At 44.7% G+C, this 134,066-nt stretch overlaps 4 protein-coding genes across 4 annotated transcripts; 2 read left to right on the top strand and 2 right to left on the bottom strand.

Annotated features, from left to right (window-relative positions):
• Positions 1 to 18,499: 18,499 nt before the first annotated feature.
• Positions 18,500 to 27,933, bottom strand: LOC308155987 (major intrinsically disordered Notch2-binding receptor 1-like; the record flags this gene model as incomplete). The annotated part of the gene is made up of 3 exons (XM_080529350.1): positions 18,500 to 18,694; positions 18,967 to 19,191; positions 25,882 to 27,933. The coding sequence occupies 3 exons, from the start codon at positions 27,931 to 27,933 to the stop codon at positions 18,500 to 18,502; spliced, it is 2,472 nt and encodes an 823-aa protein (XP_080385476.1).
• Positions 27,934 to 30,307: 2,374 nt separating this feature from the next.
• Positions 30,308 to 61,959, bottom strand: evc (EvC ciliary complex subunit 1). Its single transcript, XM_080530427.1, has 20 exons — positions 61,754 to 61,959; positions 61,276 to 61,389; positions 61,062 to 61,148; positions 55,352 to 55,572; positions 53,457 to 53,541; positions 53,077 to 53,175; positions 48,926 to 49,066; positions 48,598 to 48,759; positions 41,301 to 41,517; positions 38,090 to 38,238; positions 37,455 to 37,553; positions 37,004 to 37,213; positions 35,578 to 35,687; positions 35,137 to 35,356; positions 32,482 to 32,706; positions 31,549 to 31,684; positions 31,177 to 31,279; positions 30,800 to 30,926; positions 30,561 to 30,651; positions 30,308 to 30,441 (listed from the first exon to the last, which is right to left on the bottom strand). Exons 1-20 carry the CDS (start codon positions 61,919 to 61,921, stop codon positions 30,377 to 30,379), a joined length of 2,829 nt encoding a protein of 942 aa, XP_080386553.1. The 5' UTR covers positions 61,922 to 61,959; the 3' UTR covers positions 30,308 to 30,376.
• Positions 61,960 to 62,780: 821 nt separating this feature from the next.
• On the top strand, positions 62,781 to 110,879 carry LOC308155181 (limbin-like). Its single transcript, XM_080528437.1, has 22 exons — positions 62,781 to 62,819; positions 63,177 to 63,246; positions 64,126 to 64,313; positions 64,495 to 64,551; positions 64,760 to 64,946; positions 66,124 to 66,224; positions 69,334 to 69,399; positions 69,911 to 70,045; positions 70,260 to 70,399; positions 70,839 to 71,163; positions 77,647 to 77,886; positions 78,611 to 78,786; positions 80,298 to 80,457; positions 80,950 to 81,126; positions 82,457 to 82,734; positions 89,198 to 89,390; positions 93,974 to 94,117; positions 95,757 to 95,984; positions 99,191 to 99,423; positions 99,600 to 99,687; positions 100,834 to 101,009; positions 110,353 to 110,879. The coding sequence occupies exons 2-22, from the start codon at positions 63,237 to 63,239 to the stop codon at positions 110,765 to 110,767; spliced, it is 3,717 nt and encodes a 1,238-aa protein (XP_080384563.1). The 5' UTR covers positions 62,781 to 62,819; positions 63,177 to 63,236; the 3' UTR covers positions 110,768 to 110,879.
• Positions 110,880 to 112,609: 1,730 nt separating this feature from the next.
• On the top strand, positions 112,610 to 113,473 carry cytl1 (cytokine like 1; the record flags this gene model as incomplete). The annotated part of the gene is made up of 4 exons (XM_080528021.1): positions 112,610 to 112,753; positions 112,839 to 112,883; positions 113,021 to 113,167; positions 113,375 to 113,473. 4 exons carry the CDS (start codon positions 112,610 to 112,612, stop codon positions 113,471 to 113,473), a joined length of 435 nt encoding a protein of 144 aa, XP_080384147.1.
• Positions 113,474 to 134,066: the final 20,593 nt, after the last annotated feature.

The raw sequence follows: 134,066 nt of genomic DNA, 5'->3' as shown, positions 1-134,066 counted from the left end.
CAGTGTTGGGCAGTAGCTCCACTACATGTAGGCCTAGATCAACTATAACTTTAACTGCATTTTGCAGTCGCTTGGTCGCTTATTTCAACTAAATTCAAATCCTAGTTTTCCTGTGTTTTTTCTACCCCAGTGATTTCAGTCACACGCTTCCGATCACATGGACTGGTCATCTCTGACTAACCGACTGTCGTGTGTTGGATGCAGTAGTTACGATGGAGTGAAGCACCTTTTCAAAGTTGCTTTAGTTCGACAAACTAGATTTATCTCAAGGGTAGCTTTAGTGTAGTTCAACTTATTTCCATGTAAAGTAGCCTATGGATTTCAAAACACAGGATAAGATGTTCATATCTTTTGTGCAAAACACTTACAAGAGAGTCTTCTTGCTGATGGTAACCTAGTTCAACACATGTTCAGAGTAGCTTCACCCAACACTGATAATTAGTAGGGCAGTCTAGAGTCTTGTTTGGATACATCAATAAATATGTCGAATATAAAACTAACATAATGGCTCGACCCGGCCCGGCCAAGCCACACACACATATTACATACATACAATGTGACTGACAGTCTGACACAGCAGACGTGCTAACTAAGTTAAACAAACACAAACTCACCGGCCTTAGCGTCCTTCATACGATAGTATGCAACAAACCGTTTTTGGAGTTACTTCAGTCAAATAACGTAGGTATATCACTCTAGTTCGGCTGAGTTTCGAGCCGAGCCACACCTGTTTCTGATGTGAAACTTCCTCCAAGCATTTCAAACCCTGCGCGCGGAGGAGGGCTCTTCTTCGGATTGTGTCAAATGTAAACAAGAATTGTCCCATTAGCGCCACCGTACGACCTGGCGTGGGACTAAAGACAACAAACAATTTTCTGAATTTTACGGGAGGGCAAAAAGAAAGCTTTGATTCTGAGCCGATTATACTGTGGTGCCTTTGTTTATAACCTCTGTTTCATTTGCAGTTAAGGATTCAAGTCAGCACTGTTTACTACTTCATCAATCTTAATAAAGCAGATTAAGGCGATGTTCAGTAGGATACACCACAGTTCTAAATGCCAGACATACCTTATTCAAAGTCCAGGCTTCACACCATATGAATGAATGAATGAATGAATGAATGAATGAATGAATGAATGAATGAATGAATGAATGGTCTTTATTGTCATTGCTATAGTACAGGTACCAAACAACGACATTTAGGAGGGGTGGCTCCCCTGGTGCTAGGAAAGAAAAAAAAAGAAAGAAGGGAAAGGAGCTGGTTTACATAAATAAAGGCTATGTACACTATCCACTATACTGTACTGTACAGATAGACGACTAGGGTTGTCATATTGCACATAGTGTTATTGCACATTCATTTAAAGTGTCGCAGTTTGCAGGCTTGAAATGTACATATTTGTGCCTCAGCACTACACCTGATTTTTTTCAATCCAGCAGCTGCCATCAATCCGTCCACTGTCCAGGGCCCAGAACCTAGGTCTTTGCTGTGTTCAGGGCCTGGATGGCCCTGGGGTAGAAGCTGTGCTTCAGTCTGTTTGTCCTTGCGGCCATGGTCCTGTACCGCCTTTTCGAGGGCAGCCGGGCAAATGTTCGTACCCAGGGTGGGTTGGGTCTCTGGAGATCTTGGAGGCCTTCCTGAGACAGCGTGTGTTGTACAGCTCTTCCAGAGAGGGGAGGGGGGCGCCGGTGATCTTCTGGGCTGTTCTCACGACTCTCTGTAGCGCATTTCTCTCCGCGGTTGTGCAGCTGGAGAACCAGTTGCAGATGCCGTAGGTGAGGATATGAGCTGGCACTATAATAGCTCCATACATATGTGGTATGTCAACCTTTATGTGATAAATGTAAATAAGAAACTGGAATTTACCCATCAGTTCTGGACCTGCCCAAAGTTAAACTCCTTTTGGACTCTTATATTTGACTAGATTTCAAAGGCTTTTAATAAAACTATTGCACCAGAACCATTGCTTGCTATCTTCAGATCAGTGGTGGTTAACCCTTAAATATAATATAATCAATAAATATGATGGGCAGGTAATTTCCCTCTGCACGCTATCCGCTTGTTAAGTCGTGACGTATTTCCGGGGCCAACGTTGGCTGAGGCGCTGTCTTCGAGATGCCGAAATAATAATAATAATTAATAATATTTATATAGCGCTTTTCCGAGGCTCAAATACCCTGACAATATGGAGAAAACGGTAAAGTGCTGTGTCCCTTGTTGTATGAATAGATCCGAGTCTAAAAAACGATTAAACTGTCATTCTACCGCTGTAGTTCACAGGTACTCCGGTGCGGAGAATTTCTGATTTGGACTCGGAAATGGCTAAACGTCACTTTTGACGTCAGACTTAACAAGCGGATTATGCCGCTTTGAGCTTTGAGCTCCGTTGCGTTCCTAACCGGAAGAGGCACAGCACAGGGGCATAGAAAACACACTGCCACCTAGCGATGTGACGGTGTAATTGCAGCGCGGCCTACGCAGAAGTGTAAAGTGCGAGGGCCCTTACGTAGGGAACGTAAGCTACGCACGTAAATTCGACGCAGAACTTTAAATCGGCCTTTAGCCAAACGCCTCATTCTACTACAGATGAAGTGGGAGGCTAGCCCTTTATTTCAGCCCAATTTATGCTTCTGCGTAAAATCGACGGCGTAGCTTGCGTAGGCCGCAGCCTACGGCGTAGATTGACGCGCACCTCTCCAAAATTTTAACTACGCGACAGTGCCTACGCAACCGTAAGCACTGTGATTGGTCCGCTTGGTAGCACATGATTCCGATATGATTCCGACTCTCTCTAGGCTAAAATGCGGAAGCCATGACAGAAATGTCATTTACTTTTTCTGTAATTACTTATTAATAAAGATTTGAAAAATTATGATGACCATCGTATTATCTTAGTTTAATGTCATTTCAAAGCATCATAGAACTTTTATTTACAACAAGCATAACAAAAAATAATCGCTATTATGCCGCTTTGAGTACACCGTTCCAACGGAGCGCCCTATGGAAGCGTCAGGCACAGCCTTCCCATAGCGCGATTCACATTTACGAGATGTACAATCCTGTTTATTTAGAAATAAATGATTAGTTACAGGGAGCCCCATGGCTGTTCAATGATATTTATGATAGACATATTTAATGTAAAGTTATCTATAAGAACTGTGATTGGTCCGCTTGGTAGCGTCACATTCCGACTCTCTCGTAAATGCGGAAGTCATGACAGAAATGTAATTTACTTTTTCTGTAATTACTTATTAATAAAGATTTGAAAAATGATGATAACCATCTTATTATCTTAGTTTACTGTCATTTGAATGCATTATAGACATTTTCTTTACAACAAGCATAACAAAAATAAGTTTTTTGATCGCTATTATGCCGCTATGAGTACACCGACCAACGCGGAGCCGTAAAGACCAACGCAGAACTATAAACCGGGAGAGCCCTTGCGCAAGCTACGGCTTAGCCGCGCGTAAATTCGACGCAGAAGCATAAATTGGGCTTTAGATAAACGGACAGCTACCTACTTGTGATGACGCTCACGCCTAGAGAGGCTCCTCATGCACTGGAACACAAGATGTGAAGATTTTTTCAAATTCTAAGTAGCCTTCAGTATACTGAACATCTCTGTACATTTTGAAGACTGTCAATGTTTCTAACATTCAATTTGCTGGTGACTTTAAATATTCAGCCTTTTTTTGTTCTTTATGTTTATTTTTTTCTTTCTATTTATGTACTATATTGCTCTAAGTGGGGGCGAGTGGGATGGGAAGGGGGGTGGGACTAAAGTTAATGTTCAATTAAAAAATTGTTGTGTTGCATACTTATTTCCCCCCACTGTATCTGGGCACTGCAGCAGTTTCAGTGTGCCATTATGTAATGAAGAAAACACACACACACACACACACACACACACAGCCCTAAGTCTGCTAAAGCCATTTGTTCTCTCTAATTGTTTTCCTTGTTTTCCACATTACTCCAGCACTGCTTCAGGTCCATTAGACTTGATCTGAGATAACTGAATTTGTCAGTGACTCCTAGTCTTTTTCATATATTATTCATATACTAGCAAGTGGCCATTTGCTCTGCAAATTTCCACTTGTCAGGCTGCATCATTTAGCTGCCAGAACTAAATTAAAGTTTCTAGTTTCTCTTGGACTGACAGGACAGTTCTCGCCATCTCTCTGTGAAGTTTGGCATCAGTTTCACTTCACGAAGTCTTCATATCACAACGTTGTTGTTTCCTGGATTTAGATTTAGTGCCTACTGTAAGCCATGTCCTGGACTAAATTGCATTTTCAACACTATCCAGTGAAGCGATATATACGACTACAAGATGATCGACCACCTGATAGATTGTATTGCCGATATTAATATTTGGAATTGGATGACACAAAACTTTCTCCAACTCAATCAAGAAAAAACAGAGGTATTGATCATTGGCGAGAAAACTGGGAGAGAAATTATCTGCACACTTGAAAACACTAGCTCTTGACACTAAGTGTCAGGCCAGGAATCTTGGTGTCATAATTGACCCAGATCTAAATGTTGAAACTCATATTAATAATACTATTAAAACATCCTTCTACCATCTAAGAAACATCACTAAGGTACAATCATTTCTCTCCCAGGCAGCAGGGGCGCCGCTAGGGGGGTGGTAAGTTATGACGATTCTAAGGGCCCAGCACTGACAGGGGCCCAAGAGAATCTTTTTTGGAATTTTGGAATTAATATTATCATAAGGAAGTTAATGTAGCCGACTGTGTGTATTAAAAAAAGTCACAAAAGAAACAAACTGGAGTTTTGTTTCTTTGTTTGACAAAATTAAGCCTTATTATTTACCCCCCTCTTTATTGCATGGTTCAGTCCACCGCGACTTTCCGCGAGATTTCGCGAGATTTCGCGAGATTCCGCGAGCCTCGATTCTGCGAGATTCCGCGAGCCGCCTAGAGGAACGTTACCGCTATTCTGACAAGGAGAGAGACGATGTTGGCAAAGTCAAAGTCAGGGTCTCAAAAGAGAAAAGAAAAAAGAAAGAACGAGGAGACTGAGAAAAAAGGACGACAACTAGTCACAACGTTTTTAAAAAAAAGAAAGGTATTTATTCACAGACCTTCTTTTGGGGCCCATAACATGTCACTTAGTCAACGTTGTGTGGTTTAGCACTAGCTAATCACTGTGTAGATGATCTAGTTAGCTAGCTCACTAGCTAATTAACATTAACTTCAAGTAAAGTTAACTTACAGTACACTCCCGACGAGTATATTTTCCCGTAAATGTCACGTATTTTTAACCTATTATTAGGGATGTCCCGATCCGATACTGATAGACTACCATGTTACACTACCATGCTACACTACCATGTTACACTACCATGCTACACTACCATGCTACACTACCATGTTACACTACCATGTTACACTACCATGCTACACTACCATGCTACACTACCATGTTACACTACCATGCTACACTACCATGCTACACTACCATGCTACACTACCATGTTACACTACCATGTTACACTACCATGCTACATTACCATGCTACACTACCATGCTACACTACCATGCTACACTACCATGCTACACTACCATGTTACACTACCATGCTACACTACCATGCTACACTACCATGCTACACTACCATGCTACATTACCATGTTACACTACCATGCTACATTACCATGCTACACTACCATGTTACACTACCATGCTACATTACCATGCTACATTACCATGTTACACTACCATGCTACATTACCATGCTACACTACCATGTTACACTACCATGCTACATTACCATGCTACATTACCATGTTACACTACCATGCTACATTACCATGCTACACTACCATGTTACACTCCCATGCTACATTACCATGTTATACTACCATGTTACACTACCATGCTACACTACCATGCTACATTACCATGTTATACTACCATGTTACACTACCATGTTACACTACCATGCTACACTACCATTGGTGTCAAGTCATGTAGAAATAAATGTGCTGAATTTATATGCCCTTTTGTGTTTTCATAATGTAGGGATGTTCAAAGTATTGTCTAAATGTAAGGGGTATCCTATGGTTGTCTAGTGGTGATGTTCATGATCTTAAAGTTGGGCAGTTGAGTGACAGTGTTATGGCTTCTGTGTGTCAGCCACTGAGGGAGAAGTACAAAAAAGACCTCACAGATCAGTTTGAGAGCGAAATCAGGCATCTCAATGCAATCTTTTCAGCCACTTTCCCCTCTGGCTGTAGCTCTCTTGCACTCCTGAATGCAATCTATAAAATGGAACTCCAGAGCATTTTTGGAGAGGTTTGCATTGCTCTGAGGATTTTCTGCACTCTCCCAGTTACCGTTGCCGGTGGAGAAAGGGTATTCAGCAAACTGAAACTGATCAAGAGCTATCTGAGATCAACAATGTCTCAAGAGAGGTTGAACAATCTTGCAATATTGTCAATAGAAAGCAAGTTGGCTTTATCGCTAGATTTTAAGGATCTTATTAAAGATTTTGCTACCAAGAAGGCCCGGCGCTTAGCTTTGATTTGACTTGTAATTCTTCATTTATTTATTTGTGTGATTTATTTATAATTTGGTTCATATCTTTATTTATTTTTTATTTGTGTCCTTGTTTTGATCAAATCTTAAGGTAATTAAGTTAAAGAAAGTTGAGATTTTTATTTTTATTTATGTGTGTGATTTATTTATAATTTGGTTCATATCTTTATTTAATTTATATTTTTGTCCTTGTTTTGTTCAAATCTTTAAAAAAGTGAAAGAATGTTGAGAATTTTTTGGGGCTAAATTGTTCCTGTATTAACTGTAATTTTCCATTAAATTTACAAAAGATGGCCATCATTGGATTTCTTGCAGTGCATCAATAGTTCATCAACTTCAACTGGGTTGTCTAGGTTGATGGGTGGTTTAGGTGATTCAACAGATTAGTGACCTTGAGCTTGTATATCCTCAAAGCATGTACCTGTATGTATGAGTTGACTTGGAAACTGTTGACATTCAGGCTCTGAGTCAAAAATATCCTGAAATATAGATAGGATTCAGATAGGAAAGAGTTCTAAATGGATTGACTTCTATAGCGCCTTATTCCAAAGCACTTTACAATGGCATCTCATTCACCCATTCACCTACCAATGGTGGCAAGCTACCATGCAAGGCCCGCCGGGTTGTCTAGGTTGATGGGTGGTTTAGGTGGAGGGGGCCCAAAATGATATTCTGTCATGGGGCCCAGAATCTCTAGCGGTGCCCCTGCCAGGCAGACACTGAAAAATTAATGCATGCGTTTGTTACTAGTAGGCTAGATTACTGTAATGCTCTCCTGACAGGTCTCCCCAAAAAAATGATAAATAGACTACAAATGGTTCAAAATGCTGCTGCTCGTGTCCTTACTAGGACCAAACGAAGAGCGCACATCACACCTGTCTTGAGATCACTACACTGGCTCCCTGTCAGTCATAGAATAGACTTTAAGATCCTTTTACTAGTTTATAAATCACTCCACTGTGATGCACCCAATTACATGGTGGACATGCTCATAAGATACACACCAGCTAGACCCCTACGGTCTAGTGGCACGGAACTTTTAATAGTGCCAGAGGCTAGGACAAAGAGATTTGGAGGATCAGCTTTTAGCATATATGCTCCTAGATTGTGGAACACCCTACCTGAGGGCCTGAGGTTGTCTAAAACTCAGGACATTTTTAAGCGTGACCTCAAAACCTACTTATTCAATGTCGCCTTTTGATACTAAGGGAGACATTGGACATTATAGAACTAGGATCACTAGGCCATTACACCATACTCGTGTTTTGAGATTTGTGTTGACAGGAAAATGGACCCGGGTGCTGATGAGGCACTGTCAGCTCCAAATAGCACCTAGAGCAGTACTGGAACCGGTACAAGGGTGTACCAGGACCACCATCAGGTTGTATTGCTGTCATCTTTATTGTCTTTATTGTGTTGTTGCATCATAACTGTGCTTAAGATTCTCTTTTGGCAGGACCTGTGACCATGCTGGATGCAGAACGATGCAAATATAACACTACATTTATGGACAGTGTGTACGCCGATAATATGCAAGGAATTTTTCCTGGATACATGGTGTACAGGTTTTTGCCCTTGCTTGCTTGCTTTGTGCCGGTGGTCCTTGGCCTCCCCTTGGGGACCGCTGGGTACTGGTAGGCAAACTGGCTAGTAGTCGCTCTATTGGTAGAGGGCTGCAAGGGAATTTTTCCTGGCTACATAGTGTACAGGTTTTTACTTTTGCCTGCTCGCGGCTCTGTCAGTATTGTTTGATTGATTGACTGATTGACTGAACATTTTAATTGTGTGAAGCGCATTGAGTTGCATCTTGTAAGAAATGCGCTATACAAATAAAATTTGATTTGATTTGATTTGATATATAGCCATGAGTGAAGCCTACGTATGTAATAAGTACACCATAAATACACCATCCCAACATCCCAATCTGTACAGTTACCATACAGGTATCAAACTTGTATGGTCATCTACACTCAAGACTGTGTTAGCCCAATTAGCTAACACAGTCTAAGCTGAGGAGCCTCAAGGTTATTAATCATCACACAACATAGTTAGTGTGCATGTGCAACACTCCACCCCTCTTTGACCCTCAGATTTAGAGATATATTAATGTAAATGTTACTGGCGAGGCCTAGACCCTTTAACCAAGAGGACTTCCTCCTGTTCAGAAGGCTACATTTGAGGCTGCAAGAGCATCATTATGAATTACTTCCGCTACATTCACCTCCCTTTATTTTTTTGCCTCAGTGGTGTAATCTACGTGATACCAGGACTACGCTGTACACCCACTAGGAAAGGCCAAGGATTTCCATATACCCACTTAAAAATGTGCAAGGATATGTAATGGCGTTTTGTGACAGAACTTTCACACTTTCATTCATAAAATTCACCCTATCTGTGTTACGAAGCACTTGACTTTTGGACCATTGGGACTGACTATAGCGTCATATACCATCAACGGGGGGAAATGCGACATGAAACATGTCAAAATGCAGCACTATCATGCACAGATCAGCCTTATAACATGTAATGTTAGATATAACGTTAGACAGGGAGCGCAGATTCATTTTTATGGTGTTCCGAAATTAACGATATGAGGCTGGGAGGGAAAAATCACAGTATAACCACTAGAAAAAACTAGACTACACCAGTTGTAGAGTATTTGGGTTTGCATCTATTGCTCTAGCATTGTTTATTCTACCTGGCCTGAGTATGTTACGTCACTACGTTATTACGTACCTGTTGGACGTACCTCCCAGCATTCCTATGTAGGACGTGACATGCAAGGTAACGTTGTCATTACTCCAAGTAAAGAAGCTAGTAAACTACAGTCCGTTTCTCTGTGTTTATTTGAGTAGCCTACTAACCACAGTAGGTACACAACAGTGGCGACGAGGTGGTTGGAAAGTGAACCCTGTCTCTGATATGACCGAACTTGTTTCGCGGGAACAACAAACTGAGACTAGTGACTCCGACGTGAGTAGTGAAAGTGAAAGTCCCGTTATACAGCGTGGCAAGATGGAATGGAATGGAATGGACTTTATTTGTCATTGCTACAGTACAGGTACCAAACAACGAAATTTAGGAGGGGTGGCTCCCCTGGTGTTAGGAAAAAAAAAATAACTTTTTAGAAAAAGCATAAAAGCATAAAATCACAAGAAGGTAAGGAGCTGGTTTACATCAATAAAGGCTATGTACACAATCCACTGTACTATACTGCACAGATAGTCAACTAGGGTTGTCATATTGCACAAAAGTATTTTTTCACGTTATTTTAAAGTGTCACAGTTTGCAGGCTTGAAAATGTACATGTTTGTGCCTCAGCACTAGCTGCCATACAATCCGTCCGGACTGTCCTGGGCCCAGAACTTAGGCCTTTTCTGTGTTCAGGGCCTTGACGGCCCTGTGGTAGAAGCAGTCCTTCAGTCTGTTTGTCTTAGCGGCCGGGGTCCTGTACCTCCTGTTCGAGGGCAGCCTGACAAAGTGTACGTGCCCAGGGTGGGTCGGGTCCCTGGAGATCTTGGAGGCCCTCCTGAGACAACGTGTGTTGTACAGCTCCTCCAGAGAGGGGAGGGGGGCGCCGGTGATCTTCCGTATGTTCTGCCGAAGATGGCTAGAATTGGATCAATTGACCCGTTTGACGGCGCGAAGGATGACTGGGTCGAATATACTGAACGCATTTCACAGTATTTCAAGGCAAATGACATTGAGGATGACAAACATGTTGCAGTGTTGCTGAGTGCAATGGGGGGGAAATCATATGGCCTGTTGCGCAGCTTAACTGCCCCAGAAAAGCCTTCCGTAAAAACATTCCAGCAACTGTTGGAGGTAATGAAAGAACATTTATCCCCAAAACCACTACTAATTGCTGAACGTTTCAGATTCCATAGACGAAATCAACATGAGGGTGAATCCATAGTCAGTTACGTGGCTGAGCTGAAGAGACTCACTGAACATTGTGAATTTGCAAATGGACTGAATGATGCGTTGAGAGACCGTTTGGTATGTGGCATTCTTGGTGAGGCCATACGGAAGAGACTGCTAACAGAGGCCGGCCTCACGTTCAAAAGGGCAGTGGAAATCGCAGTCTCAATGGAAACAGCAGCCAGGGATGCTGTTGAACTGCAGACAGGAGTAAAGGCAGTAAATGTAAACAAAATGGCAACCGTCACACAAACAAGAGAGCAAGAACTGTGTTACAGGTGTGGGAGGGGCTCACATTCCCCATCACAGTGTAGGTTTAAAGACGAAGTCTGCAGACTATGTAACAAAACTGGACATATCCAGAGGGTGTGTCGCTCGGGAAAATCAAGAGTGAACAAAAATGAAAAAAAGACACAGTGGAGTGCGCAAAAGAAAAGGAAAGTGCACAACATGGAGGAGGCTGCAGACGACGAGTCAGACGAGGAGAGTGAACATACCAATAGCTTGGATGTTTACCATGTCAAAGGAGGCGGCAGGAAAGCTATCTGGCTTGCACCACAGGTGAATGGCAAACAAGTACAAATGGAACTGGATACCGGCTCTGCAGTGTCAGTGATGACACACATTGACTTTGTGAAGTACTTTGGAGACCAGAAGCTGAACCCATCATCTATCCTCCTAAAAACATACACTGGAGAGAAAATCAAGCCCCTCGGAGTACTGCCTGTGGATGTACAACACAATGGTCAACAATGCATTTTGGACTTGTACGTCGTAAGAAGAGGAGGACCAGCGTTGTGGGGGCGAGACTGGCTGAGGAAGCTGCAGCTGGACTGGAAATCCATTAACAGCCTGCAAGTGGCGCCAAACCCCACTCACAAGTCCACAGAGGTGAAACTGGAGAAAGTCTTGGATGCCGCAGCACCTGTATTCCAAGACGGCATCGGGACGTTAAAACACATCAAGGAAAAAATCGTTCTCCAAGACGGAGCCAACCCACGTTTCCACAAAGCACGCCCAGTTCCATACGCCATACGACAGAAAGTGGAAGCTGAGCTGGACCGCCTGGAAGCTGATGGGATCCTGTCCAAGGTAGACTGGAGTCCATGGGCCACACCCGTTGTCCCAGTAGCAAAGAAGTCAGGGGCAGTGAGGCTGTGTGGAGACTTCAAGATCACCATCAACCCTGTGCTACAAGCAGAACAATATCCATTACCCAGGATTGAGGACATCTTCGCAAACCTGGCCGGTGGAAAACGGTTCACCAAGGTGGACCTGGCTGAAGCCTATCTACAGATGGAGATAGAAGAAGACTCGAAGATGTTCCTGACGATAAACACTTTGAAAGGCCTGTACCGATACAACAGGCTGGTCTTCGGAGTGGCCTCTGCCCCGGCCATATGGCAGCGAGCCATGGATCAGGTGTTACAAGGGATTCCAGGCACACAGTGCTACTTAGATGATATCATTGTGACGGGGGCCAACGATAACGAACACCTGGAGAACCTCCAGAAGGTCTTACAGAGACTTCAAGACTACGGACTCCGGGCCAGACGTGACAAGTGTGAGTTTTTAAAATCATGTATCACATACTGTGGCCACACCATCGATGCACAGGGCTTGCATAGATGCAAAGAGAAAATCGAGGCCGTCATGGAGGCTCCTCAGCCACAGGATGTACAGCAGCTGAGGTCGTTTCTCGGATTCATCAACTACTACAACCGGTTCATGCCTAACCTGTCCACGGTGCTCTACCCGTTGAACCAACTACTTCAGGCAGAACGGAAATGGAAATGGACCACAGAATGTGAACAGGCCTTCCAGGAAGTGAAGAAGCTTGTGACATCGGAGACAGTACTCACACACTACGACCCCTCCTTGCCTGTGAAGTTAGCATGCGACGCTTCGCAGTATGGTATAGGAGCCGTTATGTCACATGTGATGCGGGACGGGACCGAAAGACCAATAGCGTTCGCCTCACGCTCCCTGGCCCCGGCCGAGAAGAATTACTCTCAAATAGACAAGGAGGCGTTGGGCCTGGTCTGGGGCGTAAAACGGTTTAACCAGTACCTGTACGGCAGGGAGTTCATCCTGGTGACTGACCATCAACCGCTGGTCTCGATATTCAACCCCCAGAAGGCGATTCCCGTGACAGCTGCAGCACGGATGCAACGCTGGGCCCTGTTCCTAGGAGGGCACCGGTACAAGATCGAATTCAAGAGAACACTGCAACACGCCAACGCAGACGGGTTGTCCCGGCTGCCACTTGACACAGCAACAACGACAAAGGGGGACAAGGAACCGGTGGAGATGTTCACACTCATGCAACTCGAAAGCCTCCCGGTGACGGCGGAAATGATTGAGAGAGAGACCCGGAAAGATGCAACTCTCTCACAAGTGTACAGAGCAACGCAGACTGGCTGGACAACCCACGAAGGGTCTCCCCTCACTCCCTATTACCGACGTAGGGACGAGCTCACCATTGACTCTGGATGCCTTATGTGGGGAATGAGGATCGTCATCCCCACCAAGCTCAGGTCCAGGGTGCTGGAAGAGCTACACAGTGGCCATCTGGGAGTGGTGAAGATGAAAGCACTCGCCAGGAGCTACGTCTGGTGGCCGGGGATTGACCAACAGATAGAACAGCTTGCCATGCATTGCTCTGGCTGCCAGCGTGTACAGAATGAGCCGACAGTTGCACCTCTCCATGCCTGGGAATGGCCTGCATCGCCATGGCAACGTATCCACATTGATTTCGCCGGTCCATTCATGGGGACAACATTCCTAGTGGTGGTCGATGCATGTTCAAAGTGGCCAGAAGTGTTCACCATGAGCTCCACGACAACAGCCCACACGATCGACGTGTTGAGAAGCCTCTTTGCAAGAACTGGTATCCCCGAACAGTTGGTGAGTGACAATGGTCCTCAATTCACGGCTAATGAATTCCAGATGTTCCTGAAGCTCAATGGAATTCGCCACATAACATCAGCCCCCTATCATCCGGCTACCAACGGGCTCGCCGAGAGGTTCGTACAAACCCTAAAACAAGGTCTGCGAGCTATGGCAGATGCCTCTCTCTCTCTAAGTCAGAAGCTGGCCAATGTCCTGTTTGCCTACCGTAACGCCACTCACGCTACTACCAACCGGACACCCGCCATGCTGTTCCTGGGACGTGGGTTACGCTCAAGACTGGACTTGCTTAAGCCAAATCTGCGGCGGACTGTAATGGATCGGCAGATCAGACAGGGTCTAAGGGCGCACGACAGGGAAACACGTCAACTGGAGATTGGACAGACTGTGCTGGCCAGGGATTACCGTGGAGAACACAAGTGGGTGCCCGGCATAATCAAAGAAAGACAAGGGCCCTTGTCCTACACTGTAGAAGTAGCTCCTGACACTGTCTGGCGACGCCACCTTGACCAACTACGGAGGTCAGAGGTACGCACTGCAGAAGAGGTGGTGGATCCTGCTGCACGTATCACCGCTGCTCAGGAGAGCCTGAGCCTGCCTACCTCCAACACTGCTCAGGAGAGCCTGGGCCTGCCGACCTCCGACCGTGAAACGGGGTGTCTGCCTAGCCCTGGTCGGCCCCTGACCCCACGCCTGGGTCTCCCTGCTGGTGGTGCGAGCCCGGGGGTCACACCCTCGGAGGAGAGACGTTATCCAACACGCACCCACAGACCTCCAGACAAACTATCTCTCTGAATAAGACACTAGTGTGTTTAGTTATCCGTTTAAAGCAAGGGTATTGTTAGTTATGTTCAACCTAGTAAATGCTATGGTGTTTAATGTTGTTGTTATCTAGAAGGGGAGGAGTTGTAGAGTATTTGGGTTTGCATCTATTGCTCTAGCATTGTTTATTCTACCTGGCCTGAGTATGTTACGTCACTACGTTATTACGTACCTGTTGGACGTACCTCCCAGCATTCCTATGTAGGACGTGACATGCAAGGTAACGTGGTCATTACTCCAAGTAAAGAAGCTAGTAAACTACAGTCCGTTTCTCCGTGTTTATTTGAGTAGCCTACTAACCACAGTAGGTACACAACACCACTGCTTTCACCTCCATTTCATCCCCTCCTCCAGACTCCTCCCACACTGGGAAGCCGCTGTTACTGATGGATCCAAGGAGCGGCGTATTCTTTATACACACTTCTCACTCATTTGCACTTACTGTACTGTAAGTACAATCATGCTGTACTATCATGCCTACTGACACCATCCCATTACCACAATGACCTGACTATCCTCCCTCCCACCTAGCCTACCTTCATATGCTCATATGTTCATGCATGCTTATGAGATTAAGATGAAACCTGAAGGCAACTGTTAATGAGTGAAGATGTTGGAATGAAGCTTCGAGATCAATGTGATAAGTAAAATCAGTCAAATACAAACAATTGTTACGGCCTCCTCCCTCTCTGCTGTCCTAACAGAGGAAATTGCAGAGGACATTACCAACCAAAAGAGAGTTTGGCGGCCAAACCAAGCTAGATTATTCTTCCTGCTACGGCTGGTGGATTGATGATTCACTTGCTTAGTCAAACGTATTGATTGTAAGTCGCATTTTGTAAGTCGCATTTTGCCATAGAGATCTTTTGCACTTCTCAAAGGACGGTTTCGTCGCCTGAAGGACCTTGATATGAACAGGATTGATTTGATCCCAATGTGCATCATGGCCTGCTGCCTTCTACACAACCTGAGTCTCGCCAGCGAGGATGTAGAGGACATGATCCAGGTGTGTCATAAGTAACTGCTAACCATGCTCTTGTTTTTTAACAAATGACTTGATCCTTATCCTTTAGAACAAAGGCCATGTTCTTATAAGTCTGATCTGTTTATATGGATGAGGATTGTGGTTTTGCTTCACAACCACGTGGAAGCGGTTTTAGGATTTATGGAAAACAGGTGTCCCTAATGTTTTGCAAACACAGTGTACAATGTCCTGTATGCAGGTGCAGTCCTCACAATAACCTACTACACAGGCTGGGAAGGAGGAGCGACAAGAGGAGCCACCAGGAGGTACACCAGGACCAAGAGCAGGTGCTGGCAGACAGTAGCTGCTCAGAAGACAAATGACATCGCCCACATCCTCACACCAGATCGATAACATCATTACACACACCCCTGTAAACTGTAAATTTATTATTTAATAATAAATGATTGGATTCTTACTTGGTTTGACTTTTTTGTTTATTTCTTTTGGTTTAAAAAGCTAAGAGTTGGCTCTGCCGTTCTAGGATTCTGCGCATCATCTCCATCTTTTCCCTGTGGCGTTTTTTTTGCTGCGTCTTTTGTGCTAATGGACGGAGGACAAGGCTACCAGCTCCCAATACTTTTTTTTGGGCTCTGAGCCTCTGTACAGCGATATGAGGAGCACAATGGCTCTGGCATTTTTGGTTATGAATGTTCACACTCTGACAATAACCCAGTGTGGCTCCGAGCGCTCTGACCGCACAGTGCTCTGAATTTTCCCAACGACCAGAGAGCACCGCTCCGTACGCGCTCCGACGCTCTCAGAGGGAATTTACGGAGGTGGCCTCGGTCTCTCACTCCATGCAGGAGGGTACTCTTTGACCGTGTTGTTAGTGGTAGACCTTTTTGTTTCTTGTGTTTACACCTTACAACATTCCACATGCCTACCGGTCACCCACACCCTACACCAGCGATTATACTGACCATCACATCCCACTTCTATTCTGTTTATTTTAGTCTTTAGTTAGTAAATACATATTGATTATTTCTGTACCCCTGACTTGTCTCCCATCTTCTCACTCCCTTTGAGCCGTCAATACCTCCTTTGATAGTAAGCAACAGAGAAACAAAGTGTGGGATCCACTCAGTGGTGTAGTCTAGGTGATACGCAGGACTACGCCGTATACCCACTAAGGCCAAGGATTTCCATATACCCACTTAAAAATGTGTGAGGATACGTAACAGCGTTTTGTGACAGAACTTTCATTCATAACATTCACCCCGTCTGTGTTACGGAGCACTTGACTTTTGGACCATTGGGACCTTATAACATGTCATGTTAGATATATAACGTTAGACCGGGAGCGCAGATTTATTTTTATGGCGTTCCGAAATGAATGATATGAGGCTGGGAGGGAAAAATCACAGTATACCCACTAGAAAACACTAGACTACACCACTGGATCCACTGGTCTAGAGAAGTTTCAGGACATACTAGTGCAACTGTAAATCCATCCTGAAGAGTTGTGCTGACAACAACGTTACAGCTTTCCTGTTGCACCGTCAGAACGGTAATGGATCAGCAACTGGGCTCATGGGGACTACTTAGGAGACAGACATCCACTTAAGAGAAAGCACTGCATCTGACCCTTCATCCCGCACATCCTGAGTTGTGTGTGTGTTTGTGTGCGTGTGTTTGTGTGTGTGTGTGTGTGTGTGTGTGTGTGTGTGTGTGCGTGTCCGTGCATGTGTGTGTGTTGCTGTGAGTGAGGGGCACTCAGGGTTTGGACACCCATAGCCTTGCCAAACAAAACAAACTTCTTCTGCCGGACATTTTTGGGTCAATGCAGACTTTCTGACTGTGTTATAAAACTCAGGCTAACGATAAAGATAAAAAATACAATTTAATCAAATTAATCATGTCACAAATTATGCTCCAGTTGTGTTAGATGGTAATCAGTTCAACTAAAACAAGAGCCAATGAGAGTTTCTTCCCAAATGGAATGTAACACACCCAGTAAGACTGCTTCCGTTGACAATCATGTCAGAGGAATTTCATCCAGGGGGGTGTTCCATGAGACTCGATTACAGGTAATTCAGGCTTGTTTTCATAATTCGTGATCATTTCAGATCGAGTTACGTTAATGTGGCGGAAATAATTCGCAGTTGCGAATTCAGGGAACAGAGCTCGATCTGAAATTATCGCGAATTATGAAAACAAGCCTGAATTACCTGTAATCGAGTTTCATGGAACACCCCCCAGGTGTAATCACATCCTGAGTTGATGATAAGTACTGTATGTGATGTGTGTGTGTGTGTGTGTCTCACCAATTAGATTACAGTGAGAATCCCCTGCACAGAGTGGTTCCTGGAAGAGGCTCCCCATTTTCCTATTCCTTAGGGGGTGAACCATCAACAACAACAACAACAACAACAACAACAAAACAGAGGGTGGTATGTAGTACTGTAGTACATAGTACTGTAGTACATATAGTACTGTATCATCTAATGAAATAAGATAATCAACCCATTCGCCCCATCAAATAGTAAAGCTCAATGATGTTCCATACATTGATGAAACAATTGTAGGGCAGAAAATAAAACACAAATTAGAAAATTGGAAAAAAAAACAATGTTTATTTAACAATTAAGCTTTAGCATTGCACCATACTGTAGTTTAGGCACGAGAACATTCAATTTTAAACAATCCTGTGCTTTAGCTATTTTGTATTTTTCTACTATTTGTGATTGTGAAACAACATCCTATTAAAACAAAAACAATTGTGAAAGAAGATATTTCCGTATAAAACGGACCCCTTAAATCTTCTTACTTTCGAAAAGGAAACATCTAAACTGTTTCAGAAATTAGTCCAACAGAGAATTTGCTAGGCAACAACAGGCCTATGTAATTAAGATAAATCTAGATAGGGCAGTACTCAAGACCATACCTGGCTGTAAAGATGGACATGGAGTCAACAAGCCAATAAGCGATAACTTCCTGTAACACCCGCAAAGCATGCACAGGAACGTGTCAAACGGGAGGTCAATTGCTTGTCGAGTCTCTCTGCTTTACATTTCTCTGTCCCTAGCACGTGGTGGCTAATGTGTAGCTTCTCCTTAGAAAAGTGATGCATTCTTTGTAGCTACTACTGTAGTGCAGAATCTCAACAAATATTGGCTGCATTCCACCGAAAAAACCATAGCTAATGGAACTGATCTAATGAGTATGAGGGAAATGCTGCTTTCAGAATCACATGATCACTCTGGAGTCTGATGGTATTAGTTTAGAGGTCTCCGGGGGTATCCGATAGGATCCTCATGATACCATAGTACAGATTGGAATGACAATGATGAGGATGATGGTGATCGCCGTGGCGATTAGGGCACCGAACTTGCAGGCTTTGGCTCTCCGGAGGTTTGCCTCTTTGCGTCTCAGTAGCGAGTCGTACCCGGGCGTGTAGATGTCTTCCATCCAAAAGTCTAGGTTGTTGGGGTTCAGAGACTCCTGGGCCTACAAATAAAGCCTTAAGGTCACCATTCAATTGAACGAGAGCGAAGCGCCACAAATCCACAACTTTACTGGCTATTATCCACTTTAGTTAGTTATCTGGTCACAAAACGATGAGGTCAGAGGTTTCTTAAGCTAGTTAGTCAGTCAGTTACCAATGACATCATGCAACAATTAGAGTCACTAGTAGTAGAAATAGCAATTGTAGTCGTCATTGGTGTGAGCATTCATCTACAGCAAAAAAAAGTGGAGATCAATAAGGTTATTCCAAATACCTGCCGGTCCAGGGGGGAGATTCTTGACTCTCTCTCCTCTACAGTCCAGACATGGGCCCCTCTCCCCTCAGCCCGCTGGGGGTCAGAGGTTATTCCAGATGTGATCCCAGAGGTCAGGACACTCCCCTTCTGGCGGAAGAGGGTGGAGTTGAACACCTGCTCCACCATACGGGAGTGTTTCTGGGGAAGGAGGTTGGAGGTGCTGTCTGATGGTCCATGGTCCATCTGTGTTGGGGACAGGTCAAAGGTGATTTCAGTTACACAGGGATGAAAGAGAGATGGAGGCGTGGATTAAGTAGAGGGATGTAAAGGCACAGCACGCTCTCTGGCCTTCCTGTCTTCATTGAAGAACCTTGAAATGACACATTAACTGCAGAGATGTAAGACAGTCTTTATTTTGTCAATTGATTAACATTAACAAAGGAACGTAGTCTCTCATATATAGTGAGAGCTGTAGGTTTGTAATCAACTGACCACCTAATAACATGGAAGCTTGACCCACTCATCACACAATCTGACCGCCTTATCACAAATAAGTGTCTGACTTGAGACCACCTGGAAAAACGTCTTCCATTAAATTTCTGTTTCAAAACTCTTGACTCTCAAAACTCTCTTTCAAAAGACTTAGCTCACTACTCCTTACATTTAAATTAGGATTTTGATCTACACAGCCTACTGGACTGGACTATTCCAAAACATTTGCACTGACATTAACTGCTATCCTCTTCCCCTTGTTGGTTATGCACGATGGTTGCTGTCAACTTCTCTTGCCTATTCAGCAATAAGTGTTTACTAACATATCAACTTGGGTTTAAATCGTTATGCTCTTGAATATCGTAAAGACATGGAGGAAAGCTGGTGGGACAGAAACGGTACGACTTTTTTACCTTTTCTATCTGAGAGCAACTGGTCCAGCGGTTTGTTCTGTCAACATAGATTTTTTACCCTTTAAAGCTCAATGAATGCTAAAAGGGAAGTGAATTGCTAAGTGGGAGTAGCAGCCCCTTGCTACTGGGATGATGTTGTCCCATCGACTATGGCCCAATCCCATTTCTCATTCTTACCCCTACCCCTCCTTTGGAGTGCCACTTGCTTTTCAGCCTGCCGAAATGGTTGGTTGAAAATCTGGTTGAAAAAACCTATGGGCCATTAGGCTCGATAACCATCGGTTCTCAAGGCTATTTATCAATCGATCAAACAAGTCATCAAATAAAAAAGAACAATGCTTCATTTTCATGCCAGTTCATGACAGAATAGCGGTGCTCTGTTGGCTAGCAACCTGTGCTCCTTCCCTGCCAGTCTGCACTGATATTAGGAGCGGTAACAAGTGAGCGGTAACTTTGGGACTGAACTTAAAGCGCGGTACACACAAGGATTTTCAAAATCTTAACCGATTTTTTATCTGAGACAGACCCCACACATGAAGATAAAAAATCTTGGATTGAACAGCCTTGATCGTATTGTGTGTGGTGTGCGCCGATTTTCCCATTTCAGCACCCCACAGACATAAAGATTATCATTACGACAGACTCCAGACACTCTAGAGTCTCGTTCCCCAAGCCAGAAATCTCGCGTGAACCCATCCTTTTAATATTGCCTTTAAATTACAAAATAATTAAATTAAGATTATATACTGATTAAAGCACTTTGAGCTGCAAAGTTTGCAGGAAAAGCGCTATACAAATTAAGTTATTATTATTATTATTATTATTATTATCATCTAACGTAGTACCCTGACTGACCTGTACGAGGCAACCATGTGCGACAGGGCAAATAAAGTGCAAATAAAGTGCCGAAGAAGTCAGCTCGCTTCTTGATTGGCTACATTCCATTCCATGTCTCAATCGGACTCGCGAGCAGGGTTGCCAGATGGGATTGACACTTTCCACCCTAACCACAGTCTAAAACCGCTAATTCCACCCAAAAAAAACAGAGTCCAGTGGCAACCCTAGGATTTTTGGTCATAAGTATTGAACACATTTGACATTTACGATTGTCGGTCACCACCATTTTCCGAGCAGATTGTCGGGAGAGATTGACTCTTAACACACCTCACACCACAGGATAATATTCTAGGATAATCTTTAGAGCCATCCGATAATCTGGTGTTTTCTGTCTTTGGTCGGAAGGGGGAAAATCGGGCCAAAATCGGCCAGATAATCTTTATGTGTGTACCCGGCTTTAGTTCAATTTCGGGCATTATGCCATCAAAGGGGGGAAATATATAAAAATGTGGGACTGTCCTGCACAAATCAGCCATAAAACACGTTAGATGGCTACCTAGAGACATCGGCATACTAGCGTTTTTTTTGTTATGCTTGTTATAAACAAAAGGTCTATAATACATTGAAATGACATTAAACTAAGATAATATGGGGGACACCCCTACCCTACACATGAACGTGCAAAACGGAAGGGTAGGATAAGATGTAGGGCCAAGGGGTGAATTGGGATTGGGCCTAAGCTTTCCCTCTTCAACTTTGTGATTTTATTTAAGTCTCCCTCTGCTCTTAGTGTAGCCGTTTTGTTCCACTCCATTCGCTTGATTTGTAGTGACAACCTGAATTTCAGGGCAGTTAGCATAGCGACACTTAGCATAGCGACACTTAGCATAGCGACACTTAGCATAGCGACACTTAGCATAACGACACTTAGCATAACGACACTTAGCATACCGCCATGGCAGTTAGAACTGTTCCAGTTCAGGTAACACAACAGAAGGACAGAGAGAAAGGAAGACAGAAAGACAGGAGGGAAAAAAACATACAGTTTATGGTTGTCAACTAACAACAGATGCAAATAAAGTAAGAAAAGAGAGGATCAATCAAAATATTTATTTTATTTTATTTTACTTTGTCCAGTAGGCTGTGTAGATCAGTGGTAAAATATAACACATATAGGGCCGGTTTCAGAGACAAGGCTTAAGCCTAGTCCTGGACTAAATCACACTTTCAATGTAAAATCTCCATTGAAGATGTTTTTTAGTCTAGGATTAGGCTTAAGCCTTGTCTGTGAAACCGGCCCCATAATGTATTACGATTCCAGGCTCTGGGTCAACAAAATGTGAACATTGTATGGGGTGTTTCTATAGACCAGGGGTCACCAACTATATTTGTCCAAGTGCCAGAATTTTTCAAAGCATACACTGTGGGGGCCGGACTTTAATATATATATATATATATATATATATATATATATATATATATATATATATATATATATATATATATATATATATACGTATATATATATATAATTATTTTATTTAGGCATACTATTGTATATAGTACTATTAGCATATTACTGTTTAATATTTTCATTTTCTTACTAAATTAATGTTATTAATGATTATTAGCCTATTATCAGTGTGAACAGACTCCTGACACCTATTATCCAACCAGCCACCAGGGGGCAATCGAGATATTTTGGCGTGCTGTGTGCCAAACTAAGTGGGGATCTGAAAGAGGTTATGGACAAAACAATGAAAATAATTAACTTCATCAGAGAAACTTCCAGTACGCAGCATCGCCTGTTCCGCAAGTTTGTGCTGGAATCTGAAGCCATTCACGAGGACCTCCAGCCTGATTTTAAGAAGTTGGCGTCAGAGGGGAGATGTTAGTTCTCTCATTAACAAAATGTGAGTATTGCAGACATAGGATTTTATTGTTGCTATGTTAAATGGCATGGTTTATTCATTGTTAAAGTGTAATTTAATGACCTGGTTATTGCCGTTTTATTTGATATAGGCTACAGATGCCAGGCGATACCAGGATGCCGCTGTGAACGTTTGACTGACCGACTTGAAAACAACATTTCTGGCAATGAAGGCCTATCATTTGCCATGCTATTTTTTTTATTTAAGTGATGTTAATCTTTTTCATTTTCTGACTGAGAAGTTAGTTATTTAAGTCACTGTTAATGTTACGAAATGTTAAACAAGAGCAACAAAGAGTGAAAAATAAAATAAAACGAAATGTTAAATAGGCCTATGAGTAGGCTATGTGAAAAAATAAAATACAACGAAATGTTAAATGAGAGCTATGAATTTGTCCTCATTCTTGCATGAGAATAGCGCTACGTCTGCCGCATTCCATTTAATAAAAGAGGGGAATTAGTTTCAGCTTCGCTACTGCTATTTAGTGCCCAACCAGAAGCAAGGCTGCAGCTTTGTGAATGAGGTAGGTCTGACTCCTCCTGCATTGTAAGAACTATATGAATCTATGATATATGTTCTAAACGGTATTTCCCTCATTTTCGGGAAAAAAAAAAAAAACGTAAAAAAACCCCGTAAAAACATGAATATTCGGCGGGCCCGATGGAAAGCTTTGGTGGGCCGCATCTGGCCCGCGGGCCGCCTGTTGGTGACCCATGCTAGACACTGTGTAAATCTATATATAGACTTTCTATAGACACTGTGTATATCTATATACTGTATATGTTACGGGAATACGGTACATGTGGGAAAACTAGGGTTAGGGTTAGGTGCTACATCGACTTGGTACATGCTGGCATGTCTAACCCTAACCCTAATCCTAACCCTACCCCTAACCCTAACCGTAGCACCCTAGCACCTAACCCTAACCCTAGTTTTCCCACATGTACCGTATTCCCACATGTACCGTAACATATATATATATATATATACAGTCCCCCGCGTAAGTGATGCATTTTTTTCTTCTTTTTGCTCTACACTCCAAAAGTTTGGATTTGAAATCAAACCATTACTATGAGACAGATTTCTTGTCCAAAATTAATCACTCATTTTTTGTATTTGGTCGATGCAGTAACTGCCTGAAGTCTGCGACGAATTGACCCACCAGATGCTGGGTGTCTCTGGTGATACAGGCCTGAAGCACCATCCAATGAATTGTGACGGCAGCTGGTAAAAGTCGGCAACCAATCAAATTGTTTGGACTTTTATTCTGAAAACGTTCAACGTTGTTGAAAATCAATGACACACTCGCTAGTCAAGCTAAAATATTGCAATGCAATGGATTCAGTGAATAATCCCCACTACTACCTAGTTAACTAGAACACTACTTTACATTGTTAGCAGGTTCACAAAACAAGCTGTTAGTTGACTAGCGATGTGTCATTGATTTTCAACAACGTTTACATTTATTTACATTTTTCAGAATAAAAGTAATTGAAAAGTCATTTGATCGGCTGCCGACTTGTTCCCGGTTTCACCAGCTGCTGTCACAATGTGGGGTGGCTGTGGCGCAGGAGGTAGAGCCGCCGTCTGCGCATGAGCGAGAAGTGAACCCATACAAACCTGCGTTTGGTCTGAGAAAGTTTTCAAGAGATTTTGTCAAATCAATCGAACTTTATAACATTTAAGTTTAAGTGAGTTTTGGTTTTGAGTACCCCGACAGCTTCGTGCTGATCGGGGGGTTCCAGGACGGACGACATGGCAACAAACACAACAAACGGAATGGACAACGAAGAAAGGAATACGGACAAGCGGCCTTGCATGGTAGCTTGCCGCCATTGGCGTGTGAATGTGTGTGTGAATGGGTGAATGAGAGGCCGTTGTAAAGCGCTTTCGTTAAAGACGCTATATAAGTCAGTCCATTTACAACTGTATGCCTGTACTTGAGCAAACAAGAACCATTCTGATGCCGGCGTCAGTAGTTACATCATACATCATACGTCAGTAGTTACATCATAGATTAAGACAAGTTAGCCAGCTCTAGTGGCAGCTATCCATGCGCTAACATTAACACCCTCTCCACTATGTTTCCAGATGAGGTGGCATGCTGTAAATCTTGGGTAGATCCTTTTTTCGCTAAACATTCAACTTGCGATCACTTTGGTACCGTACATGATCATGTTCATCTTATCTGTCCTTTTTCTAGACCTCTGCAGGCTTTTAAGGTACTTTTTAGCAAACTGTAAGTGACCATCCTTTTTGAGGATAACTAGTGCTTTGCACCTTGCAGTGAAGCCTTTGTGGTTCAGCTAGTGATGTATTGTGTGGATGGTAGTCATTGACACATTCACGCCTACCTCCTGGGGACTGTTCCAGATCAGTGAGACAGTTGTTTTGAAGTTTATCTTAATTATGGTGAGGATTCTTTGCTCATCCACTGTAGAAGTCTGCCTTGGCCTACCAGCCCGTTTGCGATGGCCTTTTTTCATTTTAATGATGTTCCAAACTGTTGACAAAGGTTTTGGCTATGTTTCTTTTTTTTCTGAAAGCTGTGAGCCATAATTCAGCCTAATAAAGGCATCCTTGACATTCATTGACACCGCTTTGTTACTTATGTTGACAGACACCAATAGCAGACAGAACACATCTGACTTACCAGAAACACCTGTTAAGTCAATTGTCCCATTACTTTTGGGTATCCTGAAATATGCGTAAACAGTGTTGTTATTTCTGAATGGTGAAACCAATATGCAAATATACCATCAAATAAAAGCTGATTATATCTACTTTAACCTCAAAGTAATTGTTTGATTTCAAATCCAAACGTTTGGAGCCAAAAGAAGACACATTTGTTCACTGTTCGAGTACTTATGCAGGGTACTGTATATGTAACACAGACACACATAGACACATAGACACATACACACAGACACACATACACACAGACACACACACACACACACACACACACACACACACACACACACACACACACACACACAGAAATCAAGGAACAAGTGTCACTAAGTGGAAGCTTGAGGACCCACACTGCACACACACACACACACACACACACACACACACACACACACACACACACACACACACACACACACACACACACACACACACAGCTTAATTTCTTAATTATTTACACTGTACACACACTTACAAATGCTGACAAATCTGTATTGTGGTTACTTACAGTATATAGAAGTCAACTGTTGCACTTACTGGACATAGATGACATGTTGGTACAGTACCTGTCCTGTTTTCCCTTGCTGGGCCTTGCTGTCTCTACTTTTGGAGAACGACACCGACCAATCACGTGCAGAGCTGGAGACGCTTGGCTGTTTGGAAACAACCCCACTCTTCTCCTCTGGCTGGGACTTGGAGGTATGGCGAGAGAGCACCCCTTTCTTCCCCCCTTTCCCCCCCTTGCCTTCACTCGGATCCCCACTGACCTCTGTTTGCCCCACACCGGCATCCCCCTGGCTCCACTCCAGACTGCCACTGCTGAGCCCTGGAAAGAGATGCCCAGACACGGATAGAGGCTGGGGCTCTGACGACCCAGACCCAGGGGTGAGCATATTATAGCTACCCGCGGACGACCCACCTCCGCTGGGGGGAGGCCCCAGCCACCTTCCACCCCTACCTCCGCCTCCGGGCTCCTGGATCTTCTCGTCCAGCCGGTGCAGGGCGGAGAGCACCTGGGAGATCTCCGCCTTGACTTCGGACAGCGACTCGAGCCGCCGTTCGATGTGGCCCATGCGCAGGAGCAGCTTGCACACGCAGGCCTTGAGCCCGTCGTCGCTGCTCTCCAGGGAGTGAAAGAGCCTCTGGAGCTGGCCTAGCCGGCCACGCCTGGCCTCTGGGGTGTCCTGGCTGGCGAGGCTCCCCCCTCCTCCTCCTCCTCCCTCCATGTGGGGGTGGTGCAGGACCCCTGTGGAGCCGCACATGCTCATGTCGTCCAAGAAGCGGAAGATTGCACTGATGTCGTCTTCGCCCATCATGTCCGGGTCATCCATGGAGGTCATGAAGGACAGGCGGTCAGCGTGGACCAGGCTACGAAGGCGGCGTGGGTCCTGGGTATCCGTCTGCGTCCCCGTGGATGACGAGACCCCCCCTCTGAATAGAGATTCACCACCTCTATCCTCTCCTAGAGACTGCTTGCTGCTGGCAGGGGTGGATCGTCTCTGAAGAGTACCCTCAGTAGTCACCGCATCCATCATTAACCCCACCCTGTCTTCCATACTCAGGCTCTTGTCAGCCCATGCCGCGGACCTCTTGGTTCTGGGGATGCCCCCAGGGCCGAAATAGGTCGAGTCCTGCAGATCATCTAGGCTCTCGTGCTTGGCCCGGCGCTCAGGCGACGGACGAACAGCAGAGGGGGAAGGGTAGGGGTTGCTGAGCAGCTCGAAGCTCTGGTTGGGGAACAGTTTCTGGCCCCCTCCTCCTGCGACTCCTCCTCTTGGACTCTGCGACTCACTGATAACTGGTGTCTGAGCATGAAGTGGCGACTGGTTGTGGAAGTCCTTCTTGAAGATGTCTCTCTTCTTCACACAGGAGGTTTGCCCCGATCCTGGCTCGGAGACAGAATCCTGCCTCGGCACAGAATCCTGCCTCGGCACAGAATCCCCGCTCAAAGAATCCTGGGTGGAGGACTCGCTGTCAGTTTCCAGGGGGAGATAGATACTCTGCATGGCTTGGCCGGGCAGCCGACCGCTGGCAAACAGCGGAGTGTTGTCAGACCAATCGAAAGACACAGCCCTAGCACGCGCTGGAGGGTGAGGCACCAGAGAGATAGGATCGGGAGGCAGGCTGCCGCGCTTGTGGAAAGAGTAATTGGATTTGGGGATGTGCAAACGCTGGTCGATGGGGCGGACTCCCCCGGAGTCTGAGAGAGTGCGCGCCCTATCCTGTCCTGAGAAGCTCTGCCTGTCGATGCCAGGCAAAGAGGGCCCCAGGGATTGGTCGACGGGGAAGACAGCCTGGGCTCTCATTGGCTGGCCATCGTCCAGATTCCCACCCGTCATCTGAATAAGGTTGAATATGGTGACGATGTCTGCGGCCACGCCTATCGGGGAAAGCCCCATCCCTCTGGTCGTCACCCGGTCTCTGAAGAGGGTGGCAGGGAAGCAGGGGTCGTTGGAGGCCGCGGAGAAGAGCAGGCTCCGGAGCTCGGTCAGGTGCTGCAGGTCGAAGCGAGTGCTGACCATCCGACACAGGTCCTGGAAAGAGAGCCAGTGGCGCATAGCAGCCAACTCCTCCAGAATACCCAGAAGGACCAGAGGGTACTCCTGTTGCAAGGCCATGTCTGCATGTGACCTAAAATAAGGACAAAACGGGAGAGATGTGGTTGTATAACCTACAACTCTTCAGATTCTAAGGGTTTCAATGGCCTAGATACCAAAAATGAATCAAGTTGTACATGCCTGCAGAGACAATCACTTCAATCAAGTGCATCTCCCACACAGTAGGCTATATTACCATTCATTTTATTGAGATAAACCTTGTCATGAGACTATTGTACCATACAGTATCAAATTAATGACATGTTTGAGATCTCTAATTACACAGCAACAGACCAAATAATAAAGCATGGTCCTCATTGGAGCATTTAAAATTCCATGTCAAAGTTATCAACAGTGAGGCCTATGTCTAATGATTTAAAGCTAAAAGGCTGAGCAGCCTGGCGTTGTTCTCCAGGACTGAACGAGCCGTTTCATAGAGAGTTACACATTTCAGCAAGCGACCTTATTTTGAGCCTTAAAATAACTGACCGATGAAATGATGACGGAGAACGCCTACCTACACCGTGCGTCAGGGATGAACTTGAATTTAATTTAGATCTGAAATGACATCTGAAATACTTATTCAAGTTGCATTTAGTTTTCAAATGTATGGTTAGGATATATTACATATGGCATGACGATTAACACGATCTACATTGGATTAAAGTCAGAGTAAAATGCGTGCTATTGAGAGCGCAATCTGAGTGTCTCTCTCGCTCTCCTTGAACGACCAAGGACATAATGCAAGATATGAATCAGAATCATGATATCTTGGAAGTAAACTACCAACAACTGAGGGAACATCCACGGATGTCGCTTGATTTTATACATCGGTCTACTGACATGGTCACAAAAGTTGAGGCTTACCTTGTATCTTTTCGCAGTGAATAGTTGGGACTTGAATAGTTGCACCTGCGCCGGTTAGAAAAAAATATTGATTACAAAAAAGCGGATTTTAGTATTTTTTTTCCGTACATAACGGAACGATTAAAAGATCCGGTCCACATAGGTAATATCTATCTATGTCATTGGATGAGCTGTGTTAAAACGAACAGCCTGAGACCATGCTGAGGAGAAATTAGAAACGAGGTCATCTTCTCGCAAGCCCCTGCAGTCCCAATTGGGATTTCAAACAGCATCCATTCAACGAAACATTATCTCTTTAAAACGGAATAACACCTGAAAAATCGATTAAACAATAGACGTACATAAAAGTACATTGTCTTATTATGTTGATCATGACAATGATAGACACACTCTTGGCAAGATCTGTGGGTGAGTGGAAGCGGAGTGTCAGGTGACACAATTGGGCTTGTGTGTGTGTGTGTGTGTGTGTGTGTGTGTGTCAGTGTGTGTATGTATGTATGTATGTGCGCGCGTGTGTGCGCGTGCGTGAAGAGATAAATAAAAAATGTATGCCTTGCTAATTGAGGCACCTAAAAATCCAGCATGACAGTAAACCATCAGGCCTGGGTGGGCACACAGACCCGCAGGTCGGCTCTGTGGACCTGTCACCATTAGGCAGCATTACAATCCATAACGGCCCATACTTAAAACCCCATTAGGCTGAGAGGAGAGGAAAGCTTCCATCGGAGTACTCAGACACATTCATACTCAACGTCACCTGTCAGGCATTTGGGGTTTTACCAATCAACGCACAGTAGGCTACTATAGGAATCATTCTAAATCAATAAAACAAATGAATGGTTTAAGATAAAATGGTAAATGGACTGCACTTATATAGCACCTTTTTTGCTGTTACAAAGCTGCTCCAAAGCACTTTACAACGGCCTCTCATTCACCCATTCACACACACATTCACACACCAATGACTGCCATGCAAGGCGCTGGCCCGCTCACTGGGAGCAATTTTGGGGTTCAGTGTCTTGCCCAAGGACACTTCGACATGTGACCAGCCGGGGCTCGAACCACTGATCTGCCAACCTTGTGATCATTAGACAGCGACTCTACCTCCTGCGCCACAGCCGACCCACAAGAAGAAACAGCTTGAAAGTGTCGGGACATATGCTACTGCTGTCCTGTAGATGGTTTAGGTATTATAGAGATCTCAGCCTGGATCTCTTTAACAATGTTTTGACTTGTGATTTAGTTTGTGGGTGCAAACAACACATTGTTGCCCACTAGCATATGTATCCCACCATTTTCTCAAAAATTACTATTTCTACAACGTCTATGCCTAATTTTACAACTTGGCTTAAAGACACATGATTTCAGATTCAGAGCATGTTATAATTGAATACATTCATTTCATGGCTTTTTTTCCACTAAATTACTTCACAAATTACAACATTGTAAACCAATTTTTATTTATTCGTATTCGTTTTCCATTTATTTAAATTATGTTTAAACATCATACAAACTGCAAATAAAAATATCTCTAAACAGACTGCAGCCTTGTAGACATATGTATACATATACATATACTTGTAGACATATCTGGATTTCACTTGAGTAGAGCTTCTCTCCTCCTCCACAGCGTGGGAGTCTCCTCCTCTGCAGCAGGGAAACCTGATCATCAATATCCCAAAAACACTTATTAAAGGACCATGTCTTTTTTTTCTGTAGAATAAAATAGCATGTTCTATTTTCCTGTATATTGTACTACTGTAAAGTTAAAGCATCCTTACGCTGGTTGTGGTCTGCAGGGCTGAGCTCGGTGCAGGACAGGGAGACCCGGGTAAGAGCAGCCAGCTCAGTTATGAAGGCCTCTTCTGCCTCCTGTTGGAGTGAGACAAACATGCTTATAAATGCACTTGTTGGAAAGGTTCTAGGTCCCATGTTCAAAATAGAATTTTCTCTGAAGGTTTTCCAACATCATGTCACCGTTATGGTATGATATTCAGATGATATTCAGTGTGCTGCTCACTTGCAACTGCCCTTTACTCGTCTCCGTGGTTTGGTCCTTGGCGAGTTTCTTTCTCCTCAGGGTTTCGCATGCCACCTCCTGCTCCAGGTCATACTGCTCCAACATCCTCTTCTTATGGAGTTCAACCCTGGAGTCCAGATTATTATTCACAACAGTTGACCTTTACTGTATAGTATTTAATGGCAAGTCTATAAAAACATTATTCGAGTGATAACACAGGCATAATGGAATTGGCACAATTACACAGCACTATGTACAGTTAGTTAGTAGCAACTGTCACAGCATTTTCGAGGCAAAAGCATATGCGCTGAAACGCTAAAAGTCAGTACAGGGAATCGAATGTCTATCCGAATATCACTGGTGTGCCTCTGCTGTACCTCTGGTGAAACTCTGTGGACATGGGCTTGCGCCCCCAGTTGGCCAGCTCCTTCAGCAGGGCCGTGTTCAGCTGAGCACTGCTCTCCCTCCTCTCACACTCCTCTGGAGACAGAAACAGTTTGGGATGATACCCTGTCATGCTTTATTTCACCGTCATGTGCACTGGTAATGCACCCAATGGCCCCTTGTGATGCTGATTTTAATGGACCACCAAAAAAACCCTCAAAATAAGTCCCCTTGAAATCATCATGTAATAATGATCAAATATTAGGATTATTATTATCCTATCATACCAAGTCAATAACCAAACATAACATAAAACATTTATGAGCTTTATGACAAAAAAACCCTCATGTCCACTGTGGTCTCACCTCGGGCGCTGTTGGAGCGGTCCTGCTGCAGGCCGTGGGTGAGACCCTGCATCTGGGAGTAGTAGCTCTGGACCAGAGCAACCAGGGAGTCCTTGGTCACATACACACTCTCAGAGGCCGCTTCTGTCAGCTGATGCTACATGGGAGAAAAAGCTATCGTTGTGGCAACGGTTGTGACTGGCTAATGATCTCTTCAGACCACAACCAAATCCAGCTGTGCATCCGTGGGTCTAATATTCACAGCTGACTCTATTTCTGTTTTTTGTAAACATAATCATCACCCACGTCTGAAAAATCATCACCCACGTCTGAATGTAGAGAGAGACCAAATTCCAGATCAACTTCTAATCCAGCCCCTACCCCCCTGGCACTTGTGTAGATCGCTAAACATTCAAGATTCTTTATTGCTACACAACCAAAGAAAGTGGTTGTATTTTGCTTTCCATTTGATTGGTTTGAAGTGCCTAAAGGGGGTGGGACTGCTTGATGTGGAATTGGGCCTAGTACAGTACAGCAGGCCAATTGGTACTGTTGGAGCCATGAATACGATTTGTGAGTTTATTTGCTTGTTTGTTTATTGTTTTGATGACGTTATGTTCTTCCTTCCGGAAGTCACATGATTATGGGCGGGTATAGCCCAAGGTTAACCAAAACACCTGTTCACCTGTATGGCGGGAGTGGAGAGAGAGGGGAGACAGGGTCGTCGTATTTTTTGTTGACCGCATTTTCGTTATATATATTGTTTGTTATTTTCTTACTTTATATGGATTAATTATGTACGTTCACTAGTTTGCTTGTTCCATTTAAATTAAATGCTTTAAACGTACCTTTTTTCCTCAAGTGAATTGGCGCGTCATAACATCAACACAGACCCTGCTCGCGTCTCTCAGCGACTTTTTTTACTACTGGACTCTATCCAGTCGCTACAGGTACCTTCCTGCCTTCCCCAGGCTCTGGGCGGGGCGGTTGCCTGAACGACGTGGTCTCCATCAGCTGCCACACGCTCTGGCTCAGCGCCTGGCCCACCAGCAGCTGGGCGTTGGTCTGCAGGAGCTCCGCCCCCGTCTCCAGCTCTGACAGGAACTCCTGCTGGAAGCTGTGGCCGATCAGCTGCGTCTCTGGTCCCAAGTGTCTCTCTGCTACACTGGCGCTGGAGTCCTGTGGAGAACCAACCCCAGACAGACAAGTAGTGGCTTTAAATGCCACTGGGAGCAGAGTAGTACACAAATTCAGAAGACAAGATTCTGACAGGTTTTTGTTCGTCACCACCGACACATTTCCATCGTCCGAGGACCCGAATATGAACGTTGGGAATGAGGAACGGGCGTCTTTATCCCTCGTAGTGTGACGTCAGTGGTGGTCTAGTGGATAGTGAGTTGGACTTGGGATCGGAAGGTTGTGAGTTCAAATCCCGCCTGAAGCCACACCACTACTAGTGTGCCCTTGGGTAAGGCACTTAGCCCTCAGTTACTCCAGGGGGAATGTCCCTGTAATTCGTAATTGTAAGTCGCTTTGGATAAAAGCGTCTGCTAAATGGCAAAATTAAAAAAAACGTCATCAAGATCAGCGATCTGGCATCTGGGACGCCCCATGACACCCCGACGAAAAGTCTAGCATGTCCGAATGTCTGTATTTTCTTGCCTAGTTTGACTCCAACTCCTATGATGTGTTCCTTGACCTTGACCAATAGGATGCAGAGTGCTCTCTGGTGACCAATAGGATGCAGAGTGCTCTCTGGTGCACATAATGTGAATATGGAGAAGAGAAAGAGGGATGCTGCTGTCAGGTGCAACAGGTGGTACAACGAAACCGAGGAAAGGTTTATTGAGCAGTGGCAACTTTGCCCCTGCCTTTTTGATTTTCCTCGAGGGAGTACCATGATGACAGTACCATGAGTCAAAAAAATAAAAATGTTGGTGAGAAATAGCAAATAATAGAAATAACGCTCTTGACGTGTTAACACATTCATTACCTCACGTTCTCTTATAGGATAGACAGCCCATACTGTCCTCTTGGTGACACCCAGGAATCCATAATCGTTGTTTGTTTGTTTCTTTTCTTTTAGGAAAAGCATCACACAGAATGCCAGCCAGCGTCACACAGAGTGCTTCTGTAGCCATGTTTGACCATTTCTTGACCCTCCTCCCTGACAATCTATGAACTCGCGCAAGGTTATGGAAGGCAGCAAGGTTATGGAAGGCAGCATACGATGACTGGTCAAACTTGTAGTGTTGCCACTCTCCCGGCCAAGTCACGGCAACAACTTAGAATTATAAGGTTCTATCTCCGTTTAGGGTAGTTCAGAGATATTGAGCGTCAAAGTTTTTACATTCCATTATGTTTTGTGAGATGGAACCTTTGTATTTTATGAATTACTAACTCAAAAATGTAAACATTTTAAAAATAACACCACACAGGCATTAATAAACACTGAATGGATCAGATTATGTAAAAAAAAAATCAATCAATCAATTTTGACAAAAATGGAGATAGAACCTTATAATTCTAACGTCACGAATTTACGTATGTCACTATGATTGCCTAATCTGACAGGGTGAACATCATGAAAGACAAAGTATGGTGTAGTCTGATCCCGGCATCAGTGTAGTGATAACTCATTCCAGGAAGTAGTATCTTACTCTTCTTCTGTCCTTGTTCACGAATCTGACAGGTCTAGACAGGTGAAAACAATGTACTGTTAGGTAGCCTACCTGGTAGATAGTGTATTATGTTGCCTACCTGGTAGATAGGTGTATTAGGTAGCCTACCTGGTAGATAGGTGGAGTTTAGGTGCCATTGAGGAGCTCTTAGAACTAGTACACACAGAAATGTCCAACTTGAAAACTAGTACAAAGATGATACCTGAGTATCAACAGGTTCAGAATCAGCCAATAGGAAGCGCTACCTAAATAACTAATTTGTAACTGGAAGTTAAGAGTTATGTATGAATGCCGCATTAATCAATCAATCAATAACTCCTGATCATTGCCACTTGCACTTTACATGTTCTTGCACTTAGTTGTACAGTATATTTATTCATAATATTCACTCATATTGGTACTGTATATTTTGTCTTGAGTTTTGTTGTATTGTTGTCTTGCTGTTGGATGTACTGTAGCTTGTTTAGCATGGTAGAATACCAAGTCATGTTCCAAGTGCACTGCACATGGCGAATAAAGTTGAATTGAATTGAATAACAGTGGTTTATTATAACAGTGGTTCATTATAACAGTGGTTCATTATAACAGTGGTTATAACAGTGGTTCCCAAATGGTTTTGCTTTGTGCTGTGACTTACCAGTGATTGAATGGTGAACATTGTTGGTATAAGGAATTGTGTAGAAGATACTATGTACAAAATACTGCGAGGATTGAAAGATCACCATGGGTAAGAGAGAAAGTGTTTTGAGACAGCTCTGGCTGTGTGTAGAACATTATTATACAAGGCTGTGTGTATAACATTATTTCAATTGGAACGGTACTAATATTTTAGGTACCCGTTCTCATTTTTCTCTTAGCGATGTTCATATTTTTTATGTGAATATTCTATGGTGTCAGCACTCAAAACAGTACAAGAGCACTACCAGACCTTATGTGGAGCTTTGGGTGCAGGGCTGGCTGTGGGCTGGGCTGTTTTGTTGTGGTCCTCCTGGTGCACCAAGGCTCGGAAGTCACTCTGAGAGAGCACCTTCAGCTTGGACAGCCTCATCTCCTTGAGGACCCTGAGGCAGAAGTGTCTCGCCACAAAGTGCCTCTGTACCGCTGCTATCAGGAGGTGCTGCTTCTTTTCAATCAACATGCCCACATGGCTGGGGAAGAAGCAAAAAAAGATTGTCTTTATTTTTTGTTTTTAAATCTAAAAGCCATTTACATCCATTCATTTTAAATTTGACTCAACATAAACATTTCATACACGTCTTTTCCACATATCTGTCATGTAAAAGCTGGATATTGATGTGTTGATACATTTTGGTGTTTGTACTGTATGTGTGTTTGGACCTCCTGACCACCAGAGGTCACTCTGCTTCACCTGTTTAGCATGTAGCTCTGTCTCACCACCATCCCTCTGAGGATCTTCAGCTGCTGCTCACCCAGGTGTCTGAGACAGGCTAGTGCCAGAGCTGCCTCTTCAGTCCACATCTAGACAGTGGCAGAAAGACAGATGCTAAGTGGATCTTTGGAACAACCCTACCCTGCCCTGTCCTACCCTATACCAAACTACCCTGCCCTGTCCTACCCTATACCAAACTACCCTGCCCTGTCCTACCCTATACCAAACTAACTTGCCCTGCCCTACCCTATACCAAACTACCCTGCCCTGTCCAACCCTATACCAACCTAACCTGCCCTGTCCTACCCTATACCAAACTAACCTGCCCTGTCCTACCCTATACCAAACTAACCTGCCCTGTCCTACCCTATACCAAACTACCCTGCCCTGCCCTACCCTATACCAACCTAACCTGCCCTGTCCTACCCTATACCAAACTAACCTGCCCTACCCTATACCAAACTAACCTGCCCTACCCTATACCAAACTACCCTGCCCTGTCCTACCCCATACCAAACTACCCTGCCCTGCCCTATACAAACCTAACCTGCCCTGTCCTACCCTAAACCAATCTAACCTGCCCTGTCCTACCCTATACCAAACTTCAATGTGATGACACTAGAGTCAGGCCATGTCAAGAATCTCAAGGCTTTTTCGGTGGCAAAAATGCATCAACACAGTTAAAACAGAAGTGAACTATGGACTTCCCATAACCATAATCATCATATTGGCAAACTGTACAGAATCTAATACTGTTAAGTTCAAAATCTTGCATTTCAGAATTAGAAAGCAAAACTACATATTTGACAAAACACACAAAACAAGTGAATATGGCCCCCGACACGTGGTATGATGGAATGGATCAACTTCATTTGGATTTCTACGTTGCAGATTCCTCAGATTTGTTCACCCATAAGGGTTACAAGCAGTGGTGTAGTCTACGTGATACGCAGGACTACGGCGTATACCCACTAGGAAAGGCCAAGGATTTCCATATACCCACTTAAAAATATGTGAGGATACGTAACAGCGTTTTGTGACAGAACTTTCATTTTCATTCATAAAATTCACCCCGTCTGTGTTACGAAGCACTTGAATTTTGGACCATTGGGACTGACTATATATACTATATATACCATCAACGGGGGGAGATGCGACATGAAATATGTCCAAATGCAGCACTATCATGCACAGATCAGCCTTATAACATTTAATTTATATATATAGGCTAACGTTAGATAGAGAGCGCAGATTTATTTTTATGCCGTTCCGAAATGAACGATATGAGGCTGGGAAAAATCACAGTATACCCTCTAGAAAAAACTAGACTACACCACTGGTTACATGGACTACCAGACGAGAGGGAGCTGGCTGCCACATGGAGCTGATCTCACAGCATGTCTACCTGGGCCTCTTGGTCCAGCTGGGCTCGTAGGCCCTCCAGTTGCCGTCTGGTGGTGGATTCTGCCTGCTGCAGCTGTGCAACCAGGTCATGATCTAGATCCAACCATAGTCTCTGGCCATGCTGGGGGAGCTGGGCCTGAGCAGGTAGAGCAGCCAGGAGCATCTCATTGGCTAGCTCCCCTAATCTCTCTGACCAGGAGGAATGAAGCCCCTGGATAGAGCAACACATTGAAAATATTGAGAAACATATACGCACGCGCACGCGCACACGCACACGCACACTAGATTGTTAGTGTGCTATGCTATGCATTTGAGTTGAGTAAAGGGTATGAACAGGTATATCATTAAATCAGTAAACATCGGTGGTGAGTGAGCAGTGAGGTAAGTAACATTTCCTTCCAAAAATCTTTTTAAACCAGGACAGGATGAGCATGATCTGTATGTGTACATACTCTCCAGAGTTCACACACTGCCTCAGCGACTCTCCCGTCCTGTTGCAGCTCCAGATCATTGCTCTGCTTCCTCTGTCTCCCCAGCAGCTCCTGATACACCTGCATAGGAGAGGGTGAAGGGGAAAGGTTACTAGATATGGATGCCTCATCTTAGATCTGTCTTACATTCCATGTAAATGGACTGACTTATATAGCGCCTTTATCCAAAGCGCTTTACAACGACCTCTCATTCACCCATTCACACACACATTCACACACCAATGGCGGCAAGCTACCATGCAAGGCGCTGGCCCGCTCATTGGGAGCAATTTGGGGTTCAGTGTCTTGCCCAAGGACACCTCGACATGTGGCCAGCCGGGGCTTGAACTGCCGATCTGCCAACCTTGCGATCATTAGACGGCAGCTCTACCTCCTGAGACACAGCCGCCCCATGTTGTGGAATGTTCTAACTTAGACCAGTCTTATACCTCAGTCTGATACCAGTCTAGTTGAATGCCTGCAGTAACGTAATCTATTTAAGATCTTTTTTTTTTTTCAGACCAAATAATGGTGGCTGAATGTCTTGCCTGCAAAAAAAGTGTGTTATGCAATTATAGGAATCCCTGATCCAGATACTGAAAGAATGAGTCACTGACCTTCACAAACTCCTGAGGGTCGCTGTGCGTCTGTGCAGAATCCAGGACGCGACTTCTCTCCTTCGCATGGCTCCTCAGAAGCTTCTTCTTTCTGGAGTCGATCTTCCTGCATTTCTCATTCACCAGCTCCTTAGTCTGCCTCCTACATTCTGTAACAAAAAGTAGACTTTTTTTTTTGTCGTCACTGTTGGAATGGAATATAGGCCTGGTTATATATAATAATATAATATACATAATAATATAGGCCTGCTTATATATAATATAATATAATATATAATATAGGCCTGGTTAATATATATATATATTGATTGTTGAGAAAACTATGTTACAGATGACTGCTGCTCACTTTTTAAGTTTATTAAAAGTTGGGTTGTTTTGACTGACATGATATTCAAAGCACTCAATGAATAACCCCCCCCGCCCCCCAGTGACATTTCCCTGTCAATTTGTTCCATTCACAGTTACAATTGGGGGAAAGGGTCCTAGAAATATGGGCTATTTTCAGAAAGCAGTTCATTTAGGTTTAGGAACTAGGCCACATATTGTCCTCTGGAAAGATTGCCACTGTGGTCTGAGTAAGTAGATGGGAGAGTACGACAAAGGGTGTTCCTCAAAGAATGACGTTAGCTCTGGTGCTTGGTCATCCCAGTTAAGCAGCATATGTCAATATCATAACCAGGCAATGATTTGTGACTTAAGTGCACTTAGTGACTTTAAGGCCCAATCCCGATTCCCTTTTCTACCCCTATGGCTCGTTTTCGAGTGCCACTCGATTTTGAGCCAAGGCCTCGGAACAGAGCCACAAGCCATAGTGGTTGAAATCTTTCCCTATGAAATGGGACAACCCTTCAAGACCCTGATACGTCATCAGTAGTATCATAGGAAAGCATTGACGCTCGCGATTCATTCACAACTTAGGTTTTACGCTATCGATCGATCAAACAAGTCATCAAATAAAAAAGAACAATGCTTCATTATCAGACCATGACAGAATAACAGCGCTCTAACCTGGATGAAACCTGTGCTCCTATCCTGCCAGTCTGCACTGATATAGGACAACAGTGCAACAACTTCGCGGCTCAACTTTAGTTAAATTTACGGCGTCATATGCCATCAAAGGGAAACATGGAAAAATGCATGACTTACAGGGAGCATAGATTTATTTTTATGGCGTTCAGAAATCCGATGTGACAGGAAAGCTGGAGAAACAGCCGCTGTCCACTGCATTAGTCAACTTCCTTGATGAGTCTCCTGCTCACTGCTCTCCATCGAAAATGGCACATCCATCAATAATATTACATAATAACAACTGATTGCGGGTTGTTTTGGAATAAGTGCCGCTATACAGCTATATCGTCATATACCATCAAGGGGGGGAAATGTTACATACAACTAAGTCAAAACGCGTGACTACCATCAGCCTAATTAGATAGATATCTTTACATTAAATATGTCTACCATCATCCGCAGTCAAATGCCACAGGTAATAATTTATTTCTAAATAAACAGGATTGTACATCTCGGAAATGTGAATCGCGCTCCGATGACATGGTGTATTTCTATGGGGAGGCTGTGGTGATGACATGGTGTATTTCTATGGGGAGGCTGTGGTGATGACATGGTGTATTTCTATGGGGAGGCTGTACCTGATGCTTCCGTTGGACTGGGACGCGCTCATTCCACGCTCATACAATCTTGCCCAGGGTGTCACCCTGTGACAAACGCGCAGATATGAGTGCTCCGGTGTCTTGCTTTGGTAGTCTAATGGAAGTGCCCAGGTAATAGTTTTGCTATTATTGTCTTCTACTGCTGAGCACCAAAACCCTCGGATCTTAAACTTGGCTAAAGCGTGCTGGAACGGTGGAACGGTGTATTTCTATGTTAAGCATAGGCACAGCACATCGGCATAATAGCGATTTTTTTTGTTCTGCTCGTTATAAAGAAAAGTTCTATAATGCATTGAAATGATATTAAACTAAGATAATAAGATGGTTATCATAATTTTTCAAATCTTTATTAATAAGTAATTACACAGAAAGTAAATGACATTTCCGCATTGAATAGAGCGACATAACGTTTCTGTAGATGATTCGCAATGCATGCTGGAATCAAGCCATATGGCTCCGAAGCTAGTCTGGTCCTGAAATCGCTCCAAACGAAGCCGTGGATAGCCCTCCCCCTTACCCCTAGCCCTCAATGAAATATGAATTGGGACACCCCTACCCTAAACGTGAACGCGCAAAACGAAGCCATAGGGGTGAAAACGAAGCCGCAGGGGTGAATTGGGATTGTCCCTAAAGTTCATTGAGTCCCTCTTCTTTTCTGTTTTTACACCGGAAGATAAAATTAGCTAAATTTGATCATGTCACTATTATATTCTGTCAGACAAAAACATTTAGAAGCTTATTCATAAATATGAGAGTGGCTGACATGTTTGGTTTGCATTTCAATTTTAAAAATCTTATTTTCACCTATATTCTACGTAGGTTGATAACTACATCAGCCATTAGTTGAACAGGATTGTCAGGATGGCAGAGAGGTATTAGCTGCTGCTGTTGGATCACAGTGTTCTTTTAAGACGGGGGTTCGAATCCCACTTCTGAAATACACTTTTTACTGCATTTCTTTGTCTGATGCTTGTACTCTGCAATAACAATAAAGCTGAATCTAATCTAAAAATGTATGTTTAAAATGATGGTCTAGGTTACGAGAACTGACATAACTACAACGGTGTTTGAAGCCTTTCTGACTAGTAATGATGTTCTTCTAGTATTGTAACTGGCCCCTGGATTTGGCATAGATTACTGTTTCTTATGATTACTAATGGATAGATGACTCACTTACTTAGACAGATGTATTTATTGTAAATAGATTTGCATAAAGGCTTCTGCCCCCAAAAAATAAACATTAAATTAAAGTCAACCACTCTCTCCTGGGGCAAGAATCAAACCAGCAACCTTCTGATTGCTAGCTGGCTGCCATAACCCCAATTATCCCAACACGAATTATCAAAACAAGCCTGGATTTTCCTTTATCTGCGTTGATGGAATACCCCCCTGACCAGCAAGACATGACAAACCAAAATAATACAGTGCAACAGTTGTAAGCTGATGGAGTGATGTCAGACCATGCACAAAATGTTGTTTCACTACATTTCTCTGGTTAAGAGCAAAAAGACAAAATTGCTATATTAAAAAAAGGTATCAGTGACCTTCAGTGCACTGCTGAACTCCCTCTGCCAGGGCCCCCTGCAGCTCAGCCAGGGTCTTCTCCATTAGGGCAAAGGTCAGGTGGCCGTCGCTGGTCATCTGCTCCAGGGCTCTGGCCGCAAGGGCCTGCCTCAGGGCTACTTCCTGTCTGAGCAGGGCAGGCTTGGACTGCAACAGGCCCGTCAGCTCCTCCCACCACAGCAGCTTCTCCTGGGTCCTCTGGGACGTAAATGGTAAATGATAAATGGACTGCACTCATATAGCGCCTTTTTTGCAGCACCAAAGTGCTTTACAACGGCCTCTCATTCACACATTCACACACCAATGGCGGCAGTGGATAGAATCCCATGAAACCATCATTACTACTCAGCCATCAAAGATCAACATTTTCAAGTGAATAATACCAGCACACAAACATTCACTTTGTTTAACCGTGTGATCGCAGTTGAGAGGGGCAGAACTGTGGTACAACAAATAAATGTGCTCTGATCAAAAAATCGCTTGCGGCACAGTATTGTCAGTGCTTTGGTCAACAGCCAATGAAAACGGCAGATAACTGCTGCTTCTTCAGCTTCATCAGCCAGCTGTGTCGTCAGATTTCCCGCTAGCTCCCTGACTGGGTCTGAGATAGTGTTTCCTGACAAGCTGACGTTGTCAAAAGTCTGTTTCTGGTCAGGGCCACCTGTTCACATACCTTCAGCGTAACACTGCTGTAAAAATGCGCCTTGTGAAAAACACTTGGAAGATCTGCCAATTTCTTCAGCCACAATACATTTGTTGCTGTAACTTTTCCAAACATATTCTGTTTTAATTCTTGGACTTTTTGTTGCTTTTCTTGGTGGCTTAGTTAGCATATTTGGCTCTGACTGCCTTGTAAGCAAAGACATACCGGCTTGTCTCCAATAAGCACAAACATGTATTCACTTTCTCATCTCTCTTTTAATTGCCTTCCCTCTACATCAACTTTTCTTTTCTTGGACATTTTGGTACTATTCAGATTTTCAGATTTTTTCATTGATGCAGGTTGTGACGTCAGAATTATAAGGTTTTGTCAAAATTTAGTTTTTTACATAATCTGATCCATTAGGTGTTTATTAATGCCTGTGTGTTATTTTTAAAATGTTGACATTTTTGAGTAAGTAATTGATAAAATACAAAGGTTCCATCTCACAAAACATAATGGAATGTAAAAAGTTTGACGCTCAATATCTCTGAACTACCCTAAATGGAGATAGAACCTTATAATTCTAAGCTCACGAGGTAGCGGAAATGTTTATTGATGGATGGTAGCTTGAGCTAAATCGACGTCACAAAAGTGTAGCCCTCTAGCGGTTGTTATGCCAGCGGCCGGCCCTGGCTGGAAATGTAGTTTATGGACACCGTACTTCTCTAAAGCGGCATAGAATTGTATTAGAAGCAAATTATATCCTTTGCAAGCTCTCGCGGGCCGCATAACAAAAAAATGCGAAATAAACGCTCTGAGTATACCGTTCCTCTGTGTCGACCTCCCTCTGTGCCTAGAGACTCTTACATCTGGCACCCAACGTGGGGCACAGTAGGGGGGTCGGCACAACCAACAAAGAGGTATGGATTCCCCGATTGGCCAGGTGGTGGCACACCTGGCCCAGATGAACCAACAACAGCAGCTCCTGTTCGCGGAATTGGCCCGGGGGCAGACGGAGGACCGGGCCATATTCCGCGAGCTCCTCCAGGTGCGGGCGGCTGAGCCTGGACCAGTCGTCCGGCCCAGCATCCGGCCCCAGAAGATGGGGGAGGGAGATGACCCCGAGGCCTTCCTGGCGACGTTTGAGGGGGTGGCGAGAGCAGCTGGGTGGCCGGAGGACATCTGGGCTCCCCAGCTGCTACCCCTCCTCACGGGGGAAGCCCAGCTGGCAGCCCACAGCCTCCCGGCGGCCGCCCAAGCGGAGTATACGACCGTGGCCAGGGCAATACGGGACCGGCTGGGACTGAGCCCGGAGGAGCACCGACGCCGGTTCCGGGCCCTGGCCTTCCAGGAGGGCGGCCGCCCCTTCATCTACGGACACCAGCTGCGGGACCAGGCCAAGCGGTGGTTAGACCCGGAGGCGAGGTCGGGCACGGAGGTGATGGAGCTGGTGGTCCTCGTGCGGTTCATCGAGGGACTGCCAGCGAGAACCTCCGCCTGTGTTCCCTCCAGTGGCCGGCTTCCCCCTCGAGCAGTCTCGCGACGTCACTCTACGCTCAGCCTATGACCAGGTGATAAGTATTGATGGTGTGCTGGTACGGGCAGACGCTGTGCGCGCCCACCCATATTTTGTATTGATTAGGGACAGACTGTATAGAGTGAGTCGTGACACTCGCAGGGACGAGGAAGTAACCCAGTTGTTGGTACCTAGGAGCCGTGCGGGAAGTACCCCAGGCTTCCACGGGGTTTTCCCCCTTTGAGCTCCTGTACGGGCGTAAGCCACGGGACCTGATTAAAGAAAGCTGGGAGGAAGGGTCTAGTGACAGTAAAAATGAAATTCAATACGTCCTGGACCTACGAGTAAAGCTCCACTCACTGGGGGTTATGTCACGGGAGCATTTGCTCGAGGCCCAGGAGCGTCAAAAATGGCTGTACGACAGAGGGACTAGCCTACGCAATTTCCCACCGGGAGACAAAGTCCTCGTATTACTGCCCACGTCTAGCTCTAAATTACTCGCAAAGTGGCAAGGGCCGTTCGCGGTCACACAGCGAATTGGGGATGTAGACTACGAGGTAGTGCGCTCAGATAGAGGGGATAGCACACAAATCTACCATATTAATCTCCTAAAAAAATGGAACGACGTGGTCCCTGTTTCCCAGGTGACGCTGCTTCCCAAGATGAGTTCGGGCCGGAGGTCCCAAAAACTAGTATTAGCGCCCCGACCTGCTTAGGAGACCATCTCTCTGCGAGCCAGCGGGCGGACGTTGATAAATTGCAACATAGCTTCGCGGATGTGTTCTCCCCTATACCCGGTCGTACTCGCCTCATAGAACATCATATAGTTACGCAACCGGGTGTTACGGTACGTACGCGGCCATACAGGCTGCCGGCTCACAAACGAGATGTGGTGAGCCGGGAATTAGACTCTATGCTAAAACTGGGCGTGGTCGAGGAGTCGCACAGCGACTGGTGCAGCCCCATCGTGCTGGTGGCAAAGCGCGATGGGTCTGTATGGTTCTGTGTTGACTATAGACGGGTGAATTCTGGGTCAAAGTTCGATGCCTACCCTATGCCCCGGATCGACGAGTTCCTGGACCGGCTTGGCACGGCTAAGTATTACACAACATTGGATTGCACGAAGGGATACTGGCAGATACCATTATCGCCTGTATCCCGGGAAAAAACTGCATTCTCTACCCCGCGGGGTTTATTCCAGTTCACCGCACTTCCGTTCGGGTTGTTTGGGGCCCCGGCCACGTTTCAGCGGCTGATGGACCGTATTCTGCGGCCGCACTCTGCGTATGCTGCAGCGTACTTATGAATGATGAATGAATGAATGAATGAATGGTCTTTATTGTCATTGATATAGTACAGGTACCAAACAACGAAATTTGGGAGGGGGGGGGCACCCCTGGTGCTAGGAAAAAAATAACTAAAAACAAGAAGGGAAAAGAGCTGGTTTACATAAATAAAGGCTATGTACACTATCCACTATACTATACTATACAAATAAAACACTGTGCTGTACTCTATGCTATGCTATACCTATTCTAACATTTCCTATCTCTGAACCTTATGTACCCGAGGGTTGTCATATTGCACATAGTGTTATTGCACATTCATTTAATGACATTGTCATCTATGCGGACACCTGGCCGCAGCATATGCAGAGGGTGGCTGCGGTACTACAGTCGTTGAGGCAGGCGGGGCTGACGGCTAACCCGGCGAAGTGCGTGATCGGGCGGGGGGAGATCCGGTATCTGGGGTACATCCTGGGAGGCGGGGCCGCAGGTGGACAAAACCACTGCGATCGCCGCTGCCCCGCGGCCCAGGACCCGGAAGGACGTGAGGCGGTTCCTGGGACGGTTACCGACCTCACCCGGAAGGGGGCCCCAGATCCGGTCCAATGGAGTGAGCTGTGCCAAGTGGCGTTTCGATGGGATTAAGAACGCCTTCTGTGGAGAGACAGTCTTGTATGCTCCTAATTTTAATATCCCTTTTTCTCTGCAGACAGACGCGTCGGATAGAGAGCTGGGGGCGGTGCTGACCCAGCAGGTGGAGGGGGCCGACCGCCCGGTGCTGTACCTGAGCCGTAAGTTGTCGGAGCGGGAGGGCAGGTACAGCACGGTGGAGAAGGAGTGTCTGGCCAGTCGGTGGGCGGTCGGCGCCCTAAACGACCGTTAATTAGACTACATGTTTGTGTTCAGGTTACTAGGCAACAGTCCATTTGAAGTTCAGTTGCGGAACTATTTCTGTTTATTTTTATGATTAAATAAACAAACAAGTCATAATCTGTTGTCGCCTATTACTGTTAACTAATAAATTGCGCTGTAGAATTGTTGTATAAAAGCAATATCACACTCGGGGTCGTGCTGTTATACTGAATTCGGTACTCGGCCTGCGGCCTCGTACCTACGACCGAATCACAGCCGTGCTGATATTCAGTATAACACACTCCCTCTCGTGTTAACCATAGCAGATGAGGGTATACGTAACGTTACAGAATACTACCCATTTGAGACGTATACGTCTCAATTTATGATACTAAGCTACTTCACAACAATAATTGGGTTAAGTAGTTCCTACATTAAGTAAGTGACTACAGGTGGTCAGAATCAGATACCTGGTTGAAAGTTAAATACTTTGAACATCCCTACATTATATACATGAAAACACAAAAGGGCATATGAATTCAGCACATTTATTTATACATTACCTGACACCATGATGTCAATGGGAAACGAGCGGTGCAATGCTACGAGATCATTTCAAAACCGAGATAATCGAGGCTGCGTTCGTCACAGAGCAAAATTACGAAAGCAAGAAACGAGAGGAGACAAGTCAACTCCGACATGGATAACGCGATTGTACACAAGTGCCTACCATTCACATCTTGACATACTCCATAATGAATGAACATTTATGAATTTCTATTATTTTACGGTACTGTCTCAATTATATTTGAAGCATTTTCTGGGTCTACCAGTACGCGCATCCCCAGTGTACCTGCATACGTTGTTCCATGTAGCGAGAGATTCTTTTGTCAATTAACATGTAAACGGAATATTCCAGTTGCTACAGCGCATATAAACACCTTATAAGCCGAATATTGACCGGAATATGGTGTGCTTGTAAACGTAGTCAATGACACAATCTCTGAATCCTCTTATTAAGAGGCTAACCATAGCGATGGGATAAATGGGTAATTTTATTAATACGGTGCCTTTTCCGTCCCCAGTACTAAATCATGTTGTATTTTGTCTACATTTGGACAAATACTAATTACATTAGGTTTTTCATGTATAGTCAATTGTTATTTATTATGAATACAATGATATGGGCTTCTAAGTTGTTGTTTTCTACATTTTAAAAGCTTTGGTTAAAGATGTAAATTGGATTTTGCATGGGATTTGGGATGTCCCCAGTGTTGTTCATTCAACTTCAATCCCAAAAATAACTATTAAAAACATATACATTTCCAAATATGTTATTATTATTTCATTTTCCTGATCAATATCTATTGAAATCAAATATAGTTTTTCTCAATTTTTTAAATTATTTTGTACAAAAAATTAAGGTTTTGCTTACAATATTGCTTGTCCCTGCGATCACTGTCCACCCTGTTATGCTGTGTTAATGTCCCTTGTCCCATATTTCTCAATCACATCACTCTCATGAGGTGACATCACATCAGTGGAGGGGATTTCAAATGTGGTAAGCTGTGTGATTTTATACCTCTTTTACCATCTGATTTTTATGTTTTTATCCAGTGAGTTTAATGTGGTTGACCATAATGTGTCCACCCTGTTATGCCTAAATATTGAGGAGATCAATCAAATTGAATAATTTCAAAAAAAGTATTTAGTGCCAATTAGATTCCTCATCAAGTATTCATGGTCATTCTAGGCATTATGCTAACACAGGCAGGCTAAAGGCTAACTTTAACTCAAAATGTCCACCCTGTTAGTGTCCACCCTGTTATGTGTCCACTCTGTTCTGGAGCCAGATGTATTCTTTGCAGCATGACAGTGGGCTCAGAAATACATGAAGACTAATTTCCAAACAGTCTTGTTTACTGATGAGTGCCGTGCAACCCTGGATGGTCCAGATGGATGGAGTAGTGGATGGTTGGTGGATGGCCACCATGTCCCAACAAGGCTGCGACGTCAGCAAAGAGGTAGCGGAGTCATGTTTTGGGCCGGAATCATGGGGAGAGAGCTGGTAGGCCCTTTTAAGGTCCCTGAAGGTGTGAAAATGACCTCGGCAAAGTATGTAGAGTTTCTGACTGACCACTTTCTTCCGTGGTACAAAAAGAAGAACCGTGCCTTCCGTAGCAAAATCATCTTCATGCATGACAATGCACCATGTCATGCTGCAAAGAATACCTCTGTGTCATTGGCTGCTATAGGCATAAAAGGAGAGAAACTCATGGTGTGGCCCCCATCTTCCCCTGACCTCAACCCTATTGAGAACCTTTGGAGCATCCTCAAGCAAAATATATATGAGGGTGGGAGGCAGTTCACATCAAAACAGCAGCTCTGGGAGGCTATTCTGGCATCCTGCAAAGAAATTCAAGCAGAAACTGTCCAAAAGCTCACAAGTTCAATGGATGCAAGAATTGTGAAGGTGATATCAAAGAAGGGGTCCTATGTTAACATGTAACTTGACCTGTTAAGATGTTTTTGTTTGAAATAGCGTTTGATTTCAGTAAATATGACCTCCTAATATGACCTCCTAACCCTAAATTCATCAAATTACCATTTTTTGTTCTTTACAACCTATAAAATGTTTTGAAACTCTGTTGTGCATAATAATTTGGAACAGTGCATTTAGAGTTTTTTATTTAAAAAAAATATACTGTTATCATTGGGAGGTTTGTAAAGTTAACTGTTTGATTTTAAAAAACAACAATATTTGATTTATTAGGATCATTAGCTGATCAGAATCAGCTACTCTTCAAAATGCTTCCTCTTTCCAATACTTATGGAGGGCACTGTATGTGGGTTGGTCCCCTCTCTATGGCACTTTGTAGTTACATGTGAGAATTAAGTAAGACAAACTAAGCCATTGTGAAAAGGCATGCAGATTTCAAACCCCTTTCTCAACCTTACTTTTCCCTCAGTTTTGATCTCACCTTCATGTCTGATGCCTGAGTCTCAGCCAGCTGGTTCTCCACCAGTAGCAGACAGTGGATGAGAGAGTGGACCAGGTCCTGGGCCTCGTCTCTGGGGAGCACGCTGGACCCCCCCAGCAGCTGCTGGCAGAACGCCTCCACCTGCTTGCTGAAGCCCTTTGTCTGTGGACAAACAATGGACCTAATCGCTAAGCCACGCCCCAAAATAGAAATTGTCCAATCATATCACAGCAAAAGTCACGACAGGATACGTAGAGATACGTTGTATGCATTGCTTGTCAATGGTCCATGTTGAAAAGTGTGTTTGTGCTGCGCTTTACTGTGTTACCATTTGCAGGCTGTGCTCCAGCAGGTCTTTCTGAGCTCTCTCAATCTCCTCCAGGGTACATGGGGCTGCTGAACTCAGGTCGTTGTTTCTCTCACTGGCAAATAGGCTGGCTGACAGGTGTTTCTTCAATTCTTCTAGTCCCTAAAAAACACATCATAACACTAAGAGCTGAATCCTGAATGGTAAAACTGTGTTACAACAGCTGACATATAGTAACTCTTACTGCTGCATGCAATATGACAGTGCCTAAAAGTGACAGTATATCCTCCCCAATAAGTATATATATATATATACTATATATATAGACACATGTTGTATTATACAAATATATATACAGTATATATATATATATATATATATATATATATATATACACAAACAAAAAAAAGTTCGGAAACGTTATTTCGGTTGATTATTCCTCCCCTTTAATAATACCAATTGGTATTGTATTGTATATTGTTGGAAAGCCTGATTAGTCACCTTTACAACGAGGTACAACTTGTAAGGATCATGCATTCGTGGAATGAGTAACACAGCTAAATGTGTGGGTAGCGGCCTCGTTTTGAGCTTGTGCTGGCAGGTGTATGTTAGTCACAGGTGTGTGACTGGCACCTGAATGGCACCTAATTGACAGGAATGATATTCTGGGGCCAGTGGCGATCCCATATCTCCAGAATCTGGGACCTAACTCCATCCTCCAGGATGACAACGCTCGCCCCTACAGAGCCAGGATCGTCACAGAGTACCTCCAGAAGTTGGGAGTGGAGAGGGTGGAATGGCCTGCCGTGAGTCCAGACCTCAACCCAATTGATCAGCTTGGGCGTGCTGTACGTGCCAGAGTGACCAACGCAACCATGTTGGCTGACTTGCGGCAAATCCTAGTTGAGGAATGGCAGCAGTGTGTGACCAGGCTGGTGACCAGCATGAGGAGGAGGTGCCAAGCTGTTGTGACTGCGTATGGATCTTCCACACGCTGCTGACAGTGTAAAATTAATAAAGTGTAAAAATGGCCAATGTGTGTTGTTTTTTCCTTATTACTGTGGGAGAGTGCAATCATCCAATCCACCAAGCAACTCAAAACGAGAGTGAATACCAACAGAAGAATATAGGGGATTTTGGCAAATATTTTTGGGCCGCTACCCACACGTTTAGCTGTGTTGCTCATTCCACAAATGAATGAATGAATGAATGGTCTTTATTGTCATTGATATAGTACAGGTACCAAACAACGAAATTTGGGAGGGGGGGCTCCCCTGGTGCTAGGAAAGAAAAAAACTAAAAAACAAGAAGGGAAAGGAGCTGGTTTACATAAATAAAGGCTATGTACACTATCCACTATACTATACTATACAAATAAAACACTGTGCTGTACTCTATGCTATGCTATACCTATTCTAACATTTCCTATTCTCTGCAACCTTATGTACCCTAGGGTTGTCATATTGCACATAGTGTTATTGCACATTCATTTAAAGTGTCGCAGTTTGCAGGCTTGAAATGTACACATTTGTGCCTCAGCACTACACCTGATTTCAATCCAGCAGCTGCCATCAATCCGTCCAGACTGTCCAGGGCCCAGAACCTAGGTCTTTGCTGTGTTCAGGGCCTGAATGGCCCTGGGGTAGAAGCTGAGCTTCAGTCTGTTTGTCCTTGCGAACATGGTCCTGAACCGCCTGTTCGAGGGCAGCCGAGCAAAGTGTTCGTACCCAGGGTGGGATGGGTCTCTGGAGATCTTGGAGGCCTTCCTGAGGCAGCGTGTGTTGTACAGCTCTTCCAGAGAGGGGAGGGGGGCGCCGGTGATCTTCTGGGCCATTCTCACGACTCTCTGTAGCGCATTCCTCTCTGCGGCTGTGCAGCTGGAGAACCAGTTGCAGATGCAGTAGGTGAGGATGCTCTCCACTGCGCAGCGGTAGAAGGCCACCAGCATCTCCTGTCCGATGTGGTCTTTCCTGAGGACTCTCAGGAAGAAGAGCCGCTGTTGTGCCTTCTTGATGATGGCTGCTGTGTTGTTCTTCCAGGACAGGTCATCCTGTATGTGCACCCCCAGGAATCGGAGGGTTGAGACTCTCTCCACGCTCCCTCCGTCGATGAGCAGGGGCTGGACCTCAGATTTTTTCCTCCTGAAGTCCACGATGATTTCCTGGGTCTTTGACTGGTTCAGCAGCAGGTTGTTAACCTTGCACAGCTTGCTCAGCTGCTCTACCTCATCCCTGTACGCCGCCTCGTCCCCCCCTGAGATGCAGCCCACCACGGTGGTGTCGTCTGCAAACTTTACGATGGAGTTGCTGGGGTGGACGGGGGTGAAGTCGTAGGTGTAGAGGTTGTAGAGGATGGGGCTTAGCACGCAGCCCTGGGGGGACCCAGTGCTGAGTCTGAGGGCTGTGGAGGTGTGGGAGCCCACCCGCACCCTCTGGGGGCGGTCAGACAGGAAGTCCTTGATCCATGCACATATAGAGTGTGATAGTCCCAGGTCTAGTAGTTTGGTCACTAGCCTGTCTGGAAGGATGGTGTTGAAGGCAGAGCTGAAGTCCACAAAGAGCAGTCTCGCGTAGCTGTTTCCCCTCTCCAGGTGGGATAGAGTGGAGTGGAGAGTCGTCGCGATGGCGTCCTCTGTGGACCTGTGGGCTCTGTAGGAGAACTGGTATGGATCCAGGTTGGGCGGGAGGCGTGTGACTATGTGGGCCCGGACTAGTTTCTCGAAGCACTTCATGATGATTGGTGTGAGTGCCACCGGGCGGTAGTCGTTTAGGCAGCTCACCGTGCTTTTCTTCGGGACTGGGATTGCATGATCCTTACAAGTTGTAACTCATTGTAAAGGTGACTAATCAGGCTTTCCAACGATATAAAATACAATACCAATTGGTATTATTAAAGGGGAGGAATAATCAACCAAAATAACGTTTCCGAACTTTTTTTGAGGGGTTTATATATATATATATATATGTTACGGTACATGTGGGAAAACGGTTTATGTCGGCATTTCCCGGGACATGCCAGCATGAACCGTTGACTTGGTACATGCTAGCATGTCCCGGGACATGCCGGCATGTACCAAGTCGACGGTTTATGCTGGCATGTCCCGCGAAATGCCAACATAAACCGTCAGGATGGTTCATGTGGGAAATACATTCTTACTTTTAGCACCATGGACAGCGCCAAGGACAGCGCCACTATGCAGCGCCAGCAGAACGGACGGGATTTGCTTCACACTGTATTTAACTAAATAGCCTACGACTAAAGCAGCCTATATTACATCAATCAAAACATATGTCTATGTCTCTGGTCCTTCTCTAAAAGTAGAACCAACACATTTGTAAATGGGGAATGCGGAGTCTACTTACCAACGACATAATCGTGTGAGAGGCGACATGGTGGCTGCTCTCCGTGTCAGATGAATCTTCTCGACGTCTGACCATCATTATCAAAGCTAATATCTCCTCATATCCTTCTCAGTATCATACATGTTCTTTGCAATGGTGGAAATAAAGCTCAACTGTGTGTCAACAAGTTCCCGAAATGCGCTCCTCTCACTTTGATGCACGCACGCCTAAAGGCTTCCTGTGGCACGGGAGCGGAGCACTGGCCTTGTTTTGTGAACATTACGGTCTAAACTTTAAGCAACATTTCTTGTTTAAGGGGGGGGGGGGGGTAGAATACGACGCAGTTTTTTCAGCTCGCCCGGGCTCATCGGGGAAAGGAGAAATAACTCACCGGTAGAACGAGCGATTGTCCAATCAGAATCTAGTATTTTAGAGAGCCGTGTCATAGCCTAAAAAATAAAGAGAGCAGTACAGTGATCTCGGAATCCATGACATAACCTGCCCTATCAACTGTTTTAGCAGAATAAACACATCATATTTGACAAGGATTTATCCCATTAGAAAAACGACTATATTATATTTTTTAAAATGTGTGTTAAAAATGAAATAGGCTCATTGCTTAAGATATGGAATGGATGCTAGCATGTACCAAGCCAACGGTTCATGCTGGCATGTCCCGGGAAATGCCGACATAAACCGTTTTCCCACATGTACCGTAACATGTATACTGTATATGTATAATACAACATGTGTCTGTTATATCTGTGTTATGACATAATTCACATAAAATGCAGGTGGTTAAATCACATAATGTATTTAGTACGAACAGACCTTCTCCTGCATCAGAAGGACGTTGGTGTAGAAAGCAGAGTCCTTGTTATCTTTGGGAAACCGACCACTGAGTATTATCTTGAGAATTTGAAGAAAGATCTACAAGAGGAAAATATAGATAGAGATATTAGCGATAGAGATATTAGAGATAGAGATATTCTTGAAGCTTTTCATTCGCCAACATTTAATTTCTTTGCAAATTACAACTGTTATCATACTATCATTGTATAAAATCTACTCTAAAAAGTATCTACAGTATCTACAGTTGACTACACTGACTGAATGAAATAGCTCTGAGAAAATATAAAATGGGAATGTTTACTCTACACAAAATAAACCAACAGAGGAGTTACTGTGTGAAGCAGAAAGAGCACACCCACCAGACACTTCTCCTCCTGCATGTGAGGGCAGTGTTGCTGGATATCCTGAAGAGCCAAACAGTAGAGGCTGATCCTGCCCTCGAAACTACAGAGAAACGTCCTAGCATTAAAACCACAACTTGTATTTATAGTTGGGCACAATATAAAACACAGTGGAAAGTTAGTCAACCATTATTATTATCAACTATTACTATTGTTTTGTTATTATTTAGTCAACACGCTGTCCCCTGAATGGTCGTTTAATGGATATTGACACAGAAATGCAACTGGACTATGACTAAAATAGGTTTGGGTTCGATTTCCCGATTCTGAATCGATCTTCATTGAATGAGCGATTATCGATTCATAAATCCCAGGATCGATCTTTCATGCATTTTCCTGCTTGCAGCTTCAACCCGCAACGAGATCTCGTGGCCAGATCTCACGCTACAATCATTTATCATATCTCACGCAACGAGAGGTCTCAACACTGTAAAATCTAAAAACATGGCGATGGCAGGTACACTCAAGTCACCACCAGGCTTAAAGGCAGATGTCTGGGTGCATTTTGCATGTACAAATTATGACGATAGAGATGAGCTGACGTGAAACACGGAAAAGCGGATCCGAAACAAGCCTCGCTGATAAAGACGTTTGGTTGCAAATTACAATCAAATTCTCCGCGTGCCCAACAAATTACAGAGGCTGTAGCAAATTTTATTTGCAAGGATATACGCCCGTACAGCGTTGTCGAAAATGCTGGCTTTCGAAGCCTCGTCAGTGTACTAGAACCACGCTACGTGTTACCGACACGCAAACAGTTGAGTGAAGTGATAGTCCCAGACATGTCTGTGCAGGTGAAACGTGACATCACAACTTCACTTCAGCCAGCAGAGAGTTGCCATAACGTGTGACAGCTGGACATCCAGAACAATGGACTCGTACCTGACAATCACTTGCCACTTTATCAGCGAGGCTTGTTTCGGATCAGCTTTTCCATGTTTCACGTCAGGGTGATGCCTCAATAAGTGGTTCCGTAGATTTGTGATGTTTCCACGAACTTATTGTTACTGTATACTACAGTATTTTAATAATCATTGATTTTCCAATTATGTTTATTCCTGAATAAAATCTTCCAATCTCCAAAAAGTGAGAAAGCAGTAATGAAGGGCTTTAGTTTCATGGACATTATGGTTTACAATCAAATCAAATCAAATTGTATTTGTATAGCGCATTTCTTACAAGATGCAACTCAATGCGCTTCACATAATGAACATTCTCAGTCAATCAATCAATCAATCAATCAATCAACTGACAGAGCCGCAAGCAGGCAAAAGTAAAATGTGTTTTTTTGTTCCCCAAAATACCCTCATCTATTGCACTATTTTCGTTTGAGTTTTGCACATTTTTATTTTGTATATAACATACTGTATATTATGCAAATAAGCTATTTGAGACAGTCCTGAGGGATGTATGTTTGTAGCCCCTTTATTTACACTGGCTGCAGTAAAAGCACTTTTTGTAGTGTCTGATTTAGCAAAATGTTGGTCAATGATGTTCATTTATGTTCCAATAAGAAGTACATTCATGTAACTGCTTTGGAGTCAATTCTTAATGTAAACATTGATATGTTTAACAATGCTAGATGTTATAGGGTTCCTTGAACCATTAGCATTAGTTCGGAGAATCTCTTCATATTCAAGGAAAATTGATATTGGAACTAAATCGAATCGGAATCGAATCGAATCGAATCGTGAATCGAATCGGGAGCTGTGAATCGGAATCGAATCGTTTTGGGAAATCAGTGGCGATACCCAGCCCTAGACTAAAATGAGCTCTAAATTAAGATGTGTGCATCTATGCCAAGCGGTCTGAACAGGCTTTGATGGTAGATAAAATCAAGGGTCAACACTCACCCGGTATGAGAGAGGGTGTGGGGATACTGGGCCACTCTGGCGAACCTCTCGTTTTGGAGGCTCTTGGGGACCAGGGAGGAGGAGATGAACTGACTGCTGTCGTCGTTGTCCTGGTCTTGACTCATGGACTCCCTGCTGGAGGAGGAGGACTGGCCGTTGGGGAGGGCGGGCAGCTTGGAGTGCTCGTGCAGCGAGGGGTTGGAGGCCCCGTCTGCTAAGGGCTGACATGGACGCAGCATTATGGTACTTTGAACACATGTCTAGGTCACTTTAATGATTGTAGCTGAACTGTACAATATCTTTTTTTATTTATACACAAATCACATTGTTGGAATTTGTTTTCATTACAGCATTGTGGGAAGCTCTATATTAACGGGCATAATCTGAAATGAGACAAGACAGACAATACATACGCCTATATTACAATATGTACAATAAGTGTGCAGGGGGGGCAATAAGTTGTGAAAAACCAACAGTTCACAGGTTCACAGGTTGCATCGTATCAACAATAGTAGGAAGAGCAGCAGCATTCATATGGGTTAGTTACAGGGAGGGGGGGGCAGTTAGAAATAGTGCAGGGCATTATGGGAGTTCAGTGTTTGTATGACTGGTTAAAAACTCAGCGGCTAACCAACAGCTACTTTCCCCAGGCGATCAGGCTCTAACCCTAACCTGGTCGGTTTTCAGAAAGCAACTGAAAGATTATTTAATTTCGTCATGAGCTGTTCATTTCATGTTGGTCCTGCGTTAATATTCTTGGTAGAATGGTTTTCTTTTCTTTATAACTTTTTTTCCTTTTCATGATTTTTGCTCTTATTTCAGTTTTTTTTGAGCAGACTATGTATCCTTCTGTCTTTTTTCAGTTATTACATTTGTTTTGATTTTTTTGTAGTTTCTTTTCTTTACATGTATTAAGTGTTCTTTGTGGTATATTGAACCTTGGCTATTGACGGGAGTGGAACTATGTACAAGCCTTCTGGGCTTCGTTCCCTCCTTGAACCGTTTCATGTGTGCTAAATAAACTAAACTAAACCCTAACCAACAGCTACCTCCCCCAGGTGATCAGGCTCTAACCCTAACCTAGCTACTTCCCCCAGGCGGTCAGGAAATAACGTGAATAATTAATCATCTGCTTGCTGTAGGCTATTCTTAAGCAGATTTGCGACGAGTTCAACGTTCTCTGGAAATGTAGAAATATGTCAAAGGACGATATCAGTGCGTTGTGCGCAAAGCTCTCAGACAAATACACAAATGATCTCTCACAGTCACTTGAAGAAAATCCACCATGTAAATAGGATATACAGTGCAACCTTTAAAGATGGTCTCGGACCTTTGGACCTTTTGAATGCCATATAGTATGGAACTGCAAAGCATTTTTGGCGACCTGTGCATCCTGTTGCGCATTTTCATCACTCTACCTGTGACAGTGGCTGGAGGCGAGCGCGCCTTCAGTAAACTGAAACTCATCAAAAATGACTTGCGCTCCTCGATGTCGCAGGAGGTTGAACGGCTTGGCAATGCTATCCATAGAGCGTCAACTGGCCAAGAAACTGAACATTAACGACCTCATAGATGACTTTGCCTTTGCCCCGAAAGTTCGGCCCTTGTCATTTGCAGTTCATTAAACATTGGACATTGGACACTGGAACTAATGTGATTTTCTGGGGGGTTTATTGACAAACCATTTAATTGATGTGAACCGTACACTTAGTTGAGAAATAATGCTGTCCATTGCATGGACATCCATCCATTCTTTGTCGTTTGTCTTTTCTTTTTTGGGCACCCAATCTATATCGACTAGCCATTTTGGAAAGTGAACGGGTGGGGTGCGTGCGTGGGAATGTTAATATTTAAAGGTTAGAGGGTCAGTTTGTCCCAGACCCGGGACAACTGTCCCGTTTGTCCCCCCCTTTCGGCGGACTTGTTTATGTCGTGTTGTGTCCTTTCATAGACATAGACGACCAAGGTTATAAAATGAAACTCAGCTTTACTCAATATCCATTCAAAAACAGCATACAGCAGTTGGTAGCATAACTAAAAACTTGCACGGCTCTTCACGTCATGTCGTCAGACATCCGTCCGTAAGACTAACTTCACCACAATTTTCTGGTTCAAGCTGTGAACCAACTTTTCAGGCTCCGAACCAATTAATTTTCGATCTGAATGCGCCGGCCGGTTTAAGACTAGGTTCGGTAACGTGAACCGGCACGGTTCCTTGACGGTGTGAAAGCCCTATCTGTGATTTGAAACATCTGCAAGACACAGAGCAAGACACTGAGCTGTAGCTGCTTGGTCAAAATGTTCAAATGTTCTCAAAGTACGACATGAGGATATCTCCTTCAAGAAGCCACAGCCAAGTGCACCCAATGTTGCTATGGTAGCAAACTAAATCATGTGATGTTCAATGACTGTAGATGGGTCAATGACGTGACATGTACATTTTGTGTCTGAATTGAATATTTTCTAAAATTAACAATTAATATATATATATATATATTATGTTAACTAACACTATTTGCTCTCCTTTATTGAATACACAAAGAGTTTATGGTGATTTGTTACAAATTCAGGCACTTTCAGCTCTTTAAAGGGTTGAAAAGTCATTCGGTACAACCGTCCGAACACAAATGCAACCAGCTAATGTTCCATTACAATATCTAAAATGATATTACAACTATTATATAAAAATTCTGTGAAGTGAAGTGAAGTGAAGTGAAACTTTATTGATATAGCGCCTTTCGTACACGGATGCAACTCAAAGCGCTTTACAATGATTGAAAACAAGATTACAGAGATGGGGGGGGGACGAGACAGGAAGGGAGGGGTTACATCTTTGCTCCTAAACAAGCATACATGTCTAATAATAACTTGTATAACTACATCAAGCTTACACTAATAATAACTTGTATAACTTGTATAACATCTACTTTGCAAGCTTACACACTAATAATAACTAAACATGTCAATAACTAATAATAACTAATAATAACCTAATAATAACACCACTTTACTGCCTTGTATATGGTGTAAATGGTGTGTCTAATCTAATCTTCAGTGCAGCACTGTGCTGCCACTGTGGGGGGGGGGCGGCGGCGGCGAAGACGGCGGGATGGGGTGGGGGGGGGGGGGGGGGGTGCAACAACAGGTGCCCATGAGGGTTGGGGGAGGGAGGGGGGGTGTAGAAGGGTTGGGACTTTGCATGTGAATCTTCTTGGCGAGCAGACGGCCTTGTGGGCCGAGCAGGGGGGGGCCGGAATGGAGATAAACATTTTCAGCAGGTTGAGATGACCTGCTATCCAAATGGTTGACGTCATTCAATTCAGCTGCCTGTGCTGAGTCATGAATCTCTTGTCTAAAATCGGTCAATCTAAAATCGTTAAATCGTCTAACTTCTTCTTGCAGATTAGTGACTTTTGGCATGATTTTACAAGGGTTTGTAACAATATACTGCAAAATGGTTAAGGATTTTTTATGTAGAAATGTTTGCTTTCCTCAAATCACTTTTGTCACCAACAAATTATTTCACTGATATCATTCGGAGCAACCAATTTCAAGGCACCATTTTGGATCAAATCAACTGATAATCATCATGTGACAGAATATTACATCATTAAGACCCCTGCAGCAGACCCTCTGAGTGAGAAGAAACGTAGCCAGCTCTCTCTTAAATGTTTGATAAATGCACTTTTCCGCTCCCTGTTATGAATGTCCTCAAATATCACATCATTCCGTACAACCGCTAAAACACACTGAAAATGTTGAAATATATGTTTAATATGAATTCTTATATTGCAAAGTTCAAGCTCAAGGTCAAGTTCTCACATAGGTAGCTAAACATGTGCCTGTTTTAACTGTTTACTTGAAGAAAATAATTCGGTACAACCAAAAATCTGGTTAAATATAAATATAATGGTTGTACCGAATGATGACAATCTATGCTAGACTATTTACACATCTTTGGGTGCAAAATATAAAATATATTATTAATGGAAAATGTGTTATGCATCATTTAACTTTTTAACTTTTTGCACTTCTGAAAACCTTATCCGTCATTGACCCAGATATGAGTGATTCAAACTGATCTATGGCACAAACCCTTAGTATAGTAAAGGTTGACTTAAAAAAGGTAACATATGGCGCTTTTCCACTATCGGCCCAGCTCGCTTCGGCATGCTTTTGAACAGTTCTGGTTTTCCACTATACACAACAGACCAGGAACGAGTAGGAGGAGTAGGCGATAGTAGGCGGAGTTACCATTGAACCATTTGAATGGTGTCGATACGACACTCTTATCACGGTCGACACAGCGCGGAGCGAATTCCCTGGTAAAACGTTTCTCTCCCCCCGCTGTCAGCGGGAGTTTCATCCAGCTGGCGCGGTGCTGCAGGCACAGGTTCATTGAGTTTACGGTTAAAAGCAGTGAGGTGATAGGCAGGACTGCGCCGTATACCCACTAGGAAAGCCAAGGATTTCCATACACCCACTTAAAAATGTGTGAGGATACTAACGGCGTTTTGTGACAGAACTTTCACTTTCATTCATAAAATTCACCCCGTCTGTGTTACGAAGCACTTGACTTTTGGACCATTGGGACTGACTATAGCGTCATACACCATCAACGGGGGGAGATGCGACATGAAATATGTCAAAATGCTGCACTATCATGAACAGATCAGCCTTATAACATGTAATTTATATATATATATATATATATATATATATATATATAACGTTAGACAGGGAGCGCATTTTTATGGCGTTCCGAAATGAACAATATGAGGCTGGGAGGGAAAAATCACAGTATACCCACTAGAAAAAACTAGACTACACCACTGGTTAAAAGCATAACTTCTCGGGGTGTCAGCGCGGTGGTTCAGGGCTCAAAATGACCGTATACCGATGGTGAAGTTAGCAAAGGAGTATTGTATTTGTACCACCTCCATAGCCGGTGTTATTCACGGGCAAACACGGTGCCCTTTGCGGGTTAATAACTATGAGTTACCGTGGGTTAGGATAACAAACGTGTCCGGATAGGGGAGAGGACAGGGAATTCAAAACCATTTGAATGGTGTCGATACGACACTGCTATCACGGTCGACACAGCGCGGAGCGAATTCCCTGTTAAAACGTTTCTCTCCCCCCCGCTGTCAGCGGGAGTTTCAACCAGCAGGCGCGGTGCTGCGAGCAGCAGCGGGTGAACTCCCGGTTCATTGAGTTTACGGTTAAAAGCATATCTTCTCGGGGTGTCAGCGCGGTGGTTAAGGGCTCAAAATGACCGTATACCGATGGTGAAGTTAGCAAACGAGTATTGTGTTTCTACCACCTTCACAGCCGGTGTTATTCACGGGCAAAGACGGTGCATAATAGCGATTTTTGTGTTATGCTTGTTGTAAATAAAAGTTCTATGATGCATTGAAATGACATTAAAATTATGCTGACCATAGTGACATTTTCCAAGAGCGAATGTGGTATTTAAAGATGCCGGTTAGCGAAGAAATATATGAACATGGGATGACGATTTCCATTGACCAATCAACGGTGTGCAGCGTCACACGTCACACGCAGCCTGGCAAAAAGGTACCCTTCGGCCCTATGGTTCCTGCTCACGATGGATAGCTAAAGAAGCGACCCGACCCAGGCCGACAAATGGAAAAGCGCCAAAGAAGCAGGCCAGCCCGGTGGAAAAGCCCCAATAGATAAATGGTCTTACTCTGTATTTCTGGTTGATAGGGTACACAACCCTCGCCCTCGATGCAAAAGCAGCTACATCGCTGTTCATGGGTGGCTGCTTCTTGTCCTGGTAAATTAATAATAAAAGTGAACGGTTGGTAAAAGGTTAACTAAATCAGTTATATTTTTTCTAAACATCTGTACACACACCTATATAAATACAGTTATAAGGGGCCAATCAAGGTCATTCTTACTCTTTCATTGGTAGCACCACTTTGTACTCCCTTCTTACTGTTGCTGACACAATCACTTTGATTGTTATCCCTGTCCAGGTCCTCCGTTTCAAACAACCTCCTTGCATTATAGCCCTGTAGGAACGAAAGAAACACCACCACTGTTGAAATGGCAACCCATGGTCGTCCAGATGTAACGTTATGGTCTCTTTGCGGTATGTTTTAATGTCAATAAGTATAAAGCAACAACTGAACTCATAAGCTGTTTACACATACTACAGTATGGCACAAATTGGTGCATTTAACTCAACCAAGGCCAAGTTGTAGTACACATAGTACATCCATAACATCTTTAATGGAGTGTCCTATATGAGTTAATCTATTAAACTAGTCCTTCGGCTAACATGAAAACATCCAAAGAGTCAGAGTTCTTCATCTACTAGAAACCCTCAGGAGCGCCTAACCAGCATACAGAACATAATGCAGTAGGTATACTTACTTGTCGAGTTAGAAGTATAGGCTTCAGACAAAACACATACATTAGTGCTGCAGCTATGATCCCGGAAAAAAACCCACAGACAGTCGAGACTGTCAACAACCCTGTAAATATGTGCAGAGACTCTGAAAAGTTAACCAACACATCACTGGAGCAGTCCTGCTCGCTCATGTTCGGAGAATTCCCAAGAGCGAAGGAATAAGAAAGGTGAAAAGAACGAGCATCTCTGCAGAAGAAGAACTAATTCGTTCCGAGTTTTGCGAGTATGAACGAAAACTAGTCGCGAAAAACAACTCCAACTGATGATGGACGAAGAGGGCAAAAAGTTGCCCTCTCGAGGACAATGTCGGACATTTAAACCTCTTAACTGTTTGTAAATATCTAGCTAAAACTGTACGGAGAAATGTCGGGATAAAGTCAACTTTGTAACAACTCCAGATTCGATGGAACTTTTAGCCAATCGGTGAACAGATGTGATGTGATGACGCGCGTGCACAATGACGCACGTTTAGGGGTGGAGCTTCGTCCCTTTTTTCAATTTTGGGAAAAGTCTTCAAGGAAGTTTCGAAGTTTTTCCATGACCTAGGCACTTTACAATAGAGAAACAATTGTTCCTTTGGACTCTTTGATTTAGCTTATTCGCTCATTAGGTACCATGAATGTGCAATGTGTGTGCGCTCAATAGCATCGTTAGACCTTTTGAACAGTTCCAATGTTTTCATTGTGTGACAGAGCCCAGGGAGTCGAGCTGGAGGATGCAGCTATAACGGGTTTGATATAGTGAAAGTCTGGAGACATACGAATGCTTCACGTACATTCCGTCCTGGAAGTGTTCACTGTTTGCTTTTTTTTCCACAGTCTTCAACTGTTATATATATTCCAGCCTTGTTTTGGTTCATATGGAGAACACAATGTAACCCTTAATGAATCTGCTATCCGGGAGGACAACAACAGGAGGCATGACTATTCCGCATGGCAAAACATCCTTCAGAATATTTCCAACTACAACATATGGCCCCTATGTCCATGGACAACTCAACTTAACACATTTGCCAATGGACCACTGTGTGTGAGTATATGTAATCGATGATCTGTGTGTTTTGCCAGGGGTTTGATTGGGCACACAGGAAGCAGTTATAATAATTGACTTAAACCTTGTGCGCACACAAAGCAAAGTAATGCTATGCTTTTAAAACCACTTCAACTTGTTTTTTCCTGCTTGGGGTCACAGGAAAAACTCAAAACTATTCAAATCACAGCACCGCAATACAAATACAGTAATAGATAATATCTAACAGCAATAGATAGTAGATACATCAACCATACATATCATTTTGCATATGGATCAGGTTCTTGTCTGATGCAATATTTTCGATCTTGTTGTAAGGGTTTGCTTTCACATGATGACTGTATTTTCCCACATCAGGGTTCTTTTGGAATACTTCAACATGACCCAGGAGGACGATCAGCAGAGTCAAAGCCACTGATGATGGATGGTTTGTTTTTTATGTTTTATTTGTCATGCAATCAACTTGTCAATCAATTGTTGGAATGTGGTATTATTTGCTCTAGTCACAGGGTCAGCCATAGTCAGCGCCCCTGGAGCAATTAGGGGTTACGTGCCTTGCTCAAGGGCACATGCAGCTCCCTCCTGAGCCGGGGATAGAACCAGTGACCTTCTGATTGCTAGCCGGCCTCTCTAACATCTAGGCTACTGCCGTCCTCTTTTGTTTGGCATTATCCCCAAGACAACTAGACATATCTTGTACCAGGTTGTACAGGCAATAATGATATGTTCTCCCAAAACAGTTTCTACTATTGTTACGAGGTAATTGCATCAGCCACTCTCCACTAGTGACTCTGGTAGAAGGCATCTGTTTTAGACAGTGCTTGAGCATCCTGTTCTCTTTGCAAATACAATACCTAAATAAAGTACGTTGTTCAGAGAAGATGAGCCTAGCAGTTGACACTCTATGCTTTCAAATTCAGTCACATCACTACTAAAAGACCTCATATTTGTATTGCATCTCTGTATCGTGAGCTTAGAATGATGAGGTTCTATCTCCGTTTAGGGTAGTTCAGAGATATTGAGCGTCAAAGTTTTTACATTCCATTATGTTTTGTGAGATGGAACCTTTGTATTTTATTAATTACTAACTAAACAATTTCTACATTTTATAAATAACACCACACAGGCATTAATAAACACCTAATGGATCAGATTATGTAAAAAACTCAATTTTGACAAAAATTTAGATAGAACCATATAATTCTAACGTCACAAGTTGACACTCCATGCTTTCAATTTCAGTCACATCACTACTAAAATACCTCATATTTTTATTGCATCTCTGTATGTTGATGTTAATTGACAGGGAAAGTGGGTGCTGCATTTGGGCCCCAGACGTCCTCTCCTGGCGAGGGGTCCGTCAGCTCCTTGGCCCCGGCCGGGCCCTGGGGACACTCTCTGTATGCCTCCATCAGCCACCTGGCCAGCGCCATGCAGCGCAGGCCCCGGAGGAGCACCCTCACCAGACACAACACCGGTCACACGCTGCCTCAGGTGAGGGTGCTGCTTTCCAGTTGACACAACCATGCACCAATACACACACACACACACACACACCTCAAGCCATCTAAAGGTTGGATTTTCTTCAAATAATGTGAGGAATATCATGATGAACATGTTAAACGCTCCCTTGAAAAACAGAATGTAAATATTTTTGCGTTGCATTTTCTTGTAGATTCAAAGTGCGGTGGAACCCTCAGTGTTTGGAGTCAGATTTCGCAAATGTGCCCAGGTATGTCAATGGGGGAGATACTAGTTTCTAAACCAGAGAGCTCAAACCTGAAAAGATTTTTCAGAGAAAAAAATCAAGCTTTATTGAACACTCAATATGCTTTTGCCTGAATCAAAACTGTCCTCTAAAGAAAAAAATGCTCCATAAAATAAAATAAATAGATTTCAATTGACTAAATTGTGTGTTCTGGATCATATTACTGACTCAGGTGGAGGCAGGGACAGAGTTCCCCCGTCTGACGGTCCTCCTGCTGATCCACAACATTGGACCGGTGGGGGGCACCAACCTGTCCCAGCTGGCCATCAGGGACTCTGTGTCTGGGATCGCCCCGCTGCAGAGTGGAGGGAAGGTGGTGGAGAGAGGCTTCCAGACCTTCACTATCGACTCACTACCAGGTCAACGAGAGCCATGAGAAATCAATACTCACTCAGTCACTCAGTCAGTCAGTCACCCACCCACCCACCCACTCAGTCACTCAGTCACTCACTCACCCACCCACTCACTCACTCATCCACTCACTCACTCACTCACTCACCCACTCACTCACTCACTCACCCACTCACTCACTCACCCACTCACTCACATACTCACTCACTCACCCACTCACTCACCCACCCACCCACCCACCCACTCACTCACTCACTCACTCACCCACTCACTCACCCACCCACCCACTCACTCACTCACTCACCCACCCACCCACTCACTCACTCACCCACCCACCCACCCACTCACTCACTCACTCACCCACTCACTCACTCACTGACTCACTCACTCCCACACCCACTCACTCACTCACCCACCCACCCACTCACTCACTCACCCACTCACCCACTCACTCACTCACCCACTCACCCACCCACTCACCCACTCACTCACTCACCCACCCACTCACCCACCCATTCACTCACTCACCCACTCACTCACTCACTGACTCACTCACCCACCCACCCACTCACTCACCCACCCACCCACCCACTCACTCACTCACTCACTCACTCACTCACTGACTCACCCACCCACCCACTCACTCACTGACTCACTCACTCACCCACCCATCCACCCACTCACTCACTGACTCACCCACCCACCCACACACCCACCCACTCACTCACTGACTCACTCACTCACACACTCACCCACCCACCCACCCACTCACTCACTCACTCACTCACTCACCCACCCACTCACTCACCCACCGAAATGCCTTAGTAATAATAATAATTCATTATATTTCTATAGCGCTTTTCTGAGGCTCAAAGACACTGACAAATATGTGAAAAACAGGAAAGTGCTGCGTCCCTTGTTGTATGAATAGATCTGAGTCTAAAAAAATGATTGAACTGTCATTCTACCGCTGTAGTACACTGGTACTCTGGTGCAGGGAATTTCTGGTTTGGACCCGGAAATTGCTAAACATCACGTTTGACGTCAGACTTAACAACCGAATAGGAATGCTCATATGCACATTTTCATTGTTCGAAGGAAGACAGTTGTTAAAAGGATTGGAATGTGCAGGTGTTTCCCTGTCTTAGTAAATGACATAGTATTATTATTACTGTGTTTATTCAGCGGGATCACAGTACAACGTGACGTATAAAGCCAACATCAAGGGCCACAAGAGTGAGGTTCTAGACCTCCCGGCCTTCCTCACCTTCTCCAACGCGTCACAGGTGCCGGTCACATCCCTCTTTCTCTCTGCTACTCTCGCCCAATTTGTTTCTTTCAAAAGCGTCAACAGTTTACCGTGTACTATTCTGAGGTACTGCTAGCTTATACAGTGGCCTCCGTAAGTATTGGAAAGAAGAAGCATTTTGTCTTTTTTTTTAGCTATACGTTCCAACAGTAGATTTTTTTAATCAAACACTTACTATGGGGTCAAAGTAGAGATTCTCAGCTTTAATTCAATGTTTTATTTCTTTCAGATTGGTTTCACCATTTAGAGAGTACAACATGTTAAAATGTATTCTCAGGGCTGAAAAAAAAGTATTGAAAAAAATGATATCATGTCCAAATAAAGCATACATGTTTAGGATTTGATTCACAATCCCCTGCATGCAATAACTGCCAAAAAATCATCGACCCATTGACCCCACCAGGTGGTGGGTATCTTCTCTGGTGATGCTCTGCCAGGCCTGTACCGTAACCATGGTGATGCTCTGCCAGGCCTGTACTGTAACCATGGTGATGCTCTGCCAGGCCTGTACTGTAACCATGGTGATGCTCTGCCAGGCCTGTTCTGCAGCATCTCTTCAGTTGTTTGTTTGTTGTTTGAGAACTTTTGGCCTTAAGTTCCCTCTTCTGCCTCTTCTTTTGGACAGTGACTTGGCCACTCTAGAACTTTCCCCTGTTTGATCCTGAGTAACTCCTTAGTTGCTATGACAGCATGTTTTGGGTCCTTGTCTTGATGTATGATGAAGCAATGAGATTGGAAGCATCTGCTCATACTTCACTTGTTGTTTCTGTACACTTGAGAATTCATTCTGCTGCTGTCATCAGCAGCTATATCATCAATGAAGACAATTGTTGGTTCTAGTGGCAGCCGTACACGCCCAAGTCATAATACTTCACACCATATTTCACAGATGAGGTGATGGGCTGTGGATTTTGGGCCATTCCTTTTTTTATCCACACTTCATACTAGAACTCTGAAGGCTCTTTTAGGTACGTTTTAGCAAACTGTAATCTGGCCATCCGGTTTCTGTTGCTAACTAGTGGTTTGCACCTTGCAGTGTCGCCTCTGTAGTAGGGCTGTCCCAAACGACTATTTTTCTAACGATGAATCTATCGATTATTTGTTCGATTAGTCGATTAGTCTAACGACTAATTTAACGATTAGTCTAACGATTATTTTTTCCCTGTTCGATTAATGTATCACTTAATTTTCCCAAAATAAATGTCAAAAACTTCTCTTATCAACATTTCAGTATTTTATTCAATTATTCTTGCACTGCAGGGCAATATTCCACACAACAAAAAAGATCCTCTCTTTCTTACAGTCCAACATAAAATATAATATTATAAAATATAAAAGTTAACTTCAAGTAAAAGGAAAAGTGCAAGTAATGCAGTAAATTCTGTAAAAAAAGTGAAATTCTAACCGGAATACCGTATACCTCTCAGTAACAATCTTTAACAATAACAATCTCAACATAAAATATCATCTGTAAGATGCAGTTAGAAAGCTGAGCAGCCATCTGGGGTGTGCATGGAGTTGTGTTCTTTTTGTGGAAAAAGTCCTCCACACTGCTTTGCCTCCTGAAAATAAAAAAAGCACACATTTCTTATCATGTGTAGGCCCCTTAATTTCCACCTCACTGCTATGTTTAGCCAACATGGCCATTTAGAAGTCTGTCCATCACCACAACACATAGCTAGCTAGTAGCTACATGGCTAGCTAACTTTACTCTCGCTGCTATGTTATGATTAGCTAAATTGATGCTAACGTAGCATGCGAGCTACGAGCTAGATAACGTACAGTAGGTGCGAGCACCACAATAACAATAGGCTAGTAAGGCTACCGTAGCTAGCCAGCTACATAGCTAACGTTACTAACACCAGAAGACAAGACATACAAACTGTGGTGAGCTACATTGCTTGTGTAACATTAGCTAGTAGCTATCCATTTTTCACTCATACACGGCCGGAAAAGTGAACAGAAATACAACGGTGACTTACGGTGCTATCTTGCGGCTGTCTTCACAAAGCGCTCCAGGATGCTTTCGCTTGAGGTGCTCGTTCATTGCAGTCGTACTGCTGTGATAGGCCATTTCATTTTTGCACAGTTTACAGACCACCACATTGCCATTGGTTTCTTTTTTTGTAAAGTACTCCCATACTTTGGACGATCATGGGCGAAGTCTTTTAGCCGTCGGCTCTGCCTCCGTGTTTGCACTGGTCGCAGCCATTTTGTTTATTTACGACTAACCGACGCATATTACGCAAACCGACGTAGTCGATGACGTCGATGACGTCGACTAATCGTAACAGCCCTACTCTGTAGCTCTGCTGGTGAGGTCTTCTGCAGAGGGTAGTCTCTGACACACTCACGCCTACCTCCTGGAGAGTGTTCCTGATCTGTGAGCCAGTCGTTTTGGGGTTTTCTTAATTATGGTGATTATTCTTCGGTCAGTCACTGAAGAAGTCTTCTTTGGCCTACCAGGCTGTTTGGGATTGTTGAGCACACCAGTGTTTTTCTTCTTTTGGATGATGATGTTGGTGGCAAGCCTAATGTTTTGGATATGTTTATGATTATGATGTTTAAGGTTTCTCCTGGGTGGCGTAGCTCACTAAGGTGCATGCCACATAATCGCAGGGTCCCTGGTTCGATTCCGGCCATCCACCTGTCCTGCATATCATCCCTCCTCTCTCTCACCCATCCTTCCTGTCAATCTCTACTGTCTCTATCCCAATAATGCAGAAATGCCCTAAAAACATATTTACATTTTTTGTTTTGTCCAACCCTATAATAAAAACATTTTAAAAAGCTGAGAATCTACATTAACCTCGTAGTAATTGTTTAATTTTAAATCCAAACTGTCAGAGTATAGAGCTAAAAGCAGACAAAATGCTTCCCCTTTCCAATACTTGGAAGTGGAGGGCACTGTATGTTTGAAACAAATATTTCAAACAATGGGTCTGGGGCCCAAATGCAGCACCCAAATGCCGCACCCACTTTCCCTGTCAACAAATATTTGAAACAAGTATAAGTCCTACTGTTACAACTATTCCACTGGTAGTCTTGTTGGCCTTCAGACCACTCTTTGATCATCTACTCCACAGAATGATGTCAATATGTTTGGTCCGCTGGTGGCTAATCTGACTCTGAGGGTGAACTCCACTGACAAGGTATGACTCATTCCGTGTACATCACTGCAATATTAGTAATATTTTCTTCTGACCACAAAGCTGCTTAACCACAGAGATAGTTTAACACATTTTGTCACAAGAATATTCTTTTTCTATATCATACACTTGATAACTATATTTCAGCTTAGTTGGGAGAAGCAACACTATTCGGTTGTTAAGTCGTGACATGTTTCCGGGTCCAAAGTTGTCTGAGGCTCTCCCTTCGAAATGCCTCAGTAATAATAATAATTCATTATATTTATATAGCGCTTTTCCGAGGCTCAAAGACGCTGACAAATATGGGAAAAACGGGAAAGTGCTGTGTGCCTTGTTGTATGAATAGATCCCAGTCTAAAAAACGATTGAACTGTCATTCTACCGCTGTAGTACACTGGTACGGGGAATTTCTGGTTTGGACCTGGAAATTGCTTAACGTCACGTTTGACGTCAGACTTAACAACTGAATTGGTTAGGGTTGGGAATCCCAGCTAATTCCAGCTCTCTCTTTCAGATTCATCCCAACCATGGTGTTCACTTTGCTGGGTTTGTGGGAGGATTCCTCCTCTCCTTGGTGCTGCTCTCACTGGGATTTCTTGCCATGAACCTGATATGTGCCAAAGCCAGAATTAACTCACTGCAGCAAAGGGTTGGCCACTCAGATTTTGTACCTGATATTATCTTTACAAGAGTTTTTCCCCCAATCCCAATATATCATCATTTACTAAATAATGTTGAATCCTAACATGAAAGAAAGAAGTGAAGTGTGTTTTTTTGTTTTTCTTCTTTCTCCTTGCATATTGTTTCAATTTTGTGTTTTCTCCGTACATCATGACTGTCTTTTGTGTCTGTTCTCGTGAAAGAAAAAGAGAGGGGATTCGGACCCTGAGTATGCAGTATGCAACAACAGCGAGACAGCCAAAGAGGAGGCTGCGTTTGAGGACAAGATGGTGGACATCATGGTGCTAGAAGACCCCCAGAACATGTATCAAGCTCTGGAGAAGTGAGTCTTATCATAATATACTGGGCAACGTCAAACATAGCATGGCCAAATAACTTCCTCAGATATGTATCCACTGCGTTGAGAAAGGGCACTAGCACTAACATGCCTGTCTGACAGTCTGATTGCCAGCGGTTCCAGATTTCATTAAGATAAAAATCACATGACTGACTGATTCACTTCTGAATCTGCATGCATTTCGTGAGGTTAGAATTATAAGGTTCTATCTCCGTTTAGGGTACTTCAATAGAGATATTGAGCGTCAACGTTTTTACGTTCCATTATGTTTTGTGAGATGGAACCTTTGTATTTTATTAATTACTAACAAAAAAAGTTCAACATTTTAAAAATAACACCACACAGGCATTAATAAACGCCATTTTACCAAAAATGGAGATAGAACCTTATAATTCTAACGTCACGATTCGTTGCCGTCCTGCAGCCTGGAGGTGTCCAGCCTCCTGCGAGCCACGGCCAGCCTGGAGGGCACCCGGGTCCAGATGTACAAGGACGTGATCGCCGCCCTGCTGGGCGCGCTGTGCTCTCAGGGCCAGATGTGGGCCCAGGCCCAGCAGCGCCTGCTGAGCGTCCTACACGGCCAGCTGATGGGCATGGAGGGCAAGCTGAAGGAGGAGCACCTGGCCCACATGGCGGCGCTGGCGGCCCAGTGTAACCTGGAGACACGGGAGGAGATGGAGGCGGAGCACCGGAGGGAGGCGGCGGAGAAGGCCTGGGCCGAGCAGCTCTGTCAGCACGCAGACCAACAGGTCTGTCAACACTCAGACCAACAGGTCTGTCAGCACTCAGACCAACAGGTCTGTCAGCACTCCGACCAACAGGTCTGTCAACACTCAGACCAACAGGTCTGTCAACACGCAGACCAACAGGTCTGTCAACACTCAGACCAACAGGTCTGTCAGCACTCCGACCAACAGGTCTGTCAACACTCAGACCAACAGGGGGCCATTCCACTAAAGGTGGATCAGTATATCGGCGATTGAAATAAATGCGGCGATCAGGCAACTCGGGATTGGAATTCAAGCCTCAGGTGATTCCTCGAACGAGGATCAGGCTTGTGTGATGAGTGTTCACAGAACACCGGCTTACAAATCTTCGATATGGGCGCGTGCACGCAGACATAAAGAGCCCTGAAGAGTCGATCTGTCGAAATGAAGATACTCCACTCTGCAGGGGTACTACATTTGCGCAGCATTCTGAATTATTGATATTTATGAAGACGGAAAAATAAGATGTAAAATAGTGCAATACTGCCGCAATTAACAAGGCGAGGGAAATGGTTTGGCAAGAAATTGCTGACCGATTAAATGCGTAGGTCATACTAGCCCCAGTTATTGTTATATGTTCATATTTTAATAAATGAATATTTACTACTGTGGTGATATCAGCAGCAGGCTACACACCGTCATATCGCCGCAATGGCCTAGTGCAGCGGTCGGGAACCTATGGCTCGCGAGCCATATATGGCTCTTCCGGTGACGGCATATGGCTCCCAGACAATTGGGTTGAAAAGTAAAAAAATAAATAAAAATCAGTTTGGAACTGATTTTAAAATACTTGTGATATTGCGTAATAATACTGTGTCATTTTAAAGTAAACAGAAATTAGTTTTGAAGTTAAATTTCACGGGACTCTTCACGGGACCCATGACCCGTGACCCGTGGGTCGGGTCGGGAACCATTGTCTCGCGAGAGTGTCAGAGGTCGTTGTAAAGGTGAATAAATAAAAAACTATTTGATCAGATAGTGAACTAGCTTATACGCTTCAACCCTTGTAACGAGAAAGATGGCAAAAAGAAAAAAAGACGATTATTACCGTGCATTCCAGGCTGCGTGGACAGAGGAATTTGCATTTGTGGAGATCGCAGGATCTGCGGTATGTCTAATATGCAATGATAAAATTGCATCGATGAAACGGTCAAATATAAAGCGGCACTTCGATACGCATCATGCTTCATTTGCATCGAAATATCCAGCGGGGGACAGCAGGAAAAAGGCATGCGAGGAGCTACAGCGGAGAGTGCAGACGAGTCAACAGCAACTGCGTGGGTGGACCAAGCAAGGTGACGGGAATTCCGCTAGCTTTGCGGGTGCTTTGGCAATAGTCAGGAATGGAAAGCCATTCACAGATGGCGAGTATGCCAAAACATTCATGCTTGATGTGGCCAATGAACTGTTTGATGACTTCCCAAATAAAGACAAGATAATCAAACGAATAAAAGACATGCCTCTGTCAGCAAGAACTGTTCACGATCGTAGCATCATGATGGCAAATCAAGTTGAGGAAACACAAATTAAGGACATAAACGCCGGGACATACTTTTCTCTCGCGTTAGATGAGTCAACAGATGTTAGCCATCTATCTCAGTTCAGTATATTTGCCAGGTATGCTGCAGGTGACACACTGCGTGAGGAAAGCTTGGCTGTTTTGCCAATGAAAGGGACAACCAGAGGAGAGGATTTATTCACGTCTTTCATGGAGTTTGCTAAAGAAAAAAAACTGCCGATGGATAAACTTATTTCTGTCTGTACTGATGGTGCACCCTGTATGTTGGGGAAGAACAACGGATTTGTAGCGCTTCTCCGTGAACATGAAAAGAGAGCCATCCTAAGTTTTCATTGCATCCTGCACCAGGAGGCGCTTTGCGCTCAGACGTGTGGCCAGGAGCTAGGTGAGGTGATGTCGCTGGTCATTCGAGTGGTCAACTTCATTGTTGCCCGAGCTTTAAATGATCGCCAGTTTAAAGCTCTGTTAGAAGAAGTTGGGAATCATTATCCCAGTCTGCTTTTACACAGCAACGTGCGTTGGTTGTCAAGGGGAAAGGTGCTCAGCCGTTTTGCAGCTTGCCTGAGTGAAATCCGGACTTTTCTTCAAATGAAAGGCGTCAAGCATCCTGAGCTAGACAACACTGACTGGCTCCTGCAGTTTCACTATCTCGTGGACATAACAGGCCATCTGAACCAGCTCAATGTGAAAATGCAAGGTATTGGAAATACAATCTCATCCCTTCAACAAGCAGTGTTTGCATTTGAAAGCAAGCTGGAAGTATTTCTCAGGGACATTGAAACAGGTCGTCTTCTGCACTTTGTAACACTGCAACAATTTAGAGATGCATGCTTAGCAAGTGACTCCACTCAACATCTGGATCTCCAGCTGGCTTTACGTCCAATCTCCTGCAGTCATTCAAAGCACGTTTTGGAGAATTTCGTGCGCGCACTGGTCTTTTCAAGTTCATCACTCATCCACATGAGTGTGCAGTGGACAAAATCGACCTGACATGCATCCCTGGGGTCTCTATGGGAGACTTTGAGCTGGAAGTTGCTGACCTGAAGGCATCAGACATGTGGATGAGTAAGTTCAAGACACTTAATGGAGAGTTGGAAAGTCTTGCGCGACAGCGAGCAGAGCTGGCGAGGGAACACAAGTGGACAGAAATGAAAAAACTTCAACCTGAAGACCAGCTGATTCTGAAAACTTGGAACGAGCTTCCTGTGACATACCACACAATGCAGCGTGTTAGTATTGCCGTATTGACCATGTTTGGCTCTACATATGTATGTGAGCAGTCATTCTCGCATATGAGGAACATTAAGACCAACCTACGCTCACGTTTAACTGATGGAAGCCTCAACGCCTGCATGAAGCTCAACCTCACCACGTATGAACCAGACTACATCAGCAAAACCATGCAGCACCAGAAATCGCATTAAAAGTAAGACATATTTAATTTATTATATGTTAAAAATACTATATGGCTCTCAATGAAATACATTTAGAAATATTTGGCTTTTATGGCTCTCCCAGTCAAAAAGGTTCCCGACCCCTGGCCTAGTGGTATCGACCGCTGCCATAGGATTTATTCGTAATTTTTAGACTGTGGTTCGAATCCCTCTTCGGACACACTTTTTACTGCATTTCGTTGTCTGAATCTAATCTAAAATCTCATCTAAAAAAGTATGTAGGCTATACAATTATGGTGCAGGCTAATTTACAAGAACTGACACGATTACAATGGTGTTTGAAGCCTTTGCATGAAATCTTCGGTTAAATGTAAAAAAAAATAAAAAAAATAACTACTTAGTCAAGTCTCGAACTCACAACCTTTGGGACTCCAGTCGGCTGCCTTAACCACTGCGCCAACCAGACAGCTGTGATGACAGCAATGCAAGTTGATAGACATACCTATTCATTTTATTTTATTTTATTTTTTACACTTTTTAATTTATGTATCCATCGATCTATCTATCACACTTTCAAAATATCTAGTTATCTATCACACAATCAAACTATCTATTGATCGATCACACTTTCAAATTATCAAATTATCTATCTATCACACAGTCAAACTATCTAATCTATCTATCTCGTGTGAAGTGGGAACTAATATTTCCTAAAAGACACATGAGGAACTGTCGTTCGGGGTTTAGTTTCCGCCTGTGAGCCTTTTGTGACGCGCGTCTTACTATAGCCTGTGTTTTAGCCTGGTCGCGACCAGGCTAATTATATCTGACTCAGAAGGAGCTCAACCAAGCAGCGAATTATTTGAGCCACATTGATGGAACCGAACGCAAGCTAACATTATCGAGGCTTAGAACTTTATCGAGGCTTAGAACTTTATCGAGCTTTGTGGAATAGCCCCCAGGGGCACGAGGCGCAACACTCTATAACTCGTGACGTTAGAATTATAAGGTTCTATCTCCATTTTTGTAAACATTGAGTTTTTTTACATAATCTGATCCATTAGGTGTTTATTAATGCCTGTGTGCTGTTATTTTTAAAATGTTGACATTTTTGAGTTAGTAATTAATAAAATACAAAGGTTCCATCTCACAAAACATAATGGAATGTAAAAACTTTGCCGCTCAATATCTCTGAACTACCCTAAACGGAGATAGAACCTTATCATTCTAAGCTCACGATATGTAGATAGATATTTATCTAGACAAATAAAATAAAATAAATAGTAAAAAAAAAAGTAATATGCTATTTCAGACGATGACCTTCATTATACAGCTGACACATTAAAGAGAGTGGTTCTACCTATATGTTAAGTTCTTGTTCTCTAGGGTGAAGAAGTAACAAATTACAGTTGGTATGAGTAAAATTAAAGATATTTATTTGGCCATGACAGTTTTGACGTCTTATGGTAATTATAAAAACTGAATTTGAAACAACAAACAAATGCCTCACAAACAAAAGAAACAATGAACACATCCCTAGGATGGTTTTGAAACAACAAACAAAAAGTCACTATGTAAAATCTTTAAAGTATAATGTGACTATTAGAGTACAAAAATAAACCCTACACAAGGTCTCTACAAAATCACTAAACAAAGGTCTCTACAATATCAATTAACAAAGGAACAACTAACAAATTAAACCACCAGCATGGCATTATACAAAATGGTGGGAACTGTGTGATGATCACAACAGCTGCTGCTGGGGGCCATTCCACTAAAGGTGGATCAGTATAGCGGTGATATAAATAAATGCGGCGATCAGGCAACTCGAGATTGGAATTCAAGCCTCAGGTGATTCCTCGAACGAGGATCAGCCTTGTGTGATGAGTGTTCACAGAAGACAGGCTTACAAATCTTCGATATGGGCGCGTGCACGCAGACATAAAGAGCCCAGAAGAGTCGATCTGTCGAAATGAAGATACTCCACTCTGCAGGGGTACTACATTTGCGCAGCATTCCCGAATTATTGATCTTTATGAAGACGGAAAAATAAGATGTAAAATAGTGCAATACTGCCGCAATTAACAAGGCGAGGGAAATGGTTTGGCAAGACATTGCTGACCGATTAAATGCGTAGGTCATACTAGCCCCAGTTATTGTTATATGTTCATATTTTAATAAATGAATATTACTACTGTGGTGATATCAGCAGCAGGCTACAAACCGTCATATCGCCACAATGGCCTAGTGGTATCGACCGCTGCCACTGGATTTATTCATAATTTAAGTGCCTTAACCACTACGCCAACCAGACAGCTGTGATAACAGCAATGCAAGTTGATAGACATACCTATTCATTTTATTTTATTTTTTACACTTTTTAATTTATGTATCCATCGATCTATCTATCTATCTATCTATCACACTTTCAAAATATCTAGTTATCTATCACACAATCAAACTATCTATCGATCGATCACACTTTCAAATTATCAAATTATCTATCTATCACACAGTCAAACTATCTAATCTATCTATCTCGTGTGAAGTGGGAACTAATATTTCCTAAAAGACACATGAGGAACTGTCGTTCGGGGTTTAGTTTCCGCCTGTGAGCCTTTTTTGACGCGCGTCTTACCATAGCCTGTGTTTTAGCCTGGTCGCGAGCAGGCTAATTATATCTGACTCAGAAGGAGCTCAACCAAGCAGCGAATTATTTGAGCCACATTGATGGCACCGAACGCAAGCTAACATTTTCGAGGCTTAGAACTTTATCGAGCTTCGTGGAATACCCCCCTGGTTTTGCCTCAGTGTCTTTTGAATCTTGTGGCCTCTGATGATTGGCTGGTGTTCTGATGATTGGCTGGTGTGGCCTCTGATGATTGGCTGGTTGATTGGCTGGATGATTTCCCAATATCAAGGGGGGTGGATCCCCTGGACTAGGACTCATCTCCTGTTAAGGTTTTAAAGAGACACACACAAACACACACAGACACAGACAACCAGAACAGACACTACTACAGACACAAACATATAGACAGACAACCAGGCTACTCATAGCCGTCACACTATAGAACAGAACCCAAAGAAACAATGCATTTCCCCCAAAATACCCACATGTTCTTGTTGTTTAAATACCCACATGTTCCCCCAAAATACCCACATATATATCCACAACATATGCCCACATGTTCTTGTTATTTAAATCATATTCTTAAATGTGTAGATATTTGACCTCCAAATCTCCAAAGTTTCTATACGAAGCAGCTAAAAAACTTCTGTCTAGTTCAGACACCATTCAACACATGCTGTTGTGTCGTTCCCAGGGGGGGGGGGGGGGGGGCGACTTCAGGGGAAGGGTGACGTGTATCTCATGAATATCATAGATATTTTATGCACAAAATCTCCATGTTCCCTGCGTTTTGAAGAGGCTTCTTTATGCCCAGTCATGCTATTTGCTACGTCCACATTCAACACATGCTGTTGCGTTTGTTCCCAACTGAATTAATCTGAATCAGGATTTCACTCCACGTCTGATTCCCTGTCCCCTAGGAGCTCCTGCGCTGCGGCGTCCTTCTAGAGAAGCTCCACACGCTGAAGCAGACTCACCTGCAGCGCTCCCTGCTGGTCAGGCACGAGGAGGCGTCCGCCAAGGTCCAGAGGCAGATCGTGGAGTGGCGCAGAGTGGAGCTCCACAAGATCTTCTCAGAGGAGCTGGAGGAGGCCACCAGGATGGGCGAGCTGGAGAAGAGCGTCGCCAAAAGTTTACAGCACGATTACTTCACCTACCAGGTAAACCTTACAGCACGATTACCTCACCTACCAGGTAAACCTTACAGCACCATTACCTCACCTACCAGGTAAACCTTACAGCACCATTACCTCACCTACCAGGTAAACCTTACAGCACCATTACCTCACCTACCAGGTAAATCTTACAGCACGATTACCTCACCTACCAGGTAAACCTTACATCACCATTACCTCACCTACCAGGTAAACCTTACAGCACGATTACCTCACCTACCAGGTAAACCTTACAGCACCATTACCTCACCTACCAGGTAAACCTTACAGCACCATTACCTCACCTACCAGGTAAATCTTACAGCACCATTACCTCACCTACCAGGTAAAGCTGGTCATGGTATAACATTCAGCAAGGTGTAATGTTCAAGAACGTGCAGCTAGAAATGTATGACATGTAGAACAAGTATGATTGTCTGTTAATGATCAAAAGGAGTTGTCAGAACTGTATATTTCTATTTGGGGAAATGGCACATCACAGAATATGCCCAAACTGACCTTCATGACTAGTGGAGTTATAGACGGTGTTGCATGGGTTTATCCACCAACACAAACACTCTACTTTCCTCTGTGATCCCCTCCCCTCCCCTCACTTCGCCTTGCCTCCTTCCCCTCCCCTCCTCTCTACTTCCCTCCTCTCTTCACCTTTCTTCACCTTTCTTCACCTCTCTTCTCCTCTCTTCTCCCTTCTCCTCTCCCCTCCTCCCAGGATCAGCTTGAGGAAGTGCTGGACGTGGTCCTGGCCAACCAGCGTTGCATGCTGGGAGAGCGCCACGCCCAGAGGAAGTTCCTGGTGCACAGCCTCCACAGCCTGAAGGACCTAATCTCAGAAACCTTCTCCAACACCTCCAATCATATTGACAGCTGGTTCACTGAGCTTAGGAGGTTGGTTTTAATTCCGTAGATGCTTCAGCAAACAGATTTTGTTTCAAATACTATTTATGAATGTTCAAGTACTTTGAATGTTTGGGTGAACATTTACATTTTTGGGACAATTCTGTTGGTTCTGTTGTATAAGGCAAACTCAACCACAACGAGGATTTCAAATATGTGACACGGTCTGGTGACAAGATCCACATAAGTCGCGCAAAAATGTGTTTTCCTTTTTTTTCATATTACGAAAGTTTAAGTGTTAAAAAGCCAGCTCGATATAAAAAATAATAGTTTTAGGATCACTAAATACTTATAATTTAATAAAATGTGTCAATTGGATTCACTGTATAGTCTGCCGTAGGCTACTGGGTAAGTGATACAAGTGCTTGTAAACAAACGTACGTTTTAGGACGTGTTCAAAAGCAAGGACTGTGATCATATAATGATGTGTAGTTATGTGTGTTTAGCACGTTGATGTTCTATCAGCACGTTGTGATGTTCCTTTTTAGCTACTAGCTACTAGCAGCTGTTTTGTGTTTTGATTCAGAGTTTCTCCAGCATTTGGTTTGAGGTGTACCAACATTCAAATAAGCATATCGTCTTCAACTATTTTCAGATGTCAGTGTACAGTATGACACATCATTTGAAAGCGTACAATATGCACTCTCATAATCTGGACAAAAACTGAAAAATCTTGCCCTACTTGAGGACTTTTTCCACCATACTCTCTCACCTTGAAGCCAAGGCTTTAGGCAAAATAATGTTCTTATTTCAGACATATAACATCATCAACATTTCACATGACGTATACTCTTTTTTTATAGGGTCCAGTACTGCATAGCCACACGTTATCTGCCTTAAAGGCAACACATGCCTGATTGTGCCCTCGTTTCAGTACAGGATAGTGTCTCCTCCTTTCTTCCTCCCCTTGCTCAATACAAACTACTTCTAATTGAAACAATGAATCTGTCAATCATTTTCATGTGTCCAGCCAATGTCTTCGTTACATTCAAAACTAGCAAAGGACATGTGTGCTTAAAATGCATTCATTCTTTTTGGGGGGGGAAACCATCATCAGTTGATCATTAGCCTAGCAGTTGATCATTAGCCTAGCAGTTGATCATTAGCCTAGCAGTTGATCATAAGCCTAGCAGTTGATCATTAGCTTAGCAGTTGATCATTCGCCTATCAGTTGCTACTAAATGTATAGGCTATCATTTGAAATGTATCTTCATTATTGCTTACCTATTAGAAAGAATGGATGGTATCATACAGTAGAACCATAGATGATTTCTCTTGTCCATCGGAGGGGTGGGATATTGAGGCGGAGGGTAGCATTTACCTGGTGTGTCAATTCTGGAACGCCTATTTGGCAAGATACATTCCACCATTTCAATATGGGAATACCAAAGTGCAAAGCCAGAAGTACGTACAAGAGACGGACGTGTAAGGAAATTAGAATATGCCCCTAAGTTCCTAATCAAGGCATCTGGTATGAAACAACACTTATTTCTTACCACTAGGGGGAGTGATATACCTGAGGAGCAAATCAACGTGGTCCAGGACAAAGCCCAGGAGGAGCTGGTCCTGGTGAAGCAAGGGATGGACGAAGCACTGAACAGGGAGAGGCGGGCCATGCACTGTGGTCTGGTCAAGAAGAGGAGGGACCTCATATGTGATATGGTAGTTATAGTAGTAGTAGTAGTATTAGTAGCAAACTGACTTGTACACCAGTTTACACAACATACATCAAAAAGATATACTGTAAAAACATACAACATTGCATTTCATTTAAATAATCTCATGTGCAACTAGCTGCTAGTCCTTCAAGTCATTCCATAAACAGTATATGGAAACAGAACTGGTAACGTTGTCGCTAGTGAGCGTGCTAAACTAAATGAGCTAACCAGAAGTGAGTTAGCAATTAATTAAAGGTAGGCCATGTATTTCTACTCTTTAACTAACACTACTTTATTTATTTAATGGGATAATTCACCCAAAATACAAATGACCTTTTAGCCAGCTTGAGAAAACAGCTTCTCTTTTATAATAACAACCTGGTAGGACTACAAACTCATGACTTGTTTGGTCTCTCTCTCTCTCTCTCTCTCTCTCTCTCTCTCTCTCTCTCTCTCTCTCTCTCTCTCTCTCTCTCTCTCTCTTCTGTCTGTCCAGCTCCAGGGGCACAAAGAGAGGCAGAAGGAGCTGTCAGGCCTGTCCAGGGGTCTGGAGGGAGGGGTGAACCCCGCCCAGCACCTGTGCTGCTGGCACAACCTGCTGACAGCCCAGTGTCTGGAGCTGGGAGAGCTCATCAACAACCTGGACGAAGAGGCGGCTGCAGACATACGCAAGGTAACAGACACACCAAACACACAAACCTGGGTTCTACCATTTTGGGCAGGACCTGGGAAGTTCCCAACAACTTCTTTACAAATTGAATTAGCTATTTAACGGAACACATTACAAAATCTGTCAATTGATGACATCAAAAGGCAGTTTTCTTCAGAACTTTACTGTTTTAACATATAGATTATTGTGGTATTGTGTAGGGTTGTGCATAACTAAACATTTTAATGACTTACACTATAAGGCTCCAAAAAGAACTGGTGGAAAAACGCTGGGAAAAAGTGTGTATATATTTAGCCAATGTATCTGGTTCCTCATGACTCTTCTCTGTATAATATATAAGGATGTTAGATTAGACACATCTTGTACTGATTTAACTTGACCATCCCACAACCTCACATTTGTTTTGGTTTTTCTCTTCTATCTTATACTATTGTGTTATGTTTGTAAAGAAGCTCTATTTGTTTGTGAGATTCTTACACCTAAAGTGAAAATGTTTATAAATGATATCATTAATATGAGGTTGAAAAGTGGTGAAGTGCCCATTTTTAACCAAGAGTTGTAGCTGAAATATCAGCAGAATGATCATACGGTTACACACACACACACACACACACACACACACACACACACACACACACACACACATCCATATTCAAATGGCATTGTAACTCGCCAAACAGTGACGCCTCTCCCTGCCTCTCCTCTCCCTCTCCCTGCCTCTCCTCTCCCTCTCCCTGTCTCCCCTCTCCCTGCCTCTCCTCTACCTCTCCCTGCCTCTCCTCTCCCTCTCCCTGCCTCCCCTCTCCCCCCTCCCCTCTCCCTGCCTCCCCTCTCCCTGCCTCTCCTCTCCCTGCCTCCCCTCTCCCTGCGTCCCCTCTCCCGCCTCCCCTCTCCCTACCTCCCCTCTCCCTGCCTCCCCTCTCCCTGTCTCCCCTCTCCCTGCCTCCTCTCTCCCTGCCTCTCCTCTCCCTCTCCCTGCCTCTCCTATCCCTCTCCCTGCCTCTCCTCTCCCTGCCTCCCCTCTCCCTGCCTCCCCTCTCCCTCTCCCTGCCTCCCCTCTCCCTGCCTCCCATCTCCCTCTCCCTGCCTCCCCTCTCCCTGCCGCCCCTCTCCCTCTCCCTGCCTCCCCTCTCCCTCTCCCTGCCTCTCCTCTCCCTGCCTCCCCTCTCCCTCTCCCTGCCTCTCCTCTCCCTCTCCCTGCCTCTCCTCTCCCTGCCTCCCCTCTCCCTCTCCCTGCCTCCCCTCTCCCTGCCTCCCCTCTCCCTGCCTCCCCTCTCCCTCTCCCTGCCTCCCCTCCCTCTCCCTGCCTCCCCTCTCCCCCTCTGTGTCACAGGTCACCATGCGTGTCATCCACGGCGCCATGGCCGAGGTGAAGGCCATCCAGCCCTCCGCGGCACAGGCTCTGGGGGTGTCCCCCCGCTCCCTCCTCCTGCCTGCTCCAGACCCGGGGGCAGCCAGCAGTGCTCTGGCCCAGGCCCAGGAGAGGCTCCACCTGGAGGGCAAGGCGGCGGTACGCACCCTCCAGGCCTCCAGGGACCTCCTCCAGGAGGGCATGGAGAGAGAGCTGCAAGAGCAGCAGGAGCTGAGGGGCCGCGGACGGGCCTTCTTTAGGTCAGTTACACACAGGACAGGCCTTGTTTAGGTCAGTTATGAATGAATGAATGAATGGTCTTTATTGTCATTGATATAGTACAGGTACCAAACAACGAAATTTGGGAGGGGGGGCTCCCCTGGTGCTAGGAAAGAAAAAAACTAAAAAACAAGAAGGGAAAGGAGCTGGTTGACATAAATAAAGGCTATGTACACTATCCACTATACTATACTATACAAATAAAACACTGTGCTGTACTCTATGCTATGCTATACCTATTCTAACATTTCCTATTCTCTGCAACCTTATGTACCCTAGGGTTGTCATGATTGAAATCTAGTGTCGCAGTTTGCAGGCTTGAAATGTACACATTTGTGCCTCAGCACTACACCTGATTTCAATCCAGCAGCTGCCATCAATCCGTCCAGACTGTCCAGGGCCCAGAACCTAGGTCTTTGCTGTGTTCAGGGCCTGAATGGCCCTGGGGTAGAAGCTGAGCTTCAGTCTGTTTGTCCTTGCGAACATGGTCCTGAACCGCCTGTTCGAGGGCAGCCGAGCAAAGTGTTCGTACCCAGGGTGGGATGGGTCTCTGGAGATCTTGGAGGCCTTCCTGAGGCAGCGTGTGTTGTACAGCTCTTCCAGAGAGGGGAGGGGGGCGCCGGTGATCTTCTGGGCCGATCTCACGACTCTCTGTAGCGCATTCCTCTCTGCGGCTGTGCAGCTGGAGAACCAGTTGCAGATGCAGTAGGTGAGGATGCTCTCCACTGTGCAGCGGTAGAAGGCCACCAGCATCTCCTGTCCGATGTGGTCTTTCCTGAGGACTCTCAGGAAGAAGAGCCGCTGTTGTGCCTTCTTGATGATGGCTGCTGTGTTGTTCTTCCAGGACAGGTCATCCTGTATGTGCACCCCCAGGAATCGGAGGGTTGAGACTCTCTCCACGCTCCCTCCGTCGATGAGCAGATTTTTTCCTCCTGAAGTCCACGATGATTTCCTGGATCTTTGACTGGTTCAGCAGCAGGTTGTTAACCTTGCACACAGTGGCGGCTGGCCGATAGAGGGCGCTGGGGCGCCGCCCCCACCTTCACAAAAAAAGTTTTTTTTTTAAATAAACATTGTTTATTCACAAAATGCGGCTGATATTCTGTCGGCGCCTATCAGCATTCATTAAAAATCCTCCAATACAATAAACATTTTTATCTGTGTGTGTGTGTAAAACTCACTGTTAAAATACATAGGGGAGAACGCGGGGGCGCCGGTCAATGGATGTCTATGCCAGGACGAATACTTTTCGTTTACACGTGAGCTGTAGCAGCGCTCCAATTGGCTGTCTCTATTTCTTGGCCAGGGCGCACAAATGTGCGTCCTCCTGAATCTCCTGTTGTATTGCAGACAATGCATTATGCTGAGGACTCCCGACTTCCGGTTTTCCGGACTTCGGGCTTCCGGAGTATTTTAAATGAACATTCGTAATGTCTGTCTCTGATGTTCATGGTCAATTAAATCAGCCTATTTTGTGCAACTAATAATGTTCCCGCTAATGGGTTAACCAAGCAGCCTCGCACCTAACGTGCAAGCACCTATCTTCGAACTATTCATAGCAATATGCGCGGAGCAAGGCGGAGGTACGGGTAAACACGGCTCATGTTCTGTCATCAAAGGTAAGAGTTGGTTTTCTTTAACTCAGCTGATGCATTGTTGTGTTTCTGACATGGTCTGGTTGTGTTTCTGACATGGTCTGGTTGTGTTTCTGACATGGTCTGGTTGTGTTACTGACATGGTCTGGTTGTGTTACAGACATGGTCTGGTTGTGTTACAGTCATGGTCTGGTTGTGTTTCTGACATGGTCTGGTTGTGTTTCTGACATGGTCTGGTTGTGTTTCTGACATGGTCTGGTTGTGATACATCATTGAATGTGTTGACCTGCTGTGATGTGTTGACCACCATCACTCTCCATCATCATCCATCATGTGTCTATGAAATAGATAGTACTGTACTACTGACTGCAGCATTCATCTCTGCTCATTGATGTAGCCATGTCACACAGACACATAGTACACATATTCATCTGCTACCTTTATTAACCTGAGTGTAGCTGTGAGGCCTGTACTAGCCTTGTTGACTAGACTTCCTCCTTGTCTGACACTGGGTATTGGACCGTACCGACGTCCATAGACCGGTCACTCTTCCACCTGTGTCTGTAGTTGACAGGGTAACTTCTCCATGGCCCACACGGTCATTTTAAGGGTGAAAGTTGAAATTATACAATGGTTGTAACGCCAGTGCGTGTTTATGCGCGTGCACGCGAAAAAAACCGTGCACGCGAAAAAAAACGCGCGCTGCGCGGGCGAAAGAGGACCCCCCCGCCACACTGCTGTGCCCCACCCAAAAATTTTTGCACCAGCCGCCACTGCTTGCACAGCTTGCTCAGCTGCTCTACCTCATCCCTGTACACCGCCTCGTCCCCCCCCGAGATGCAGCCCACCACGGTGGTGTCGTCTGCAAACTTTACGATGGAGTTGCTGGGGTGGACGGGGGTGAAGTCGTAGGTGTAGAGGTTGTAGAGGATGGGGCTTAGCTCGCAGCCCTGGGGGGACCCAGTGCTGAGTCTGAGGGCTGTGGAGGTGTGGGAGCCCACCCGCACCCTCTGGGGGCGGTCGGACAGGAAGTCCTTGATCCATGCACATATAGAGTGTGATAGTCCCAGGTCTAGTAGTTTGGTCACTAGCCTGTCTGGAAGGATGGTGTTGAAGGCAGAGCTGAAGTCCACAAAGAGCAGTCTCGCGTAGCTGTTTCCCCTCTCCAGGTGGGATAGAGTGGAGTGGAGAGTCGTCGCGATGGCGTCCTCTGTGGACCTGTGGGCTCTGTAGGCGAACTGGTATGGATCCAGGTTGGGCGGGAGGCGTGTGACTATGTGGGCCCGAACTAGTTTCTCGAAGCACTTCATGATGATTGGTGTGAGTGCCACCGGGCGGTAGTCCTTTAGGCAGCTCACCGTGCTTTTCTTCGGGACTGGGATGATAGTTGAGGTTTTCAGGCAGGGTGGGATGGTGGCCTGGGACAGGGACTGGTTGAAGATGTTGGTGAACCCCGGCCAGCTGGTCGGCGCAGTCCCTCAGCACCCGTCCCAGGACGCCATCCGGCCCTGAGGCTTTCCTGGGGTCCACCGCCTTCAGCACGCGTCTCACTTCATGCTCTGTGAGGGTGAGGCTGCTGAGAGCTGGAGAGAGTGGTGTTTGTGTTGTGGTTACCTCCGTTCGCCCCTCGTCGAACCGGGCGTAGAAGGAGTTCAGCTTTTCCGCCAGCAGGGGGTCGTCCTCCGCGGCTGTGAGCCTGTTGGCTCTGAAGTTTGTCATGTGCTGAACCCCCTGCCACACCCGCCTGGAGTCGTTGCTCAGGAAGCATTCCTCAATCTTCTCTCTGTGGTCTGCCTTGGCCTCCCGGATGCCGCGCTTTAGGTTAGCCCTGGTGGTGCTGTACAGCAGTGTGCCCTTCCCTGCGAAGGCGTTGTCCCTCTCCTTGATCAGTTTTTGGACCTTCCCAGTCATCCATGGCTTCGTGTTGGGGTAGACCCGGACCCGTTTGTCCACGGTGGCTGAGTTGGTGCAGTTCACTATGTGGTTCAGAACCGACGACGTGAACTGTTCCAGGTCCTCATGCTCATATTCCTGCCATGAGGTGTCATTCAGGCAGATCTGCAGTGGAGCGGACCCTGCTGGCCAGGTTCTGACAGTCTTAGTGGTGATGTGAGCACTTTTCCTCATGGGAGTGTAGGCTGGGATCAGGAGGATTGTCCAGTTACACACAGGACGGGCCTTGTTTAGGTCAGTTATACACAGGACGGGCCTTCTTTAGGTCAGTTACACACAGGACGGGCCTTCTTTAGGTCAGTTACACACAGGACGGGCCTTCTTTAGGTTAGTTACACACAGGACAGGCCTTGTTTAAGTCAGTTACACACAGGACAGGCCTTGTTTAGGTCAGTTACACACAGGACAGGCCTTCTTTAGGTCAGTTACACACAGGACAGGCCTTGTTTAAGTCAGTTACACACAGGACAGGCCTTGTTTAGGTCAGTTACACACAGGACAGGCCTTGTTTAGGTCAGTTACACACAGGACAGGCCTTCTTTAGGTCAGTTACACACAGGACAGGCCTTCTTTAGGTCAGTTACACACAGGACAGGCCTTGTTTAAGTCAGTTACACACAGGACATGCCTTGTTTAGGTCAGTTACACACAGGACAGGCCTTGTTTAGGTCAGTTACACACAGGACAGGCCTTGTTTAGGTCAGTTACACACAGGACAGGCCTTGTTTAGGTCAGTTACACACAGGACAGGCCTTGTTTAGGTCAGTAACACACAGGATGACGTGTGTGTGTGTGTGTGTGTGTGTGTGTGTGTAAAGTAACATTTGTTGGCTTTGGTTCCTCAACATTGGCATTGCAGCATCAAGATACAAAATAAAAAGGTAAAGTAAAATAAGTAATAATAAAGTAATAAATTGACGGTAGTAACCAGTCGTACTACAGTGGATTCAATAGTGCAAAATGCTGTCCAATAAGATGAAATGCAATATAATACAGTATGAGTAGTCAAGTAATGTACGTAGTCCAGTAATGTGCAAGTAGTCATATAATATACATTATTTTTGTAGTGCGAGTGTGGTTGGTTTGGTGGAGACAGTATTATTGCTTTCTTCCAGTGCATTAGTCTGTATATTGTACATTTTAGACTGTTAGGAAACAAAATAGTGTCTTCACCATACCCAGTGATGGTGAGTGATCAAGTTAAGTGTGACAAGAACTGTCAAAGCGTTTAACATCCAGGTTGCTAGGACATGAAGATGGTTTAACATGCAGGTTGGTAGTTTAACATGCAGGTTAGTAGGACATGAAGATGGTTTAACATGCAGGTTGGTAGTTTAACATCCAGGTTGGTAGTTTAACATGCAGGTTGGTAGGACATGAAGATGGTTTAACATCCAGGTTGGTAGTTTAACATACAGGTTGGTAGGACATGAAGATGGTTTAACATGCAGGTTGGTAGGACATGAAGATGGTTTAACATGCAGGTTGGTAGGACATGAAGATGGTTTAACATGCAGGTTGGTAGTTTAACATCCAGGTTGGTAGTTTAACATGCAGGTTGGTAGTTTAACATGCAGGTTGGTAGTTTAACATACAGGTTGGTAGTTTAACATACAGGTTGGTAGGACATGAAGATGGTTTAACATGCAGGTGGGTAGGACATGAAGATGGTTTAACATGCAGGTTGGTAGGACATGAAGATGGTTTAACATGCAGGTTGGTAGGACATGAAGAGGGTTTAACATCCAGGTTGGTAGGACATGAAGATGGTGATGCTTTCTGCACTGCTCCAGACTGGGGGGTAGATCAAATGGCAACACACTACAACATCTGATGGAAAACACTAGACCCTTCTTGCCCAATGCACGCAAGTAAAAGATTCCTTCAACACAGTTAGTGTCCTTTATTATTATTATTATTTAATTAATTAATTCATTATTTATGATTAAACAGGCTGTTCCAGGCCTTTATTAAGCAGGTTGTTCCAGTCCTTTATTAACCAGGTTGTCCAGTCCTTTATTAAACAGGTTGTTCAGTCCTTTATTAAACAGGCTGTTCCAGGCCTTTATTAAACAGGTTGTCCAGTCCTTTATTAAACAGGTTGTTCAGTCCTTTATTAAACAGGTTGTTCAGTCCTTTATTAAACAGGTTGTCCCAGTCCTTTATTAAACAGGTTGTTCCAGTCCTTTATTAAACAGGTAGTTCCAGTCCTTTATTAAACAGGTTGTCCAGTCCTTTATTAAACAGGTTGTTCAGTCCTTTATTAAACAGGTTGTTCAGTCCTTTATTAAACAGGTTGTTCCAGTCCTTTATTAAACAGGTTGTTCAGTCCTTTATTAAGCAGGTTGTTCCAGTCCTTTATTAAACAGGTTGTCCAGTCCTTTATTAAACAGGTTGTTCAGTCCTTTATTAAACAGGTTGTTCAGTCCTTTATTAAGCAGGTTGTTCCAGTCCTTTATTAAACAGGTTGTTCAGTCCTTTATTAAACAGGTTGTTCCAGTCCTTTATTAAACAGGTTGTTCAGTCCTTTATTAAACAGGTTGTTCAGTCCTTTATTAAACAGGTTGTTCAGTCCTTTATTAAACAGGTTGTTCAGTCCTTTATTAAACAGGTTGTTCCAGTCCTTTATTAAACAGGTTGTTCCAGTCCTTTATTAACCAGGCTGTTCCAGTCCTTTATTAAACAGGTTGTTCAGTCCTTTATTAAACAGGTTGTTCAGTCCTTTATTAAACAGGTTGTTCAGTCCTTTATTAAACAGGTTGTTCCAGTCATTTATTAAACAGGTTGTTCCAGTCCTTTATTAAACAGGTTGTTCAGTCCTTTATTAAACAGGTTGTTCCAGTCCTTTATTAACCAGGCTGTTCCAGTCCTTTATTAACTAGGCTGTTCCCTCCAGGTGTCTGGGCTCGTCCCAGCTGACGCTGTCAGACGAGGAGCTGCTGCGGATGAAGCTGGAGTTCCAGAAGGTTCTATCGAGGATGGACCGCTGCCTGGTGCTGCCTCACGCCCTGGCCCGCTCCAAACTGCACAGCTCCCTCTGCCGCTGGAGACAGGACATGGAGGAGCAGGCGGAGCACCAACACCCAGAGGTACCGGGATGATACCAGTTCGTGACGTTAGAATTATAAGGTTCTATCTCCACTTTGGTCAAAATTGACTTTTTTACATAATCTGATCCATTAGGTGTTTATTAATGCCTGTGTGGTGTTGTTTTTAAAATGTTGACATTTTTGAGTTAGTAATTAATAAAATACAAAGGTTCCATCTCACAAAACATAATGGAATGTAAAAACTTTGACGCTCAATATCTCTGAACTACCCTAAACGGAGATAGCTCACGATTTACTATAGAGAATAAAGGGATAGTTCAGGAGCAGTTACTATAGAATAAAGAGATAGTTCAGGAGCAGTTACTATAGAATAAAGGGATAGTTCAGGAGCAGTTACTATAGAGAATAAAGGATAGTTCAGGAGCAGTTACTATAGAGAATAAAGGGATAGTTCAGGAGCAGTTACTATAGAGAATAAATGGATAGTTCAGGAGCAGTTACTATAGAGAATAAAGGGATAGTTCAGGACAGTTACTATAGAGAATAAAGGGATAGTTCAGGACAGTTACTATAGAGAATAAAGGGATAGTTCAGGAGCAGTTACTATAGAGAATAAAGGGATAGTTCAGGAGCAGTTACTATAGAGAATAAAAGATAGTTCAGGACAGTTACTATAGCGAATAAAGGATAGTTCAGGAGCAGTTACTATAGAGAATAAAGGATAGTTCAGGACAGTTACTATAGAGAATAAAGGATAGTTCAGGACAGTTACTATAGAGAATAAAGGGATAGGTCAGGAGCAGTTACTATAGAGAATAAAAGATAGTTCAGAAGCAGTTACTATAGAGAATAAAGGGATAGTTCAGGACAGTTACTATAGCGAATAAAGGATAGTTCAGGAACAGTTACTATAGAGAATAAAGGATAGTTCAGGACAGTTACTATAGAGAATAAAGGGATAGTTCAGGAGCAGTTACTATAGAGAATAAAAGATAGTTCAGGAGCAGTTACTATAGAGAATAAAGGATAGTTCAGGAGCAGTTACTATAGAGAATAAAGGATAGTTCAGGACAGTTACTATAGAGAATAAAGGATAGTTCAGGACAGTTACTATAGAGAATAAAGGGATAGTTCAGGAGCAGTTACTATAGAGAATAAAAGATAGTTCAGGAGCAGTTACTATAGAGAATAAAGGATAGTTCAGGAGCAGTTACTATAGAGAATAAAGGATAGTTCAGGACAGTTACTATAGAGAATAAAGAGATAGTTCAGGACAGTTACTATAGAGAATAAAGGGATAGTTCAGGACAGTTACTATAGAGAATAAAGGGATAGTTCAGGAACAGTTACTATAGAGAATAAAGAGATAGTTCAGGAGCAGTTACTATAGAGAATAAAGGGATAGTTCAGGAGCAGTTACTATAGAGAATAAAGGGATAGTTCAGGAGCAGTTACTATAGAGAATAAAAGATAGTTCAGGAGCAGTTACTATAGAGAATAAAGGATAGTTCAGGAGCAGTTACTATAGAGAATAAAAGATAGTTCAGGACAGTTACTATAGAGAATAAAGGATAGTTCAGGAACAGTTACTATAGAGAATAAAGGGATAGTTCAGGAGCAGTTACTATAGAGAATAAAGGGATAGTTCAGGAGCAGTTACTATATAGAATAAAGAGATAGTTCAGGAGCAGTTACTATAGAGAATAAAGGATAGTTCAGGACAGTTACTATAGAGAATAAAGGGATAGTTCAGGACAGTTACTATAGAGAATAAAGGATAGTTCAGGACAGTTACTATAGAGAATAAAGGGATAGTTCAGGACAGTTACTATAGAGAATAAAGAGATAGTTCAGGAGCAGTTACTATAGAGAATAAAGGGATAGTTCAGGACAGTTACTATAGAGAATAAAAGATAGTTCAGGACAGTTACTATAGAGAATAAAGGATAGTTCAGGAGCAGTTACTATAGCGAATAAAGGATAGTTCAGGAACAGTTACTATAGAGAATAAAGGATAGTTCAGGAACAGTTACTATAGAGAATAAAGGATAGTTCAGGAGCAGTTACTATAGAGAATAAAGGGATAGTTCAGGAGCAGTTACTATAGAGAATAAAGAGATAGTTCAGGAGCAGTTACTATAGAGAATAAAAGATAGTTCAGGACAGTTACTATAGAGAATAAAGGGATAGTTCAGGAGCAGTTACTATAGAGAATAAAGAGATAGTTCAGGACAGTTACTATAGAGAATAAAGGGATAGTTCAGGAACAGTTACTATAGAGAATAAAGGGATAGTTCAGGAGCAGTTACTATAGAGAATAAAGGGATAGTTCAGGAGCAGTTACTATAGAGAATAAAGAGATAGTTCAGGACAGTTACTATAGAGAATAAAGGATAGTTCAGGAGCAGTTACTATAGAGAATAAAGGGATAGTTCAGGAGCAGTTACTATAGAGAATAAAGGGATAGTTCAGGACAGTTACTATAGAGAATAAAGGGATAGTTCAGGACAGTTACTATAGAGAATAAAGGGATAGTTCAGGACAGTTACTATAGAGAATAAAGGATAGTTCAGGACAGTTACTATAGAGAATAAAGGGATAGTTCAGGAGCAGTTACTATAGAGAATAAAGGATAGTTCAGGACAGTTACTATAGAGAATAAAGGGATAGTTCAGGAGCAGTTACTATAGAGAATAAAGGATAGTTCAGGAGCAGTTACTATAGAGAATAAAGGGATAGTTCAGGACAGTTACTATAGAGAATAAAGGATAGTTCAGGACAGTTACTATAGAGAATAAAGGGATAGTTCAGGACAGTTACTATAGAGAATAAAGGATAGTTCATGAGCAGTTACTATAGAGAATAAAGGGATAGTTCAGGACAGTTACTATAGAGAATAAAGGATAGTTCAGGAACAGTTACTATAGAGAATAAAGGGATAGTTCAGGAGCAGTTACTATAGAGAATAAAGAGATAGTTCAGGAGCAGTTACTATAGAGAATAAAGGATAGTTCAGGACAGTTACTATAGAGAATAAAGGATAGTTCAGGACAGTTACTATAGAGAATAAAGGGATAGTTCAGGACAGTTACTATAGAGAATAAAGGATAGTTCAGGAGCTGTTACTATAGAGAATAAAGGGATAGTTCAGGAGCAGTTACTATAGAGAATAAAGGGATAGTTCAGCAGCAGTTACTATAGAGAATAAAGGATAGTTCAGGAGCAGTTACTATAGAGAATAAAGGGATAGTTCAGCAGCAGTTACTATAGAGAATAAAGGGATAGTTCAGGAGCAGTTACTATAGAGAATAAAGGGATAGTTCAGGAGCAGTTACTATAGAGAATAAAGGGATAGTTCAGCAGCAGTTACTATAGAGAATAAAGGGATAGTTCAGCAGCAGTTACTATAGAGAATAAAGGATAGTTCAGGACAGTTACTATAGAGAATAAAGGGATAGTTCAGGACAGTTACTATAGAGAATAAAGGGATAGTTCAGGACAGTTACTAGAGAGAATAAAGAGATAGTTCAGTAGCAGTTACTATAGAGAATAAAGGATAGTTCAGCAGCAGTTACTAGAGAGAATAAAGGGATAGTTCAGGACAGTTACTATAGAGAATAAAGGGATAGTTCAGGAGCAGTTACTATAGAGAATAAAGGGATAGTTCAGGAGCAGTTACTAGACAGAATACAGGGATAGTTCAGGAGTTCGTCTCATCCAAGTAATCTGCGAGTAGGTATAAAATGTCACGATCTGCGGTACCTTATATAAACAGTCATGGACAAAAATATTGGCACAAAATATTGGCCCTGCACTTAATGCACCACTTCTCCCAGAACATTTTTACAATTACAAATGCTTTGGTATTCACACGTTTATTTATTTTGTTTGCATTGGAACAACACAAAAAAGCAGAGGAAAAAAAGCCAAATCTGATATTATTCCACACAGAACTCCAACTCCTGGCCAAAATTCAAAATTGGAAGAAATTATTGTATTTCAAGCTTGTAATTCTCCTTTAATGTGTATTTAAACTCACCTGTGGCAAGTCACAGGTGCTGGCAATATAGAAATCACATTTGTGTGTGTGTGTGTGTGTGTGTGTGTGTGTGTGTGTGTGTGTGTGTGTGTGTGTGTGTGTGTGTGTGTGTGTGTGTACACGTCATTTCATATAACTCATTATAGGCCTTATAATGTCTAAGACTTCAACTGATATATGGTGATAGAAAATGGCCTGATAATAACAGCTCATGATCATTATAAGATGATACAATTCTAATGCTGTCATACATGCTTATAACAAGTCTTGTAATGTTCTATGAATGTTTTATAACTAGATGCTGTTACCGAACATTACCGAACACATGGGGGTGACTCACACCACCCACGCCAAAGTGTAGAGCATAATATCGCACACTGGGCTTGCACAGTAAACATTGGCATGCCACTGGTGAAGGTGATCAAATGTTGCATGGCCTAGTGTCGGTCTTCTCTTTTGTCTAGTCAATTATTCCATGAACTCTGCTATAGCAAATAAAACAGGAATGCACCAAAAATAGCAGACTTCAATGTCAGCAATAAACCACAACCATTCATTTCTCCTCAATCTTGTGTTTTTTTAGAGGAAGATGAGGTCCAAAGGGAAATCTCCAGAGAGCAGACAGAACCCAGACCCGTCTGAGGTTCTGCTCTTCCAGAAGGGTCTGGGGGAGAGGATCCAGCTCTTTGAAAAGGAGAAGGAGATGGAGAGCACGGCCATGAAGAAGGTGAGCGAGGGATGGAGAGATGGAGGGACACATGGTAGAGTAGGCTTAGGCTGTGTTCGAAATGGCATACTGCATACTGCCTGCTAAATTCATAATAAGTATGCCAATACCAGCCGACCGTGCACACTGCAGTATGCATCTCAGTATCCCAGAAAGCATTTTGCACCGGCCGGCAGTGGGGATTATAAATCCTCAATGTTTAAACCTCCATGGGCTAAAAGCTGTAAGAAAAAGCTGTGAGAAAAAGTAACCATACATAATTCAGAACATATTAGCTAAACAAGTAAAATTATTTGGTGGCCAATATCTTTAGCTAGCTAAAGTAACTAGCTTACTATATTGTTGTCTTAGCAGTTGGTAGAAGAACATGATTCAAATAAATATATATGAGCAATAACATATCGTGGGCTTGCTACAGCAAGTACAATACAAACCAACCTGTCCGTCTGAAGCTACAATACTGGGATCATTCGTGTTTGTCTACAAGCAGTCAAATACTAGGCGAACGTGTGTGTAGGACACGAATAAACTTGGATTTTTTTGCATTTCAAGTGGCATCTTTGTAATCATGATGACGTAGTCATGTCTAAGAATGCATTTCACCAATGTAAATGACATAAATTACACCAGAATGTAAATTCCCCAAATAGTGAAAATACCACCGCTCATCTGTGATCAGACTTAGCTGAGGTGCTGCAGCTGAAGAGTATCAAATAGAGTGCAAAAAAGCAGCATCCGCACACTCAAAGCTGTGCAAAAAACGATGTTTATTGCGAGCTTTTGGTCTCCAGGCCGCAATGCATTTTGGGGATTGAGTAGTCGAATAGTGTGGTCTCATCGCATACTCAGAGATTCGGGATAATCTAGTGTCCATACTAGATTTCTCGCATACTCAAATTTCACATACTATACAGTGTGAACGCACTGCATACTCAAAATCTATGTCATACCTAGTATGAATAGTATGGTCTAACCACAGCTGAGGCCTCGCCCTCCCCTACAGCATGCAGGTGTGGTAGACAGTGAACATGTGACAGCAGCTGGTGAGACCAGGAACGAGTCGCCAGAATAAAAGTCTGAACATTAAAAGTCTGAACATTAAAAGTCTGAACATTAAATTAGCTGCCGACTTGTCCCCGGTTTCACCAGCTGCTGTCCCATGGTGGGAGGGAGGAGGGCCCTAACCCTAACCCACTCTGCAGGTGTTAATGCCCTAACCCTAACCACTCTGCAGGTGTTAATGCCCTAACCCACTCTGCAGGTGTTAATGCCCTAACCCTAACCCACTCTGCAGGTGTTAATGCCCTAACCCTAACCCACCCTGCAGGTGTTAATGCCCTAACCCTAACCCACTCTGCAGGTGTTAATGCCCTATCCCTAACCCACTCTGTAGGTGTTAATGCCCTAACCCTAATCCACTCTGCAGGTGTTAATGCCCTAACCCTAACCCACTCTGCAGGTGTTAATGTCATATCAGGATAGGCAGTACGGCTTCTAGGGATGCACACATAGCATGACAGTTGACAGCCTCCCTCTCCAGGTCCTTGATGAGAGAGATGGAGGAGAGGAAGGAGAGGAAGGAGAGGGAGGAGTGCTTAGTGTTAACAACTAAAGCCCTCAGTCTCTCCTTGACGTCCAGGTGCTTGAGGAGATGTGCAGCGACAGAGAGGCTGAGCTGCAGACCCAGGCGGACAGCCTGGCCGTCCAGATGGCTGCCCTCCACTACCAGAAGGTGGAGAGGAGGACCAAGGTGCTGGAGACCTCCAGAGCCCTGCTCAGCCTGCAGAGCCTCCTCACCAAGGAGCTCCGGGCCTGCAGGAACCTGGGAGGGGCGGAGATGTCCAAGAGCATCCAGGAACACTGCCTGGTAGGAAACAGCTGGATGATGGACACATTTGAGTATCAGGCACATGTCATGAATGAACAGATGTATACACTACCGTTCAAAAGTTTGGGGTCACCCAGATAATTTTGTGTTTTCCATGAAAACTCACACTTTTATTTATCAAATGAGTTGCAAAATGAATAGAAAATATAGTCAAGACATTGACAAGGTTAGAAATAATGATTTTTATTTGAAATAATAATTTTGTCCTTCAAACTTTGCTTTCGTCAAAGAATGCTCCCTTTGCAGCAATTACAGCATTGCAGACCTTTGGCATTCTAGCTGTTAATTTGTTGAGGTAATCTGAAGAAATCTCACCCCACGCTTCCTGAAGCACCTCCCACAAGTTGGATTGGCTTGATGGGCACTTCTTGCGTACCATACGATCAAGCTGCTCCCACAACAGCTCAATGGGGTTGAGATCTGGTGACTCCGCTGGCCACTCCATTACAGACAGAATACTAGCTGCCTGATTCTTCCCTACATAGTTCTTGCATAATTTGGAGGTGTGCTTTGGGTCATTGTCCTGTTGTAGGATAAATCTCCCACGTTACCAGCACCAAAGCAGCCCCAGACCATCACATTACCTCCACCATGCTTGACAGAATGGCGTCAGGCACTCTTCCAGCATCTTTTCACTTGTTCTGCGTCTCACAAATGTTCTTCTGTGTGATCCAAACACCTCAAACTTCAATTTGTCTGTCCATAACACTTTTTTCCAATCTTCCTCTGTCCAATGTCTGTGTTCTTTTGCCCATATTTATCTTTTCCTTTTATTGGCCAATGTCAGATATGGCTTTTTCTTTGCCACTCTGCCTAGAAGGCCAGCATCCCGGAGTCGCCTCTTCACTGTAGACGTTGACACTGGCGTTTTGCGGGTACCATTTAATGAAGCTGCCAGTTCAGGACCTGTGAGGCATCTATTTCTCAAACTAGAGACTCTAATGTACTTGTCTTCTTGCTCAGTTGTGCACCGGGGCCTCCCACTTCTCTTTCTACTCTGGTCAGAGCCTGTTTGTGCTGTTCTCTGAAGGGAGTAGTACACACCGTTGTAGGAAATGTTCAGCTTCTTGGCAATTTCTCACATGGAATAGCCTTCATTTCTAAGAACAAGAATAGACTGTCGAGTTTCATATGAAAGTTCTCTGTTTCTGGCCATTTTGAGAGTATAATCGAACCCACAAATGTGATGCTCCAGATACTCAACTAGCTCAAAGGAAGGCCATTTGTATAGCTTCTCTAACCAGCAAAACCGTTTTCAGCTGTGCTAACGTAATTGCACAAGGGTTTTCAAGGTTTTTCTAATCATCCATTAGCTTTTTAACGCGATTAGCAAACACATGTACCATTAGAACACTGGAGTGACGGTTGCTGGAAATGGGCCTCTATACACCTATGTAGATATCCGATTAAAAAACAGATGTTTGCAGCTAGAATAGTCATTTTCCACATTAACAATGTATAGAGTGTATTTCTGATTAATTTAATGTTAACATTAAATTAATCAGCAATATAGCTTTTATATAGCACATTTCATACATAAGAGTGCAGCTGAAAGTGCCTTACAATACTATGTAAAAGAAAGAAAAAGTAACCGATTAAAATAGAAAACATACAAGGAATAACAGTAAATTAGTAAAAGAGTATTGAAAACATAATCTGGTCATGGCTAACATCAGGTGGTCCACTAAAACCTTTAACAGTTGTTGGTTTACAGTCAAATTCTACTAGCCATGTCATGTAGTTTTAATCAAACTTACACACTTCCAAATATGTTCAAATATTAAGACAGTACGGGCCCACGTAATAAACCTTCTGTTAATTAAAATATGTCTAGTTTGGGTTTGATTGGAGCAGATATTGCCTACTCACTAACTCTGTAGATGGGTCTAACTCTGTGACGGACGTAGCTTGCAGAACTTCCGTGCAGATCTTAACAGTAGGTTACACAATCAAGTTTATGACTACTAACCATGTCATGTAGTTTTAATTAAACATACACGCTTCCAAATATGTTCAAATATTAAGGATGATACAGGCTCATATAATTAACCTTCTGTTAATTAAAATATGTCTAGTTATGGTTTCAATTATGGATTGGAGCAAATATTGCCCACTCACACTATCTCAGTAAACCATGTAACTCTGTGATCACCTCCGACTATTTTGGTAGAGCGGGTCACCACTGAGGATTTCTTGTTCCTCGTCTTGGCCACCAGAGGGCACAGATTAAAAACATACAAGGAATAACAGTAAATGAGTAAAATATTATTGAAAACATAATAAAAACAGATTAAAGACAACTAAAACATAACTGATCAAAACAATAAAAGCAACAAAGAAAGCAACATAGATAAAATGCTTATTAAAAGCTAAATTGAAGGGTTTTTAAACTGGCGCTAACAGATTTTTACTAAGCTTGCTTCCCTGATTTCTTGAGGTAACATATTCCACAGTTTATAAATGAAGCATCACCAACTTTCTTTTGGGTTCTGATGGTAAGCTTCAATAAGCCAGCAGCACCTGAGTGCTCTTGAGGGATGGATTGCATTTAAATGGACAGGACCTTATTCCAAAGCTCTTTACAATAGCCTCTCATTCACAGATTCACACACACATTCACACACCAATGGCGGCAAGCTACCATGCAAGGCGCCGGCCCGCTCATTGGGAGCAATTTGGGGTTCAGTGTCTTGAGGGCGTATAGGTTGTCAGCAAGTCAGTAAGGTAGGCTGGTCACAGCCCATTTAGTGTTTTAAACACAAACTTAAAAGGACATTGAAGTCAATTCTAAACGATACAGGGAGCCAGTGCAGAGCAGTAAGACTGGAGTGATGTGCTCTCTCCTCTTAGTTTCTGTCAGTAGCCTAGCAGAAACATTGTGAATTAGTTGGAGCCTCTCTGAATTAGTTGGAGCCTCTCTAAATACTTATTTTACTCAACAAAACACTTCTTTTCAAAATGCATTTAATGTGATTTTCTGGTATTTCTTTTGATATTCTGTCTCTCACTGTTAAAATGAACCTACCATTAAAATGATAGACTGTTCGTACTTATTTTCCCCACTGTATACTTGAAAAATTAACAACAACAAAAAGTCAGGTCCAGATTTGTAGAGTGTCAAAGTGTCAAAGAGACATATAACTAAGATATCCATGTTTCACAATTCCTTTACTTCTGCCAAACAGGGTTTGGAGGAAGCAGACCTGCAGCTGCAGAGAGAGAGAGCTGAGATGGACTGTCTGGAGTCGGGACCGCCCCAGGACAGCCCACTCAGAGACCCAGAAGACTCTGACGAGGAAGAGGAGGATGAGGGAGACGAAGAGCGGCTGTTCTATGTGCAGCATGACTGCAGAATGGCTACCATTCTCCAAGAGGCCCTGTACAAATGTGACCAGGTCACCAGTCTGATGAATGAGAGGTGGGATTTCATTTGAGAACATATCAGTTCATGAGCAGTGTTTTTCTTTTCAACAACTTTCTAATATGATACAATATCATATTTGATTGTCCATTTGTTATGGAAATTCATGTTGTGAGGCCAACATTACATCACTATTGTACACGTTCAGTACTCTATCTTCAACTGTCTGCCAGATTGCAAGAGTCCAACGCCAGGAGTCAGGCCATGGAGGATCTGAGGGAGCAGCTGGAGCTGAAGAGACTGTACGCCAACTGTGACCAGGTGATCTGTCATCCAGAAACACATCCAGCAATGTCAATGATAGAGTGGAATACAATGGAGAGCTAGTGTGTGAAGGCTTTCATTCCAGCCCAGCACTTACAAACCTGGGTCAACTAATCAACTGATAATAGTCTTCAATGTTGACTAGTGCTTTGGGGTGCTTTGGGGTAGTCGTTCCTCCCTTTTGTTCTTCCCCCTCTTCCACTTTCTTCCCCACCCTTAAAAGCCTATTGTGCACCTCGCCTGGCCTAGTGGATAGTGAGTTGGACTGGTGAACAGGTGGTCATGAGTTCAAATCCCACCTGGGAACACCACTAGTGTGCCCTTGAGTAAGGCACTTAGCCCTAAATTACTCCAGGGAGACTGTCCTTGTAACCTCTAATTGTAAATCGCTTTGGATAAAAACATACAAGTTTAATGGTTAAAATGTAAAATCTTTGCTTCATTCAGGACACTGTATGACAAGAATGACTTAAAGCCAAATGTCCACCAGCGTGCTTTCTTCTGTTGAGTTAGTGTGTGACAGTGCTAGAGAGGTTTGAAAGAAACCATGAGACTTAACAACAATGTCTTCCTGTTATATAACCATCATGGAGGAAACCCCCAGTCTCCCACTGAGCAAGAAGTAATTGCTTGTTGAGTCTCTCTGTGTCAAACCTCTCTGGCGCTAGCACTCCCTGGCTTGCTTGGAGATTATATTGTAGTGGGAATGTAGCTAATGAATGGATGGAAATATGACTACTACTATATGGCTAATATACTCCAAATGAGTGGAACATTAGGTCCAACAAGCAGCACTCAAGTCAAGTTGCTTTAAGTGGCATCCCCCCTGAAATAAAAACGGTCAAAATCATCCCCCTTCTAAAACTGCCATCCATTACTGCTATTTCAACATTTAGTTGTGCGCATATTGAGTAAAATACTGTGGGCGAGGAGGGGGCACGCACACATGCAGACATGTTTACCAAGTCACAGACACTGAAGTCACTGACGCTGTAGGGATGCAAAAATTGTCCCCATATGATAAAATCCACCATCCCCCCTGATTTCCTTTTACAACTTGAGTACTGCCAACAACCTACTATCCTATAAGAGCCTTTTAAAGCTAACATCCTACACCCTGCTCCTTCATCCCCTCCTTCCCAGGATCTGGAGTTTGCGTCCAGGCTGGTGAAGCAGAGTCAGGTGTCCATGGATGTCCTCCTGGAGGCCCTGCGCCTCCTCCTCCCCCCCCTCCCCGAGGCGGAGCTGCTGTCCATCCTCGACGCTCTGCGCTCCAAGCAGCCTCTCCTCCCTCCGTCTGCTGAGCACGTCCACACTGTGTGAGGAGGATCACGTCAAACGTTTATCTATACAGCACATTTCTATTTCAATACAGCAACGCAATACCATGCACTTTACAGAAAGCTCTGTCGGAGTCTCTGAAGAATAGACGAATCAGCTTAAAGTCAATTGCCCTCAGCTCTTGTCGTGTTGAACCCTTTGTTCTATTCGGTTGTTAAGTCTGACGTCAAACGTGACGTTTAGCAATCTCCGGGTCCAAACCAGAAATTCCCTGCACCAGAGTAGCAGTGGACTACAGCGGTAGAATGACAGTGCAATCATTTTTTAGACTCGGATCTATTCATACAACAACGACACAGCACTTTCCCGTTTTCCCCATATTGTCAGCGTCTTTGAGCCTCGGAAAAGCGCTATATAAATATAATGAATTATTATCACGACTTAACAACCGAATTGAGTCAAATTTGGTATCCCTCTGCAAAGGCTGAAAGTGTCCCAAAATCTGGATGCATAAGATAGACAGTAGGTTCAGTGTTTCCTCCAGGATTTTTCACATTAGTGGCGGAGCGCTCATCTTTGTTTTCGATTTTTTTTTCGCGTGCACGTGCATAAAACGCGCACTGGCGCTCAAAACAAAGACGTAATTTCACCAAAAACTAGAGGGTGGCAACAATTATAATTTCTTAAATAGCGGTTAAGTCATTAAAGCCGAGCAGGTGATTTTATATAGAAGGTGATCAAATACCAATATATCCTACAGCTGCAGCGGAACATGCGGAACGCGCATTACACACACACACACACACACAGAAAGATCAATATGACGTAGGCCTACATGAGAGTACACGCACAAAACCGGCTAACGTTACTCATTAACTGTTTACACAAGTAAAATCACAGTGTGACAGTCAGATGGAGCATTCGGTAAACAACAACAGCAAGGTAATGCTATCAGTTGAGTTAAAGAAAACCAACTCTTACCTTTGAGGACACCAACATGAGCCCTGCTTACCCGTACCTCCGCCGTTCTGTTCATGGTGATTTTAGAGGCAATAGATTATTTTTGCCCCGCACATATTGCTATGAATAATTCGAAGCTAGGTGCTTGCACGTTAGGTGCGAGAAGGCTTGGTTAACCCATTAGCGGGAACATTATTTGTTTCACAAAATAGGCTGATTTAATTGACCATGAACATCAGAGACATACATTACGAATGTTCATTTAAAATACTCTATACTGAGCACTGGTATAATAACATGAACCAGAGAACAGCAGTAAATGCAATAACCCACAGTCGTCGCTGATGATGTTGCATTTTCGATTAGGATACGTTTACGGGATTAAAGGGACCGGCAACGGGCGAAGAGAGAAATCCAAATGTCCCGCTAAATTCGGACCAATCACAAAACTGTTTTGAAAGCGCGTCGCCTCGCGCCGCGCGCCTGTTGAGAGCGATTCAGTCTCGATTGCAGTGCGAACACAAACGACGAGGTTAATTGCAACATTGTAACATATTGTAACTAACTACGCCCTAAATCGTAACGAAATGTAGGTCTGGAAGCGGCCTAAATCTAGCTTCAATCTGCTTTTTTTCTGTTCTCCGGTCATAATAACTCGCTGCCTTTCTGCGCAGCCTGAATCAAAGTGGACTGTCTGAATCAATTAGTGGCGGAGGAAATTCATTCGTGGCGGCCCGCCACGAATAAATGCATATAGAGGAAACACTGAGGTTGCTCATCTCTCCATTCTGACCTCACCTAACCTCTCTCAGTCAACTGAAGGAGTACCAAAACCTCCAAGTTATAAGCCTAACCCTAACCCTGACCTCACCTATCCTCTCCTTTGGTCTTGCACCTTCTGTGGAATTACACTGACCAAAGGGTTAGGGTTACTGGCCAAAGCATGAGGTAAACAATCTAGGCTATACATGCACCAATATCTGGAGCCACAGGGAACACGACTGTTCTGTCCACCTCAATACCACGTTGCTCTATTGGCTTGTGCCTTCTATTTTCCTTCGTCTCTCTTCTCAATGTGACTAGTAGCATCCATGTGGTTGTCTAACCAGTAGAACATCTCACTGGTTCTCTGTTTCTGCGTCTTCCAGTGAAGCCCAATACATTTGCATTCTCTAACTCTAACTCATCTACAGTAACTCAACAATGAACTCTCCTATAGTCTATAGATGTCTCTGTAGAAATGTTAGCCTCTGATTGATGAGTCCTGAGAAATTAATCAATTTCCATGAGCTTGTTCTGAAGTACACCATCTTCCCCCTCTAGTTCAGATATTCTTGCCTTGAACCTTTTGTGAGAAACAAGAAGTGCTTGTAATGCTGTGTCCGCCTTTCCCTTCTTGTTCTTTAGCATCTTTGGGTTACTGTTGAACTCAGACATAGCCCACCCATAGGGCTCATCTTGGCTGTAACCCCCGCTCTTGCCCATGCTTATCAATATACTGCCCCAATAGCATTGTGAAACCAATGGCACACTTCAATCCAACAAAAAAAACGATCTCCCTTTCTCCTAGAAAACAATCGCAATTTACACTGACAATTCACAGCTGCCTTTCCTATCTTGATTATTTTACCTAAAAACATAAAACAAACATCCATTTACTTTTAGTATTGAGAACTATTTGGCATAACTCAAAGTTGAAATCAAGTCAAAATACTAATGCAAGCGCATGCTATCCCCTCGATAGGAGACTTGAGGGGAAAGCGTGCGCGTGCATTAGCCGGGATTCAGAATACTGAGTTCATTAACATTTTCCGCAAAAGAAGGAACAACACAACAAACAAGTAGGACATCTTGGAGGTTTTAATTCAACGATAGAGTGTGGCTGTGTACTTTTCTGTTTTCCTCTGTCTGTTTGTGCAACCCCAAGGGGAAGCTTTGGGTTGCAGCTGCAGTTAAGAATCCTCCTGGGTGGTGGAAACACAACGCACCAAAAGAAACACCAGTGCTTGGGCCCAAAATAGGTCTGGAGAAGGACCCTGTCTGGTGTGGAATACCACCATTAACAGTGCATATAAATGTCTATAAACATGGCTGGAAACACAAAGGTCTCAGCCTTTGAGCCAAGCACCAGTGCCAAAAGTGAATCCCCCCTCTGTGGGGAAAAATAAAGAATCCAAATTTTTCATCATATCTCCCCATCTGCACTCGCTGATACATGAACTGTCACTGTGTGGACTGTGTGGTTTGTGATTTTTTTTATATAAATGAGGTGCGCTTGGGCCTGGAGTTGTCTTGTCAGGAAAGGAGGGTGAAGACAAAGCTAAACTAAAGTGGAACAATATGCATCATTTCGGGATCTGCTTGTGGATAGACTTTTGGCTATTTTCTTTTACCAGGTGGCCAGGGGGAGCGAGGAGATCTCTCCTCGTTAGACTGAGGGAGGATATGGTAGCCAGGAATATGTCGACCCGCACCGTGGATAAGGAGAGTAATAGGTGGGTGTTTTCTCAGTTTTATTCCTCTTTTTCTTCTCTTGTTACATTTTCATGGTCTTCTCTTTATTTCATTTCCAATGCAGTTACTTACTCTCTCTTGGAGCGTGTAAAAGATGTAGTTCACTACAAAGTAAATTAAAATCATTTGTTAGGAGTGAGCATCAGACCAGGGTTCAAATACTGTAGTGTTCAATAAACACCCATATAGCACTCCAGAGCAGGCTCAAGCAAATGCTCAAAGTATATGAAAATATAAATTATATATATGTATGCAAATAACACATTTGACTACTATTGATTTGATAATGATGTATCCTTAATTTTCAAATATATTCATTAAACAATATTTTGTAATTATTACAAATTATTACGATGGGGTAATCAGTGATTACCCTAACCCTAACCCTTTTAGATTAAGATTGGCCACAAAAGGGATGAATATCTAGGAATATTTACAATAAATGTTTGTAACTATAGTCCCTCCCCAATGGAAGCAATCTTATTTGCTAGCTTTTGCATAGTATCCTATATTCAAATCTATCTAATCTCTATAGAGAAATCTATCATTAGTGTCACTCTGAAGTTCGCATTGCGATGTGCTGGTCTTAAAACTTCAAACCTAAAATATACGATCGTATCGAACTACATGAAAATAAGCGGCATTGAGAAGAAGCGAATACGCGTTCACGCGAATGGCACTAGTGACAGGAGACCCACAACGTAGGCTATACTATGGCTGCGTTCGTAAACTCGCTCTGGAATCTGATCAGCACTCATGGAATGCCTTTTGTCCAATCAAATTACTTGGTCTCTTTATGACGTTGAACGCAGTGTGCGCTCTGAGCGAATTTACGAACTATGAATGAACTACTCTATAACAGTGTTTCTCAAAAATGTTCAGACCAAGGACCACTTACCCAATAAAAAGAAACTTGCGGACCACCTAACTAAATACAGGGTTCCCACACTGGTCTTAAAAAGCCTTAAAGTCTAAAATCCAGCAATCCAATTTATATGAGGTGCTAGGTCTTAAAAATTAGATCCTGCAAGGAAATCAGTCCAACCACATCTATTTACGCGGTAATTAATCTGTATGGCAGTGAAATCCCTAATTTCATCACCTCGAGGATGACAAAAAGCTATGGTGTCGCGAATAGGTCTAAAATGATATCCAAAGAGGTCTAAAAACGATATCAGATCATCGCTGTTTCAGTCAAATCCGCTGCCGTGTAGCCTATAAACCACCGCTCCATGATCTTGCCTGTAGGCTTGTTAATAGATTAGGCCAGAGGTTCCCAAAGTGGGTGCCGCCAAATCTGCTCGTAAAAAAAATAAAAAATAAAATAAAATAAAATAATTTTTTAATATAAAATTATAATAATAATACATTAATAAACGTTTGTTTATTACATGTGCAATGGAGTTCATAAGCAAATAAAAGATATATTTCTCAGATTTGAAAGATATTAATTTACTAACTAGGCCTACTAGTTACTAACTAACTACTCCTCACTGAAGTCTTGGACCAAGCGGTGAAAATGGTTAATTATGTAAAATCACGCCCGCTGAAGTCACGGCTGTTCAGCACATTGTGCAATGAGATGGGGTCCGAGCATGAGGGGCTCTTATTACACACAGAGGTCCGCTGGCTGTCGCGGGGCAAGGTGTTATCCCGTGTCTATGAGCTCCGAGATGAACTGATAACTTTTGTCAGTGAGCACGACTTGCCATACAAAGAACAATTGGAAGATGAATCGTGGTGGATTAAGCTTGCTTATCTGGCAGATATTTTCAGCCACCTTAATGACCTCAACATAAAAATGCAAGGGAAGGCTGAGAATATCCTGACAGCGACAGACAAACTGAACGGATTCCGATCCAAATTGAGACGGTGGCAAGACGGGGTGGCCAAGAAAAACATTGAAATGTTTACGTTGACGGCCAATGACGCAGCACACAAGTCAGCGTCTTCCTTGAATGTGATCGCTGCGCACCTACGTATGCTGGAGGAGAGATTTGAGTCCTATTTCCCTCCAATGAACGAAGACTTCGACTGGCTCCGGGATCCGTTCAACCCCCTCTCATCAGCATCAGCCGCTAGTTTGAGCAGCAAAGCTCAAGATGAACTGGCAGAGCTCATTATGGACCGCACACTGAAGCTCAAACATGGTGAGCTAGGTTTGGATAGGTTTTGACTGCTTGTGGGACATGAATATCCATCTCTCTCAGAGAGCGCCATCAAGGTGCTTTTACCCTTCCCAACCTCCTACTTGTGCGAGCTGGCTTTTTCTTCTCTAGCATACGTCAAGAACAAGACACGCACGCGACTGTCAGTGGAACAGGACCTGCGTGTCGCGCTGTCCACTATCTCTCCCCGCATAAAGAGACTCTGCTCCCAAAAGCAGGCGCATGTGTCCCACTAATGCGCACAACATATTTCTTTGTTTTGTATTTCTCTCAATTTTTACAATTCTGTCATGATTATTATTGTTAAATTATTATAGTTGTGAGTTACCCGTTTGGTTCAGATGTGAAATAATAATCTCAGAATGAGCATTGAAATGAGAATTACATTTTATGGCATTATTTTAAGCCCAAAAAAAAGCATTGTTCCATTGATTGATTATACAGGCCTTTGATATTTTATTTGTGTGAAGAATTCCCTCTGAGTCTCCTCCCATATTGTACAATCCTTGAGGGCCACAATTTTATTTAATTTAGCGATAGTTTGACTGACCTATGCATTCTTGCCCATCCATTACAGTTCATTTATGACTTTTATTATCTTGTTAAAATTCATTGGGGCAATACTTATGTATTATATATAAAAACACATTTTCAAACCAATTCATCGTGTATTGTTTTTAGTTTAAGCTCCGAGGCATTTTTTAAATCTTCGTAGAGTTGGGGTGCCTTGGAGAAGGGGGAAAGCTTCAGGGGTGCCTTGGTTAAAAAAAGTTTGGGAACCTCTGGATTAGGCTACTGTAAAATTATCACAATTTACTCGTGGCCGTCGCGGACCACTAAGGGGCACTGGCGGACCACACTTTGAGAAAGGCTGCTCTATAACATTGACGATAACGAACTACGAGAGACTGAAATAGCCTCAGTGAGAATGAGGTGCGGCATCGCTTTGCTTGTAATATTTTTTTTTACTATTCAGATCGGAAGGAGGAATTAATGTTTTGCAGATATTAATACATATTGATTTCTTTTTTTGTTTTGACTTGTCCATCGGACAACTGCAGGAGGAAGTCCACTTGTCCGAACATAAAATGTACTTGTCCCGGACAAGCGGACAAGCCTTAATGTTGGGCCCTGATATAGCAAGAGAACGTAACGCGCGCTGGCACACTGGACAGCGTACAACCTTCAACATGTTATCTGAATATTTGTTCAATGTGCCTCATTCATGGAGGCCTGTAGAAGTAGACATAAGCAGAAAGTGATAGCATATATAGCATATATAAGGAAAATTATAAAACTACAGGGAGTATCATGGTTCCTCTGACCACCAAAGGGCGGCAGAGACTTTTTTGTGAGCCCCCTGCCAAGGTGTGTGCGTGTGTGTTGTGGTGACCACCACGTATGACCAGGTAAATACACACCACACAGGCAGGAGACCACACGGAGAAAGAGTTGCAATTCAGCCCACCGGGCGTATTTAATTAGAAAAAGGAGTTTCAATTAAAGGAATAGATATAGTCCAACTTAAATTCACCTCCTGGCGTCTAATGCAGAACTCTCTTTTATGGAGAGCAGAAGGGTGGACTCAGTCATCCCTTTTAGTGGGACAGGTTGGTGTCCCGCTGGGCGCGGGCTCGTTTCAACGATGAAGCACACCTGCGACGCGGCCAGGGGAAGGACAGAAAAGGAGAGGGACAGATATCAGTACGGGGCAGGCAGCCAACGCGACATGACGCGCCCGCCTGCTACTAGCGGAGCGACCAGCCCCCTCTACCCCGAACCCCGGAGTCACCGGCAGGTGAATTAGATTCAGTGAATATGATTGATATTTGTAGCATAAACACATCTTATTCACTTCTTAGTGTCCCCCTGCGACCTCTGCTGATATTGAAGAGAATTGCAGACTTGGAAAAAAAAAGATGGTAGCCAAATACTAGAGCAAACACACAGAAACGCACAGAAATACTGCAAAATCGCTTTTTACTAGCTAGATTTTGAAAATGTAAGGATACTGGGTGGTAGAACGCACATATCTAGGAAAAGTCATGAAAGGAGGGTTCTGAAATTTGATCGAGTACAAAGGTAGAATTCTTTTTTTACTCACAGGGTCCCCATGATGACCCCACCCACGGCTGTTCTAGTGTTAAGGACAACAAAGTCAAGGTATTGGAGTGGCCATCACAAAGCCCTGACCTCAATCCTATCGAAAATCTGTGGGCAGGACTGAAAAAGCGTGCGCGAGCAAGGAGGCCTACAAGCCTGACTCAGTTACACCAGTTCTGTCAGGAGGAATGAGCCAAAATTCCACCAATTTATTGTGGGAAGCTTGTGGAAGGCTACCCGAACATTTGACCCAATTTAAAGACAATTCTACCAAATACTAACTAAGGTCATGTTCTCACATGAAAGTCTGAATCGAGACCCGGAGCAAGTGGATGAGTTCGCAACATTGTTGCATAAATAATTTCTCTGATTTGTGTTCTCACAGCCCTTCATGTAAACTAAGTAACATACGCAATCGAAGCAACAGACGTGGTAGTTGAATGGTCAGAAAAATTTAGAATTGCCCTTTGTTCCGCTCTTATCCAGATAAACACGCGTGCGCTGTTGTTTTCCTATGGACTGCCTCAAGCAGCGTTCTCACCAAAAGCGAAGCGAAGCAAAGTGATGGATGCGTTGTTTCTAACCGAAGCGAAAACACCCTTTTCAAGCGGAGCATCCGTTGGTTCTTTGCTGTGGGAGCGACTTCGAATAAGCGTTCTCACAGCTCCAAACGACGCAGAGCAAAGCAAACTTTATCCTAAACTCCGTTTCAAGTGAAGCAAATGTTCTAGTGAGAACACACCCTAAGTGTATGTTAACTTCTGACCCACTGGGAATGTGATGAAAGAAATAAAAGCAAAACATTTATCATTCTCTCCTAGTATTCTGACATTTCACATTCTTACAATAAACTATTGATCCTAACTGACCAAAGACAGGGAATGTTTACTAGGATTAAATGTCAGGAATTGTGAAAAACTGAGTTTTAATGTATTTGGCTATGGTGTATGTAGACTTCCGACTTCAACTGTAGGTACTCACGCCGGAAGCATTCATATCCTGGAAATCTGAAGTCAAGTCGCCCCTCACTACTAATAGCAATAGGCTACTTTCGACATTCACTGTTGTTGTTATTTTATGTTTCAATAAACCTTTTCATGAGTTTGGGCAGTCATTGTGAAAATAGTATCATAGTTAAAAGACAGTTGTACCGCAATGGAAAACACATTGGAAACCTTCATTGGAAAATGCACTTCCGTATCTCAGTAGAGAGGTGTGGCCAATGTGAAAGCGTTATGCCGTGAGTATCTATAGTCTCAGTGCGTCCCTCAACTTGAGCTATTTTTTTGCAATGAAGTGCATTCTTGAGTTCGAAGTTGTGCTCTAAAGTCATACACCAGCCTAGGCTACTCAGCAAAGAGCCGTCTGTCAGCTGGCACGCATCTTACATCTGGAAAAACAAATGTGTCCTAACATGACGCTGTCACCAAGCACAGAGATATCAGGGCACAAGTCACACATTTCCTTTGTACCTGGGAGCTACGCGCAGCCCCACGTCCCCCTTTGTCGACAAAAATGACACCACTACGCGGCTGAATATATGTGAATATGAGGTGGCCTTAATAAAGAGTAGTGCATGAGGTAAGCGTCTTTGACTTTGAATATAAGGCTAACAAAGATGCTCCCTGTTTCTCAGGCTCACAGCAAAGAGGCAGACACTACTGGAGAAGCTGTTCCTCAACGCCCTACCTGAGGCTCCCAGTGACACCATGCAAGTATCGGTCCAGGAGAAGGGAAGGGAGGGCGCTCTACCCTCTACTTCACAACAACCCACCCGCCAGCCAGCGGTGACTGGAATGACCGTCTCAGACCTCGCAGCAGGAGCAGCGGTAGAGGTGGTGGATGAGACGCTGTTCAACTCACCAGCAGCACTGACCACTTCTGGTTCTGCCAGTGCAATAATGGATATTCCCACTACTGGAGAGAGGCTGTTTGTGTTCCGCTTCCCCACAGAGCCACAGGACCCTACGGTGGCCAACAACAGGAAGAGGAAGAAGAGGAACTTCCTGAACCTGAAGAAGGGCACTGTGGCCCCCACAGATCAGCCCTGATGTCATTGAACTCAGTGATGTCATATAAACAATGATGACCAGGCAGAATGCAACCAAAGTATTTAGTTATAGTACAGGTACTGTACAATATGTAGCAAATGTATGTAGGTGTATGTAGCAATTGGTGTTATTTAGTTAAAGCAGGTGATGTGTACTGTTCACTTTTGTATAAAGGCTTTGTCTACAAGTACAGGCAGCTGGGTTATTTCAAATATTATTTTGTATAACCAATGATTTACACATCTTGACAAATACATGATGTACCATATATTCACCATGGCAACCTGGCAAGAAGAGACAGTAGAAGCCCACTTTAGTAGATGCAGCAGAGGTATATTGTTGGTACATTAGTTTGAGTTAACGTAGCCTGGCACAGTAGTATCTGTGAAGGGAAGTGGTTGTTAAGTGGTTGATCAGACAACTTTTTGGCCCAATGAATCCTAGGTAAGAATGTGTTACCCAACACCTAACATCCTCATTGTATCCCCTATTCTATGTAGTTTTCTTCATCAAGAGACATTCTGAAACGTGTGATGTATGCGACACCATTTTCATTGAAAACACTTTCATGTTTTGACTGCTTCACTTGATTCACGTGGCTATCTACTTTGGAGCTTTATTTAAAATGTGTATGCCTTTTTTTATGGGACTTAACATTGTTTTGTATGAATAGATGATCATACATAATTGATTGATTACATAATGACATTTATGTAAAATAATTAAAGTAGTGTAAAAAGAATAGGTCTTTGTAAAAGCTTTTAACAACGGATAATGTTGTAACACCAGATAATGAAAGCACTTGTGATAATGTAATAACGTTTGTTATTACATGTAATAAAACTGGATAATGTAATAACTTGCCGGGTAATATAATAAACTAATTGAACAGGTAACTGTTTTTTTTAAATGTTTTATAATGTAATAATGTATTATGTACATTATGTATTATGTATTACGTGACTAATTGATTACTTAAATTAGAAATGTATTAACTAACCAAAATCACTGTCATTATGTTTTGTTTCATTTAAGTCTCTCTCTCTCTCTCTCTCTCTCTCTCTCTCTCTCTCTCTCTCTCTCTCTCTCTCTCTCTCTCTCTCTCTCTCTCACACACACACACACACACTCAAACACATACACACACTCAAACACATACACACACTCAAACACACACACACACGCCCTTCTTATTAGTGCTTTATACAATTATTACATAATTCAGTTGTTATTACAACTTTGTTATTGATAAGGTGATTAACATTAGATAATGTTATATTATATTATCCAGCCAGTGAATACAGTACATTACAGTTAGTCATTACCTAGACTATCATTTGTAAATTAAATACAATTTGTAGAATTTGTTAAAGAGCTTTTCACATTATTATGATGAAAAGAAAAAGCATTTCATGTTTACATCCAATGTACACAAGAAAAAGCAGCCACGGTAGGTTTAACTGTTCACAATACTTTATTCACTAATATAACATTGATATAACTAAATATGTTCACGGAGACACGTGCTAACGATTGGACTTCCGAGGCCAGCATGACAGAATGTTGTGGTACCGAGAAGGAACATCTGGATTTGGTTTTAGGTGACTGGCATAAAGCTGAGCATTCACGTGCTCTAAAATGCATTGGAGCGCGAAATGTTTTCCCCGATTCTCCTCAAGTTGTGCTTTTACTGGTTCCACAACGTCATCACCGGTTTTTTTCTCACCCCTGGCTAAAAACGGCATACAAGAACCTCCACACTGTCAAAGTCTTCGACACTCTCTTGCCTCTCATAATAGTCGTGTCTACCCGGCGCAGGGGCAGTGGACTTTTAAAGCCGACATGAAGCTTGGACTGGCAACTTTTGTGTGTTTTAGTTTTATATTGCTGGCAGACAGTGCACCTCCGACCTGCTATTCCAGAGTTCTCGGTTTGAGCAAACAAATAATGCATTTATTGGAAATATTACACAACTACCATCGCACGGTGAGCCCTTTTACAGTTGACGTCGTAAAACGGATTATGTTAATCTTCCAAGTGACGTTTCCTTATAAATGTTTTATTGTTGCAGAAACCTTGCGTTGAGTTTCTGCCCAAGATGTTTCTCGATGTGCACGTAAGTTCACAGAATCCAAGAAACCAACACATTTATATTAGCCTACAGAGTGCAATATATTGTTTATGTGTAACATACAAAAGATAAATAACTGCAAATGTGTTCAGTCTCATAAAGTCACTATTATCTCTTCATAGAATTCCTGCATGATGCCCAAGCTGCGGGACACCCTGTATGTATTAGAAAACCTCCCCTCCCAGCGCTGCAGAAAGCTCCCCAGGATCGTCTTGCTGAAGCACAAAGTCAGGAACCTGTACACCATCATCCACAGAGTTTGTTATCGGGTATGTGTGTACATAATAGACCTCGATCTTAAAGGTATTTGAGGGTGTTTGATAGCTGCTGGGATCATGGTGCCATCATCGGCCAAACAAAGTCAAGCATACCAATGTTTTGCATGCGTTTGACCCAAGTCTGCTGCTCACCCATGTTCTGTAGCTCAAGATGGTTGTGAGTTTGACTGGCCTGTGTGCTTGTGTGCTTCCCTGCAGGACCTTGTGTATCTCACAGACGACTGTGAGGCCATTGAGACTGGACACAGCGCCCCACGCTACGGAGAGGATACGCTGCAGATCCTGAAGGAGAGATGAGCAAAATACACAGAAACACTTTTGCTAATGGGTGCACATACAGAAACACAAACACACACACACACACACACACACACACACACACACACACACACACACACTCGCACACGCACTTACACATCGTCTCACAGATACACTACAGAATGTGCATCACAACAGTCCCACATAACGGGAGCAAAAACATAACCATACTGTTTCTTCTCTAACCTGGACACAGAGTTTGTGTTATTGGCAAAGTTGAGCCTCATGTTAGAGGGTGTGTGTGGTTACATTCCACCAAGGAGCGGAGAACTTTCCACAGGAAATTTGCAGAATGCCAACCATTCCTCTGAAAACCTTGAAATAATAAACCAATACTATGAAACGTTTGTGAGCCTCTCTTGCAGTTGCTTAGTTACAGAGAACGTTCAAAGGGGGCGTGGCTAATTTATCATGGGATCTGTGTACAGATTGATTTTCCCATTTAGAAATTAGAACACTTTGTATACACATTCAGAAACTTAGCCAAAACCTTAGGCTTGCCAAAATCAACCGTTTAAAACATAATTAAAAAGAAAAAGAAAAAAAAAAACACTGGTGAGCTTACAATTTAAAAGGACTGGGCCAAGGAAGGCTTCTACAGTGGATGACTGCTCACCATAATTAAGAAAACCCTCAAAATAACTGTCTCACAGATCAGGAACACTCTTTAGGAGATCAGAGACTATCATCTGCAAAATATGTAAGTAAGTAAGTAAAATGTATTTCTATAGCACCTATCCCAGACCAGGGGTCACAAAGTGCTTTACATATATAAGAATATTATATGTATCTATACAGGACAGTCTTGATCTGTTTTTTAAAAGCCTCGACCGAGACCGCTGATCGAAGATCCAAAGGAAGAGCATTCCAAAGTTTGGGAGCCACGGTTTGGAATGCTCCATCACCCTTGGTTTTTAATCTGGCATGGGGGACAACCAATAAGCCCTTGCAGAGGACCTGAGAGACCTACTGGGGCTGTCAGGACGCAGTAGGTCACAGATGTATGCAGGTACCTGACCATGAAGGGCTCTGTAAGTGATGACCATAACCTTGAATTGAATTCTAAATTTGATGGGGAGCCAGTGTAGGGACGCTACGATGGGAGTAATATGACATGACTTTCTGGACCTAGTCAACAGCCTTGCAGCTGCATGTTGGACCATTTGTAGCCGGCCCAGGGTGGATGCGTCGAGGCAGGTGAACAGGGAATTGCAATAGTCCAATCAGGATGATACAAAAGCGTGAACGATCATTTCCAACTCCGTGTGGGATACCACAGACCCAAGTTTAGCAATATTGCGCAGATGGAAAAAACAGGTACGTGTCAGTGACCTAGGGCCTCATTTATCAAAAAAAGTACTTGAACATCATACCGTAAGCACATTTTTCTAAACGGACGTAAGCATTATTTATAAAACGGGCTGTGCTTGTTTAAAATTGTGTAAGTGCTTCCTTCTATAAATACCAACGCAGGTCAAATGAACGCAGGTGAATGAGGTTGGTATTAACGCCCTGTGATAGCGGCTCAATTATAGCGGCTGAATTAAGCCAAGTCCTATAATATAGGGTAGGCGTTCGTCTGGAAGCGGGAGAGGGCAGAGAAGGGTGGCTTCTCGGTAAGTGGCATTTGTAACGTTTGATCATGACAACTAACCAGGCAAATGCTTATACTCAGTACTCAAGTTGTAAAAGAAAATCAGGGGAGGTGGTGGATTTTATCATATGAGGACAATTTTAGCATCCCCTCAGCGTCAGTGACTTCAGTGTCAGTAACTTGGTAAAAATGTTATTGCATGTGTGCGTGCCCCCTCACACCTTGAAATAGCAGTAATACCACGTTCATTGATAAAATGACATAAGGTATGGAAAGGGGGGATGGCAGTTTTAGAAGGGGGATGATTTTGACAGTTTTTATTTCAGGGGGGATGCCATCCCCCCTCAACTCGAATGCTGCTTATACTGTAATAATATAATGGTCTTATTCTTATCAGGTGACATTGAAAATATGGCTGCTCACTCCCTTTGCGAACCTCCAGACACCGGAGAAAATCCAGTATAATTTAGCGCATGGCCGGGCAAGGTCCGTTGTGGAGCGCACTATAGGCATGAAGGGGAGATGGCGTTGCCTTGACAGCTCCGGAGGGATGTAAAGAAAGACTGAAATGCAATCATAAACATCAGTTCCCTTTAAATCTTGAATTAAACTCATTTTCTCGGCTGATAACAACATCGTTAATTTTATTACGAGCCACTTGCATGAATTACAGTAGGCAGTGCGGCTCACATGCCTGTAATAACTTCGCATAACCAGTAGGTAATGTGCGTACGCAAGGTAGATCGTTACGATCGTTTCCACAGTCAAATCGACTCACGTTGAAATTGTATAAATCACTACGTTGACGTGCTTTTCTACGTACGACACGGGTAAGATCAAAATTTGAAAGCAACTTACAATCAATACATTTGAATAAGCAAGTGAATCATCAATCCACTAGTCATAACATGGCCCCATCTAAAAGGTGCCTTAGTGTCTTAAACGAGGGTGAAAAAGCCAATGAACTTAATCATTTTTATGCCAGGTTTGAGACTGCCGACTTCTCGCTGGAGCAAACAGTGGCTCTTCAGACGCTGCCTGCGTTGGAAGCAGGTATCACCATCGAGCAGCGCGAGGTACAGAGACTGTTCTCTAACACCCGCCCTAGGAAGGCCTCTGGACCGGATGGCATCTCTGGGCTCATGCTAAAGTCCTGCAGCAAGGAGCTGGCTGAGGCCTGGTGTCCTATCTTCCAGAAGTCTCTGGACTCTCACACTGTTCCGTCCATCTGGAAAGATGCTATCATTATTCCTGTTCCTAAGAAGGCTAGCTGCAAGGAAAATAATGACCTGCGACCAGTCGCTTTGACTTCTGTTGTTATGAAATGTTTTGAAAAATTCATTATATGTAAAGTGAAAAATGCAGTCATTTGCTCTCTGGATCCTTTTCAGTTTGCTTATAGATGTAATACAGGTACAGATGATGCAACCTCAGCCATGGTGCACTTCGTATCTAAGCACTTAGAGGACCCTACCTCCTATGTCCGACTCTTATTTGTTGATTTCAGTTCTGCTTTTAACACGATACAGCCGCACCTTTTAATTGAGAAGTTAAATGGCCTTAATGTCCACCCCCTCATTATAAAATGGTATCACTCCTTTTTAACTAACCGCACACAGCGGGTCAGTGTTAATGGCACTCTTTCGGAACCCAGAACCATAAGCACTGGTGCTCCACAGGGTGTAGTCAGTTCCCCTGTGCTCTTTACTTTATACACAAACGAGTGCAGAAGCACCTACCCTAGCAATCGCATCATAACATTTTCGGATGACACTGCCATCCTTGCTTTAATTAAAAAGGACAGTGACCTAATTGACTATTATTCTGAAATCCAGAGGTTTGTTAAATGGTGTGATGTTAACTGCCTTGTTTTAAATGTTAAGAAGAATGAGGAGGCCCCGCGGTGGTGTAGTGGTCTAAGCACTGGCCACTAGTGCAAGCTGCCCACCGGGGACTGGGATCGTATCCCAGCTCGCCAGATCCGGATATGGCTGGGGCACACACGGGGAGCGGCATATTGGGCGGCCGCTCCCGAGGGCGGTATAGGAGTAGGATCCGTCGCGCAACAGCGCCCCCGGGGTGCCGGAATAACAGGTGCTGGGCTCGAGGAGCCAGTCAGCTAGTCTGCCTGGCGGCCTCTTCTGGGACTGCCGGCCACGGGGTCGTGCGGCGGATCCTTCGCAATAGGCAGGGGATAATAGGATGCTAGGTTGGGTTCAATTGGCTACCAAATTGGGTGAAAAAGGGATAAAAAAAAATAAAATTAAAAAAGACTGAGGAGATGGTGTTCGACCCCAGAGGTGTTGGGGACCACAGGCCTGTGGTCATCCACAAACAATCCATCTCGCAGGTCGCCTCTTACAAGTATCTTGGGGTTTTCATTGACAACTCACTCACCTGGAGCACTCATGTAGACAGCCTTTGTAGCAGATTACAACAACGACTACACTTCCTACGCCGCCTTAGTGGTGTAATACATGGTGTTGACCAAAAATGTATGCTACTCTTCTATCAGTCTGTCTTAGAGAGTCTCATCAGATACGGCATTACATCTTGGTTTGGTAACCTATCTGTACAACTAAGGTCCAAACTGGTCCGACTGATGCAGACTGCATGGAAGATCATAGGGGTGAAAGACCACTCATCCCTGCAGTCTATTTTTGAACAGGCTACTCTCAGACAGGCTAATAGAATTCTCATGAATCCCTCTCATGTCCTACATGCAGAGTTCGAACTACTGCCCTCTGGGAGGAGGTTCAGAGTCCCCCGCTCTAGATTAAACAGATTTAAAAATAATTGTATTCCGGTTTCTGTTAAACTTTTAAACTGCACCAGATGAATGTGAACATATCTTGCTTATCGTTTTATTTCCACTCTTGTCTTAATCAAGGCTGCCTTCTGTTTGTGTTTTATCATTCTGTATTGTCTGTTGCTCTTTGTTGGCTGCTGTGGGGTGTAAGCCCAATACACATTTCCCAGTGATGGGACAATAAAGTGACTTTTGACTTTGACTTGACTTGAGTAATCTAGCTCAGGCCAGGGGCCATTGGTAGTCTCAGTGATAGAAGGATTTTTTTTTATTTATTTTTTTTTAAATATATATAGACACTGGAGAACAGAGAAACAGTACAAGGGGGCAGTAGAAGTCATAGGGGACACAGTAAGGTGTCTCAGGAGACGCAGTGCTGGGGGGGTAGTAGATGTCTCAGGAGGAGCAGTTAAGGTGTAACCTGAAGAGATGGGTCTTCAGTCTCCGACGGAAGATGGGTAGTGACTCTGCAGCTCTGACAGCCGTGGGAAGCTCATTCCACCAGTGGGGAGCCAGTGTAGTGAAGAGACATGATCAGGCAATGCGACTGCCATGTTGGTGTAGAGGTGGTGGGGCCAGTCGGCCAGCAGAGGTGGAGGAGGGGAGGGAACGGGCTGAAGTTTGGGGGGTGACCCCATAGGCAAGCACCAGGGTCTTGAATCTGATGCGAGCTGTTATCGGGAGCCAGTGCAGGGTGCGAAGGAGAGGGGTGACATGAGAACATTTGGGGAGGTTGAACATCAGACGGGCAGCAGCGTTCTGTATGAGCTGCAGAGGTCTGATGGCGGAGGCGGGGAGCCCGGCCAGGAGTACGTTGGAGTAATCAAGGCGGGAGATGACCAGTGCCTGGGTCAAGAGTTGCGCTGCTTTTCTGGTGAGGAATGCTCGTATCCTTCTGCAGGAGCGTGCCGTTGCTGCAATGTTCTCCGCACAGGATATTCGGTTGTCCAGGATCACTCCAAGGTTCTTGGCTGTCAGGGAGGGCAGGGCTTGACATTAAGCTTTTTCAGGTACTTGTCCTTCGGACAAGTGAACTTATCTTTTACTTGTCCTAGAGCTCAAGTTACTTGTCCAAATCCAAAGATTTTGAAAAAGCAATAATATGAATAATAATATATTATACTCTCACCGGACACTTCATTAGGTACACCTTTTCAACTGCTTGTTAACGCAAATACCTAATCAGCCAATCATGTGGCAGCAACTCAATGCATTTAGGCATGTAGACATGGTCAAGACGATCTGCTGAAGTTCAAACCAGCATCAGAATGGGAAATAAAGGTGATTTAAGTGACTTTGAACCTGGCATGGTTGTTGGTGCCAGACGGGCTGTTGCGTGATATTATAGTGTCAATATGGACCAAAATCTCTGAGGAATCCCAGGAGGCAATAGACGTCTTTTCAACCTCGCTGTTGTGCCTCCTAATCTGACACGCCCCCGTGAGCCTCGTTCTGGCGCCCCCTCCCGGCCGGATTGAGTGGGCCGGATCTCTGGCTCTGTTTGCAGCAGGTGTGGGCTATTACGTTTCAGCCCAGCTGTCCCAATCACCACCTGGACAGCCGCCTACTTAACCCTGCTACAGACGGAGATCCAACGCTTGGACATAACTTTCTGTATGGACCCCCTCTGACTACTCTCATCTGGATTTCCCTCCCTGGCTCGACCCCTGGACTCCCCTCTGGACTACTCTCTCATGGATCACTCTCCCTGGCCCGAAAAGGATCTCGGACTTTGCTCACTAGGGTAGTATCGCAGCACATAATACAACACCCCTGACCTCATACACGCACACACACATAGTATAATTACACACCCCATAATTATCGCCTGCATCACACCTTATGTTTGTTTTTCCACTAGTTAGTGTAGGGCCTATTTCTTTGTTTATATCATCCATAATAAATCATTATATATTCTCCTGGCCTCTGTCTCTGTTTCTCTGGGGTTCCACCACATTTGGCTTTTCCAGTTTCAAGGTGTGCATAACAGTATGTCCAAGCCATTATGAGCCAAGGTGGAACTCCAGAGAACAAGGGTGGTTCCCCGGGTATTGGGGTTCTCCCATTAGTCGTAGATTTACGCAGAGAGGTAAATAGCCATGCTACGCAACTTACCAGTCTGCAGGCCGAGCTCCAGAAGGCCTTCCCCACGGTCCAAGGCCAGATAGCCGTACTGGAGAATACCACCCGTGCCACCGTCGGGGCTGTAAATAGTCTCGAAACGAAGATGGACGCCCTGTCCGGGTCTCTCGCCTCCATCCAGCGTTCTCTGGACCTCATCGCCGCTGGCAGCAGACCACCCCCTGACACGAGTTCCATATCTGGGCAGATGACTAATCCCCCGGTCGATCCTGTGAACCCCGTTTCGCTCTATCCTCCTGTCGCTCACTGGGAACCCAGGTTAGTCAGCCCCGCTCCATTCCATGGTGACTTTGATTGTTGTCGGGGTTTTCTGACCCAGTGCGAATTAGTATTTACGCACCAGCCTTCCAAGTAATAATAATAATAATAATAATAATACATTCGATTTATATAGCGCTTTTCCGAGGCTCAAAGACGCTGACAATATGGGCAAAACGGAAAACACAGAAACAACAAGCAACAGATAACATGAGCACATAGAACACAGAGGTAACGAACGGGGAAGGGGAGGTTGTATGCATGTCCATGGGGGGAGGGGGGTGGCAGGGTGAGGGGAGATGGTTAGGGATAGGGGAGGTTGTATGCATGTCCAGGGGGGGGGCGGGGGTGGCAGGGATGGGGGAGATGGCTAGGGGTAGGGGAGGCTGTAGGCGTGGGAGAACAGGTAGGTTTTGAGGTGGGATTTAAAAGTGAGGAGTGAGGGTGAGTCTCTGAGTGGTTGAGGGAGAGAGTTCCAGAGGCGGGGTGCGGCTCGTGAAAAGGCACGGTGACCGAAGCCTTTGAGTTTTGAGGGTGGGACAGTGAGGGGAACAATGGATGAGGATCGGAGGGTACGGGTAGGGCGGTGGGGGAGAAGGAGGTCAGTCAGGTAAGGGGGGGCCAGGCTGTGGAGGGCTTTGTATGTGAGGATGAGGACTTTGAATTGTATACGTTCTTTGATGGGGAGCCAGTGGAGAGAGTGGAGGACAGGAGTGATGTGGTCACGGGAGCGGGTGTTTGAGAGGAGGCGTGCAGCAGAGTTTTGGACCATCTGGAGTCTATGGAGGGAGCGGGAGGTGATGCCGGTGAGTAGGGAGTTGCAGTAGTCGAGGCGGGAGGAGATGAAGGCGTGGATGAGGGATTCAGCAGCGGGGGGGGAGAGGCAGTGTCTGATTTTTGCAATGTTTCGGAGGTGGAAGTAGGATGTCTTGACAATGGAACTGACGTGGGGATCGAATGAGAGGGTGGGGTCCAGAATGAAGCCGAGGTTGCGAGCCTGGGGGGAGGGGGTGATGGTAGTATCGTCAATGGTGAGTGTGATGGGTCCGGTTTTATTGAGGGTGGATTTGGTGCCGATGAGGATGACTTCGGTCTTTTCACTGTTCAGTTTGAGGAAGTTGTGTGTGAGCCAGGTTTTTATTGCGGAGATGCAGGTTTCGATGTGAGTGAGGGGTGTGTTCTGGGTGGAGTTTGTGGTGATGTAAATCTGTGTGTCATCAGCGTAACAGTGGAAGTCCAGGTTGAATTGGCGGATGATGTGACCGAGGGGGAGTGTGTAGCAGAGGAAGAGCAGGGGGCCGAGGACTGAGCCTTGTGGGACCCCCTGTGTGACAGAGGAGGAGGAGGAGGTGTGACCGGAGAGGGAGATGAACTGGTGTCTGTTGGTGAGGTAGGAGGTGAGCCAGTCCAGGGCGGTGCCCTCAACACCCAGTTGACGCAGCCTTTGAAGGAGGATGGAGTGGGACACTGTGTCGAAGGCTGCGCTCAGGTCTAGTAGAACTAGGATGTTGAGGGCACCTGAGTCTGCAGAGGTGAGGAGATCGTTGATTACTTTGACCAGGGCTGTTTCAGTGCTGTGATGTGGGCGGAATCCAGATTGAAGGGGTTCATACAGTTTGTTGGATTGGAGGTGGGAGTGAAGTTGGGCAGCGACAACGCGCTCAAGGGTTTTGGAAAGGAATGGTAGGTTGGAGATGGGGCGGTAGTTGGAGAGATTGGCTGGGTCAAGAGTGGGCTTTTTGAGAATGGGGGTGACAGCGGCAAGTTTGTAGGTTGAGGGAACGTGGCCTTGGGATAGTGACTGATTGAAGAGGGCAGTGAGGTGGGGGATGAGGGCAGGGAGGCAGGCCTTGGTCAGGGTTGTAGGGAGGGGGTCGAGGGAGCAGGTGGTTGTTTTGGAGGCGGTGATGATAGTAGTGATGAGGGAGGAGTCAATAGGGGAGAAAGTAGTGAGAGGAGTAGGGGGGGGGGTAGTCAGGAGGGGGGAAGATGACAGCAGGGGGGGCGGGGGTGGTGGAGTTGGAGATGGAGGCAGTCAGTGAGCTATTGATGTGGGAGATCTTGCTGTTGAAGGCGTGGAGAAAGGAGTTGCAGAGGTCAGGGGAGGAAGTTGTGTTGTTGTCCGGGGGTTGGAGTAGTGTCTTGACAGTGGAGAAGAGGGTGCGGGGGTTTCGATTGGAGGTGTTGATGAGGGTGGAGTAGTAGGCAGATTTGGCAGCTTGGAGTGCGTCACGGTAGGAGGAGATATGTTGCTTGTAGACTTCGGCATGGACAGTGAGGTGGGTTCTATTGTGTAGTCGTTCAAGTTGGCGGCCGGTCTGTTTCATGGTGCGTAGTTCAGGGGTGTACCAGGGGGAGGAGGTGGTGAAGGAGACAGTGATGGTTTTCAAGGGGGCCAGTGAGTCAAGGGAGTCAGAGAGAATGGAGTTGAGTAAGGTGGCATAGTCTTCCGGGTTGGTGGGAGTGGAGTCAGTGGGGAGGGCAGAAGATATGGACTGGGATAGAGTGAGTGGGTTGACAGATTTTATGTTACGGAAGGAGATGGTGCGTTTGATGGGGTGGCGCGGTAGGGGCAGGGGGGCAGAGAAGAGGATGCAGTGGTGGTCAGAGAGTGGGAAAGGAAAAGGGTGGGGGTTGGATATGGGTAGGGAGGCAGAGCAGACAAGGTCGAGTGTGTGGCCTTTTACATGGGTGGGGAAGTTGATGTGCTGGGTGAGGTGGAAGCAATCAAGGAGAGAGAGGAAATCAGAGGTGAGGTTGGAGTTGGGTTGGTCGACATGGATATTAAAGTCACCGGTGAGTAAGAGACGGTGTAAGTACTCCTCCGACGGGGCCAAGGTAGCGTTTATCATGTCTCTACTCGCTGACAAAGCGCTCAAATGGGCCATAGCCGCTGTCGGGAGCAGTTCAAGATACTCCACGGATTACCCCCTGTTTAAAGCGGAGTTCCGGTTCGTGTTCGACCACCCCCAGGACGGGCAGGATGTAACCGGCCGCTTGTTAGCCATCTCCCAGGGTTCCCGCTCTGTAGCCGAGTACATGGTCGAGTTCCGTACTCTAGCCACGGAGACAGGCTGGAATGACGGAGCCCTCCTCAGCCTTTTCCACAAGGGGTTACATGATTCCATCAAGGACCTGTTGGTGCGCGACGATCCCGGCACCCTTAATGAGCTGATTACCCTGGCCCTTAGGATGGATGCACGCCTCCAGGTACGACGCACCGACCGCGTCCAGCGAGCTGTCACGCGCCCCACTACCTATCGCGCCGGAACGACCCCGCCCCCTTCTCTGCCCATGCTGCCTCCTCTCGCGGCTACTTCCGGGGCTGGGGGAACCCATGGAGATCGGCCGCTCTCGGCTCTCGCGAGAGGAGCGAGAACGGAGGCTTCTCAACAAGCAGTGCCTGTACTGCGGCAAGGAGGGGCACATCATCCGGGCGTGTCCTGTCCGGCCAAAAGACCCAGCTCACCAGTAGGGGGCATACTGGTGAGCAACACCTCTCTCTCTCAGCCCCAGGTCACCCCCAGTCGCCTATTCCCTGCCACTCTCACCTGGGGGAAGGACACCCTGTCTGTCAGCGCCCTCATCGACTCCGGGGCTGATGGTTGTCTAATCGATGAAAACTTAGTCCACCAGGCGGGCATCCCCCTAGTCCTTCTAGACCGCCCCATCATGCCTAGGGCCATTGATGGCCGTTCCCTAGGAACTATCACCCACACCACTGGGCTTATATCTCTTACGATCTCCGGGAATCATACCGAGGAGATCCGGTTCTTTGTCCTTCAGACCCCCACGTCTCCCCTGGTGCTGGGTAGACCCTGGCTCGAGAGACATGAACCTCACATCTCCTGGGCTTCGGGCCAGATCCTAGGCTGGAGAGGTACGTGTTACGCCTCCTGCCTTCGCTCCGCCCTGTCTCCCTCTAGCGACCCCAAGTCTAAGATCACTCCGCCTGACCTCACCGGGGTTCCTCACATCTACCACGACCTAGCCCAGGTGTTCAGCAAGGACGAGGCACTCTCCCTTCCACCCCATCGCCCGTATGACTGTCCTATAGACCTCCTGCCTGGTGCCACCCTTCCTAAAGGTAGACTTTACAGCCTCTCACTCCCTGAAAAGGAGGCGATGCGTAACTACATTACGGAGTCCATCAACTCTGGTATCATCCAGCCCTCCTCCTCTCCCCTCGCGGCTGGATTCTTCTTCGTATCCAAGAAGGACGGTGGGCTCAGACCTTGCATTGATTTTCGGGCTCTGAATGACATTTCTGTAAAGAACCGTTATCCCCTTCCCCTCATTAGCTCCACCTTCGAACCCCTCACCCATGCCAAGGTATTCACCAAGCTGGACCTACGTAACGCCTACCATCTAGTCCGCATCAGGGAGGGGGACGAGTGGAAGACCGGGTTTAACACCCACCTCGGCCATTTTGAATACCGCGTCATGCCTTTTGGTCTATCTAATGCCCCTGCTATTTTCCAGGCCCTGGTCAACGATGTCCTTCGGGACATGTTAAACATTTTTGTTGTTGTGTACCTTGACGACATTCTTATTTTTTCTCGGTCCGTGGAGGAGCACCACCAGGCCGGCTAGTCCTGCAGAGGCTCCTGGAGAACCGCTTATTCGTGAAGGGGGAGAAGTGCGTTTTCCACACCAGCTCGGTCACCTACCTGGGTAATGTGGTGGAGGACGGACAGATGCGGGCGGACCCTGCCAAGGTCAAGGCCGTCGTGGAGTGGCCTCAGCCCACGGACCGGACCCAACTTAGACGCTTCCTGGGGTTCGCGGGATTTGTGAGGCGGTTCATTAAAGGGTTCAGCCAGGTCGCAGCGCCGCTCACTGCGCTTACCTCCACCTCACGGCCCTTCTGCTGGACCGCCGCTGCTGAGACCGCTTTCGGCACACTAAAACACCTGTTCTCCTCCGCGCCAGTGCTGATCCACCCCGACCCCGAGAGACAAATCATCGTAGAGGTAGATGCTTCGGACACGGGGATCGGGGGGGTCCTCTCTCAACGGTCGGGGGAGGACCAGAAGATACACCCTTGCGCCTACTTCTCTCGGCGCTACGAACCCGCGGCCCAAAATTACGACGTGGGCAACAAGGAGCTGCTGGCGGTTCACGAGGCCCTGAGGGAGTGGAGACACTGGCTGGAGGGAGCCAAACTACCGTTCCTGGTGTGGTCTGACCATAGGAACCTCACTTACCTTGGGTCCGCCAAGAGGCTCAACTCTCGACAAGCCCGCTGGGCTCTTTTTTTTAGTCGTTTCGACTTCACCCTTACCTACCGTCCCGGCTCCAAGAACGTCAAAGCTGATGCTCTCTCCCGCCAGTTCCCCAAGGCGGATTCGGGTGTCGCTGAGGGGGGAGATACCATCCTGTCCCCGTCCCGGGTGGTGGGGTTCGTAACCTGGCCCGTCGAGGCTTTGGTGAGACAGGCTCAGCGGGCCGAACCAGACCCTAGGACCGGACCCCCTAACCGTTTGTTTGTGCCTACAGCTGTCCGAGCCAGGGTGTTGGAGTGGGGCCACTCCAGCTGCTTCGCTTGCCACCCCGGCGAGCGGCGGACGGCGGCATTCATCGGGAGGAGGTTCTGGTGGCCCAATCTCAGGGGGGACACCAGGGAGTTTGTGGCCGCCTGTACGGTGTGTCTCCCTCTAGCGACCCCAAGTCTAAGATCACTCCGCCTGACCTCACCGGGGTTCCTCACATCTACCACAACCTAGCCCAGGTGTTCAGCAAGGACGAGGCACTCTCCCTTCCACCCCATCGCCCGTATGACTGTCCTATAGACCTCCTGCCTGGTGCCACCCTTCCTAAAGGTAGACTTTACAGCCTCTCACTCCCTGAAAAGGAGGCGATGCGTAACTACATTACGGAGTCCATCAACTCTGGTATCATCCAGCCCTCCTCCTCTCCCCTCGCGGCTGGATTCTTCTTCGTATCCAAGAAGGACGGTGGGCTCAGACCTTGCATTGATTTTCGGGCTCTGAATGACATTTCTGTAAAGAACCGTTATCCCCTTCCCCTCATTAGCTCCACCTTCGAACCCCTCACCCATGCCAAGGTATTCACCAAGCTGGACCTACGTAACGCCTACCATCTAGTCCGCATCAGGGAGGGGGACGAGTGGAAGACCGGGTTTAACACCCACCTCGGCCATTTTGAATACCGCGTCATGCCTTTTGGTCTATCTAATGCCCCTGTTATTTTCCAGGCCCTGGTCAACGATGTCCTTCGGGACATGTTAAACATTTTTGTTGTTGTGTACCTTGACGACATTCTTATTTTTTCTCGGTCCGTGGAGGAGCACCACCAGCACGTCCGGCTAGTCCTGCAGAGGCTCCTGGAGAACCGCTTATTCGTGAAGGGGGAGAAGTGCGTTTTCCACACCAGCTCGGTCACCTACCTGGGTAATGTGGTGGAGGACGGACAGATGCGGGCGGACCCTGCCAAGGTCAAGGCCGTCGTGGAGTGGCCTCAGCCCACGGACCGGACCCAACTTAGACGCTTCCTGGGGTTCGCGGGATTTGTGAGGCGGTTCATTAAAGGGTTCAGCCAGGTCGCAGCGCCGCTCACTGCGCTTACCTCCACCTCACGGCCCTTCTGCTGGACCACCGCTGCTGAGACCGCTTTCGGCACACTAAAACACCTGTTCTCCTCCGCGCCAGTGCTGATCCACCCCGACCCCGAGAGACAAATCATCGTAGAGGTAGATGCTTCGGACACGGGGATCGGGGGGGTCCTCTCTCAACGGTCGGGGGAGGACCAGAAGATACACCCTTGCGCCTACTTCTCTCGGCGCTACGAACCCGCGGCCCAAAATTACGACGTGGGCAACAAGGAGCTGCTGGCGGTTCACGAGGCCCTGAGGGAGTGGAGACACTGGCTGGAGGGAGCCAAACTACCGTTCCTGGTGTGGTCTGACCATAGGAACCTCACTTACCTTGGGTCCGCCAAGAGGCTCAACTCTCGACAAGCCCGCTGGGCTCTTTTTTTTAGTCGTTTCGACTTCACCCTTACCTACCGTCCCGGCTCCAAGAACGTCAAAGCTGATGCTCTCTCCCGCCAGTTCCCCAAGGCGGATTCGGGTGTCGCTGAGGGGGGAGATACCATCCTGTCCCCGTCCCGGGTGGTGGGGTTCGTAACCTGGCCCGTCGAGGCTTTGGTGAGACAGGCTCAGCGGGCCGAACCAGACCCTAGGACCGGACCCCCTAACCGTTTGTTTGTGCCTACAGCTGTCCGAGCCAGGGTGTTGGAGTGGGGCCACTCCAGCTGCTTCGCTTGCCACCCCGGCGAGCGGCGGACGGCGGCATTCATCGGGAGGAGGTTCTGGTGGCCCAATCTCAGGGGGGACACCAGGGAGTTTGTGGCCGCCTGTACGGTGTGCGCCCGTAGTAAGGCCTCCCATCGGCCTCCTGCGGGTCTCCTGCAGCCTCTCCCGGTGCCCAGCCGACCGTGGTCGCACATCGCCGTGGACTTTGTTACTGGGCTCCCTGTCTCCCAGGGGTGCGACACCATTCTCACCATCGTGGACCGGTTCTCCAAGGCGGTCCACTTCGTTCCCCTCCCGAAACTGCCCACAGCGGCCGAGACGGCGGACCTCCTAACTCTCCACGTCGTACGCCTCCACGGGATCCCCTCGGATGTGGTTTCTGACCGGGGCCCCCAGTTCGTCTCCAAGGTCTGGCGGGCCTTCTGCAGAGGCATTGGGGCCACCACCAGTCTCACCTCCGGGTACCACCCTCAGTCCAATGGGCAGGCCGAGCGGGCCAACCAGGCTCTGGAAGCCGCTCTCCGATGTGTCTCCGCCCACAATCCCTCCTCCTGGGCGAAATACCTGCCGTGGGTGGAGTACTCCCTCAACACTATGGAGAGCGCCGCCACTGGTATGTCCCCATTCGAATGTTCCCTGGGTTACCAACCCCCTCTGTTTCCCCAACAGGAGCTGGAGGTGGCGGTCCCAACCACCAGGGCCCATCTCCGCCGGTGTCGCAACGTGTGGAGGACCGCCAGGGCGGCGTTGCTCCGCGCCACCGAGCGCGCCCGGCGGAGCGCGAACCGGCGGAGGGTGCCGGCCCCTGACTATCAGCCAGGTCAGAGGGTTTGGCTGTTGGCCCGGGACCTGCCCCTCCAGACCTCCCAAACCTCCACCCGGAAACTCAACCCCCGGTACGTTGGTCCCTATCCCGTGGACCGTATCGTCAACCCCACGGCGGTACGTTTGACCCTTCCTCCCTCCCTCAAAATACACCCGGTGTTCCATGTCTCCCAGCTTAAACCTGTGGCCGCTAGCCCTTTGTCTTCCCCCAGCCCGGCTCCGCTGCCGCCCCGTGTCCTGGATGATGGGGACCCGGTATGGACGGTAAACAAACTACTGGAGGTCCGCCGCCGGGGTCGCGGGTTTCAATACCTAGTGGACTGGGTTGGCTACGGGCCCGAGGACCGGACTTGGGTGCCTGCGTCCTATCTCGCCGACCCGTCCTTATTGGAGGATTTCTACCGAGCCAACCCCGGGGCCCTGGGTCCGTCGTCCGGTGCCTCCCCTGAGGAAGGGGGTACTGTTGTGCCTCCTAATCTGACACGCCCCCGTGAGCCTCGTTCTGGCGCCCCCTCCCGGCCGGATTGAGTGGGCCGGATCTCTGGCTCTGTTTGCAGCAGGTGTGGGCTATTACGTTTCAGCCCAGCTGTCCCAATCACCACCTGGACAGCCGCCTACTTAACCCTGCTACAGACGGAGATCCAACGCTTGGACATAACTTTCTGTATGGACCCCCTCTGACTACTCTCATCTGGATTTCCCTCCCTGGCTCGACCCCTGGACTCCCCTCTGGACTACTCTCTCATGGATCACTCTCCCTGGCCCGAAAAGGATCTCGGACTTTGCTCACTAGGGTAGTATCGCAGCACATAATACAACACCCCTGACCTCATACACGCACACACACATAGTATAATTACACACCCCATAATTATCGCCTGCATCACACCTTATGTTTGTTTTTCCACTAGTTAGTGTAGGGCCTATTTCTTTGTTTATATCATCCATAATAAATCATTATATATTCTCCTGGCCTCTGTCTCTGTTTCTCTGGGGTTCCACCACATTTGGCTTTTCCAGTTTCAAGGTGTGCATAACACTCGCGTCTACAATATAAACCAATATAAACCAGCTATATTACGGCTATATTTTCTACTTATCTTAAATGCATGAAAACCGTTATTAAACCCCTCTAAACTGTCAGAATACGTCCCAGACGTCATGTAGTATGAGATTCCATGTAGTCTAGCATAGTTATTCATGCGGAAGTGGTGGTTTAAATTGCGTCTATACGTCGCTGTCCTTTAACCCAGATAAATGCGGTCTGTGTCTAAACCTGTTTTAGTCTAGCAGCACGTTGAGTTTAAATTAATACCCTAAACGCCTGTAGATTGTCAAAATATGTACCAGACCGTCATTTAGTCTGAGATTCCATGTAGTCTAGCATAGTTATTCATGCGGAAGTGGTGGTTTAAATTGCGTCTATACGTCGCTGTCCTTTAACCCAGATAAATGCGGTCTGTGTCTAAACCTGTTTTAGTCTAGCAGCACGTTGAGTTTAAATTAATACCCTAAACGCCTGTAGATTGTCAAAATATGTACCAGACCGTCATTTAGTCTGAGATTCCATGTAGTCTAGCATAGTTATTCATGCAGAAGAGGTGGTTTAAATTGCGTCTATACATCGCTGTCCTTTAACCCAGCTAAATGCGGTCTGTGTCTAAACATATTTTCTACTTATCTTAAATGCATTAAAATTCAGGAGGCTATAACAGGTCAAAACAACTAGACCAATACAAAACTAAAGAACAACCAAAAAAACATATTTCCCCCCAAAATAAAATGTGACAACAATCAATTTCATTAATGGGAGACCCTAAAGGTAAGAAAAATCATTGTTGTCATTTGTTCTACCTCGGGTAGGGGTATCTCGAAATCTGAGGGCCCTTCCTGCAGACTTGACTATGATGTGGAGAGTTCCGTTCAAGTTGAAGAGGAGTTTGAACTACACAACTGCACATAAACTAACTTTTTACCTAAAGTGACTGGAATACCGCCCAGTAGTAAATCATATCCTCAAATAATATCTTAAGAAAGCCTTCTTATCTTTGTTGGTTTATTATGTTTAGTTGAGTGTCTGTTTCAAATATTTTGTCCAACAATAGCCTACTGACTTTACTGAATAAGGCTGTGCCTGTCATGACACATAATTATTGGTCATAATAATAATAATAATAATAATTCATTACATTTGTATAGCGCTTTTCCGAGGCTCAAAGACGCTGAAGTGAAGTCATGAAGTCATGAAGTCATGCCAATGTAATGAATACAATATTGTTAATTTCAATGTTTGTAATTGGTCACTTTCAATTTATAAGAGTGTCATATATATATATATATATATATATATATATATATATATATATATATATATATATATATATATATATATATATATACCGGTAGATACATTGAAATCGTAAAATTAAATTAAATAAATGTCCCTCCTGTCATATGACGTCGAGTAAACATGACAAGTGTATGCAACACGATTGGCTGTTTCATATGGAAGTCCCACCCATTTCAGATGTTCTGTCTATTTCATTGGTTGTTCGGCGAGACGTTTAAATTCAAAAATCGACCGGTCGAGTTGAGCAGAGAGGCAAGGGCAGACAGTTTGAAGAAGTGAAGTGCGCTAGGAGTTGGTTACCTGGTTACCGAAAGAGAAATAATTATATAGACTCGACAGTTGAATTTCAGGTAGGTGGTGAAAATGTGATTATCCAGCGCTGACTATCTACCTACGTGGTAGACTAACTGTTTATAGCAAGCGCTCGTTTGTTAGATACGTTTTTGTGCAACTGACTTGTGTTTATGTTCTCCGCACACGCTAGACAATTAAGCAGAACGGGCCGACGGCAGAACGGGAGTGCTGGCTACAGAAAGAATAACCCAACCTAAATGTTGTCTCCCTAACTGTTAATAAATACTATTATGTTGTATGTAATGTTCCTATTTCATTGTTAATATTTAATATTTAATATTCTTATTTCCTTGTCATAATTTACTTATTACTCATGAAAATTGTATTTGTCTACTTATACTAAGTGTTTAAACGTCTAGGCTATAACAAAGCTAAATTGATGTGAAATTGGAAATTGAAACGTCTGTTTAAACTGCATTTCAACAGCTATATATAGTCTGCCGTTGAAATGCCTATAGAAACAGTTGTTTCAATTTCACCTCCATTATGCTTTGTTTTAGCCTAGAGGTTTAAACACCGGTGTTTCAATGTCTAGGTTATAATTAAGCTAAATTTAGGCTAAATTGGAAATTGAAACAACGTCTATGTTTAGACGTTGAAATGCCGTTGAAACATAGAAAGGGAAACAACGTCTATGTTTCAACGGCATTTCAACGTCTAAACATAGACGTTTTTTAAATATCCAAAATGGCCGATATTTAACCTCGATTTGGCCTAGACGTCTACGGGCCATTTAGACCTTGTTTAGACGCCTAATCAACGTAAAATTGCTCACTGGGATGTTTCCAGCACCTTGTTGAATCTATGCCACGAAGAATTAAGGCAGTTCTGAAGGCAAAAGAGGGGGTCCAACCCCAAGGTGTGCCTAATGAAGTGGCCAGTGAGTGTATGTGTATGCAAATAACACATTTGACTACTATTGATTTGATAATGATGTATCCTTAATTTTCTAATGTATTCATTAAACAATATTTTGTAATTATTTAAAAACGTAGGGGTAATCAGTGATTACCCTAACCCTAACCCTTTTAGATTAAGATTGGCCACAAAAGGGATGAATATCTAGGAATATTTACAAAAAATGTTTGTATCTACAGTCCCTCCCCAATGGAAGCAATCGTATTTGCTAGCCTTTGGATAGTATCCTATATTCAAATTGAGAAATCTATCATTAGTGTCATTCTGAAGTTCGTCTTGCGATGTGCTGGTCTTAAAACTTCAAACCTAAAATATACGATCGCATCGAACTACATGAAAATAAGCGGCATTGAGAAGAAGCGAATATGCGCATGTTCACGTGAATGGCACTAGTGACAGGAGACCCACAACACTATGGCTGCGTTCGTAAACTCGCTCTGGAATCTGATCAGCACTCATGGAATGCCTTTTGTCCAATCAAATTACTTGGTCTCTTTATGACGTTGAACGCAGTGTGCGCTCTGGCGCTCTGAGCGAATTTACGAACTATGACGATAACGAACTACGAGAGACTGAAACAGCGAGAATGAGGCGCGGCATCGCTTTGCTTGCTATTTTTTTTTACTATTCAGATCGGAAGGAGGAATTAATGTTTGCAGATATTAATACATATTGATTAGTTTTTTTGTTTTGTCTTGTCCATCGGACAACTGCAGGAGGAAGTCCACTTGTCCAAACATAAAATGTACTTGTCCCGGACAAGCGGACAAGCCTTAATGTCGAGCCCTGGAGGGGATTACAGTAGAGTTCTCAGCTGTGATGGAGAAGTCTTGGAGAGGGCAGGCTTTCCCGGGGATGAAGAGTAGCTCAGTCTTGTTAAGGTTTGAGCTTGAGATGGTGGGCTGACATCCATGTAGAGATGTCTGTGAGACATGCAGACACGTGTTGCCACGTGTAGGTCAGAGGGGAGGAAGGACAGGAAGAGCTGAGTGTCATCTGCGTAGCTGTGGTAGGAGAACCCATGTGAGGAGTTTACCGAGCCAAGAGACAGTGTAGAGGTAGAACAGTAGGGGCCCTAGGACAGAGCCCTGGGATACCCCAGTGGTGAGGGTTCGTGGAGAAGACAGCGATTCTCTCCAGGTCACCTGGTAGGAGCGACCGGCCAGGTAGGAAGCAAACCAGGAGTGTGCGATGCCAGAGATGCCCAGTTCAGAGAGGGTAGAGAGAAGGATCTTGTGGTTTACTGTGTCGAAGGCAGCAGACAGGTCCAGGAGAATGAGAACAGATGAGAGGGAGGAAGCTTGAGCAGAGTGGAGGGCCTCCATGACAGCAAAGAGAGCAGTCTCAGTGGAGTGCCCAGCCTTGAAGCCGGATTGGTGGGGGTCTAGATGTTCCATCTTCTGGAGATAGTCAGTCAGTCGTTTAGATGCAGCTCGTTAAAGGGCTTTGGAAGGGAAGGAGAGAAGGGATACCGGTCTGTAGTTGTGGAGAGATGATGGATCAAGGGTGGGTTTCTTGAGGAGAGGCTTGACTCTGGCTATTTTGAAGGCAGCCGGGACAGATCCTGGGGATAGGGAGGAGTTGATTACGGTGGTAAGGTAAGGAAGGATGTCGGAGGAAATGGATTGGAGAAGAGGGGAGGGGATGGGATCGAGAGGGCATGTGGTTGCTCGCTTAGATGTGATAAGTGTGAGAATCTCATCAGGGGAGAGGGGGGAAAAAGGTGGAGGGTTAAGGAGTGTGGAGAAAGTGGAAAACAGTTTTCTAGGATTAGAGGCAGAAGAATGTATTTTGGAATGATAGTAGGACGCTTTAGCACCTGATGCAGAGGAGGCATAGTTGGAGAGGAGAGAGTGATAGAGGTTAAGGTCATCAGAGAGGCCAGTTTTTCTCCATTTCCTCTCAGCTGCCCTCTATTCTACAAGCATGTAGCGTTTCAGAGAGCCAGGGAGCACGAGGAGAGGATCGTGCTGGCTTCAAGGTTAGTGGACAGAGGGCGTCGAAGGATGAGGTGAGAGTGGACAGGAGAGTGGACAGGAGGGTGGA

The sequence above is a fragment of the Nansenia antarctica genome (assembly GCF_963989245.1).
Source record: "Nansenia antarctica genome assembly, chromosome: 4".
Classification (NCBI taxonomy): Eukaryota; Metazoa; Chordata; class Actinopteri; order Argentiniformes; family Microstomatidae; genus Nansenia; species Nansenia antarctica.
Note: the sequence above shows the minus strand (reverse complement) of the source record. Positions and strands in the feature narration are given on the sequence as shown.

Coding starts and splice junctions, on each gene's coding strand:
- LOC308155181 (XM_080528437.1), top strand. Junction 66,225..69,333: donor CCTTCTCCAACGCGTCACAG/GTGCCGGTCACA, acceptor TCTACTCCACAG/AATGATGTCAATATGTTTGG. Junction 82,735..89,197: donor CGCGGACGGGCCTTCTTTAG/GTCAGTTACACA, acceptor TGTTCCCTCCAG/GTGTCTGGGCTCGTCCCAGC.
- evc (XM_080530427.1), bottom strand. CDS start 61,921: ATGAGCGAGCAGGACTGCTCCAGTGATGTGTTGGTTAACTTTTCAGAG. Junction 49,067..53,076: donor TCCTTCTGATGCAGGAGAAG/GTCTGTTCGTAC, acceptor TGTGTTTTTTAG/GGACTAGAAGAATTGAAGAA. Junction 31,685..32,481: donor AGCCTGGGGAAGGCAGGAAG/GTACCTGTAGCG, acceptor TCTCCCATGTAG/CATCAGCTGACAGAAGCGGC.